We start from the raw sequence: 126995 nt of genomic DNA, 5'->3' as shown, positions 1-126995 counted from the left end.
CTCCAAGAGAAGGAATGATCCTTCCAGCAGGTGAGTTACTTCCCTGCTCCTCCAAGGATCAGAAGCTCCGTCCAACCCTGGATGGTATCGGTGCTGTGGGTGTAAAGGGGTGGTTTGAGGACTGTTGAAAAGTTCTGCTCATGCAAAACTGGTAAGAGATAGGGTCCCACAGCAGTGTGGAGGGGGCTGCAGTGATGTTTAGGGCAGTGATATCTCGGGATAACCAGGATCATCCCGCTCTGGGCTGATAGCAGTGCGTGTGCCCGGAGGCTGCTCTTGCACCTACGCCAAGAGCATTGGATCATCCCTGGGACAGCACAAACAACCTTCAGGCACCACCAGAAAAACACAGGCTGATGCATCTTGGCATGTGCTGCTGCGCCTCCGCCCATCATCCCGCCCGGCAGCCCTGCAGCCCCCGGCAGAACGGCTCCTCTGGCCCCTCAGGGCCCTCGGAGCAGCCTGCCACCCCAGCGGGGGGAAATGGTGCCCAGAGAGGCTGAAGGGCACAAAAACATGATAAAAAACCTGCCTGGGGTCTTGTGGCCCCAGAGAGTGAGCAATGCTCAGGGGACCCTCAGCTGGACCCTGAGTGTGGGGCATCTTCCACGTGCTGGCAGGGGAAGGATGCAGGAGTGGGGTCAGGCTGTATCCTCCCCTGCATCCAAGGGCATCCGAGCCATGGAGAGTCAGCAGCTCCCAGAAATATTCCTCACACCCAGAGGAATGTTATGAATCAAGGATCCCCAAGGATCTTGCAAAGGTTCAAGTTTAGGGCCTGAGATGAGCCAGACAAGTCCCAGCTGAACAAGGAGAGCATGAGGCAGAGCCATGCCACCCCAAACCCATTTCCAGCCATGGGGAAGGGGTTCCACAGTGCTCCCCTGCGCAGCACTGCTGAAGAGTCGATCTGCTGCTGCCACCCCCACTTCAGCACTCAAAATTAAGAAAAATCCATCCGAATTTCATCCCATGGCTGCTGCTGCCACATCTGGAAGCCGGTGTGGGCTGCTCATAGCTGTGCAGGATTTCCAAGGAGCCACAGGAGTTTTCCATCCTCTTTTCATTAGCATGTGGTTCCCGCCCCAGAGCTCCAAGCAGGGCCAGCAGCCCCACACTCAGCCAGGAACGCAGGGCCTGAGAGGTCCCCAAGCAACTGTGGGCTATTAAAATTCATGATGTCCCCGTGGCTGGGCTGTGCCACCCCCTGGGTACAGCTCAGCTCCTGCTGGAGGTGGTGGCACAGCAATGGGGCCCTGGATCCTGTCAGTGAGTGATCCTGCTTCCCGAAAGACAGCCCCAGGATGGCACTCGGCAGTGGGCATTGCCCCACGTCCTCTGAGGCTGTGCCACACACCGGGGCTGAGGCTCCACAGCCTGTCCCCAAGGACTGTCCGTGTCAGCCCTGCCTCGGGGGCAGCCCCTGCAGAGAGCACACTGCTACCCGACAGGTGGGACAAACCCCCAGCAGCTCCTGACTCTCAGGCCCGGCCACCGACCAGGGCCCCGCTGCTGTCCCCGTGTCCCCGAGCCCCGGGCAGCCCCGCTGATGGAGCCGCAGCTGCTCGGCCACATCTGGGCTGATTTCCAGCCGCGGCCGCCGGGAGGCTGAAACCGCGCTGGGAGCCCGAGGGCTGCCTCAGGATGTGGTGGCCTGACCGGGAGGAAAGTGGCGCTGGAGGGGCAGTGGGGGCCCGAAACTCCCCCCGCACCCCGCGCTGGCCAGAACCGGCTGTGGCCCTGGGGACGCGATTACGCCGAGCCCGAGGCATGTCCTGCGGCCAGCCCAGCGCTCCATGACCTCACCACCACGTGCCTGCGACGAGGAAGGAAAAGAGGAAACTCGACTTTTTTTCAAGAATAACTCTTGCCTGAGCTTTTCCTGGGGGTGAGAGTGTGACCCGTGGTCAGCACCACTCACCTTTTCCACGAGAGCATCACTCTGGGGTGATGGCTGAGCCTGCCAGCCCACACACATCCCAGGATGAGGGGATGGACACCAGGAGCTGCAATTCGCCTCCCCAAATGTCCCCCAGCCTTGTCCCCAGCAGCACAGCCACCCTTGTCATGGGAGGGGTTGTCACCCACGGGTGCTGCACCCCCCACCCACTGCACATCCTGGGTGCCTGTGGAGAACTTGAGTCCTTCACTGGGAAATTTGGGCAGAGGAAGTTGTGCCAGGCTCATAAACACATCGAAACCATCTGTGGTTTCCACGTGGGTCACATCCTCTTTGTCCCACCCCGTGGGACATGTTCCCAGGGCACAGAGCCACTGTTGGACCCCCATCCCTCACCAGGGTTGCAACCACCAGGATGCAGGAAGGGAAATGGAAATTAAAAATAATGAAAATATTTAGAAGGGCACAGGCCTGGAATGGAGCTCACCCCAGGGATGCAGCCCAGCTCCAACTCTAGGGCTGGATCCCACCTCCAATCCCAGATGCAAAAGTTCTACCTGGCTGCAGCAGAGACCAGGATGGGATTTGGAGCAGAGACCCCCAGGTTATCCCAAGCAGCTGTGAAAAAGCAGGACATGAGCTGGGATCCCCTCCCTGGGAAAAGCCCAAACCACCAGAGCTGCTGGTTCCTGCTGCCCAGTGCCAGCTCTCCTGGCCAGGACAGCCCAGGGGGGTTTGGCTTCCCTGGCAGCCTTTCCCTGGCAGCCCTTCTGTGCCACTGAGGTTCCTGACCCACTGCAGCACCTTCGCTCTGGCATGAGGAAAACCAAGCCAAATCCCAGGAAAGCAGGAGACATTGGCAGCAGGATCACCCCAGGACACAGAATGCAAAAAGAACACATTTAATCCATACATACCCAGGAGCTGATGGCTCCTCCATGTGCAGGGAGTGAGCGGGACCTGAGCTCATTGCAATAGAGATGGTTTACAATTGGATTAGGACTGGGATAAGAACCCAACAGCCTCCCTTCACTTTTTCAAACCTTTCTGCTGAGCCAGGGGGGCAATTTTGTCCCCCCTGGTATCAGGACCAATGCTGGTTTCTGGCTTCTTCTTCCTACCTCTGTCGAGGTCAGGACTGAAGGCACTTGAGATGATAGTTCATGTTCAGACTCAGGTGTTTATTATTTCTTATCAGTAAAACAGACTCACTACTGTGAGCTCGGCTGTCTCATTAACAAGGCACAAAAAGGCCAACAATCTCTTCTTACAAGGCCTTTTAAGGCTAAACTATCCAATTAAGAAATGACACCTAAATTATTTTCAGTTTTAACCCAATAATTCATCACTCAAAGTTGGTGATGCAGACTTTTCTGTCCAATTACACAAAACTACCCAAACCCATGGAGAAGAAGGTGAAGAAGAAGGTGAAGAAGGAGCAGCCTCTGCCCTAAAACCTCCATCTTGCCCCATATATATTGCTAACTTCCAAAACCTTAAACTCTTGAGTTTTCCACCCTGTGATATTGCACACTTCCATTCAAACTCCACACCCACAATCCCAGTTCTGTTATTCCATTTTGGAAGCTTCTCCATGGCCTCAGGTCAATGCAGTGCTCTCTTGGGGGGTCATATCAGTTTCCCTGGGTCTGGGCTGAAGGCACTTGAGATGATAGCTCATGTTCACACTCAGGTGTTTATTATTTCTGATCAGTAGAACAGCCTCACTACTGTAAGTTCTGCAGCTTTTCAATAGCAGGCACAAAATGGCCAACAATCTCTTGTTCCAAGACCTTTTAAAACTAAACTATCCGATTAAGAACTGGCACCTGGATTATTTTCCCTTTTAACACAATAACTGATCCCACAGAGCCCCCAGTGGGGACTTTTCTGCCCAGTTACAAAGAAGGAGGTGAAGAAGAAAAACCAACCACCACCCTAAAACCTCCATCTTGCCCCATATATATTGCTATATTCCAAAACCTAAAACTCTAAGTTTTCTACCCTGTGATATCACACACTTCTATTCAAACTCCACACCCACAATCCCAATTCCATCATTCCATTTTGGAAGCTTCTCCACAACCTCAGGTCAATGCAGTGTTCTCTGGGGGTCAGTGCCTGTCAGCACAGAAAGTCTGGAATTCTCAGCACCCAGAACTCAAAGAGATCAACCCCTGGCAGCTGGATCCTCTCAGCTCCCAGGGACCAGCAGGGGCAGGATGCAGCTGGGCATCACCAGAGCATTTCTCCCTTGGGAAAGGAAAGTCAGATCCAGGGGGATGAATTTGGCCTTCCCCAGGAAGGGGCTGGATTTGGAGGTGTCCAGGCAGGTGCATGACAGGCCAGAGTCACAGCCCACCCTCACAGCCCCAGGGTGCTGCGTTTGGGTTGGTTTCCCCCAGTCTTCACACATTCCAGCTGGGCTGGGAATGTTTGGCTGAAGGAGGGACATGGGACATGCCAGGGGTCTCAGGACCTTCTGGTCTCCTGCCCCCCACCATAAGGGGAGAGCCATGGAACCTCCCCAGCGAGGAACAGCACTGGGTACCCCAATCCCAAAGCACCATCGTTAATGGGGCACCCTCATTAATGGGACACCCCAACCTCAGGGCACCCTCATTAATGGTGGGACATCCCAATCTTAGGGCACCCTCATTAATGGGACACCCCAATCTTAGGGCACCCTCATTAATGGGGTGTGGGAAATGGATTTGTAGGGAATTCTCAAAGCCTAACAGAAGGCTCACAGTGTGCATCTGTATGCAAACCTTGAGATAAGAAATGCTGACTGAGAAATGCCAAGAAACACTTATAAGGCATTATAATTAAGAAATAGTTGGCTTCTAATTGTAATGACATGAATTATAACATCTGTATTGCCTCACCCTTCACATGAGACTAAAAATGGAATAAAAGTTTTTAAAACACCTCTCAGTTCCCCCATCTCTGGGTCAGAAAGGGGCATAATCTGACAATGGGGCACCCACATAAATTAGGCACCTCTTCCTTGGGGTTCCCTCATCTTTAAGGCACCCCCATTACAGGGGCAGCCTTGTTTTTAGGGGCATCCCACCTCCATGACACCCTCATTAAGAGGGCACCCTCATTAGTGGGACAGCACCATTAATTGGGGACCTTTGCTTCTGGGCTACCCTGGTTTTCAAGGCATCCATATTAATGGGGTGTCCTCATCTCTGGGGCACCCTCATTAATGGGGCAGCCATGTTAATTGGGGACTCTCACTTCTGGGGTGTCCCCTTGTCTCCAAAACACCCTCATTAATGGGGCACCCCCATCTCTGGGCACCCCTATTAACCAGGCACCCTTATTAAGAGGGCAGCCTGATTGTGGGACCCTCCCAGGACACCCCCCTCCCCTGGCAGCCCCACGAGTGCTGCACCCCCACAGAGCTTCCCATGGGAATGGGGCTGGGCACCCCAAAGGCAGACAGAGCTGTGCAAGGGGTGGGGGGCACCCATCACCTCTCTGCCCCCATTCTGTCAGCTCCAGGCCTGGCTCTGTGCTTGCAGACCCAGCTGTGGTTTGGAGAAAAAAAGGAGGAAAAATTGAGTTTTCCTCCTCTGTAAGAACGAAATTGAGGGAAGGAGAAGCAGATCTGGGTCCTGGAGCTGTTGCTGGACTTTCCTCCCTGGGGGAGGATTTTATTCAGCTGATACAAACGATATCTGGGGCTTTTTTGATTCTGGTTTCCTCCCAGCAACGGGTGGAGATGAGTCAGAAATCCAAAATAAAGATAAATAAGTTTAAAAATAAAGGGAAGCAGAGGCACAACTCCCATCCCACTTGTAAATAAATGCCGGAGCTGCTGGATGGAGCTGCAGAGGCTGGAGGCAGAGCAGGAACGAGGGCTGGGTGGTGTTCCAGGACAGCTCCGGAGGGATTTTGGGTGCTCGGTGATGCCGGGCTGCATTCCCCACTCCCTGCGGGCCGCACGGAGTGCGCTCCTCAAGGGGAATACCCTGCCTGGATTACCCTTAATAATCCAGGATTTTGGACCCTGGAGCTGCAGTTTGGCACGGTGCCGGCTTTGCTCAGGCTGGAAAGGAGCTGGCTCTTCTCGGGATTCGGAGAGGTTTAACCCCCGCGTGTCCCTCAACATTCCAACGCCACCGGACACTTCCACGGCCCTGGGCGGGTGGTCCGGGCAGGGATTGGGGAGCAGCCAGCATGGCTTGGCCAGACACCCCGCCCGGCGCTGCTCCTCATCCTCACCGCCACCACAAACCCCATCCAAAGCCCGCTGTCCCCGCGGGACTCTGCTGAGTGACCCTGGGGCCGCCTCCACCGCTGGATCCCCAGCCAACATCTGGGCAGCGCCTCTCGCAGCCTCCTAATTAAGGGATTCATTAAAACACCTCCCCCGGGGTGACGGCGCGGGGGCCGTGCGGCACCTCCAGTGACGCTCTTTGCAGCCCCAAAATTCCCACCACGGCCGTCGGCGCTGGATTTTGGCAGCAGCAGCCGCTTACTCAGCCTGGAAGTGAGCCGGCTCTTCCCGGGGCAGAGCCCTCGCCCCTCCGGCCGGCCGGGCTCCGGCTCAGATCCATCCCTCCCGCTCAGATCCATCCCTCCCGCTCAGATCCATCTCTCCCGCTCAGATCCATCCCTCCAGCTCAGATCCATCCCTCCGGTTCCAATCCATCCCTCCCGCTCAGATCCATCCCTCCGGCTCAGATCCATCCCTCCGGCTCAGATCCATCTCTCCAGCTCAGATCCATCCCTCCAGCTCAGATCCATCCCTCCAGCTCAGATCCATCCCTCCGGCTCAGATCCATCCCTCCGGCTCAGATCCATCCCTCCGGCTCAGATCCATCCCTCGGCTCAGATCCATCCCTCCGCTCAGATCCATCCCTCCGGCTCAGATCCATCCCTCCGGCTCAGATCCATCCCTCCGGCTCAGATCCATCCCTCCGGCTCAGATCCATCCCTCCAGCTCAGATCCATCCCTCCCGCTCAGATCCATCCCTCCGGCTCAGATCCATCCCTCCGGCTCAGATCCATCCCTCCGGCTCAAATCCATCCCTCCGGTTCCAATCCATCCCTCCAGCTCAGATCCATCCCTCCCGCTCAGATCCATCCCTCCCGCTCAGATCCATCCCTCCCGCTCAGATCCATCCCTCCCGCTCAGATCCATCCCTCCCGCTCAGATCCATCCCTCCAGCTCAGATCCATCCCTCCAGCTCAGATCCATCCCTCCGGCTCAGATCCATCCTCCAGCTCAGATCCATCCCTCCCGCTCAGATCCATCCCTCCGCTCAGATCCATCCCTCCAGCTCAGATCCATCCCTCCAGCTCAGATCCATCCCTCCCGCTCAGATCCATCCCTCCGGCTCAGATCCATCCCTCCAGCTCAGATCCATCCCTCCGCTCAGATCCATCCCTCCGGCTCAGATCCATCTCTCCAGCTCAGATCCATCCCTCCCGCTCAGATCCATCCCTCCAGCTCAGATACATCCCTCCCGCTCAGATCCGTCCCTCCCGCTCAGATCCATCCCTCCCGCTCAGATCCATCCCTCCCGCTCAGATCCATCCCTCCGGCTCAGATCCATCCCTCCAGCTCAGATCCATCCCTCCAGCTCAGATCCATCCCTCCAGCTCAGATCCATCCCTCCAGCTCAGATCCATCCCTCCGCTCAGATCCATCCCTCCGGCTCAGATCCATCCCTCCGCTCAGATCCATCCCTCCCGCTCAGATCCATCCCTCCGCTCAGATCCATCCCTCCGGCTCAGATCCATCCCTCCAGCTCAGATCCATCCCTCCGCTCAGATCCATCCCTCCAGCTCAGATCCATCCCTCCGGCTCAGATCCATCCCTCCGGCTCAGATCCATCCCTCCAGCTCAGATCCATCCCTCCGGCTCAGATCCATCCCTCCAGCTCAGATCCATCCCTCCAGCTCAGATCCATCCCTCCGGCTCAGATCCATCCCTCCGCTCAGATCCATCCCTCCCGCTCAGATCCATCCCTCCAGCTCAGATCCATCCCTCCAGCTCAGATCCATCCCTCCAGCTCAGATCCATCCCTCCAGCTCAGATCCATCCCTCCAGCTCAGATCCATCCCTCCGGCTCAGATCCATCCCTCCAGCTCAGATCCATCCCTCCCGCTCAGATCCATCCCTCCAGCTCAGATCCATCCCTCCAGCTCAGATCCATCCCTCCGCTCAGATCCATCCCTCCAGCTCAGATCCATCCCTCCGCTCAGATCCATCCCTCCAGCTCAGATCCATCCCTCCGCTCAGATCCATCCCTCCGGCTCAGATCCATCCCTCCAGCTCAGATCCATCCCTCCGGCTCAGATCCATCCCTCCGGCTCAGATCCATCCCTCCGGCTCAGATCCATCCCTCCGGCTCAGATCCATCCCTCCGCTCAGATCCATCCCTCCAGCTCAGATCCATCCCTCCGCTCAGATCCATCCCTCCAGCTCAGATCCATCCCTCCGGCTCAGATCCATCCCTCCGGCTCAGATCCATCCCTCCGGCTCAGATCCATCCCTCCAGCTCAGATCCATCCCTCCAGCTCAGATCCATCCCTCCGGCTCAGATCCATCCTTCCGGCTCAGATCCATCCCTCCGGTTCCAATCCATCCCTCCGGCTCAGATCCATCCCTCCAGCTCAGATACATCCCTCCCGCTCAGATCCATCCCTCCCGCTCAGATCCATCCCTCCGGCTCAGATCCATCCCTCCGGCTCAGATCCATCCCTCCAGCTCAGATCCATCCCTCCAGCTCAGATCCATCCCTCCAGCTCAGATCCATCCCTCCAGCTCAGATCCATCCCTCCGCTCAGATCCATCCCTCCCGCTCAGATCCATCCCTCCAGCTCAGATCCATCCCTCCGCTCAGATCCATCCCTCCAGCTCAGATCCATCCCTCCAGCTCAGATCCATCCCTCCGCTCAGATCCATCCCTCCGCTCAGATCCATCCCTCCGGCTCAGATCCATCCCTCCGGCTCAGATCCATCCCTCCGCTCAGATCCATCCCTCCCGCTCAGATCCATCCCTCCAGCTCAGATCCATCCCTCCAGCTCAGATCCATCCCTCCCGCTCAGATCCATCCCTCCCGCTCAGATCCATCCCTCCAGCTCAGATCCATCCCTCCAGCTCAGATCCATCCCTCCAGCTCAGATCCATCTCTCCAGCTCAGATCCATCCCTCCGGCTCAGATCCATCCCTCCGGCTCAAATCCATCCCTCCGGCTCAGATCCATCCCTCCAGCTCAGATCCATCCCTCCCGCTCAGATCCATCCCTCCAGCTCAGATCCATCCCTCCGGCTCAGATCCATCCCTCCAGCTCAGATCCATCCCTCCGGCTCAGATCCATCCCTCCGGCTCAGATCCATCCCTCCGGCTCAGATCCATCCCTCCGGCTCAGATCCATCCCTCCGGCTCAGATCCATCCCTCCCGCTCAAATCCATCCCTCCAGCTCAGATCCATCCCTCCAGCTCAGATCCATCCCTCCGGCTCAGATCCATCCCTCCAGCTCAGATCCATCCCTCCAGCTCAGATCCATCCCTCCGGCTCAGATCCATCCCTCCAGCTCAGATCCATCCCTCCCGCTCAGATCAATCCCTCCGGCTCAAATCCATCCCTCCAGTTCTAATCCATCCCTCCCGCTCAGATCCATCCCTCCAGTTCTAATCCATCCCTCCCGCTCAGATCCATCCCTCCGGCTCAGATCCATCCCTCCAGCTCAGATCCATCCCTCCCGCTCAGATCAATCCCTCCGGCTCAGATCCATCCCTCCGGCTCAGATCCATCCCTCCAGCTCAGATCCATCCCTCCAGCTCAGATCCATCCCTCTGTTTCAAATCCACCTTCCCGGAGCCCCTTCCTTCCCGTGGATGCTGCAGGGTCCTGGGCACCTGAGATCCCTGATTCCCATGGTGGAGCCGGGTGGATCCCGCTCCTCCCTGGAGCGTTGGGATGTTGCTGGAGAATTAAATGCAAAAGAGGGGGAAACCCCAGTAAAACAAAAGAAAACAGCTCTAAGGGTGACGGCAGGGATGGTGCTGCATGGAGCATCCCTAAGGGATAGGGTCCAGGATGCCGTGGGGAAAGGATCTCCTGTCCCTCTGCCCCATGGACCTGAGTCCTTGTCCTTCCACCCCCCTAGGAGCTAGAAACAGGTTGTATTTTATTTATTTTATTTTATTTTATTCATTTCATTTCATTTCATTTCATTTCATTCATTCATTTCATTTCATTTCATTTCGTTATTCTATTCTGTCCTATTCCATTCTATTCCATTCTATTTCATTTTAATTAATAGTAATTAATAATTTAATTTCACTTTTTTATCCTTTATTTCATTTTATTTGATTTATCTTTTCTATTAAATTTATTTTCATTATGTTATGTTATTTTATTTATTTCATTTTATCTTATTTATCTAATTTCTTTTTTATTTTATGTACTTAATTTTATCTTTCTTCATTTCACTTCCTTATTTTATTTTATTTTATTTTATTTATTTATTTATTTTATTTTATTTTATTTTATTTTATTTTATTTATTTTATTTTATTTTATTGGCAGCAATTGCTCAATTTCAGCCTCTAGACCCAGAAATTCCTTTTTTAAGGGCAGGGGTGTCTCTGAGTCCAGACCATCCTGGCTGCTGCCCTCAGCCCTTCACTGAAGGGCCCCAGGAGAATCCTGCAGGGGAGGAATCCTGATTCTGATCCCAGATCCTCACTCCCACCTCCAGTGCCCGACCCTGGGATGGCTCAGGGACTGTCCTGGGTGGGAAGATGGGGTTTGGGGGTGTTCTATCATCATCTGTCAGAGCTGGGCAGTTCTCTCTGTTCATGGGGCAGTTTTCTTCATCTCTCCCACAGCCCACCCTCCCTCCAGGAGATCTCTGCTGTCCACGGTCACTGAGTGTCCCTGCAGGGCTGATCAAATTCCACCATCCCATGGGGAGATGCTGTGCCCAGGGGAGGAGCCAAGCATTCCTACCTGGATCCAATCTGCCCTGGAACAGCCCAGCAGCCTCTGCCCCCTGCATTCCCAGAGGAGCAGCTTTCTGCTGCCCTGCATTCCCAGAGGGAGAGCAGGCCCATCTCCAGCAGCCCTGGAGCTGCAGAGGAAAACTCCCCCCTTGTGCAGGATCCCTGCTCCAGCAGAACCACAGCTGGCACTGCAGGAGGGCTAAGCCCCCCTGGGATGGGACTGTGCCACCACCCTGAGCCCCCCTGGGATGGGACTGTGCCACCCTGGGATGGGACTGTGCCACCACCCTGAGCCCCTCTGGGATGGGACTGTGCCACCACCCTGACACAGAGGGGGCCAGGGCCTGCTCTGACTCTGGCAGTGGTTTGTTTTTGTACTATTGCATTTGTATTTTTAATTTTCCTAATAAAGAGCTGTTATTCCTATTCCCATATCTTTCCCTGAGAGCCCCTGAATTTCGAAATTATAACAATTCAGAGGGAGGGGGTTTGCATTTCCCATTTCAGGGGAGGTCCCTGCCTTCCCCAGCAGACACCTGGCTGTTCAAACCAAGACAGGGACCCTCAGCTCTCTCCTGGCCCTTGGCCCAGCCTTGGCCAAGGCATCTCCAACCAGAGCAGCTGGAGGGCTGAGGAAGAGGAGGCACCTGCTCAGGTCCTGTGTTCCCCCAGCTCAGCTGGTAGAGCATGGGACCCTTCATCTGAGGGCTGAGGGTCTCACGTTGGGCGCCAGCTGTAAGGCTGATCTGGCTGCAGTTCGGGTCCAACCCAGCTAGCCATGGACCTGAGCTCTTACAATGTCACACAGGACAAAAAGGAAGGGAGGTGCTCTTCTTCTCGGGACCAAAGTCCTAGTTTATTCCTAGACAGGAGTCACCTCTGTTTTACTCCTAGAGAGGAGTCACCTCTGTTTTACTCCTGGATAGGAGTCAGCTCTGTTTTATTTCTAGATAGGAGTCAGCTCTGTTTTACTCCTGGATAGGAGTCACCTCGGGATTCAGGTGATGTCCCAGGAAAAGAGGAGGGGATGCCTAATTTTTAAGAGATTTTAAGCTCGGGGGAATGGGGGATGCAGGAGAGAACCACAGCCAATGGGATAAAGGTGAGGAAGGGGCGAGGGGAGGGGTAAACCTGGGGCAAACCATTACCACCAGGGCTTTTGGGGGGAAAGGGGAAATGGGACAGACCATGTACCAAACACCCAGTGCAAAAAACAACAACTAAATGAACTGTTTAGTGCAATACAACACCCCAGGAACACCCACACCCTGCAGAACAACAAGGATCCTCCTGGGAAGCTGCTGGGAGCATCTCAGGAGGCATCAGACACATCCCAGCTTCATGGACCTTGGCCTTCAATCCTTCCTGTCCCTCAAAAGCCACTTTGAGACTGACCAGGACTGGGGGATGTCCAGGTGACAATTTCCCCCATCCCAGGGGATGCAGATTCCTCTGGCCCCTCCTGACCAGGGAATGGGCACTCCCAGGATGAGCTGTTTCTCAAACCATCCATGAATCACCCAGCATCTTACAAACCAGGGTGAAAAGTCCCAGGATTTGTGTTGGATTCAGGCTGGAGATGCTGCCTGGAGCTGGCAAACCACAGACAAAGGCAGAGTGAGCATCCATGACCCCAGAGGTTAGATACCCTTCTTCAAAAAATTCACATTTTGGACCAAATATAGGACCTAATCAACCTGGACAGAAAATGGTCCTGGATATTCACATCATCCAAGGGCACAACCCTCCTGATATCCAGCAGAAGCTGCACTGGAATAGGATGGGTTCCTCCTCCTGCTCAGCTTCCCACAGGAGCCAAACAATAGGGAAGGTCAAACGCTTCCCATTCCTAATACTTATCCATGGAATTCTGTTTCCTGGCAGGAGTCAGATGCTTTTTGGGGGGAAAATACAGCTGTTTGTGTCCCAGTAAGCCTGGACCATGCAGGAAGCAATGCTGGGGGGCCTGGGACACCTGGACTCCCATCCTGTGACTTTGTGGGGTGTCCAGGCCTGAGAGGTGGCACCTGAGGGCAGGAGCAGCAGCTGAAGTTTTGCTAAAACATGTCACGTGCAGATTCTTGTGCTTCTTTTCTGCCAAGGTTGGGATTAAATGTGTGAGATGGTATTTCTTGCTGGGACTCAGATGTTTATTAGCTCTTATCTCTGCCCCAGTCTCACCAGCCCTGAGTTCTACGACACTTCACTCTAACAAACTAAAAATGGAGCCCTGTCTCTCTCTCTACAAGGCCTTTTAAGGATAAACTGTCCAATCAAGAAATGACAACTGAATTATTTTTACTTTTAACCCAATAACCAACCACCTGTGCCCCACAATGTGGACTTTTTTATCCAATTACACAAAACCACCCAACCCATGGAGAAGAAGGTGAAGAAGAAGGAGCAGCCTCTGCCTTAAAACCTCCATCTTGCTTTATCTATGTTACTACATTCCAAAACCTTAAACTCCAAGTTTTCCACCCTGTGATATTACACATTTCTATTCAAACTCCACACCCACAATCCCAGTTCTGTCATTCCATTCTGGAAGCTTCTCCACAGCCTCAGGTCAAATGCAGTGTTCTCCTGGGGGTCAGTGCCTGTCAGCACAGAAAGTCTGGAATTCTCTGCACCCAGAGTTCCACCAGTCACAGCGCTCCTCACCCTGTCCAAACAGCCCCCAAAGCCCTCCTGGGAGCCCTGTGACTTTCTGGAACCCCATCCTGCCCAGCTCCCACCCGAGGGAGGGAGGACCCACGGACGGCACTGATGACGTGGCAGGGGGAACCTCCCACCCAAGTTCCTGGGAAGCTCCTCCGTGGGCTCCCCCCCACCACCCCCCACTGACAGCATCTGCTCCCCCTTTCACAACTTCCTCCAGAGCTTCTCCCTCGAGTGCAACACCCCTGACCCGTGCTGGGTGTCACGTTCTGCACCCATCCCCTCCCAGGGACCTCGTGGGGGTTCCTGCTGGAACCCTGGGTGCTGAGAATTCCAGACTTTCTGTGCTGACAGGCACTGACCCCCAGGAGAACACTGCATTGACCTGAGGCCGTGGAGAAGCTTCCAAAATGGAATGACAGAACTGGGATTGTGGGTGTGGAGTTTGAATAGAAGTGTGTGATATCACAGGATGGAAAACTTAGAGTTTGGGGTTTTAGAATACAGAAATAGATAAAAAAAGATGGGGGTTTTAGGGCAGAGGCTGCTCCTTCTTCTTCACCTTCTTCTCCATGGGGTTGGGTGGTTTTGTGTAATTGGATAAAAAAGCCCACATTGTGGGGCACAGGTGGTTGGTTATTGGGTTAAAAATAAAAATAATTTAGGTTTCATTTCTTAATTGGACAGTTTATCCTTAAAAGGCCTTGTAGAGAGAGAGACAGGGCTCCATTTTTAGTTTGTTAGAGTGAAGTGCTGTAGAACTCAGGGTTTGTGAGGCTGGGACAGAGATAAGAGCTAATAAACATCTGAGTTCCCAACAAGAAATTCCATCTCACACATTTAATCCCAACCTTGGCAGAAAAGAAGCAAAGATTCTGCAGGTTCCCAACTCAATCCCACTGCCCACAGGGTCTCCAGGAATGCTGACTCAGCAGCACGTTCCCATGGGAAGTGAGCCCACCCATTCTACCCCACCTCAGCATCGCCCTCCTGGCTGCAGAACCAGCTCAGGGCCACGAGGCTCGGCCTTCATCCACCTTCATCCTCCTCCCTGGAAAGATGCTGTGGAAATGGTTGGGGTTTATTTTTCCCCTGGAGAAGCTACCACTTGCATCCTTGATCCCATTCTGCTCCCCATCATGGCCACAAGCTCAGTGTCCTTGGGTTTGTCCATGGGGTTGTTGGGTTTGGGTCTGAGCAGCTCCAGGTGCTCCATCCAGCCAAGGAACTCACCTCATTTTATTCCAGGGAAGAGCTGGGATCCTGAGCTTTGCTGAGCACCTTTTGTGCCATTCCAAGACCCCACTCAGATCCCAGGATGGAGGATTTGGGGCTCATCCCTGAATTTTGAGGGATTTAGAGTTGGAGGAACATTCCAAGGCTCAGATCCCACTACCAGGGAGGTGCTGCTCTGGCAGAGCAGGTCAGGAATCCTTTGGATTAGGTTTGCCCCTGCGTGTGGAAACGGTGAGGAGGAGGGAAGGGCTGGGAAGCAGGGTGGAAGGCTAAAGAAGATACCAGCTCTTCCATGAGGGAATTCATGCCAAATGCCAAAGCTGGAGGAGAAAAAGCCAATTTCCAGCTTTCTTTGGGCTCACTTGGCCCCCAGCACATCAGGGGATCTCCAGCATGCCCCATGCTGGAGAGGAACACGGAATAACTGTGGAGCTGTGACCTCCCTGACCTCCCTCCCTGCCCTCTCCCACCTAGCCACGGCTACCAGCCCTTGCTTACCCCAACATCCAACCTTCCCCTGGCTCCTGGAGCGTGGGAAACGTGGGAAACACCTCCAAACCCTCTGAGGATCCTCAGGGGCTTGGCCACCCCCGAGCAGGATTTAACCTGCTCATTTGCATGCCCTCATCACCTCTAATTAAATCTGTGTGTTGCCACAGTCCTTTCAGCCCCCACTGCCCCTGGAAATCCCCAGCCTGGGCTGCCAGGATGATGGATGGTGGGAAGAAAACAGGATGGGTCCCACACACACGTTGTTTTTTCCCTCTTCACACTAAAAATAAGAAGGTTGGTGCAGGTTTGTGGCCAGAGCCATGGGGCTGTGGAGGAAAACCAGCTCCTTCTGTGGCCATAGGGCTCCTGGCCTGTCCCTGGCCTGGGATCGTAGCCCAGGATCACCCAAGTGATGGGTCCCCAAAGCTCTGCAGCACAGGCAGCTCCCTCACTGAAATCCAAAACAATTCTATTTCAGCCTCCTCAATGCAAAAAAACGATGGTGTGAAGGTCACAGAGCTCCAGCCAGGAGCCACCAGCTGTGTCCAGCTGTGCACACCCCTGGCTGAGCCAGACATGGGCACGTCACTGCTGGAGTCCCTCGGATGTCACCCGCTCAGCACCCCCATCACCCTTTGGAAATGGGAGAGGGGAAACAAATCAGCCTCCAAGGATGTCACTGTGGGGTTGGGGAGCCAAATGGTTAAAAAAGCCCCAGGGACTTTGTCCTGTCGCTCTGAAGAGATGGGGGCAGCAGCACCCTGGGAAAAGCAGGATCAGCCAGAGCCATGTGGGCCAGGAGCCCCAGGGCTACAGAGCCCACAGGGCTGAGACCCCGAGGGCTGTGACCCCAAGGGTGCGCCCAGGGAATGAGGGGTTCCCTGGCAGCACTGAGATGGTACCTTCAGGAACGGGAGAGGAGATGCAGCACCCAGTGACAGCCAAGACCAAGGGACCATCGGGGTGACAGGGACCCGCAGGGCATTGGGGACCTAGCAGGTGACAGGGACCAGCAGGGTGATGAGGCTGGCACAGGGATGGGGACCAGCAGAAGGACACGGGACCAGCAGGGTGACAGGGACCAGCAGGGGACTGTGCCAGGGTGATCATGCCAGGGTGACTGTGCCAGGGTGACCATAGACCAGGGAGACAATGCCAAGGTAACTGTGCCAGGGTCGCTGTGACAGGATGGCAATGCCAAGGTGACAATAGACCAGGGTGATCATGCCTGGGTGACCATGCCAGGGTGACCGTGCCAGGGTGGCTGTGCCAGGGTGGCCATGCCAGGGTGACAATGCCACGGTGACCATGCCAAGGTGACTGTGCCAGTGTGACCATAGACCAGGGTGGCCATGCCAGGATGACAATGCCAAGGTGACCATGCCAAGGTGACCACACCAGGATGGTCATGCCAGGGGGACCATGCCAAGGTGACTGTGCCAGGGTGACCATAGACCAGGGTGGCCACGCCAGGATGACAATGCCAAGGTGACCATGCCAAGGTGGCCATGGACCAGGGGCAGACCAAGCAAGACATGGAGGCAGGATGACAACAAGGTGTCACCAAGCATCCCCTGTCTTCTCCTGTGTCACCCCAAAACAGGGTGTGAGCCCAGCAGCTGTGGCAGTGGGACATTGGCTTGTCACTGCCACCACCAAGGAGTCCCCGTGGAGGGCAGGACTTATGGATTTCTGCATCTCTGGGAAGCATCACCCCGGGCTGTGCTTCGTGCCATGCCATTCATGCCATGCCACGCCACTGGTCTCGCCCAACAGGGACTCTGATCCAACAGTTTCCCAGCCCCTGAGGGGTTAAACGTCCCCAGCCATCCCAAATGACGAAGAGACGCTGGTCCCCAGCAATTAGGTGACAGATCCGGGTACACCGCAGCCCGGGCTGGTGACGTGAGGAAGGATCCAGGCTGGCTGGCGGTTTGTCCCTGGCTGGCACCCAGCCCCCGGAGCCACAGCTGCTTCCCGGCCCCGCGGCCTCGTGGCACCTGGCCGGGAACGATGTGTCACCGGGAATTCCAGAGCCTGCTGCCTCTGTGGTGCCCCTGTGCCTGGCGACCCCCCAGAACGCCCCGTGCTGTCTCTGGGGTGAGCATCATCGGGTGTCCCCAGCGGAGCAGGGTGATGTCCCCACAGCTGTCCCCTGCTGGGTGCGGAGTGCCCTCCCCAGGAGCAGCGCAGGGCCGCAGGTTGAGGCCATTTCCCTCCCCAAAGCAGCTCCGCTTTGGGGTCAGTTCACAGATTTTGCACATTTTGATGCTGGCGGTTTCAAAATCTGAAATGGGAAAAGATTTCTGAGTCTCCAGAAGGCTCCGAGCGCCTCCCTGGCTCTTCCCAAGGGGTTTGGTGTCCCCTGGGGACTTCCCGAGCCTGGGGAAGGGCGAGGGGGACACAGCCGGGCTGGAGGTGTGCAGGAAATTGTTGCCTCTGGCTGGGAATTGAGAAGAAAAACAATAAAAAGGGGGTTTCGCGTAAATCTGCAGCAGGGGCCGTTCCCAGTTTATCCAGTGGGGTGACTGGGAGGAGCTGGGACGGGGCGGGGCGAGCTCTGTCCCTGCCCGCGGTGGGAACGGACGGGCCGCGCTCCTGCCGTGCCCTGGCTGCTGCCGGGGGGGTTCGCAGCAATAAATCGGGGGGAGGGCTTGGCTTTTGAGGGGATGTAACCCGAAATCTCCCACGGGGACCACAGGCGGCCCCTTGTGCCGCCCTGCCCCGAGAAGTGTCACCCAAATGTCCCCAACGCCAGGCTGGTGTCAGAGGCTCTGGCAGGACCCGGGACCTTGCACATCTGGGGGTGTCACATCTGGAGGGGTCGCACGGATGGGGGGTGGGCTGCACAATAGGGGGATCGATCACACATCTGTGGGGGTGCCACACACCTGAGGATCCCCATCCAGGGATGGTGGCTGCACCGCTGGGGGAAGCTGCACCTCTGGGGCGCCCCACATCTGGCGCTCCCTCCATGCGGGTCGCACATCTGGGGGGGTGGCACACCTGGGGGGGTGGCACACCTGGGGGTGGGGGGCGGTGTTTGTGACACAGCGGGGGCCGCGGGAACGTGCTGCCCCCTCGTGGCCGAAAAGGGGACTGCACCCTGCCCCCCCCCCACCCCCGGCCGGGGAAACTGAGGCACGACGGCATCCCTTCCCCACCCCCTTGGGGGGAATTCACAGCTCCCCAATTCCTGATGCCCCTGGTTCTGCCCGTGCGTGGCTGCCGGCCGTCCCCGAACACTCCCCGAGGGGGTGGCCTGCTCCGTGTCACACTGGGGGATGCAGGACGCCGGGGTCTCCCTGTGGTGGGGTCAGTCTGGTTCACAAACCTGGGGAAAAAAAGGTGAGCAGGGATGTGACAGCCTGGGGGACTGAGGAGCACAAATGGGACCCTCGGGGACACAGGGGACACGGCCCAGCTGATCCATGACTGCCTAAATTGCACCAGAGAAGCCAAAAGGCTTAAAATGAACCCAAACCTCACAACCCTGTGCCGGGACAGGTGGTTCAGTGGGTCACTCCAACCCCACAGACACGAGCCCCGGCCACCCCGTGTCCCCCCGGCCACCCCGTGTCCCCCCCGCCGAGCTGACCCCACGGCTCTGCATCCATCCTTCACCCAAATCCTGGACCCTCACCCCGGCCCCTTCCTGGGTACAAACCACCCTGGGAGGGTTTGCCTGGCAGTGACAGCTTTGGGGCGAGCCCGGGATTAGCCCGCGCCAAGGGCACAGAGTCCTGCTGGTGACAGGTCCCTGCCGGGCGGGACGTCACCGCCACCCAGCCCCGGGGCGGGGGACCTTGGGCTGGGGACAGCCCGGGCCGCGTTCCCTGCTGGGTGCCCCGGGGCCAGCACGCCCTGCCTCGGGGTGGGGGACCAGGGTGATTGCGGAGGTGGTGGCGGTGCCAGCTGCTTGTGTCCCCAGCGTCCCTCCCCCGCTTTAACGAGAGGGCAAAGAGCAGCTGGGTGCGGTGCCGACGACAAGCCCTGTCCCCTGCCCTGTCACCCTCCGCAGTCACGGCCCGAGCAGCAGAGCCAGCATCGAGGTGAGCGGAGACGCCTCGGGGCAGCGACCCCATCTCGGGACATGGGGGGACAGGGGACCCCCGAGGGGCCGGGATGGAGCGGGGGGACTGCGGAGGGAGGGTCGGGGCGGTCTCGGTGGCCACCAGGGCCACGGCACCGCCCGGGATGGGGGGCTGGGGACACATTGGGGTGACACAAGGACCATGCCCAGGATCCCACAGCAGGATCGAGACGCTCTGGCTGCTCCCCGGCAGGATGGGAGACCCCTTCGGCCGCTGGGGCAGCAGCCCCTCCCGGTGAGCGGCCACCCTGGGGACCCCCGAGGGCTGGGCGGGACAGGGGCCAGAGCGTGTAAGTGTCCGTCTGTCCGTCCAGGAGCGAATATGACGACAGGACCCCGCTCCGACCTTCCAACAGCTTCGTCCGCCTCACCGGGAAGAGCATCTACAGTGAGTGAGGGCTGCACCCCAAAAACCCCTTCAGCCCCCCCCGCTACCGGCCCCAGCTTGTCCCTGTCACCTCACCCTGCGTGTGCCCCCAGACCAGCGCAAGGACTACGGGCAGACCCTGCTCAAGCTCCAGAACGATTTCCAGCACCACGTTGAGGTAGAAGCCCCCCCCAAAGTGCCCCGCGCCCCCCAGCCTTGCCAGTGGCCCTTGTGACACCGTGTGACACCGTGCGACACCGTGTTTCCCCCCAGCACCTGCTCACGATGCACCTGGAGCGGGAGCTCCGCAGCGCCGAGGATTGCCTGGGGCGCCTGAAGGAGCTGGAGGAGCAGGGGCGGATCTGGGGCCAGGATGTCATCCTGGAGGTCAAGGACCAGGAGCTGGTGCTGAGCGACGTGGAGAGCAAGGTACCCCCCGGCCAGGGCACCCCCAAACCCCGGTACCCCCCGGCCAGGGCATCCCCTGAATCCTGGCACCCCCTAGCTATGGGAACCCCCAAATCCCAGTACTCCCCAGCTATGGGCATCCCCAAATCCCGGTATTCCCTGGCTATGGGATCCCCCAAATCCCGGTACTCCCTGGCTATGAGAACCCCCAAATCCCAGACGGCCATGGCTATAGAACCCCCCAAATCCCGGTACTCCCTGGCTATGGGAACCCCCAAATTCCGGTGCCCCCTGGCCAGGGTGTTCTCTGAATCCTGGCAGCCCTGGCTATGGAAACCCCAAATCCCGGTATTCCCTGGCTGTGGGAACCCCCAAATCCCGGCCGCCCCCTGTCCAGGTATCCCCAAACCCCAGTCCACCCCACTGCCCCCCACCCTGGCAGCTCTTACAGCCCTGGCACCCCCAATCTATGCACGCCCCCAGCCTCCACCCACACCCCTTCCCCACCCCCAGACTCAGCCCCCAAACTCTGCTATCCCCCTCCTCTGCCACCTCACACCCCACAATCCTACCTGCACCCCTTTAACCCTTTCCTAGCCACTGATCCCCCGTTTTCCGCCTTGCAGGACGAGCTGGAGGCGTTCCCACTGGGAAGCGTGAAGGGTTGCTCCGCCGGGCTGGACAACGCGGTGCTGGCCGTCAGCGTGCAGGAGAGGAACCCGCCGAGAACCAGCGTGCTGCTCTTCCAGTGCGAGCGGCTGGGGGTGAGCCCTGAGGGGGGAAAAACGGGGGGCAGCCCCCCGGGATGGGGTCTGATGGCAGCGGCTCCGTTCCAGGCAGAGACGCTCAGGAGCAGCCTGGAGAAGGTGTTGAGGCAGAGGAAGGAGGAGCAGAGCAATCAATACGGGCACAGGTATGGGGGGTAAGTGGCTCTGCGGCCCCTCCCAGGAGACAGCTCGGCTGGGCCCCCAAGTCTCGCTCCCCAAAGTTGTGGTGAGTCTGCCGGTGGGGTCTCCTTGTGGTCCCACAGCGCCCCAAAGCCCCCCAAATTCCCCCCTGTGGGCACATACCCCCACCTGAGGGGTGAAGGGGGGCCCTTTTTCCCAGTGTCTCAGTTCCTGGCTCAGCCCCCCCATCCTGCCCCACCCCATGAACACAACCCCCCCACCCCATCCAGGGGCTCAGCCTCCTTCCCACCCCTCCTACTCCATCCCCATGGGCCCTACCCCCCCACCCCATCCACGGGCTCTGTTCCCCCCTCCCACCCCCTCTTCCTCATCCCCGTGGGCACAGACACCCCCGCACCCACAACCTCGGTGTCCCCTCATCCCCTCGGGCACAGAGTGTCCCCCATCCTATTTCCCATCACTGGCCTCAGAACCCCCTCCTCCTCCTCCTCGTCCCTCCTCCCCCACACCCACAGACCCCACACCCCACTCTCGGAACCAGCCCCGCTCCTGCCCCACACCCACACCCAAACCCCTCTCCCCCTACCCCCGCACAGCCCCCCTGGGCTCAGCTCACCCTCTCCTTCCCCTCCCCACCCCCGCACAGCCCCCCCGGGCTCAGCTCACCCTCTCCTTCCCCTCCCTACCCCCGCACAGCCCCCCCGGGCTCAGCTCACCCTCTCCTCCCCTCCCTACCCCCGCACAGCCCCCCCGGCTCAGCTCACCCTCTCCTTCCCCTCCCTACCCCCGCACAGCCCCCCCGGGCTCAGCTCACCCTCTCCTTCCCCTCCCCACCCCCGCACAGCCCCCCCGGGCTCAGCTCACCCTCTCCTTCCCCTCCCTACCCCCGCACAGCCCCCCGGCTCAGCTCACCCTCTCCTTCCCCCCCACCCCCGCACAGCCCCCCGCACTCAGCTCACCCTCTCCTTCCCCTCCCCACCCCCGCACACGCCCCCCAGACTCAGCTCACCCTCTCCTTCCCCTCCCCACCCCCGCACAGCCCCCCCAGACTCAGCTCACCCTCTCCTTCCCCTCCCCGCCCCGCTGGTCCCGGAGCAGTCCGGACACACCACCGAGCCCGGCCCCCCCGTACGCGGCCCCGGAGCGCTGGGCAGAGCCCCCCGAGCCCGACCCCCACCCCCCCCCCCGGCGTGGGCTGTTCTCCTCGGACTACTGTGAGTCTGGGCCTGGGGAGGGAGGGACCGCGCCGTGCCTCATTTTCTCCGGGAGCAGGGATGACGCTGGGGATGTCGCCAGGTGCGCCGGAGCCCCCGCAGGTGCCCCGGAGCCGAGCCCCCGGCCAGACCGTGTCCGAGGCGGACCGGGATGTTGTAAGTCCCGACCGGACCGACCCTTCACGAGTGGGGGCACCGCTGCTCCCACCCAGCACCCACCGCCCCCCGCATCCACAGGAGATCCTCAACCACGTCCTGGGCGACCTGGAGCGCTTCGTGGGCCAGCTGAAGACAGCGCTGAGCTCGGCCAGCACGAAGAAGAAGCTGAAAAAGTCAGGTAGGAAGGGAGGGGAGGGTCCCGGGGGGGCTGCTCGGGGTTCCGGTGTGCCCAGCCCGGTGCCAGCCCCAGCTGTGCCACTCCAGCGCTGCCCCCAAAGGATAGGTTCACGGATTTCTTCCAGAAGGTGAAACACGCCCTCAACCTCCTGGTAGGTGCCGTCGGGCTGGAGGTGGGGGGGATGTGGGGAAGGGGCTAAATGGGAATGGGGGGGCTGCGAGGGTGGGGGGACTCTGTGGGAACAGGGTGGGGTGTGGGGATGGGGAATTGCATGAGAATGTGGGGAGATGGAGGCTGTGGGGTCAGGAATGGGGGGCTGCGTAGGGTGAGGGAGGTGAGGGCTCTGTGGGGACGGAGGGGCCATATGGGGACAAGGGTCTGTGTAGGAATCAGAAGTGGGGTGGGCTGGGGGGCTCCGCGGGGCTGGGGGGGGGCTGTGGGAGAACAGGGGGGGCTCCATGGGGACACCTTCCTCCCCCCCAGGGACGGAGCCACCGCTACGTGACGGACCCGGATCCCCCCGAGCTGCTGCGCCTCATCTTCTCAGCTCTGTCCTTCGTGAGTGCCCCCAGAGCGGGTCCCACCCCCGAGAATGTGTGACACGGGTGGGGATCACCCCTCTCTGCCCCATCCTGGGGGGGCTGCTCCATCTCGGTCCCCTGCAGGTCCTTGGCCACTGCCCCAGCCCCGGGCTGGCCCCGGCCGTGCAGAGCCCGCTGCTGCTGCCCGAGGCGCTGCAGTTCCTCGAGGAGAACCTGGGCGATGACGACTACGGCGTCTGGAAGAGCCTCGGCACCGCCTGGAACAAGTCCAGGTGGGGTCCAGCCCCCCGACAGCGAGAAGGGGGCTCTGGATTTGAGGGGGGCCTCCCAGCGCCCACAGTGGTGCCCTCCCCGATGTTTTAGGGCCGAGTACCCCAACAGCGACCGGGTGCCCGCGTACACCCCGGTTTTTTTGGACGGGTGGCTGCCCCCCGTGATGGAGCAGGAGCGTCGCGGGGACCTCCAGGACACCCCAGCGCCTGCCTCAGTTTCCCCAGCTCAGTCGCGACACCCTTCCCGGTCCCTGCCACCCGCACAGGCACCGGCCACCGGCTGGAGGGACCATTCCGGCCAAGAGTGAGTGTCCCCCTTTCCCTACGCCTGCGGAGGGTCGGAGCAGGATCTGGGCACTGATGCAGCCCCTCCCCACCCCCAGATCCCCGCTCCCTGCCCAGGGGCTGGTCCGAGCCCTGTACGACTTCCAGGCCAGGAACTCGCAGGAGCTGAGCGTCAGGAAGGGGGACACGCTGCAGGTGGGAGCGGGGCGGCCCCTCCATGGGTGGGGGCGCAGTGGGGACCCCGCGGCCGTGCCCCCCAGCTGCCCCCCTTGTCACCTCCCCAGGTCTTAGACCAGCAGAGGAAGTGGTGGCTGGTGCAGGACGAGCGGGGTGACAGGGGCCACGTCCCTGGCAACATCCTGGAGCCCCTTCCGGAGCCGGGGCACAGCGCTAGGCAGGTGGGAGACCCCTCTCCCCTCCCTTCCCCGCTCCCCCCATCAGGAGGGGGTGGCCGGTGGCTACCGCGCTGTCCCCTCCCTTTGTCCCCCGCTCCAGGACAGTCCCCCCACCCTGCACCCCAACTCCTCGCCGGCAGAGGTGACGGCCTGGCTGATGGACAAGGGCTTCTCGCGGATGTAGGTGGTCCCTTGAGTCCCCTCCCCCTCAAAGCCCGCGTGGGTCCATTTGGGGCTGGGGGCAAGCCCGGCTCACCCCTGGCGCCCCCCGCAGCACGGTGCGGACCCTGGGGGTGCTGCGGGGACACGAGCTGCTGCAGATGAGCCCGGCCGAGCTGCGAGGTGTCTGTCCCGAGGAGTGGCGCAGGGTCCTCTTCAAGCTGTCCCCCATCAGGACATCCCTGGGGGTGAGGCACTCCCACCCCCGTACCCCCACCCCATCTCGGGACCCTCGGCCCCACGCCCCCTGCCCACCCCCGGGGCTGGGCTTGCGGGAGCCCCACCGCCCACCCTGTCTCCGGCCCAGGGCGTCCCTGGGGGTGTGGGACCCCCGGCCCCCTCCTCACTCCGGGGTGTGAGGGAACCCCGCTCGCCGAGCCACCCCCCAGCCTGGGCTGGCCATGGCGGGGGAGGGACCCTCATCCCCACGCCCCCTCCCCTCCTCCCATCCCCTTCTCTGCAGATCGGTCCCAGGGACTGAGCCACCGAGGCCACGCCGATGTCCCCATCACGTCCCCGCCCCGGATGCAGCACACTGGGAACGGCTGGACTTGGGGGCAAACCCACCCCTCCACATCCTGCCTGGCCCCCCAAGGCAGAGAACCCCCCCCCAGAGAACCCTGAAATCAGAGAACGGCCCCCCAAAAGAAGGAGGGGGGGGGAGGGGGGCAGGCACCCCCCTCAGCAGGCTCAGGTGCTGTGAGGGGACTTTGCAGCCCCAAAATGTAAAGCGATTGATGTGGAAAATAAAAGTGACAGCAGTGAAGTGTGCAGAGTCTGGGGGGGCACCCCGGGGGCAGGGAGAGGGCCAAGGGGAACAGGGGAATAGGGAGAGGGCCAAGGGCAGGGAGGGGGACCCAGCATTTCAACCCCTGCAGCAGCCAGGGCACACCCCTGGTCCCCATCTCTGCGAGCTGATGGCAGCGAGGGGCCCCAGGGGACAGGGCTGTCCCCAGCCCACCCCGCTCAGCAACCTGGGTGGGTGGCAGGGCACCAACGCACCCTCCCCCCAGCCTTTGTCAGGGCTGCCTCATCAGAGCTCATTAGGAATGTGCTAATGAGAGCGGGGGCGGGGAAAAAGGGGGGCTCGGGCTCCTTTCCCTTTCCCCAGGGCAAGAGGGAGGGCCCTGGGAACAGCACCGGGCTGAGCTCCTGCCCCAAACCAACCCAGCCATGCCAGGACTGGGCCCATGGGGCAGGGACCCCCCTCACCCCACACCCACCAACCTCCAACCCCGGGTGGGGCCACCTCAGTGCCGCCCAACAGCACAAGACCTGTGGAGGCTCAGGGTGCCATATCTAAAAAGCACTTTATTGTCTTGGGAGGCATCATGCCAGTGGTGTTGTCCCCCCCAAAGACAGAGAGTGCTGGAGGGGCTGGGTTAGGACTCCCCCCACCCTCTGAGCCCCATGCTGAGCTCCTACACCTTCTTGTTGCCCCACTTGGCCATCTTGTTGTTGATGGGCATCTTCTGGAAACGGCTGGACTTCAAGTAAGCAGCCACCTTCTCCAGAGCCTGGGGACACACACAGGGGGTCAGGGGTGCCTCCACCGTGGCAGCCCCCACCCAGGGGTGACCTCGGGGTGCCCCTGCTCACCCCAAAGCGCTCCATGAAGTCCTTGAGGTTCTTGAAGGGCTCCAGGCACTTGGGCTCAAAGATGCGGTTCTGATCCAGCACGTCGAACATGAGGAAGTCCACGAAGGTCAGCTGGGGACATCAGGGGGACACAGTGAGGACAAACCCCCTCCCCAGCCTCTCAGCCCCCTTGGGAGTCCTGGCAGTACCTTCTCCCCTGCAAACCACTTTCTGTCCCCCAAGAAGTTGGAGAAGAGCTTCAGCTTCCCTGGGAGCTGCTCCAGGTAGCCCGGCTTGAGCTTCTCCTGAGGGAAGAAGGAAGGGGTGAGAATGGGCAGCCCCAGCCTGCCACCCTGGGGAGCACCCTCCCAGTCTGGGGTCCCCAATGCTGGCACAGGGTCCCCCAGCCTGCAGGACACTCACAAAGTCAGGGTTGTAGCAGACCATGACAAGGCTCATGCGGAAATCCATGATCTGGTTCTCCAGCATGTCCACACGCAGGGTCTCCTCCTCTGTCTCACCACCTGCACAGGGGGGTCAGCACTGGGGGACCAAACCCTCCCTGACCCCATCCCTGCTGCTCCGAACCCTCCCTGACCCCAGCTCTGCTGCTGGCTGTGGGTCCCTTTAAACTCCAACCCCATGCTCACCCCCACTCCAACCTGTACCCCAATCCAGCTCCAATCCCAAACCAAGCCCAGCTGAACCCCAATTCAATTCCAACACTACTCCAATCCCATTCCCAACCCTACTCCAATTCCAGCTCCCAACCCAACCCTAAGATTAACCCCACTCCAATCCCAAATTTAATCCAACTCCAAGCCCACTCCCAGCCCCCTCCAGCCCCTCTCCCAGCCCACTCACACATGTTGTGCTTGCGGGCGATGTAGCGCAGGATGGCGTTGCTCTGGGTCAGTTTGGTGGGGCCATCGATGAAGTAGGGCAGCTGGAGGGGACAGAGGGACATGGGGACACCAGGACAGCGAGACACCCCCAGCCCCAGCCCCCCCAGCTTCAAACACCTACGTTGGGAAAGTCCAGCCCCAGCTTCTCCTTCTCGTTGATCCATTGGCTCTTATCATAGTCGGGAGCTGGAAGGGAAGGGGGGATTGGACGATGTTGTGTCCACCCCAAAAACCCCAAAAGAGGTTGAGGGTGGTGTGGGGACCCCCTGACCCCCCTCACCTTCCCCACAGCTGTAGAGCTTGTCCTCATAGGGTGTCTCTGTGTACTCCAGGAGCAGGCGGATGGCGTGGGCGAGCTGGAGAGTGGGATGGGTGAGACACCCCAAAAACATCCCCCAAATGTGAGCCTGCAACTGGCTCACTCATGGGGAAACTGAGGCACAGGGGAGGACAAACTGCACCCCCTTCCCAGCACCCCAAGTTAGCACCCCTGGCACAGGGGGACCATCCCCAAATGCAGCAGGACCCCACAATTCATCCCAGACCATCCCCAAAAGATCAAGGAGACCTCCCAGAGCTTCCCCTAAAGACCTGAGGGTCCTCTCCAGACCCCCCAAAGACCAGAGGGGCTCCCACAGCTCCTCCCAAGGTTAGGAGGACAGCCTAAGAACCCCCAAAACACCAGAAGGACCCCCACGGACTCACCGCAGCCCCCCCAAGACTAATGAGGGGGCCTCATTAGAGCTCATTAGGAATGTGCTAATGAGGAGTGGGGGCAGAGGAGGGGCCAGAGCCGCCTCCCCAAAACACCACAGGGACCCCCACAACCTGTCCAAAGACAAAGGAGACCCCCAAAGACCCCCCGCAAACCCCCAGAAGCCAGGGGAGACCCCCGGAGACCCCCCACAAGCCGAAAGGGACCTCCCGCAGCCCCCCACAAGATCAGTGGGACCCCCCACTGTCCCCTAAAAGCTCAGTGGGATCCCCAGAGCCCCCCCCAAGCCAAAAGGGAACCCCACAGCCCCCACAAGCCCCAACCAGGGTACAGCGGAACCGCCACAGCCCCCACCCACAAAACCAAAACGGACCCCACAAACCCCCCTGAACATTCCCCAAAGACCAAAGGGACCCCCCGAAACCCCCCAAAACACCGGGGGAACCCCGAAGGACCAATTAAATCCCCCCAAAAAACGCTGGGGACCCCCGAACCCCCTCTGGGATACGCGCAGCCCCTGCTCCGCGCGGGGGTGTCCCCCGGGGGTGGCGGGTCCCCACTCACCCCGCGGATGTCCCAGTACCCCAACACTGCCATGGCTGTGCGATCACTGCCCCGCCCCCACTCGTGACACGGCCTCTCCCGGATGGAGGCGTGGCATGGGCGGGGCTGGGGGGTGGAGTCGGAAGTAACTGGGCGGGGCTAAGGACGGGGCTTTGGTCGAACGAGGGCGGGGCTTTGGTCGAACGAGGGCGGGGCTTTGGTCGAACGAGGGCGGGGCGTTACTGGGTGTGGCTAAGGGCGGGGCTTTGGTTGGGATGCGGCGGGGCTTTGGCTGGGTCAGGGGCGGGGCTTAACTGGACGGGCCCCACGGGAGTCCCCCTTCTCTCGGGGTTCTGTCTTATCCCGGGGGTGCCCCTTATCCCGGGGATCCGCCTCAGCTCGAGGATCCCTCTTGTTCCGGGGGTCCCTCTTACCCCAGGACTTCCCCTTAACCCGGGGCTGCCCTTTATCCTGGGGGGACTTCCCCTGTTCCCAGGACTTCCCCTTATGCCGGAGCTCCGCGACCCCCAAGCTCCGCGGGGTCCCCCTTAGCAGGGGGTTCTGTGCCTCCCCCCTGCCCGCACGGAACCCCCTTATCCCGCGGGCTCCACAACCCCCCAAACCCCATGGGGTTCCCTGAATCCCGAGAGATCTGCATCCCTCCCATCGCCATGGGAAACCCCTTGTCGGGAGGGTTCTGTGACCATCCCAAACTCCACGGGGTCCCCCTTATTCTGGGGTGTCTGAGGCCACCCCAATTTCTATGGGTGTCCCCCTTAACAGGGGATTCAGTGACCGTCCCCATGCCCGTGGCTTTGTGACCCCCTAAATTCCATGGGGTCCTTCCTGTCCGAGGGGTTCTGTGACACACCCCATCCATCCCCACGGGACCACTTTATTCTGGGGGCACTGCAACCCCACCAACTCCATGGGGTCCCCTTGTTCTGGGGCTCTGCAGCCCCTTAAATTCCTTTCAATTCCTCTGCAGTCCCTTTCAATTCCTTTTGGGTTCCTCCTTTTCCTTGCAACCCCCAAACTCCATGGTAACCCCCTTATTCTGGGAGCCATGGGTCCCTCTGTGACCCCCCCTCAAGCTTCATCGAGGTCCCCCCCTTTCAATTCCCTCAGCTGCAGGGGGTGTCTTTACCCTGGGGTGGGAATAGGGACCCCACCGTGCTCCCCACAGCCTCCACGGGGTCCCCTCATCCTGGGGATGCCCCCAGGAATGGCTCCCCCCATCCCAGACCCAGGAGGGTCCAACATCCCCCCCAGGGGTTACCCCCCAAATGAGGGGTTCCCTCAGCTCCCACCACAGCCCCTCGGCAGCGCAGTGCACCCCACACAGCACAGACAAGGGGGAGCCCCCGAGGTTTATTGGGGAGTCTGGGGGTGACCTGGGGGTCGCGGGGGTCAGCCCCTCACTCCTTGGTGTTGCCCCACTTGGCCGTGCGCCAGAAAATCGGGGTTTTCATGAAGTGCCCCGAGCGCATGTAGGCAGAGATCTTGTCCAGAGCCTGGGGGACAGGGACACATGGGGACAGTGGAGACACCTCGGGGACAGGGGTGGGGACACTGGGGTGGCTGGGATGGGGACAGGAACACCGGTGTGTTGGGGACAGGGACGGGGCCACAGGGATGCCTGGGATGGGGAGAGGGACATTGGGGTGTTTGGGGACAGGGATGGGGACACTGGGGTGGCTGGTATATGGACAAGACACCAGGGCATTTGGGACAGGGATGGGGACACTGAGGGGTCAGGGATGGGTACACTGAGGTGGCTGGAATGGACACAGGGATGGGGACACAGGGATCTCTGGGATGGGGATAGGGACATGTGGGGACAGTGGAGACACCACAGCGGCAGGGGTGGGGACACCAGGGTGGCTGGGATGGGGACAAGGATAGGGACACTGGAGTGCTGGGATAGGGACACTGGGCTGCCTGGGATAGGAACAGGGACACTGGGGTGTTGGGGACAGGGATGGGAACACCAGGGGGTCAGGAAGGGGACAGAGATGGATCCTGAGGTGTCAAGAATTGGTACAGGGACACTGGAATATCAGGAATGAGGTGGGGACATTGGGATGTCAGTGATGGGGACACCGGGGTGTTAGGGACAGGGACAGGGACAACAGGGGTCAGGGCTGGGGTCACAGGGGTGGCAGGAATGGGATGGAGACAGAAACACCAGGGATTTAAGGGCAAGGCTTGGGATGGGACAAGGACACAGCACTGATGTCTCAAGAACGGTGACGGGCACAGCGGGGGTGGGGGATGGGGACACCGAGTGACAGGGACCCAGACGGGGCCAGGACACCGCGGTGACCCTGGGCTGTCCCCGGCCCCGCTCACCTCAAAGCGCTGCAGGAACTGGGCCAGGTTTCCCTGCAGCTCGGGACACTCGGGCACGAACATGCGCTGCTGGTCCAGCACATCGTAGGCCAGGAAGTCCACGAAGGTGAGCTGGAGGAGGGGCACGGGGGGGGTCAGACCCCACAGGGACTCCCCAAAACCCCCCAGCATCCCCCACCTACCTTCTGCCCTGCAAACCAGGGCCGGGAGCCCAGGAACCGCGACAGCTCCTGCAGCTTCTTGGGCAGCTGCTCCAGGAACGCCGGCTTCAGCTTCTCCTGCACGGCAGGGGGGGCACAGTTCAGGGGGCTGCTCCCCCCCCAGCCCCCCAGGAACCCAGGGGCATCACCCCGAGTGCAGCCAGGCCAGGGATGTGCCCCTGTGCCAGTGGTGCCTCAGCCCCCGTGTCCCACGTTTGGGGATGTCACTGACATACTTTATGAAAAATCCCTTTGCCAGGATTTTTTCTCTCCTGAGAAGCTGAGAGGCCTCAGAAGGAAATGTAAACAATAATTATCTGATTGCTTGGAATGTGGCAGGTGCATCTTTGATTGGTCTCATGTGGATTGTTTCTACTCAATGACCAATCACAGATCCAGCTGTGTCGGGACTCTGGTCAGTCCCAAGATTTTATTATGATTCTTGTCTAGCCTTCTGATGAAATCCTTTCTTTCTTTACTGTAGTTTTAGTATATAATTTTCTTTTAATATAATATATATCATAAAATAAGAAATCAGCCTTCTGAAACATGGAGTCAAGATTCTCCTCTCTTCCCTCATCCTGGGGACCCTCAAACACCACCACAGGGGGATCCCCGGGGGCTGGGGGGGATCCATCTCCACGTGATCCTTCTTGGGGCACTCACAAAGTCAGGGCTGTAGCAGATCCGGGAAAAATTCATCCTCAAATCTATGAGCTGGTTTTCCAGGACATCCACACGCTGCTTCTCCTCCTCTGTCTCACCACCTGCGGGGTGGGGAGGGTTCAGCCCATGTGAAAAACTAGTATTTTATGATTGGCTTTTCACAAATATTAAAATGAATATTATATGTGTTATGGTAAAAACTTATGCTGTATTAATTTTTTCAAGTAGTGTCTTAAATACAGTTTAGGTTATAACATAACATAACATTATAGTTTAAGTTAAAATAGAAATCATGTATGTGAGATATTTTTTAAGAAAGGAACAAGGTACTGGCACCAGACAGCAGCCACAGGCTACCTAAATCTTTCAGAGAAAGGGAATTTATTGCTCCCTTATCAAAACTAACTAACTTCTTCCTGCCTCATTCAGCCCTGAAGATGCCGTCAGGATACAGAGGAAGAAGCTGACACTGACCAGACAGAATGCTGTGTTTAAATGGAATTTGTGCATCATGGATGAAGTGTGTTGTAAAAAAGCCACGGGGGCTAGCTTCTTAGCTGGATAGCTGATTCCCCGTAGGCTCAGAGTGCCCCAGGCAAGCAGTATTAAGGCCGGATATCTCGGCCTCTCGGCCCTCTGCAGCAGTTCCGCCCAAGCCCGAACTGCTGCAGAGCCATGGCCACCTTAGCAAGCTCAGTGATTGTCAGCTCTTAGTGATATCAGCTCTTTTATAGTTTCAGCTCTTAGCTTGCCAAGAGGCTTTGGCTGGTCGTGGCTTTCAGGAGAGAGAAGGCAGCATCAGCTTTTCCACGATGGTTTATTTTGAGGGATTTGCAAAGGGTCCAAATGCAGCTCTTCTAACAAAATGGGCCAGGGCAGCCCCTTTTATAGGGTATGGGGAGCTTGGAAACTGACCAATTGTAAGGGTTAGGGAAACTAGCCTATGGAGTCACAGAAAGATAAACAGGCGTGGAGGATCAGAGTGAAGACTTCTGGTTCAATTCCTATGACTTGGCATTTCCTTATCTCTAAACTTGTGTACTTGTGTTCTCCACGGGGCGGGGCGGTAGCCGGCTGTGTCTGCTACAGTGTATGAATATGCAACAGGCCGTTGCTTTTAAGGGTTAATCCTCTGTTACCGTGGGTCCTTTTTCGGGCTTATTTTGCCCAGAAAAAGGTCCCCGGACTGTCCATAACTCTTTGTTTCTATTGTCTTGTATTGTCCTAATCCATATTGTCCAAATTATTATTATTACTCTAATTATATTACTATTTTTATAACCATTTTATCATCATTAAACTGTTACCATTTTAAAAAACAAGTGACTGGCGTTTTTCACAGCCCACCCCCCCCAAACCCCGGGGACCCCCACTCACACATGTTGTGCTTGCGGGCGATGTAGCGCAGGATGGCGTTGCTCTGGGTCAGCTTGGTGGTGCCGTCGATGAGGTACGGGAGCTGGGGGTGCCAGGGCTGGGGGTCAGCCCCGGAGACCCCCCTCAGCCCCCCCAACACTCACACCCCCCCATCACCTACGTTGGGGAAGTCGAGCCCCAGCTTCTCCTTCTCGTTGGTCCAGTCGCTCAGGTCATAGTCAGGGGCTGGGGGGGCAGAGAGTTTGGCGGGGGGGGGGGGGTTCTCCCCCAGACCCTCTGCCCCACTCGTGGCACCCACAGCAGTGGGGGGATGTGGGCATTGGGGGTGTCCCCCCCCTCCCCGGGACAGCCGGTGACCCCTCCCGGGACAGATAAGGGAGAACGCTGCTCCTGAGAGGGATCAAGGTCCTTTTGCTGGGAGGGACAAAGGTGACCCCCCCCGAGCTGACAGGATGGGGTGGGGGCAGCGGTGGGGGGACACACTGCCAAGTGGGGGCGTCCCCTCCTTTCTGATACAGCAGGAATGAGGGGGCTGGGGGCGGGGGGATTTGGGGGTCACACCCCCTTGCCCCCCCTCACCTGGGCCAGGCCGGTACTGGCGCTCCTGGTAGGGGGTCTCCGTGTACTCCAGCAGCAGGCGGATGGCGTGGGCCAGCTGGGGGGCAAAGCACCCACTTTTGGCACCCCAAAGCCCCCCCGGACCTCTCCCCCACACTCCGGGACGTCCAGCACCGCCACGTGGCTCTAGGACCTCCAGCCCCCCCACACCCGTGCCCACCCCCGTCCCCATCCGTGCCACTGCCCACCCTCGATGCCACTCACCCCACGGATGTCCCAGTAGCCCAGTGTGACCACCATGGTGACACCCGCCCGAGGCTCTGTGAGAACGAGGACTGCAGCGGACCGAGGCAGGACCGGGCAGGACCCTCTCCTGTCCCCTCCCCGTGGCGTCAGCGCTTCAGGCACGGTGCCAAGGCACCCTGCCAGCGCTTCCGCCACTACCGCTGCTCGGAACCCGCCCCTGACCCTCCCACATCACCTTGGGGACACCCAAACCCAAGGCATGAGGGGACACACAACCCCCTTCTGTGCCTCAGTTTCCCTCTGGGGCTGCGCTCCCTCCCTCCCCTCACTCCAACTCGTGTTTTACTTAAATACTTTTATTTTTCATGCTCAGTTAGGGTTTTTTTTCTCAAAACTTTGTTGTTTTTATAGTCGCCATCAGGTTTTCCCAGGAATGCCAGCTCCTGATGCAGATGAGCAGCACTGGGATGGGAGACTGCAGGATAGAGGGGCAATGCCCCACTGGGATGGGAGAAGCCTGGTCCAGCCCGACCTGGGCCACAAACAAACATCTCCTGGGAGTGCTGGGGACAAGGACACATGTCACCTGCTCCCCTTTCCCTTCATCCCTGAGGTGGTGAAAATGAAACATTCCCTATCCCACCCCTTGCCTTCCTCCCTGCGGCGATGAGGATGGAGCATCCCCCACCAGGCACCATCCCCCTGTGCTCTGGGCCACTGTGTCCCCACCGACATCAGAGACCTCAGGTCTGGGTTCCTTTGGTTGTCTCCACGTGGTGGAAGAGCAGGCTGAGAGGGAACCAGGGTTAAAGAGCATCAGGACCCAGGTGGGGCTGGGCTGGGACTCCCACACTGCCACCACAGCAGCACTCAGGACCCCAACTTGTCACTGCATCTTCAGCTTGGGAGGAAAATCCAGAACCCCCTGGCTGTGCCCTCCCCTATGTCACCTCCTCGTGCCAGCAGGGCCCAAGCCAGCAAGGAGACACCAGTTAAAAACTACAGAAAAAGACAAAAAAAGCCACCCATAAAACGACCAAACCAAGATGAAACGGAGAGGACTCAACAAACCCCGTGCCCTGCAGCGGTACCAGGACAGCAGCAGGAGCAGCCCCTCCCCAGGGCAGGAGCGGGTGGGGGGACGGTAGCGGAGCCCTGGAGGGCTCGGGGGGGTATCTGGGGGTCAGTGGGTGCCCAGGGAGATGGTGAGCACGTCCTCCTCCTGGATGGGCTCCAGCTCGGCGCTCTGCACCGCCTGTGTGATGAGTGTCAGCTCCTGGCACAGCGTCTCGAAGCGGTAGCTGACGCGGATGTCGGGGACATTGGTGCGGCGGATGTCGTTCCCCTCCGGACCCTCCTTCAGGTAGTTGGGACCCAGCCAGTAGCTCTTCACCTGGGGGAAGGGGGACAGGACCCTCTGGCTGCCCCAGTGCTCCCAGTGCTCCCAGGGCACGTGGAGGGGGAATGGGAATGGGCAAACAGGAATGTGCAACTGGGTGTGAATGGGAATTGGGAATGGGGGAATGGGCAACTGGGTGTGAATGGGAATTGGGAATGGGGGAACTGGGAGGGGGAATGGACAGCTGGGTGTGAATGGGCAAATGGAAATGAGGGAACTGGGAGTGGGAATGGGAAAATATGGGCATTGGGGATGGGAATGGGGGAATGGGGAATGGAGGCAAATCGGAATTGGGAAGGAGGTTGGGCAAATGAATGGGGGAATAGGGAAATAGGGGAATGGGGGCAAATGGAAATTAGGAATAGGCAAACTGCAGAATTGGGAATCAGGGAATTGGCCTCACCTTGTGGGAGAAGCCGCTCATAAGGACGCTGTTCCGGGCCAGCTCACACATGTCGCAGGAGCTGAGCTTCCACACCTGGGTGGCGATGCTGTACTCCTCCATCAGTGGCTCCTGGGGACAGACACCCCTCAGCTCCCACCACACAGACCCCTCAGGCAGGACGGGGGTCCCCACCTCCTCCCATCCTCTCTACACCATCAGCACCCTCTAGAATCCATCAGTGCTACCAGTGGCCCCACCTCACCACCAGCTCCATTGCACCACCAACCACAACCCACTACCGGCCTCATCCCATCACCCAGACCGTGCCCACCCCACAGCCCCTCTGGGAGGTCACTGGCTGGTGCCCCCCCAAATGCTCACCTTGGTGAAGTGGAACTGGAGGGGATCATCAGTGGAGAGGGAGACCATGAGCCCCCGCGAGAGGTACTCAGGCAGGGGGTTGCGGTGGTAGCTCAGGAAGAGGCTGTTGTTGCTCAGCGGGGACATGGCAATGCCAATCTGTGCCAGGTAGTACAGGTACTGCAGCACAGGGGCCTGTGGGGCACAGCAGGATAAGGGGGGGTTCCACCACACCCCCGGCTCCCCCAGACACCCCATCCCCGCTCACCTTGCGTAGCAACAACCCGTGGGAGATGTTCTCTGAGACCATGAAACCCGACACGAGGTGGTGGATGGGACCAGCCTCACCACAGTGTGGGCGCAGAACGAAGGTGTGGAAGCCCCTCTTCCTGCAAGGGGTGTTTGACTGTCAGCATCACCCACTGACCTCCCCAGAACCTTCTGAGGGGCACGGGTTCCAGGCCAGGGATGGGGGAGTTGGGAACGTTCCATGTCCTTACCGCCGGAGGTGGTTGAGCACTGTCATATTGGCATACATGTAGTACAGGTAGTAGGAGTAGGGTGGGTTGTCCTCCTCCACCCAGTTGCCTGGCAAAGGGCTATCCAGGTTGAAGATGTGATGCTCTGGTTTGGATTCATCATCCACGCTGTCAAAGCCATCCACCTGCAGGAGAGACAGCCCCAGGGTAAGATGCCACCCCTTGCTCCAGCTGGGTTTGGGCTAGTGTGTCCCCAGGAACATGACACAGCACTCACATGCTCCAGGAAGAGGTGCAGCTCTGGGTGCTGGGCTGGGTGGATCGTGGCCTCGTAGAGCGGCAGGAAGATATTCTCCAGCATCTCCTGGAAGTTGGCCAACTGCTTCTTCGTCCGGTAGATGTCACTGCAGGGAACGGACCCCACTCAGAGCCGGCTTTCCCCCTCCCCACCCCACCCCAGCCAGCAGTGGGGTGGCCTGCATCCCCCCAACCCAACTGAGGGTTCCTGTCCCCCCTTCACTCACAAGAGCCGGGGCACCTGCACGAGCCAGCGAACATTGTTGGAGTGGACACGGTGGCTGACGGCCCAGCGGGCCAGCTTGTCCCACTCATCCCGCGAGCGGCCGTAGATCGACAGACGCAGCTCCGCGTTCTGGTACTTGCTCTCCTCCAGGTCTGCCATCACCTCCTGATGGGAGGGGACAAGTGACAAATGTCACTGCTTGGCCACCAGGAAAGGGACATGAGTTGTACCACCACCATGAGGAGAGGAGGTGGCCCACCTTGATGATGTGGGCAAAGTACTTCCCCGAGACACGGTTGTCTGTCTTGATGAAGATCTCCCGCAGGATGGACTCCCCGATGGGGTTGTACTTGGCGTTGAACTTGTCAAAGCGGTGGAAGGTGTTGCGGTCCTGAACGTGGGACAGGTGTGACCTGAGAGTCCTCATCACCCACCCCACCCCCCATTCACAGCCTCCACCAATCCCCCATGCCCTGGGAAAACTCCCTGGAGAAGATCCCACACCCCAACCAAGGATGGGCTGGGGGCTCCACTCATCCCCAGGGTTTGGGAGCCTCCCATACCGCATGGACATCCAGTGTGTCCACACTCAGGTCGTAGGCTGTGAGGTTCATCGTCTCAAACACCTCCTTGAGTGTCTGCTCCTTCCCCTTCTCCACATGGACAATTTCATCCAGGTGCTTCTTCATTGCCCGCTTGATGAAGCGCAAGAGATGCTTCTGGTTCATGCAGGACGAGGCATGGATGTGGGTGTCCACCTGCACCAGGGAGGTGATGCTCAGCCCTGAGACCCTCCAAGAGCTCCCCAGTCAAGCCAGGAACCCTCCAGGACCCGGGACTAGCTCAGGATCCCCAGGTACCTTGCGGATGTTGTAGAAGTCGCGGTGAGGCACCTTCTTCTGGGCCGCCAACTCCTTCATCTCATTGAGCAGCACATGCATCTGGAACTTGTTGCTCAGGTACTGCAGCCGGCGGTAGCAGAAGGATTTGCTGCCCAAAACAGGGAAGAGGAGCTCAGTTTGAGGGTGAGGAAGCAGAACATCCAACCCCAAAAGGCAGGTGCCCCCAGATATGGGAACATGGACTCTTGGACACAAGTGAGGGTGGACATGGGAACTGCACCAGCACCATGTGCCAGAGACACTGCCATGTCCTTGGGGCTGTCCCTGGGGTCCTGTCACACCCCTATTATGGGATCCCCCCCAGGGTGGGACCCTCCCATTGGACCCTTCCCCTTACATGGGCCCATTGATGATCAAAGCCATGAGGAAATTCATGTCGGCGATAAACTCCTGCAGGTCAGGGTATGGCAGGTCCAGCTCTGTGCTCCTGGCGGGGGACACACGTGAGAGTCACACAGCCCCCGCAAAAACTCATCACCCCAATGAGTAAGACCCTCCCCCTCACAAAACTTACTTGTCAGTGATGTCCTGCTTGGTGTAGACATGCACGACACCATTTACCATCTTCAGCCCGAAGCCCAGGTCCGCCGGCATGTTCTGGGGATCCCACATCTCATAGGGGTGCTGCTCAGCAAACGGGGGGTGCACGGGGGCATCTGCAATCAGGAGATATCCAACATCACCCCAAAAGCTCCTGCAGCACCCCAGCTCAGCACTGAGACCCTCCCACAGTGTGCTCACCAGCAGCCACAGGGGTCTCGGGCACCTCCTCATAGCCACGGGTCTCCAGGGGCTTCTCGGAGAGCTCCTGCAGGTACCGGGCCGTGGTCTTGCAGAAGCTCTGGAGGGACAGTCCCATGTACTTCTCCCGCACAAACAGCGCCTTCACCACGCTCTTGGCTGCGTCCAGCAGGTCAGTGAAGGGCACCTGGAGAGGGGACACCAAACAAAAAACCACCCCCCAAGCTGGGGTTGGCAGCCTGGAGACCCTTGCCTGGTTACCAGGGGGGTTAGGGGGAGGCTCACCCCACACTTCTCCTCCCCAGAGATGGTGACCCGCTGGAATTCTCGCTCCAGCAGTGCCTCCCGCTCCTTGGGGACATGGTCCACCAGGCTGTCATTCTGCTCCTTCAAGAGCCTGTGGGGACAGACGTGGCCAGTGGAACAGTGACAGGTCTGCCCCGTTCCCATGTATGCCAACAGTAGCATGAGCCCCACCCCAGGTTCTGTGTCCAGCCCTGGGGTGGCAGGATGGTGACGCTGTCCCCAGGGATGCCACCATGAGGTTGTGGCAGCTGTGCCACCCATGTCCTTTTTGTGGTGGCATTGTCCCTCTTCCCAAAACAAATTCCTCAACCCTGATGAGCACAATGAAAAGTGGGGAGGAGGAGGAAGGGCACAAAGAACAAAAAAACTCACGACAGAGACAGCTCCCAAGCGGAGACAGGAGGGAGGGGGACACACAGCATCAGACCCCCCATCCAGGGGAAGACAGGGCCAGGACAGGGGTCCTGTGCCAGCAGCAGAGCTGAGACCCCCCAGCTCACCCCAACCCCCCTCCCCAGGTGCATTCAGTGTCAGTAAGAGTGGCTGGGAGGGACCTCTTGGCTCCATGCTTGGGTGTGCTGGGTCAGAGCGGGGCCAGGCGGGTCCCCGATCCCCCCCGTGGCCCCGGCCGGTGACACCGAGCCGGACACTCACTGTAAGTCCGCAGCACTGTCAATTTTCAGGAAGTCCTGTTTGGCTCTGAGCAAAATGTCGGGCTCAAGTCTGGGGACAAGGAGGCGGCGGTGGAGGGGGGGGACAGCCAGGGGGACGAGGGGGAGAGAAATGGGGGGGGCCAGGGAGAGAAAACACCCCATTAATGCCAAAACAACAGAAACCAGACAGAAACCAGCCAAAAACTCACTGCAAAGGGGACACCAAGTGCGACACCCACGGGAGAGGGCACACAGAGCTGGCACAGAGACAGCCTCTTGGGGCAGGGAGGTGGCCTGGCCCCGTGCAGGGCTCCCTTCCAGCGATTTGGGGTGTACACAGGGGGAACCCCCCAGGCTTACTTGACGTCCTGGCTGATCTGGCGCTCCAGGCGCTGGCGCCGCTCCTCCAGCTGCTCGATGGGGCTCTCCTCGGGGAACTCGTAGGGAGCCGTGCGCATCTCGTTCTCGGCCAGCGAGCGGCAAAACAGCTCCTGCAGAGCAGCCCTGTGAGCCGAGCCCAGGGCAGCCCTCAGCTGAGCCCAGGGCAGCCTTGTTGTGAGCTGTGCCCAGAGCAGCCCAGCCATAAGCTGGGTGCAGCCTCAGCCCTGCCACAGGCTGAGCCCAGAGCAGCCCTGAGCTGTGCCCAGAGCATCCCTGAGCTGAGCCCAGAGCAGTCCTGCATTGAGCTGTGCCCAGAGCAGCCCTGAGCTATGCCCAGAGCAGCCCTGCCATGAGCTGGCTGCAGCCTCAGCCCTGCCATGAACCTCACCCCCTGGGTTGGCAGAGAAAGGCTCACAGGAATTCCCACACTCAGAGCTGAAGATGTGGGAAGGAAGAAGGATTTGGGGAGGACAGAAGTGGAGGAAGGATGGAGGGGAGACCTCCCCACTCCCCCAACATATGCTCATCCCTCCAGACCTGGCAAACTCGGTGCCCCAGACCCACCTCAGCGATCTCCTTGTATTTGCCATCCATGGACGTGCGCAGATCCACTGGGAAATGCTTCAGGCTATGGGGGGTCCCGGGCAGGGACCAGGCTGACTGCAGGGGTCGGGCCCCTGGCCCCCCCCGCAGCTCTGCAGGGAGTGGGACAACATCAGCTGGGGGGGTCTGGACCCCCACCTGGGCAGGAAGGGGTTAATCAGCCCCTCCACAGCCCCCCCTCCCCACCATGGAACTGGGATGCTCTTCCCAATGGGGATGATGGGGAAACTGAGGCAGCTGAAGGGGAAGAGAGCCCCCCCTCTCTAATCCCCCTGGGGAACTGGGAGAGCTGCTGGCTCCACTGGGGGCTCTAAGAAGCCAAAGTGAATGAGGGGCTCAGGGCTGGGCTGCAAGGACCCCCATGGCATGGAGGGCACAACACTGGGGTCCCAGCTAGTGCCACCTCTCTGCCCCCCATCCCATCCTTCCCATCACAGGGGGGCACAACCCCACACTGGGGGGATGGGAGGCCTCCAAGCCCTCCCCATTGCCCCACACCCCAGTGCCTGCTCCCACCAGCACTGGCGCCATCGGGCTGGGGGATGCCCCAGTGCCACCCCAATGCCAACACCCTCCTCTGCAACCCCCAACCTACTACAGACCTGCTTGGGGGGCACTGGAAATCCGGTCCTACTGGTAAACTGGGTCCACCAGTAAGAGCCCCTCCACCCAGCACAGCCTGGGGGAAGATCCAGGACCCCTGACTCCCAAACTTGAGCCTCCACCCCATTTGCTCCCTACATCACCCCAATGGGAATGGGGGGGCTGGGCTGTGTCACCCAGGCTAGGAATGGCACTGGTGTCATCAGATGTGTTGGTGGTGCCTCTCCTGGGGCACCCAGGGTGCCCTCTGCCCCGGGGACACATCCTATGCTGCCCATGTGTGACAGGTGGTGGCCCTGGTGGCACTCCAAGATCCCCCCCAACACGGGTGCCAGACAGATGACAACCCCAAGGTGCCACCTTGCCCACCCGTGCCACCATCCAGAACACCCTGTGCCACCCACTCAGGACAAAAGTGGGTCACCAGAGCCAGGAGCAGCCCGGTGATGCCCCTATACCCCCCAGAGATACCAGCCAGGTGACAACCCCGTAGTGCCACCTCACCCCGGTGATGTCACCACACTCACCCTGTGTCACCACCACCATTTGTCATCCACCCAGAACACACGTGTGCCACCCACGTGTGGAAATAGCCCCAGCGACATCCTGAGACCCTCTCTCAACAGTGCCAGCCGGGTGCCAACCACAAAGTGCCACCTTGCCCACCGAGTGCCACCGCCACCCCGTGCCAGCAGCCCCGCACGTGCCACCCGAGGTCGCCCCCGCGAAGCCCCCCCTGCTCCCCCCCAAACCGGGCCCGCATCCCCCAGCGCTCCCCCTCCTTCCTCCTCCTCCTCCTCTTCCTCTGCTCTCACTGCGCCACCGAGGCGCTGGCGGGAGGTGACACGCAGGGCCCCCCCCGCCGCTGCCACCCCTCCCCGTGCCGGGACACAGTGGTGGCTCCCCCCCTCAAAAGAAACCCTCTGAGCAGCAAGGCGGCATTGCCCCCACCCAAAAAATGATTCCCCCTACTCGCAGCATCGCCAGCCCCCCAGGGCCGTGACCTGGCTGTCCCCCTGGGCTGTCCCCTCGGGAGTGGGGGCTATTTGGGGGGGGTCTCACCTGCGGGGCTGGGGGCCTGCAGGCTACCCCGCTTCTTGAAGGAACACTTGGCCGGGGGGACAGAGGACATGGCGGCTCCAGGGGGGCCGGGGAGGAGCGCAGGGGCTGATGCTGACGGTGATGATGGTGATGATGGTGATGGGGGCGGGGGGTGACAGGGGGCGCCCGGGGGACTCTTACGGCGGCGGGGCCGCAGCGGCCGCTCCCTCCCCTGGTTGATGATTGATGCAGGAACCCGGGAATGGACCAAAGTCCCCGGCGGGGCCCGGCCGGAAACCGGGACGAGGAAGAGGATGGGGCGGGCGGAGGATGTGGCGAGGAGGAGGAGGAGGAGGAAGGAGGTGGCTGCGGTGCTTGAGGGTTGAGGGGGTGGAGGCAAGACCCGGGATGGAGCTGTGAGCTACGGGGAGGGGGGCTGTGACAGCCCTGGGCCAGCCTTGACCCCCCCCATGGACAGCCCTGTAGCACCCCGGACAAACGTGACAGCCCCCGGAGGAGCGCCCTGTACCCGCGTGGGGTCAGCCGTGATCCCCAGACAGCCGTGACATCCCTGGGACAGCCATCCCAGGCGGCTCTGTAGCTCTGTGGGACCCCCGGGACAGCCCGAAGCCCCTCCTCGGAGACAGTCGTTACCCCCCGGTTCAGCCCTAACGTCCCCCCCGAGCGGGCATCGTACCCCCGCGAGAGATGGGATTGGAACCCCCCAAAGTGACAGCGATGTTTCTAAAACAGGGTAACCCCCCCCCCCCACCCCCCATGTGGACATTATGCCCCCCCAATATGGACACTGCCCACCCCCGAACAGGCATTGCTCCCCAAAAAGACAGGGTGTTCTTCCCCATCCAGAGCCTAGTCCTATCCCAGTGGGAATCCCTGTGCCCCCCAGCGGGCACCGTCACCCCCGGGATGGGCATCCCCCTCCCCAGGGCTGGCGCTGCACCCCCAACACAGACCGTCATCCCCTCCCGTTAAACACTGTACCCCCAAAGGCACCGGGTACCTCCGAAATCAGCCAGTGCCCCCCAAAATGGGGCATCGCCTCCACGATGATGATCCCCCCTCTCCCCCCAGATACGGCACCGCACCCCAAAAGGACTTGCACTCCTGCAGCACTCCTCCGCTCACACCGTGCTGGGGCTGTCCTGAGCCCCCCAGGAATGTCCCCAAGGAGCCCCTGCTCCCCCAAGTCCCCCAGCTCACCCCCCAGCCAAAGTGGGGGCCACCCCAGAGGCAGAGCCCGGCCGCGAGGTGCCGGGGCTGTCACCTGTGCCGGGGGTGTCACCTGTGCCGGGGATGTCACTCCTGGGCCGGGGCTCCCGGTGCCGGGGTGGCTCTGGGTGGCTGTCGGGCTGTGTCCCGTCCGAGCGCCCCAAGTGTCCCCTAAGCTGCCACCGGCGCGGGGGGGTATTTTTAGCCGCTGTTAGAGCGGAGGGAATGTCACCCACCCTCCTCTGTGCCCCCCACCTCTTGTCGAGGGGGTGAAGAGACAGTGAAGTGACACCACCTACCAGGGCCACCGCTCTGCCGGGCTGGGAGGGCACAACAGCCACGGGGGACAGTGGGGACCCCCAGCCCGAATCATGTCCCCTGCCCAGCACTGTCCGCACACCGCGGGGAGGGGGGGTGGTGTCTGGTATTTTAATTGGACCCCCCTCATTAGCGCCGAGTTCATTAGAGGCTCAGAAAGGGCTTTGTGTCCGCGGGGACAGAGGGAACAGAGTGTCCCCAAGCAACGGCGCTGGCAGCGAATATGCACCCGGTGGGACGTGGGGACACCGGTGCGGGGACATGGAGCCCCCAGTGGCCCTGTGAAGTGCAGGGATTTAGGACACCTTAAACCCAAACATCGGGAACCTGCAGGACTTGTGGGGATCCCGAAGCCCACCCCGGGCGGGGTCTCCCCCTGCGGTGCCTACCAAAAGCCAGCCTCGCAGGAGAAGGGGGGAGGCACCCACCTGTCCCCCAGGGTTTGGGGGGACCTGCTGGGCTGGGGGATGGGCTGAAGGGGAGGTGCTGAGCCCGGGAAGAGGAGGAGGAGGAGGAAGACTGAGCCACGATCCCATTAAAGAGCTTAGGCAGCAGGAGGGTGGCACCCAGCAGGGCAGGATTAGGGGGCCTCGTTACCCACCCCGGGGTGATTAGCTCCCTTTTCCCTGCAGGAGGAATCCCCCGGTGCCACCGTCCCCCGCCATCACTCCCCTGCCTCCACCCTGGCCCCCTGTCACCACCCTGGCCCCTGCCACCACTCTGGAGCACCCAGGGATTGGGGGACACACACAATCAGGGGTTGATCCAATCCTCAGTGCCCCCCAAAAATGGGATCACAGCCCACAGACAGGAGGGACCCCCCAAAATTATCCCCACTTCCCAAGTCCCCTCAGGCAGGGGTTGTCAGGGGACAAGGGGGACCAGTCCCCGCAGGCAGGGGTTGTCACACTGATGTCCCCCCTTATGTAAAGCCCCCTGCCACTCCCTGAGATGCTCCATCCTTTTTTTTCTCCCTGAGCCCTAATCTTTGCCATCTTGGGCTAATTGGATTTCCTGGGTCACATGGCAAGATAAAAAGTCCCCAAATCCCACGGTCAAAAAAAATCAGGTTATCCATGGGGAATTAAGGGAGAGAGCGGGGGGCAGCCAGCAGCGAGGACCCACCGAAGAGTGCTGCCAGCTTGGGGCACCCCGACATCAGGTGTGGGGTACCTGGCTCTCCTTTTTTTGAATTTCTGGTTCATCTCTCAGTGCCCACCTCGTTCCCGAGGTGTGCGTGTTATCTTCTTGAAGAGCTGGAAAAGCCTGGGGACCTAGAGGAGCTTGTGGAGTTATTGGAGGAGGAGGAGAACGAAGCCATGGGGAGCGGGGCTAGTGCCGAGGACAAGGAGATGGCCAAGAGGTCCAAGGAGCTGGAGAAGAAGCTCCAGGAGGATGCAGATAAGGAGGCCAAGACGGTCAAGCTGCTGCTGCTTGGTAAGGCTGGAGGGGATGTCCCCTGGAGATGTCCCTGTGTTCCCACTCCGTTGAGGCTGAGGGGATGTGGGGATGGGGAGGGGGACAGGGAACCCATGACCTCCTGGGGTCCTCCTGCCCTGGCTATGGTACCCCTCTGACAAGCCACCATCAGCCTGGAAAGGTTGTCCCACCACCCGGACATCCCCAAGGTTATCCCTGGGAAGGGCTGGATGTGGCATCGACTCTTGGGGATGACAGGCATGAAGGGGACAGTGGGGGGATGGGGAAGGGACCAAGACCCTGGGTCCCACTGAGGACACACCACATCTCAGGGGGATCAGCAAGAACCTAGGGAGCTTCTGCCACCAGCACCCCGGAACCTGGTGGTGGTGCCAGGCAGGAGGAGATGGTTCCTCGGGGAGTCCCTTCACACCCCACGGGGCTAGGGGGTGACCCCGTGGGGCAGGGGGTGACTCCATGGGGCAGGGGCCAGCCGTGGGGCCTTATCCAGGTGGGGGGGGCCTGGGGTCAAGGCGATTAACACCCTAATTCTAAGCAGCTTCCTGTGCTGCCCTAAGCCGCTTATGGCCCCAAAGGCATCGCCGGGCACTGCCCACGGTGGGTGGGAGGTGTGGGACCAGGGGGACCTGCACCCAGGGGGTTCCTACCACCCAGAGGTCCCCGAGCTGTGGTCCCACACTGGATTCAAGGGGTGACAGGAGTGTGGGGATGATGACAGTGGTGGGAAAAGGCCAGGCTGGGTAGGCAGGGGATGTGTGGGGGACAGTGGCTTTGGTCCCCACGGGGTGCTCATCACTGTGGCAACAGGCCCTGATGGGCACTAAGGTGTCCCTCCCACCCTTTTCCAGGGGCTGGAGAGTCAGGGAAGAGCACCATCGTGAAGCAGATGAAGTGAGTATGGCCTGAGCCAGACTGGGGAGCGGGAGGCCACAAGGACAAGCCACCAGGCTCTTGGACATGGGGTGGCTGGACCCTGAGTCACCCCCCATGTCAGCTGGTGGTGGCACCTGTGATTCCCAGTGTGGGGTGGTGATTCCTGGTTGAGGGGATGTCCTGGCTTGGGGCTGAGGCCACTGTGCCTGCCAGGATCATCCACCAGGACGGTTACACGGAGGAGGAGTGCATGGAGTTCAAGTCCATCATCTACGGGAACATCCTCCAGTCCATCTTGGCCATCATCCGCGCCATGTCCACGCTGGGCATCGACTATGCCGAGTCCTCCTGCGCGGTCAGTCCGAGGGGTGTCCCTGTCCCCCCAGCCCCATGGTGTGGGGCCAGGGCAGCCCCCAGAACCAGGCTCCACAGCAGCCCCGTGTTGTCCCCCAAGTCCTGAGGGCACTGTGGGGGGACAGGGGCCATGGCAGGGTTGGTGATGAAGGTCCCTCTCGCAGGATGAAGGCCGGCTGCTCTTCAACCTGGCTGACTCCATCGAGGAGGGCACGATGCCCCCCGAGCTGGTTGCCTGCATCAAGAAGCTGTGGAAGGATGGGGGGGTTCAGGCGTGCTTTGACCGCGCTGCCGAGTATCAGCTCAACGACTCAGCTGCATAGTGAGTGGGGACACGGCGGGCACAACAGGGACCAGCCTGGGGACCCCGACAGCTCATGGCCAGCTCCAACCCAGCCTGACAAAATCCATCTCATCCCTGCTCCTGGGAATACCCTGAGTCTGCATTCTTCATCCCACCAGTGTCATCATCCATCCCACCAGTACCATTTCCCAATCCCACCAGTATTATTCTCCATCCCACTAATGCCCTTCTCCATCCCATCAGTGCTATCTCCCATCCCACTGCTGCCATGCTCCATTCCATTAGTGCTGTCCTATCTCCTCCATCCCACTGGTGTCATCATCCATCCCACCAGTGCCATCCCCATCCCAAGAGTGCCACTGACCTGCAGCCCCACTACCCTTGATGTCCCTCAGCTTCCCTAGGGATGTCACTGCCCTGTATTCCCAGTGTTTGGCAGAGCTCAGCCCCACAACCATCCCCAAAAATCAAGGGATAAGGGGCAGACATGGGTAGCAGGTCACATCCCTTCCTGTCCCTGCAGTTACCTGAACCAGCTGGACAGGATCACAGCCCCCAACTACCTCCCCAACGAGCAGGATGTGTTGCGATCCCGAGTGAAGACCACAGGGATCATCGAGACCAAGTTCTCTGTCAAAGACCTGAATTTCAGGTGGGTGGGAGCCTCCCCCACCTCCATGACCACTCCTCAATGATTCCCCCCAGCCCTGATTGTGGGGAGGGATTTTGGGGTGACCCTGACACTCAAGGGAGCACCAGTGCCCTCCCACAGACAGTGATTCCTGTCCCCTGATGATGTGGCACTGGAACCATCAGATAGGGGGGTGTCAGGACCAGGTGAGTGTGTCCCTCATCCTTGTCCCCTCCCCAGGATGTTCGACGTGGGAGGGCAGCGCTCAGAGCGGAAGAAGTGGATCCACTGCTTCGAGGGGGTGACCTGCATCATCTTCTGCGGGGCCCTGAGCGCCTATGACATGGTGCTGGTGGAGGACGACGAAGTGGTGGGTCGGGGTCCTGGTGGCATGGGGAGCTAAGGGGGAGAGGAACAGAGAGTTCTGAGGGGGATCAGAAGAGGGAGGAACAGCACTCTGCACTGTCAGATGCTCTGGGTGATCCAGGAAAGGTGTGGGAGATATTGGATGGAGCTGGTCCAACCTAGGTAAAGTGCACTGTGTAAAGCTGTTTGCATTTCCTCTGGGTCATGAATCCATGGCTCTGCCTATGAGGAAACTCCCAAGTGCTCCTGAGCAGATCCTGAAATCCACCAGAGAATGGCCACACAGCCAGTCAGCTGGAGCAAAGCTAAAGGGAAGGGCAGAAAGAGCCAGGAACCCATTGGGATGGAGGAAAATCTGGTCCCGAGGGACCACGTGCCTCGCTGTGCCCTCCAAGGTGAGCAAAGGGGATAAGGAGGGGCAGCTCCCACCCTCCCAGTGTGGGGACACAAAGACGTGATCCAAAGTGTGTCCAGTGAAGGATGCACCAGCAGAGCCCTGGAAAAGCAGCTCAGAGGACACAGATCCAGAGAGAAGGAACATGGAAGCTCCATAATGGGTTTTTCTTTGAAGAGAAAAGGGGTGAAAATAAGAAGAGCAGGAGTGGTTTCTTCCCTGGCATCTCCTCCAGGTCCAATGGCTGCTCCTTGGGGTCCAAATACCTTCTGAAGCTGGATCAGGGTCAGGATCTGCCATCCCTGGGCCCTGCCATGGCCAGGCAAGAGCTCACAGCCTTTTCTCAGCCACGTGCAGGAGAGCACCCTTCCCATAGGAGCCCTTGGGAGAGGCTGGAATGCTCATCCAGCACAGGACAGGGCAGGATCTGGGCAGAGTCAGTGCTCTGCATACAGAAAAGCTGCTGTGATGGGAAGCTGGATGAGGGAAAACCATCCCTGGAAAACCCACAAAGATGGAGGATCCCCCTTATATCAAGAAACACCTCCCCAATGCACTTGGCTCTGCCTAGATGGATCCTCATCCCCTCAGGATGACCCAGCAGCAAACTAAGAACTCGACATCTGCTTTAAAACTGGAGATTTCCTTTTCCCATCTTCTTCCTGAAGCTGTGGATAATGGCCAGAAGCCACAGTCCAACATGAGCATCCCTCACCGAGCACCTTCCTCACAGGCTGCAAGGTTTCCATGGATAATTTGCTCAGTGAAATCACTACAATCCTTCATTTCTGACAATCCCAGGAGGGACTGGAACCAGTCCGTACCCTGTGCATCACGTGGATTTATCTGTGATTTTGGGTAGGCAGGAGAGAGGCAGGCAGCAAGACCAGCTGCTGCTGCAGCAAACAGGGAAAAGCTCTTTTTTTGGGAATGGGGGCTTGGGGGTGGGATAGAGTGGCCCAAAGGGGGTGTAAATCCATGATGATCTGCTTCCCTGCAGAACCGGATGCATGAATCCCTGCACCTATTCAACAGTATATGCAACCACAAGTTCTTTGCTGCCACCTCCATCATCCTCTTCCTCAACAAGAAGGACCTTTTTGAGGAAAAAATCAAGAAAGTCCATCTTAGTATCTGCTTTCCAGAGTATGACGGTGAGTCCAGACCCCTCCTGGCCTTACCCCTCCTCCTTGAGACCCCCCCAAACCAGGGGCTGGGGAATTGTGTGGTCCCAGCAAAGATGCAGCAACTCGGGTTTGGGATATGTTGTGATAGGGTTGGGGAAGGGAGATGAGGATGATGAGAACAGGCTCTATCCCAAAAAAAGGCTAGGGAAGGGGATGAGGATGAACAGAAGCAGCTCTATCCTACTCTGGGAGGTGGTGAGTCAAATCCCGGGAGGCTGGAGCTGAGGAGAGGATGGATGTGGCCTCAGGAAGGTGTTTGGAAGAACAGAAATGGGGTAAAAAGAAGTTCTGTGCTACGCATGGTCAGCACCCCACCCCTTTCCTCCAACACCCACCCCCATGGGAGCAGCTTGGAAGCATTCCCCCCCTCTGCAGGTCCAAACACATTTGAGGATGCAGGGAATTACATCAAGACCCAGTTCCTGGATCTCAACATGCGGAAGGACGTGAAGGAGATCTACAGCCACATGACCTGTGCCACAGACACACAGAACGTCAAGTTTGTCTTCGATGCCGTCACAGACGTGATCATCAAAGAGAACCTCAAGGACTGTGGCCTCTTCTGAGCACCAGCAGGTATGGGAGAGGCTGGAGCCAGAAAAGAGGGGCAGGAGAGGGCAGAAGGGTGGTCAGAGCTGGATCCATCCCAAAAAGGGCTGGGAAAGGGGAGGGGGATGAGCAGATCTGGCTCCATCCTAGAAAAAGACCTGGGGAAGGGGAGGGGGATGAGCAGAGCCAGCTCCATCCCAAAAAGGGCTGGGAAAGGGGAGGGGGATGAGCAGAGCTGGCTCCATCCTAGAAAAAGACCTGGGGAAGGGGAGGGGGATGAGCAGAGCCAGCTCCATCCCAAAAAGGGCTGGGAAAGGGGAGGGGGATGAAGAGGAGGATGGTCAGTACTGGCTTCATCCCAAAAAGGGCTGGGAAAGGGAAGGGGGCTAAAAAGGAGGATGATCACTATTTGCTCCATCCCAAAAAGGACTGGGGAAAGGGAAGGGGGCTAAAGAGGAGGATGATCACTATTTGCTCCATCCCAAAAAGGACTGGGAAAGGGAAGGGGGCTAAAGAGGAGGATGATCACTATTTGCTCCATCCCAAAAAGGGCTGGGGAAGGGGATGAGGAAGAGTAGAGCTGACTCAATCCCAGAAAAAGAGCTGGGAGGGGGATGAGCAGAGCCAGCTCCATCCCAAAAAGGGCTGGGAAAGGGGAGGATGATAAAGATGATCAGAGCTGGATCTCTCTGAAAAACGGGCTGGGAAAGGGGACTGGGATGAAAATTATCAGAGTTGGCTTCATCCCAGAAAAGACTGGGGAAGGAGAGGGAGGTGAGGAAGAGCAGAGCTAGATTCATCCCAGAAAAAGGGCTGGGGATGGGGTAAGACTGATCAGCGTTGGTTCCATTCCAGAAAAAGCTTGGGAAGGGGAAAAGGAAGAGCAGAGTTGGCTCCATCACAAAAAAAGGGCTGTGGAAGGGGAGGGATATGAACATGATCAAACCTGGATCCCTCCCATAAAGGGCTGGGAAAGGACGACAGGGATGAGAAACAGCAGAGTTGGCTCCATCCCCAAAAAGGGGCTGGGGAAGAAGGAAAAGGAAGGGGATGATCAGAAGCAACTCCATCCCCAAAAGAAAGGGCTGGGGTAGGGGATAAAGATGATCAGAACCAGCTCAATCCCCAAAAAAGGGCTGGGGAAAGGAGAAGGGGATCAAAAAAAGCAGAGCCAGCTCCATCCCCCCAAAAAACTAGGCTGGGGAAGGGGCTGGAGATAAGGATGAGCAGAGTCAGCACCATCCCAAAAAGAAGAGCTGGGGATGAGGATGAACAGAATTGGCTCCATTCCCCCAAAAAGGGCTGGGAGGGGGATAAGGATGATCAGAGCTGGCTCCATTCCCCCAAAAAGGGCTGGGAGGGGGATAAGGATGATCAGAGCTGGCTCCATCCTGCTTTGTGGGGTGGTGGGATGTAGGTCCCCCTGGTTTTGCCATCAAGTCCTGAAAATCCTACAAGAGGGGGAGGGGAGGATGGACTGGGAGCAGTGGGGAGGGGGAAGTCTGGGGTCCCATCAGCCCAGGGACATGGTCACATCCCTGTGCTGAGCTCCCATGGGATTCAGTCCCATCCCACAGTGGGGTGGGCTCAGACAGACAATTCCCACCCCTGCACGTGGAGTGATGAAAACAGATTCCCAAATCCTCCACCTGAGCTAAAGGGAATAATTTTATTTGTCTACAGTTGCAATTCCAGCCCAGCCTCAGCGGATGGGAATATCCCAAGGCACACTCTGCTGCTCCCAGCCTTTTAGCTCATCCTAAAACTTTAATTAGGGTTTATCACCCTAATTAGGGTTTATCATCCTAAATCTTGCACTAATTCCAAGCAGCAGCAGGAATTCCATCCTCTCTCCCCCCTTTCCAAGCAGCTCCCAGCCAGTGGCTCTGGCACTTTGCTTTTCAGGGAACATCTGGTGCTTCCCTTATCATTGAATATTTTTAAAAAGCAAGAAAAAGCTACAAAAAGAAACCAAAACATCAACAAAAAAGATCTCAAGCAGGTTCCCTGCAGGCAGGAGGCACCAAAAGGTGACACATGGAAGTGGGGGAGGGAGGGGATGCTCCATCCTCATCACCATGGAGGAAGGCAAAGGGATGAAGTGACACATGTCCCTGAACCCCACTTGAGTTTTTCCCTTGTTTCCATAAAATTGCTCCTCTAAGCCCTTCCCTGGGTGTGTTTAACTCCCTGTTCTCTCTCCCTCCCTCCCAGAAGAAGAAAACATTCCCATCTCACCGTTCTGCTGAGCAGAGCCAAAGGAAGAACCAACCCTCACACACGTCACTCGCTCCCACTTTTTCTATGACCTGCCCAAATCTGCCTCCTTCCAAACCCAAACCTGGAAGGGGCTGAAGCTCAACTTCCTGCTCCCTTTCATGGCCATTTCCTCTTTTTTCTCCCAAGGAAGAACCCCTGTTCTCAGCATTTTACAGGAGGTTAGACACCAGAGAGCACAGCAGGAATGGGGATATTGAGGGAATTTGGGAGGTTAGGATAGACATGGCCCCCTTGCCCATCCCTCTGCAGCCCATTCCTGTCCTTGATCGAAGCTGGATTAATCCAGGATGGAATTTCTGGGGAAGGTGGGCTGTGTTATCCCCAAGTCGCTCCTGGGAACCAACCTCAGTTCCTCAGAGTTTCCTGGGAACCAACCTCAGCCCTTGGCAGGACAAATCAGGGGTTTGTGGGGTTGTTTTGGGCCCTAAATGGAGGGAATTTCTCAGGCAGGAGGGGCTGGGGAAGAGAATCCCAACTCCAGCTCAGCAATGGGCTGGATAAAGAGGAAATGGTTACTTGAAAGATGTTCTGCTACTTAGAGCTGCATTTGCTCTGTTTGTAAATAATCCATAGATGAGCCCTGTATCCATCCTCTCCCTGTTTCCTGCAGAGATCTCCCATCCAGCTTCATTTAACTGTAGGAAAACACAATAAAGGAATATGCATGACGTGGATGTTCTTCCTTTCTCCCACTTCCACTTTGCTCCATTCATTCCTGTGTCCCAGAGCTTGGATCAAAGGATATTTCACCTGCTTTGCATCCATTCTGGGGGTGTATGGATCTCTGGATCTCACCTGGATCACCCCATGGCCACTGCTGGGCTCCTGGGGGGTGGAATGGGGGTCACCATGCCAAAACCATGCCAGCACCCCTGGATAAGATGAAGCTCCTGGATGAGTTTAAAGGATGAGTTATCCCATGTAGGATGGCTGGAAGGGAATTGTCACACAGACACAGCTCCAGACAGCTTGGAAAAGATTCCAGAACAAGGAATCTCTCTCAGGGCTCCCCCTGCCAGCACACACCAGCCTCCCTGAGGAATTTATCCTGGATTTCTAAGCAAGTGTTCTCAGAACAGTCCCACCTCCATCCCACAGAAGTGCCCAGAGCAGAATTCCCAAGGGGCTCACAGCAGCCAGTGACACTTGGGCTACAAATAAGCAGTAATTATCCATCTGCCAATAATTCCATGGGCAATGGGATTCCTGGAATGTTCCAACTGTGCCAGCATGACTCAAGTCTTTGGGAGCAGCACACCACCATCAGTGGTGGGTGATAAAGCACAAGGAACCTCCCTGTCCAGATAATTCCACCCAATCAAAGCTCTTCCTCTCCTTCTCCAGCAAAGCACAAAATCTGGGAACACTCCTGGAAAAAGGAGAATAAAGTGGAGAAAAGGCTACAATCTTTACTCACCATTTTAATACTGCCAACAAGTCTAACAGATCCAACTGTACACATGACAAACTGGGAGAGTCTGGATGCAATCATGGATCAGCAAAGGAATGTAGGACTGGTTAGGGATGGCACTAGAGGGAAACGGGGATTTGGCACCACACAGACAAAGTAAAGGCATGCTCAGGACAGGGCTGGGCAGGGAGGGCCATGGGAAAGGCAGCACTGAATAATGCACCGTTTTCATCCCAAAAAATGCACAGGAATCAGTGGTTTGGGAGCTGGGAAGCAGCAGATTTCCCCCCAGCGAGGGCTCAGCTCCTCTCCCCACCAAGCTAGGATTATGCTGAGCACAAATCCCTTCCCATAAAACTGGGCTCAAACCCCCAACAGAACCTAAACCCTCCTTCTGCTGCAGGAGCCTTTCCCAAAGCCTGGGGGGAGCGGGATGGTAACAAATCACACATGGAAAAAAAGCCGAAGCTCTAAGGATCCCTTGGTAGCTGCAGAAATATTAAATCCTGGCCATAGCAAGTGTTAAAAACAAGGAATTCCTGCTAAGAGGAATATTTTCTGCAGGATCTGCTCACATGTGCATAGTTAAGTGATTTTTTTGTTGCTTTTTTTAATTATTATTATTTTTAAAACAAGGTTTGCAAATAAAGAAATAAAGTTTAGTAAAGTTATAGTTTTCTCGATGGAAAAAAAAATAACCTTAAAAACAGACTAGTGGTGGCTTGTTAACCAAAGGAAGAGAGAAAGCTACATATCCAAGGTTTGGAATCCAGCTGGAATCCACCGCACATCCCGGAGATCACGCCGTCCAACGATGCCAGGAGGATCTACTCCCACTACGTGGCTTCACTGTGCCCTAATTCCACATCCCACAGCAATAAAAGGTCCCTAAGACAGAAGATTGTGCTAAAGAATTCCAGGATTCCACATGTTCTCTGCTCCTGGGTCATGCTCATCGCTGTCCCCACGAGGCAGCAAGAGGCTGGGGCTCGCCAGGCAGAAACACTGGGAAGGAAACCAGGAATGTAGAAGGGAGCAGAGAGAGCCCTTCCCAGCAGGACACCCAGAGCTGGATTTACCTCTCAGTAGAGCCCACATTCCTTGAGGTTGTTTTTGATGATGACGTCGGTGACGGCGTCGAAGACGAACTGGACGTTCTTGGTGTCGGTGGCGCAGGTGAAGTGGGTGTAGATCTCCTTGGTGTCCTTCCTCCGGTTCAGATCCTCAAACTGGCACTGGATGTAGGCGGCTGCCTCCTCGTACGTGTTGGAGCCTGCAAAGGAGAAGATCCCTGGCTTTGCCCAACGGCTCACGAGAGCTTTTAAGTCCATATTAAGCTGCTTGCAACCATCTGCCTTATCCTGCTACAAATCCAAATCCACCATTAACTCCTTCTGGGAGACCTGAAGTCTATTCTCTGGGCAGTGACCTTGGACATGGGATCCAGGGATTGCTGTGTGCTGGGACAGCCAGGCTCCATAGAGAGGAACAAATCATGGGAGTCATGGGCTGGAAGGGACCTTCAATCCCCTCTCGTTCCACCCCCTGGCAGGAATAGGGACACCTTACACTACACCAGGTTGCTCCTGTCCAGCCTAGCCTCAAGCACTTCCAGGGATAGGGAATCCACAGCTCTGGCAATCACAAAAATCAACAGGTTTGAAGAGATTTGAAGGATTTTTTTAAACCTGTAAATGCCTCGAGCATTGCCCAGGTAAAACCTTCCACCTGTGTGGAACCACAGCAGGGATGAGTTCTGGAACAATCCACGCTGAACACGGACACTCCAGGGTGGACAGGAGCCAGAGCAAGACATGGCTAAGTTCCACAGCTTCTAAAATTGAATTTGAATGGAATTATTGTCCCAGTTAGGTGTGGAACCTAGGTGAGGAAGTGACCTTGATTTGCTGGAGTGCAACACTTTATTCCAGGGAAGGACAAAGGTTGTTCCCAACCACAGCTCTTCCAAGAAAACAAGCACCAGCCAACTGAACAGGCCAGAACTGTCCAGGAGGCAGAGGGAAGGAATTGGGGGGAAAGTTTGTAACTGATCCTGGGTTGTGCAAGGCTCTGACTCACTCATTGCTGGCCCAGTGACACAGACGATCCCAGTTATCCCAGCCTACCTGTGTATTCTGGGTAGCAGATCGTTAGTGGGCTCTTCTTAATCTTCTCCTCAAACAGGTCTTTCTTGTTCAGGAAGAGGATGATGGAAGTGTCTGTGAACCATTTGTTGTTACAGATGCTGTCAAAGAGTTTCATGCTCTCATGCATCCGATTCTGGAAAAGGAAATCCAACGGGGCAGATGTTAGGGAAGGGTGGGATGGGGGACAGAGGCGCTGCTGCACAGGCCAGACTCAAAATTGAGGTGTCACTGCCACATCCTCACTGCCATTGCCCCAGGAGGAGCACAGGGGAACAGTTCACCTCCTCCTGTTCCTTCCTGGAGTGACTCACATGTAGAGAACAAAGCATGAGAAGAACTCCAGGCACCTCCCAGCCACCAGGAAGGTGGAAATGCCATGGATGGGTTGTATTTATCACTTGTGGGGGCAAGATTCTACTGGCTTATTCAAAGAGTGCTTGTCCTTGCAGCTCTCCAATTTAATGGGAGGAGTGTCACCACATTTCTCTTCACAGAGAAAAGCAAGGCACAATTCTTCCCAAGAGTATTTCTGGGTTTCACATTCTCTGAACCTCAGAGAAAGAAAAACCAATTCTTATCATTTGCTGTGCCTGTGTTTGTGCAAAAGTAGAATGCAATGTGGAGATTGTTTACCCACAGTGATGGTGTTTTGTTTCCTTGGTCTATCAGGGCCAGGTGTGTGTGTGTGTCAGGACTGTCGGATGACAGTCATTAGATTCAGTGCAGTTGTGCAGAGTCGAGTGCTTGGCAGATTCAGTTTAGATGTAATGTAACATAGTGTAATACAGCATAGAATAACATAGTATAATAAAGTAATTAATTAGCCCTCTGATAAGATGCAGTCAGATGAATCATTCTCTCCCCTTTGTCGGGGGACCCTGCAAATTCTATAGGAGGAGTACAGCAGGAACATCCCAGCCTGATGCAGAATGGAGCTAGGATGCTCCCAGCTCCCTTCCCTGCAGCCATAAACCCCACAACACGCACCATCTCCTCGTCCTCAGCCAACACCAGGTCGTAGTCACTCAGGGCCACGCAGAAGATGATGGCTGTCACCCCCTCGAAGCAGTGGATCCACTTCTTCCGCTCCGAGCGCTGCCCTCCCACGTCGAACATCCTGGCAGAGGCAGGAGAAGTGGCTCAGGAGCTGGGCACACCCCTCCTGCCTGGCCCCCGTGGTGTTCCCAAGGATGCTGAGGCTGAGCAGGGGTTGGGAACACACAGGAGCTTTCCACAGGAGAGGGGGTTTTAAAATTCCCTTCTTAGGAGAGGGGGTTTTAAAATTCCCTTCTTGGGAGAGGGGATTTTAAATCAGTATTCTCTGTTTTCTTTCAGGCTAGGGTGGATAGAGCTTGCAGCAACCTGGGCTAGTGTCCCTGCCTGTCTGGTTCCAGCTGTCCCTGGATGAGATTTCATATCCCTTCCAAGCCAAACCATTCCATGAGTCTGGTTTTCAGCAGGAAGAACTGGAAGTCACCATCCAGAGCTCTGCTGATTTTGTTCTCTTTCCTACTTCCTTAGCAACAACTCATTTGCTTGACTGGACTCCAAACACTTTCTCACAGCACCTCAGGGAAATGGATTATTGGGAACACACTACCTGCAAGTTCCTGCTGGGACCCAGGAAAAGATTAAGGGGGTTAAGAAATAATTTTATTTATTAAAAATAATCTGAGGTGCTGAAGGTTAAAGGCTGAGCAGTTGCTTATGGAATTTCTGTATAAATTGAATTTGTTTCTAATTTAATAGGAATTTGTGTCACAGATAGTTCCAGCCACCCTGCTCATCCAAATACTTAGATGAGAGCCCAGGATTGGGATTTAATTAAATCAAGTTAATATCTGAGTTATTAAGTCATAGATATTGATTGTTCCCAGAGCAGACAAGGAGCTGTCCAAGGGGAGATTTAATGATCCCAAACTAACTCCCACCTTCTATTTAACCCTCTGGTCTAGAAGGAAAGATGGAAATCTCTGTGAGAATCCAGGATATTTCCATGGCTTGAATCATTTGCCATTAGCACAGAAAGATTAATGAAGGAAGAGCATCCCTGACACCTCAGCTCATCCCAGTTCCAGTCACTGAGGCTTCCCCATCCCATTATTAATGTCTGAGATGGAATATCACAGCAGAGCTGGCAGCACCAGGGTTTCTGATGGATTAATGCTTCCCTTTGTGGAGCAAATCCCTCTGGGACAGCACCTCCTGTCTGGGGCCCTGCCCATGATCAATAGCTCCGGGCAGGATCAGGAAGGAGGGTGGAGATGATTAAAGAACACACTGGAGACACTAACCCTGATCCATCATCATGGGAAGACAAGTTATTCCCTGGCTGGACCAGAAGCTGCATAAATAAATTGATGATACCAAGTATTTTGGCATTTTTGTTTAAAATGTTCTTAAATTGCACAGTTTGGAAGCCAAAATGCTGTTCTCCCAAAAACTGTGCAAAAGTTTCCTTCTCAAGAGAAGACCACAGAGATGCTCCAAGGACTGGAGCCCCTCTGCTCTGGATCCAGGAACGCTGGGAAGGAGAAGGCTCCAGAGAGACCTGAGAGTCCTTTCCAGTGCCTGAAGGGGCCCCAAGAGAGCTGGAGAGAGATTTGGGACAAGGACCTGGAGGGACAGAACAAGCTGAATGGCTTCCCACTTGCCCAAGGGGAGGGTTAGGTGGGATATTGGGAATAAATCCTTCCCTGTGAGGGTGGTGAGGTCCTGGCACAGGGTGCCCAGAGCAGCTGTGGCTGCTCCATCCCTCAAGTGTCAAAGGCCAGGCTGGACAGGCTGTGGAGCCACCTGGGATAGTTGAAGGTGTCCCTGCCCCTGGCAAGGTGGTGGGACCGAATAAGATTTAAGGTCCCATCCAATCCAAACCAACCTGGGATCCTGTTAAAACCCTTGGATTTTAGAAGCACCACTTGGATTTTGCTGCAACTCCATCAAAGTGTTTCACAGCCCATTTGTAAATAAGCCAACACACGATTTTTAGGAATGTGAGCAGGAAAGATTCCAAACCACTGGCACAGACAGAGGGAGGGGACTGAGCCACAGGCACGGCACTGTCCTACACCCTCCAGCACAGGAATGCTGTGGGGCTCCAGCTGTTTGTCAGGAGCACACGTGGGATCTGAAGCAGGGAATTCCTAAGCAGCAGGAAGGGGAGCTACAGGGATCCAAGGTGAGGGAGGAGGGATGCAGCCTCAGCCTACAGAGGCCATGGGAGCCACTCTGAGGTTAGAGGAAGCTCGTTAGTGACATGTAAAGGGACACTGCCAGGAGCAGGCTGGATCCACAGCCTGGCAGGGACTGGATCAGCAGAGGGGACAGGAAGTCCCAGCCCCTGCAGTGCCAGGCACAGGCTGGCAATTCCCAGAGGAACACATGGAGCACACCATGCATCCCGGAGCCACAGCCTGGCTACAGACACAGCTCAGTTCCTCCGCTCCGAGGAAAGGGTTAAACTCAAACTCCAGTCAGTGTCCTTTTAGTATTATTGTTGGGATTGGATCCTGGAAACAAGCAGTCAGTACCTGTGTCTGCGATTCCAACATAAAAGCAGCTGAAAAGAACAGAAGGCAAATCAAAGTCAAACTGGTCTCTCCAGTGAGCGATGCCAGCAGAGAGGATAACGGAGGGAAGGAGGACAGTTAAACCAGGAGCAAGTGTGGGATGTGCCCCCAGTGCAGGCCATGGGCATAGCCTTTCACTCACTTGAAATAAAGGTCCTTGAAGGTGAAGTGAGTCTCCACAATTCCTGTAGTTTTCACTCTGGTCCGCAGCACATCCTGCTGAGTGGGAATGTAGGTCGGCTGGGATATTCTATCCAAGTCATTTAGGTAACTAAACCAGAAGAGACAACACAAGAGGCTTTTTTTAGTCAGCTGTCTCACCATGAATCTTTTATAAACTGCAGAACAAAGCACAGAATTTATTTATCTCCCTCACACAGCACAACCCTCGAAGCAAACAACCCTCTGGGGCTGTCTTGAGGGATGTTTTGGGGGTTTGGGGACTTTAACCCCTCCCTGGATGACCTTGGAGGTAGAGCTGGTGGAGCTGAGCTGGCTGGGGAGGGTAGGGAGGGAATGCAGAGCTGTGCCAGGGCTGGATCTCCCAGGGCAATCCACAGTCAAGGTCTCTCGCTTCAAAGCACAAGGCAATAAATCCAAGGGTTTGCTGTTAAAGGGCAGGGATGCATCAAGGGAGCTGGGAGGGAGGGATGAAACCCCTTAAAAACCACCCCAAACCAGGCAGATCCAGTCACCACCTTCCCCAACAAGCTGACTCTGAGGATACAGCCGTGGAAGAAGCCACATCCTTGCAGAAATTTTCCCATGAAGACCTCAACTAATTCCAGCCCCAAGCACATTCCTTTTGGAGTTCAGCTCTCAGGCACACCAGCACGAGGTACAGATGATTCCCAGCAGGATCAGAAATCCCACTCCAGCCAGCAACACCTCTGAGCTTGTCTTCCCTCCTGCTCTCACAAAGATGAGATTCACAGCTCTGCAGGGATGGCACAGGCTGTGTTCTTTCTTGGGAGCAGATTTTAATCACCCCAGCCCTGTGTCACTGGGAAGGTTCAGGGGCTCTGATGGGTGTAATAAACCCTCCCAAATCACACATTATTATCACAGATCCATTGTCAGCCAGGAATTGCTTCTTCCCATGTGCCTGGAAGCTGAGCAAGGAACCTCAGCAACACATCCCTGCCCCAGCATCAACCCTGGCCAGGACTTGCAGAGCCCTGCCCTGTTTCCAAACCCCAAAACCCAGTGATCTGCCAGGACCTGCCCAGTGCCACAGGGCTTTTCCCACAGAGCTGGGATCTGAGAGTGGATTTAGTCCAGGAAGAGCCAGTCCTTTCATCCCTCTCTCAGCCTCCAGAAGGATGGCACTTTGTGAGCTGTTGTGTGACCAGGGCTGGGCCTGGCTTTAGTTTCAGTTTGATGATTTGGAAGGTATTTACCTTCTTCAGCTTCTACCAAATAATATTTCTACTGAGGCAGTAACATGTCCAGATTTTTTTCTTCTCTCTCCCTTCTAGCAGTGTAAGTTTAGCTGAGACACAGTGTATCAAAAGCCAGTGGGAATGCTAAGAACTGACCCAGCAGCTCCTCAAAACCTGGCTTTGACACAGGTCACACCACTAATATGATAGATCATGGAATTGTTTGGGCTGAAAAGTCCCTTAAGATAGAGCCCCACTCTTATCCCAGCACTGCCAAGCCCAAGCTGAAGCTGTAAAGCACCTGCTCCCAACAGCCACTTGGAACAATGGGCACTGAAAGTGGTATAATTCCTAATTAAGGCTTTGGGAGCAGCCAGGGAGGGGGGAATGGAGCTGGCAAACAAACTCAATCAGGGAATAAAGCATATCAGAATCAGTGGGACTGCCTGAAACAATAAACTGTGCCAGACTAATTCCAGGGAGACATAAAGGGCAAATCCCATGGAAATATAAGCAGTTGGAAAACCCAGCAAAGGGGATTTCTGGGAAACCCAGGAAGTCCTGCCAAGTGTGGGCAGAGGAAGCAGCTGTGTCCTCCCAAAAATCCAGGCTGTGGAGCCCAGCTAGTGCCACTTTTATTTCACATTAAGGGGAACTTGAAAAGGAGCTTCCAAAGAGCTGGAAAAGCGGTCTGAATCCCTTTGTTCCCAGTGGTTCCTGGTCCCAGTGCCACAGCCAGAAACACCCCTCACAACCAGCTCTGAGAGCAAACACTGACCTTGCAGTGTCTCCCCTCATCCCACGCACTTCCAATCCCTTCCCACCACCTCCTTCACCTCCATCAGGCTGAGGCTGCCCCTCTCCTTCCCCTCCTGGGATCCCTGTGTTTACAGAGCCAGCTATTCCTCATCCTTCAACACCACAAGCTTCCAAAAAGCCAACTTGGGTTTGTTTTCCTTCTTTTTTCATGCTTAAAATGAGGCCCTAAGTACAAAAAAAGTGCTGATCAAGCCTAGAGTGTCACTTATTTGTCCTGCTGACTCTCCAAGCATTTCTGGGACATCCTGTGCCAGGCTGGCACAAGGCCAGCGTGTGCAGAGATCACTGAATCCCAGAATTCCAAGATGGTTTGGATGGGAAGATGGATTTATAGAAAATTCTTAAAGCCTGACAGAAGGCTCACATAGTATGTATCTGTAAGTAAATTTTGAGATAAGAAATGTTAACTTAGAAATGCCATGGAACAAGATAAAGATTGTTGAGAGATAAATGGAACTAGAAATAAGTTTCAAAGGATGGCTTTGTAAATAAGATTAGATATTTTAGAGAAATAAAACTATAAAAGATACATTGTAGTAGGACTTACAAGGGGTAATTTTAAATGACTGGTTTTAAGGCATTTACAGTATGGTGTGGCTAAAGCTGATAAGCTAAGAAATGTTTATAATGTATTGTAATTAGGAAATAGTTGGTTTCTGATGAGAATGGTGTGAATTATAACATCTCTACTGTCTCATCCTTCACATGAGACTGAAAATAGAAGTTTTTGAAACACCTCTCAGTTACCCCATCTCTGGGTCAGAAAAGGGCATAATCTGACAGGAAGAGACCTTAAAGCTCATCTCATCCCACCCCTGCCGTGGGCAGGGACGCCTTCCACTGTCCCAGGCTGCTCCAAGCCCTGTCCAGCCTGGCCTTGGACACACCCAGGGATGGGGCAGTCCCAGCTGCTCTGGGCACACTGTGCCAGGGCCTGCCCACCCTCCCAGGGAGCAATTCCCTCCCAATATCCCATCTATCCCTGCCCTCTGGCAGTGGGAAGCCATTCCCCTTGTCCTGTCCCTCCAGGCCCTTGTCCAAAGCCCCTCCCAGCTCTAGTAACTTGAAGGAGCTCTCAGGTCTCCCTGGAGCCTTCTCTTCTCCAGGCTGTACATCCCCGGCTCTCTGATCACACTGGATTGGCATTCCAGTCTGATCAGGAAACATCCCAGTCCTGTCTCATCCCACACCCAGACAGCTCCAGGAAGCACAGAGGGCAGGACAGGGATGCTGGGAAATGAACAAGAGAGGTAACAGAGCTCCCCTCCTCATCCTGCTCACAGCAACCTTGCAATGGTGATTTCTTTACAATTCACTCCTTTTGGTTCTGAGAAGAAGGATTTCAAAGCCACAAATGGCTCTGAAAGTCCTTAAGGGGGGAGGGAGGAAGAGGAGGATGTGAAAAAGAGGAAGGGGGAGAAGAGGGAAGGGGAAAAAAGCAGCACAAGAGGAAGGGAGGAAAAAAAAGAGGGAGAGGAAAAAAAAGGAGGGGAGAAAAGGAGGAGAAGGAAAAACCTCACTTAGAAATAATCTAGGTTTTATCCAGCACCATGTCAGGGAATTTGGGCCAGAAGTGGCATTTGGGAACACGAGGAGATGTGCAGGACTAGAGGAAGGTTGATCAGGACTGTGCTAATTGCCCATGAGACTGCAGATAATTACCTACAGCTTCCACAGGCTGGGATCTGCCTGAAATCCAGGAAAAGTATGAAAACTAGGAACAAAAACACATTAAAGCATTATGTGCTTGGCGACATTTCCAAGTATCTTGAAAATCTGGAGAGGTGTGAAATGGAAATATCCTTCACATTCACCCTGCTGCACCCCAAACAGGGGTTTAGAGGGGATGTTGGGAAGGAATTCCTATCTGTGAGTGTGGTGAAGCCCTGGAATGGAATGCTCAGAGAAGCTGTGACTGTCCCATCCCTGAAGTGTCCAAAGCCAGGATGGACAGGGCTTGAAGCACCCTGGGATAGAGGAAGGTGTCCCTGCCATGGGGGTGGAACAAGATGAGCTTTAATTTAGTCCCTTAATTCTGGGATTCCATGATTCTGGAGCCAGGCTGAGAGAGGTGGGAATGTTCGGCCTGGAGAAGAGAAGGCTGCAGGGATGGAGACCTCAGAGCTTCTTCCAGAGCCTAAAGGGGCTCCAGGAGAGCGGAAGAGGAACTTTGGACAAGAGCATGGACAGACAGGACACAGGGAATGGCTTCCCACTCCCAGAGGGCAGGCTTACATGGGATACTGGGAAGGAATTCTTCCCTGTCAGGGTGGGCAGGCCCTGGCACAGGTGTCCAGGGCAGCTGGGGCTGCCCCATCCCTGAGTGTGTCTGAGGCCATGTTGGACAGGGCTTGGAGCACCCTGGGAAGGGGTAGAAGGTGTCCCTGCCCATGGAATCAGATGGGACTTGAGTTCTTTCCCTTTCCCAAGTGTGCACAGAGGTCCCAAATGCTTCTCCACGGCCCTGGCTGGAGGCAGGAGCTGGAGCCACAGATTCATTGCTCACATCAGAGGGAAAGACAAATAGGAAGTTGCAAAAAGGCAAGTTAAAAAAAAATAAATGTTTGCAACATTCCACAAAACCCAGGGTAGCTGCAGGGGGCCTTAGCAGATGGTGCTGGGAAAAGCACTGAGAATTTCCACATCAACAGCTTGGACCAGGAGCTACTCAAGTGTTCTTAATTAAAAAAAAAACCAAAAAAAAAAACCAAAAAAAAAAAAAAAAACCAAAAAAAAAAAAAAAACCACATAGAAAACACCATGATTCCAGGAGAGATTACTAGGATTAGTGTTATTCTTCACCTCCTCTCCTCCCATACCATCTCCAGCCTGCCAGGGCAGTGCTCTGACAGGCAGGAGCTCTGCCTGCACAAGGAAGAAGTGTTCATGATGCAGGAAACAGCAGGAAGGGGAGTTTTTGGAACAATTCTATGCTGAAATGCTTGGCTCTCTGCCACAGCAGCCTTGCTCTTGATGATACTTGATTTTTCACAAGCAGCTACTTGTCTGTTCCTCTCTTCCTCCATTCCACGTGTCTCAGCCCCAGAATCTGATGTGGAGCCAGAACTGGTCTGAAATCCCAGCACGGAACTGGATTTCAGCTGGAAAACCAGCAAAGATTTAACAGCTGCTCACACTGAGGTTCCAGTGCTGTTTGTAGAAGGTAATGAAAGGAACAGGGAAGTGAAATTCCCAAAAGAAGTGAGACAAAGCCTTTGTTATCCCACCACAGAAAGGGGTTCAGGACATCCATCCTTCGTTGGGCACTTGAACAGCTCCCCAGGGAATGGCCACAGCCCCAAGGCTGGCAGAGCTCAAGGAGTGTTTGGACAATGTTCTCATCCATGGAAAAAAATCCCCCCCAAATACAGGGTGGGATTTTGGGATGTCCTGTGCAAGGCCAGGAGTTGGACTTGATGATCCTTGTGGGTCCCTCCCAGCTCAGGATAATCCATGATCTAAGCATGGACAAGGAAATTAACCAAGGAATACCAGAGACAAGGCAGGTGAGGAGCCATGTGTGGAGGGAGAGGAAAATCCTGGGACTTCTGCAAGTCCTGTGGAAGAATCAGCCCTTATAGTGGGGTGAATTTGCCATGACGAAATCAACGCACTGCTGGGTGTTTTCCAACTGTGGAGCTGCCAAGCTGCAGATGCATCAGAACACCAAGTTGGTTTGCTGCAGCTTCCTGTGGTTTTGGGACAGGAAGTTGAATTTTCTGGGGCACTTCTCAGGAAATGCCTGTGTGGCTCATCCCAAGTGTAACATCCCCATCCCAGGCTGTGCCAGCTTCTCACAGCAGCCAGACCGGGACCTGGACACAGGTGGGTGGCAAATATCCAGGAACAGGAAGAACCCTCCAAAATCCCACCTTGGAAGGCAGCTGGGTCAATCAGGCAGCTATAAAAGCAGGGTAACACCCTCCTTTCCCAATCTGCTCCATTTCTCCAGCTGCCTTCATCTTCCTCCTCTTCCAAAGCCATCCAGAAACACACCAAGGTTGCTCCTTCAGCTCCATTCCTGCTCTCTGCCAAAGTCCTTAAGCTTTCCTCCTCTTCTTCCCATCTTTCCATTCAATCATTCCTTCCTTTCCCCCTCCTCATCAATCTCTTTCCTCCCTTGGAACCTGAATTTCTTCCTTTTCTGCTGCGAAGACATGCACAAATCCAAGAAAACTCCCACCAGCCTTTCCCTTGATCCAAACCCCTGCCAAGGTGCTGCAAATTAAGAAGGGTTCTGCCTTATTTTCAAGCTCAGATATGCTCTGAACAAAAAAGCCCTGCAGGCAGTGAGCTGTGGTACAGCTAAAACTTCTCCACAAAGCTCTTCCCAATCCATTTTTCAAAGGTTTTTTTTTTCCAAGCTTAAATTAAAACTCATTTTTTTTCCAAGCTTAAAGTAAGATGAGTTTTCAGCTGCAAATGTGAAAATCACCTTTCAGGGTGTCAAATATTTGTTGCAGAGAGACAAAAATGTGAGTTTAAAAAAAAGGAGGAAAAAACCAACAACTGTTTTGCTCATCAAAGGTTTCCCTTCCTGCACCAACCTGCCCTTGGAAAAAGATTTTCATCAAAAATTCCATTAGCAGCCTGTTTATCTACTTGGAACCTTCCAGTTGTTCAGCAGCTGTGCTGATTTTAGGACCAGGACAATATTTTAGAATCAGAACAGTTTAGAGGCATCATTACCTGTGAGGTGCCAGACACAGGGACAAGAGGAGAGGGAAAGCTGTAAGGAGAAAACTGAGAATATTGACCTGCCAGGTAAGGGGATCCCATTTTGCAAATAGATGAATGTCAGGAAAGTGGCAGTTTTATAATTTAAGAGTGTTGCTCTCCTTTGCAGGGACAATGGAGGTGACGCAGCCAAGCACCTGCCACTTCAACAGAATCCCAGAATCACTGAGCTTGGAAAAGACCTCCAGGATCCAACCCCTGACCTTGTCACCAGAGCAGAACAGAGCACTGAGTGCCATGTCCAGTTGGTCCATGAACACCTCCAGGGATGGGAACTCCACCACCTCACCTGGCAGCCCCCGCCAAGGCCTGGCCACAGAGAAATTCCTCCTGATGTCCAACCTGAACCTTCCCTGGCACAGCTTGAGGCTGTTTCCCCTCATCCTGTCCCTCTTCCCTGGAGCAGAGCCCAACCCCCCAGCTGTCCCCTCCTGTCAGGAGTTGTGCAGAGCCAGAAGGTCCCCCCTGAGCCTCCTTTGCTCCAGGCTCAGCCCCTTTCCCAGCTCCCTCAGCCCGTCCTGGTGCTGCAGCCCTTTCCCCAACTCTGTTCCCTTCCCTGGACATGGTCCAGGCCCCCAGCATCCTTCTTGTCCTGAGAAACCCAAAACTGACCCCAGGACTGGAGGTGAGGCCTCAGCAGTGCCAAGAACAGAGGGACAATCACTGCCCAGGACCTGTTGGACACATTGTTCCTGACCCAAGCCAGGTGCCCCTGGCCTCTTGGCCCCCTGGGCACACCTGGGCTTATGTTCACCTTAGCACAAGATGCCAAGTTTCTTCCATGAAACCAGCAAGTTTGTCAAAAATCACATTTTTCAAAATTAGATGAAATCCCTTGCTGTGAGGGTGGGGAGGCTCTGGCACAGGCGGCCCAGAGGAGCTGTGGCTGTGCCATCCCTGGAAGTGTTTAGAGCCAGATTAGATGAGGCCTGGAGCAGCCTGGGACAGTGGAAAGTGTCCAGGCCCATGGCAGGGGGCGGAATGAAATCTTGAAGGTCCCTTCCAGCCCAAACCACTCCAGGATTAAGTTCACCAAGGCACAAAACAAGGAATGTGGGGTTTTCCCCAATGCTCCATAGGAAGAAGACAAACAGCACTCCATCCCCAGTGTCACCCAGTCAGACCAGTGTAGACAGGACCTTCCCACCCAGTCCCACCCTGCTCCAGCCACACTGGCCCATCCTGGACCATTGTGGGAGCTGGGAAGAGCCCAGGAGCTGCTGTTGGTTCCTTACTAGGATGCAGAATCATTCAGCTGGTATTCCCTGGATCTGCTGAAGCAGGCCTGCACTCCAGGGTCTCTCCAGAGGCGTTTGATGACTCCAGCCAGCTCAGCTGTCATCATTCCCTCCTCCGCGCTGCCAGCCAGCACGAACAGCTGCCGGGCATCGTCCTGCACGACAGGAGCACATCTTTGGGACAACCACCCACAGACACCAACAGCAACACCTCTGCATTAATTAGTCACTGCTCTAATTCATCACAGCCCAGTCATCCAGCTTTCTCCCAAAAGTCACACAGTTGTTAACCTCGTGCAGCCAGAGAGGGAATTTCTAGGGGGGGAAGCTCCAGGCTGGGGGGGTGAAATGCCCTGATCAGGGATGGCCACAGCACTTCCATGGGGATCACAGCTCTGAAGGCACCACCCCCACCAAAACCATGGGATTTCAGTCATTTGCTGCCATGTTTCAAGGAAAGGTGGCAATGCTGATGTGCCACTACAGTCCAATGAACTGACCTAGAGGTTTTACTTGGAAAACCTCTGCTGGTGTGGCACAGCACTGGGAAAAGGAAAAAAAGTGAGTTCTGAGAGGTGATGGGACCAAGGCTTTGAGGATTTGTCTTTTGCTGCCAGAGCTGTCAGAAGTGAGGGAGACTGATTCCTCAATAAAACGTTTCACCAGGAGATGGGATGGACTGGTCAGGATCTGAGCATGAAAAATCCCCCTCAGAAGCCAGAGCAGGATCACACTCCTGTCCAGGTTATCCAGTGGTTTAGGAGAGGGAACCCCACACTGCCCTATAGCCCCCTCTGATTTTATTCTTACTCTTGTCAGACCTGTCAGGTCCTTCTGGGACCTGTGAGAGACTTTCCACTACCCCAGCATTCTCCTCCTAGCACCAGTTCTTCTCCCCTGAGCCCCAAACCCTGCACGTGCCAAGCTCAGGGTGCTGATCCCAAATCCACCTTATGGAGGTGTTAACAGCCAAATGCAGAGGGACCCCAGTTCTGCACCTCTGGAGGTCACTCCATGGTTCAATGCATTTGGCCTTTTCCTGGGATAGCATGGCAAGGTTTTTGTCCTCTGGGATGGTGAAAATTCATGGCAGTCAGCTCTTGTGAAGCCACCCCAGCATGGGTAGGTAACTGAGAAAGGACCTGGATTCAGCATCTTCCCTGTTCCAGCTCCAACTCAGCTTCAACAAGCACCAAGAAAGGTGGAAAAGAATTCCAGGAAGATTTGAAGCAACAGCTGAACAACAGTTTGGGTGAACATGCCAGTGAAGATGTGCCCTTTGGCCAGGACTTGGAATCATAAATCCAAAATAAATACCATAAATTCAAACTATCTGGGGCTAGATCAACTGCAGCATGAGGCAGAACAATCAAAGTGCAGCCCTGTGCTGACACAATTCCTTTCTCCTGCACATTTTCAGGAATCCCTAGTTCCCCCTCTGTGTCCTTCCCACCACTACCACAACCATGAAGGTTTCCTGACTTCCAGCTCAAAGTGCTGGACATAAATGCAAGAAACAGGCCAGGGAAGGAGCAGAGCTAGAGGGGAGGGGAAAAGCAGGGCCTCAAACCTCCCAAAACTTCAAACTCCAAATTCCCAAAAATTCAAATAATTTAGAGAAAAATTTGGGTTTTTCTTTGAGCATTCAAACTACTAAAGGTTCTTACCCAGAACCTCAGTAAAATATTCATGTTTTGTACTGACAATACACTAAAGTTATGACAGATTTTTTGCTACTTTATTTTGAAAAATATTCTGGCCCAGACTGAAATTCCAGGATTCATTAACAATTTCAGGCTAACGAAATAAATGCAATACTCACTGCTCTGGCAACTTCCCCAAAGTCTATCTTTAGCCTTCCCATGGCTCTGATGATGGCGATGATGGATTGGATGGTGTTGCTGTACACAACCACTTTATACTGTTTGCATTCCTCCTCTGAGTAGCCATCCTCATGGATAATCCTGGAAGGAAACCAGCTTATTATTCCCAAGCCAAACCAGAAGGGCACCACACATTTTTTATCCCACAAAAACAAAGGTGGCAGCCTGCACTCACTTACTTCATCTGCTTCACAATGGTGCTTTTCCCAGACTCTCCAGCACCTGAAAAGCACAAAAACCATCCAGTTAACCACATGAAACTGAAAGGAAAAGCAGGATGTGCTTTTTCCAGTTCCCACAGAGAAGTTGATGGGATCTGGAGTAGGATATTCCTTGTGCATTGCTGCTGGTAGTAGAGTTCCACTGGACTGTCCTGTCACATCCTTCCTGGATTTTATTTACAGATGCCAACAGTCACCATTGGCTAGAAAACCCTGGAATTTCTCAATTTCCAGAGATCAGCAAGGGCAGCCAACTGGGAGGCAGGTCTGAAGAGCTGGGATGAGGATTTATCCAACAGAGCAGCTCCCATCCCTCACTCCAGGCCAAGACAGCCAAAGTGCATCAGCACCACCAGATGCTGCCACCGTTACTGAGCTAGGCAGGAAAGGCCTTGAACAACCAGGTGGGAAGTGACCCCTGGCACAGGGTGAAATCTCAGAGCTGCAGGCACATCTGCATCCCAACAGCCTTCCTTCAAGGAATGCCAAGAATACCTGGCTTCCAAATCTCTGCAGGGCTGGGGGGAGCAATTATCCCTGGCAGGGGGTCAGTTATGACTAGACAGGGGTCAGTTATCCCTGAGGGAGGTCACTTATCCCTGGGGGTGGGTCAGTTATCCCTGGGGCAGGGTCACTTATCCCTTGAAGAAGGGGCAGTTATCCTGGGGAGGTCCATTACCCCTTGAAGCAAGGTCAGTTATTCCTGATGGCAAAACCCAGCAAGTTCCCTGGTTTTCCTGTTTTTTGTCCCAGATCCCAAAGCACTCCCAAACCAAGTCCCTCCTGCATGGCTCAGGGCAGTGGAGAGCTGGGATTGCAAACCATCAGTTCTCCTGGTTTATGGAGCTTAGCAGAGCTCTCCACATGCCTGTCCCAGCCAGGAGTGAGCCAAAGGCAGGCCCAATGCTCCTGAAGTCAGCAGAACTCCAGGACTTCACCTTGTGTGGCAGCAGGAGCTCAGCTCAGCTGGCTCTGCCACTGCCTGAGGGCTCCTTGGCCTCCAGACTCCCCCAGCTACAGAGCTGGGCTGGCTGTAGGCAAGGAATGATGTTGGACCTGCTTGGATTTGGACAGATGACTCAGGTGAGCCTGGATGGAAAAAATCACCCATAGAATTCTAGGATGGTTTGGGTTGGAAGGGTCCTTAAATCCCATCCTATTCCACCTCCTGCTACAGGCAGGGACACCTTCACTGTCCCAATTTTCTCCAAGCCCCATCCAACCTGGCCTTGGATGCATCCAGGGATCCAGGGGCAGCCACAGCTGCTCTGGGTAAACTGGGCCAGGGCCTCCTCACCCTCACAGAAGAGAATTCCTTCCAATATCCCATCTATCCCTGCCCCTTGTCAGTGGGAAGCCATTCCCTGTGTCCTGTCACTCCAGGCCTCTGTACAAAGTTCCTCTCCAGCTCTCCTGAAGCCCCTTTAGATCTCAGGTCTCCCTGGATCCTTCCCTCCTCCAGGGTGAACATCCCCAGCTCTCCCAGAGCAGCTCAGTGTTTACAGTCAGGTGTGAAAACATTAACAGTCTGTGGACTCAGCACTTCCACCCTGGGAGGACACAAATCCTTTTTATTTCCCACACCCACCCTCCACATTCCCAGGATCCAAGTGCTGGGATTTCAAATCTCTGGTGCCTCCAAACAGCCCTAAATCCAGACTGAGAAGGGACTTTTGACATGACCTGTCTGCTTTTGCCTTCTCAGCAGCATTTACTGTTGTTTCCTCCTTGGATTATCCCAAAATAATCTCCTGCCACAGCCAAGCTGTTCTACCTGTCACCAACACCATCAGATCCAACCCTGCCAATACAGCACTAATTCCAACCAGATTCCTTTAACCCCTTGCCTTCCCCTCTCAACCCCAAACACTGCCTGGTAGAGCAGGAATTCCCCTCTCCAAGGTTAATCACACCTTACTTCAGAGAGGGAAAGTAGGAACCCACATCCTCTGAACTCTCTCCTCACGAACACACTACCCCAGACTGGCTCCTCAGCCATAACAGCCAAGCAGTGAGCTGTTATTCCTAAAGAAGTTTTTCCTGTTGTTCCAGGTTCTCTCTCTCAGGCAAGAGCCACCCAGACAAGGTACCTCATTAACACTCACTGAAAAACATCTCCCCTCCAGCTGCAGCTCTGGAATGGAAGGCTGGAGCTCCTGCTGGGATGGCCCAGGAGATGGGCAATGCCAGGGGGAAAAAAGGGATTAACACTGCCCATGTCTAGTCTGACAAGGAGGAACACCTTCCAGCTGATAAAAGGAGGATTAGATGGGATATTGGGAAGAAATTTCTAGAGGGTGATGAGACCCTGGCACAGCTTTCCCAGAGAAGCTGTAGCTCCCTCATCCCTGGAAGCAACCAGGTTCATTGGAAGGTGTCTCTGCCCATGGCAGGGGGTTAGATGAGCTTGAAGGTCCCTTCCCACCCAAACAATCCTGGATTCCATGATTCTGGAACCAGGCTGGGAGAGCTGGTGGTGTCCAGCCCGGAGAAGGCTCTGGGGAGACCTTAGAGCCCTTTCCAGTGCCTAAAGGGGCTCCAGGAGAGCTGGAGAGGAGCTTTGGATAAGGCCCTGGAAGGGCAGGACGAGGGAGGATGGCTTCCCACTGCCAGAGGTCAGGGATAGATGGGAGAGTGGGAAGGAATTGTTCTCTGTGATGGTGGCAAGCCCCTGGCACAGTGTGCCCAGAGCAGCTGTGGCTGCCCCATTCCTGGGAGTGTCCAAGGCCAGGCTGGACAGAGCTTGGAGCAACCTGGGCTGGTAGAAGGTGTCCCTGCCATGGCAGGGGGTGAAATGCAATGCCTGGAAGGTTCTCTCACTCCACTCCAGCCAATCATTCCCATTTTACTCTTCCTTTCTGGAACTGATTTCAACATCTCTAGGTCTTACTCCTGTCCTTTGATGCTTCTCTAAACACCTGCAGATGTTCACACCAGAGAAGTTCTTATTCCCCTCTTCCCAACCCACTGGAAAGGGTTTGCCTTAAGGGATCCATATTGGACCAACTCAGGAGCTTTTATCCTGCACCCTTCGTTCACACTTCTGGGGACTTCTATGTGCTGTTTATACCCGGTGTGGCTGAATCCTTCAGTAGGGGAATAACAAATGGGAACTTGAATGCTACTAAAACACTGCTTCAGCCTACTGAAAGCAGTGTTTTAGTAACAAACTGATGCTCCACACTAGAAATTCACATCAAGAGTGGATAGAGTTACACTGGAATTCTTACAGATTCCTCAGCCAAAGCCTTCAACTCTGGGACCTTAGACAGGGACTAGATGGGGAGCCAGGAAGACCGCAAAGATCAGGAGATGTGAGAGTGGATTCAAACCCATGGAAATCAGGGTGTTCATGGGACATTTCTGCCTGTCTAAGTAGAAGCAAACCTTTCTCCTCTGCTCCCATGAGCACAGCCAGACAGGGATCACATTCTGCCACAAGAAACCAGGGCTGAGCTCAGCGTGAATGTTGTAACCCCATGGAAAAACTGCTTCAGAAGCCTTAACTTCCCTTTTCCCAAAATAGCAGTAAGGAACCTCCTCATCCCACCCTGGACACAAAGAGCAGCTCATCTGTTACAGGGATTGCCCCACTCCATGGACACACTGGACAAGAATTCCACAATGTCCCTGTCCTCAATGCACCCTTCCAGAAGCATTCAACCATTCCCTCTGGAAACCAGATGGAGCCAGAAGGCACCACGGCTTCTGAGAACCCCCACACCTCACCCAGCAACATGCCAGACCACACCTGTGACATCCCAGTAACAACATCCCAGTAATATCCCAGTAATATCCCAGTAACATCCCACAGGTTCTTAGGGAAAGGATCAGCATGTAAGTGCTGGAATTCCATCTCCAAGGGTGGTAATCCCTGTACCCCGTTCCTACAGCCAGATCCCTTCTCCCTCCTGAGCAGGAGCAAATTGAGACAGCTTTCCAGCTGTATCAGAGCTGGCCCCTGGGAAAGCAAAGGATACACAGGGAAGAAATTATCATCCAACCATTTCCCCCAAGAAAGCCAGAGGATTTCCTGGAGCAGCAGATGGCAAGCAACTTGGCATGGCCATGTGCTGGAGATTACAGGGAAAAGAGCAACAAAACACAGCTTGGACTGGAGATTCCAAGAGAGGAATTCCACACAACCCTAAATTTTTACTTTAGAAATTCTCCAAGGAGGTAGGTCAGACGCCCTACATCTTCCAGACATAAGCATCCAGTTTCCTGCTCCAGAAGGTCCTAAAAGTCCTGTTTTCAGTGGTATTTTTCCCTGAAGTGTATCAAAACTGCATTAAACTGTACTTCAGGAAAGGAATTCTACACACATAATTAAGGGGAAAAGCCCTGGAACATCTGCAAGTTTCTGAAGAGAAACCAGGTCACTGCTGAAACAAATCCTTCCAGGGACGGAACAGGGATGCACCGGAAAATCCATTAAAGTACAAATGAGGAAGATAAAACTGAAGGGCCTGACACAGGCATGTGGCTTGGACCTCCAGCAGCAGCCAGTTCAGAAACTTTGCAGGGATTTGGCAGGAACTCCACTAGCCCACTCCTGAAGTGCTGCAGCCCTTGGTGAGCTCCCAGATCCAGGGGCATTTCACAGTCAACAGCTTGGGAATAACCCCAGGAGTTCACTTGAAGCTCCAGAGGTGAGTTACAGACCTGGGAATGTGACAGGACCCTCCATATGAGGAGCAGACTGGAAGCCATGCTGGATCATCTGGCTGTGGTTACAGTTCCCAAATCCCAAACAGAACCAGCTCCCCTCAGACAGGCTGAAAGGGGCCCAAACAACAGCTCAACCAAGCTGGGAGGAGTCCAGGTCCAAAAATATCCACTGGCTTGAGAGCCACTGGAAGTGTGGAGCAGGAGCTGTTCAAATCACCCTAAATCCCAAAGGGCATCTCCCTGATAAGCACATTTTCTTTATTTAACACTCATCCCACCCCACAAGGAATATGGACACCTCCCTCCCCTTACTCACCAACACCCTCCTTAGCTTTCCACAGCACTGCATTCCTGGATTGTATTCCATGAGGAATATCTCCCCAACAGCCTCCAGCATTGCATGGACCTGTGCAGCCACAGCTGGGGAAAGCTGAAGTATCAAATCATCAGCATCTTCACCACTTCCCTCCTTCCAACTTCATCGTGTGGAATGCAGATCCCAACATCCTGACCTTCCTAGTGCTGCCATCCTTGGTAACACAGATCCCATATGCCCTTCTTGAGGTTTTTTTATTTCTGTGGACACCTAGAAATCTCTTGGATACCGCAGAATCAAATGCAGCAAGAGAACTGCCCTGGAAATCAGGAGAAAGGGAAAAACACCAGAGAAAGGAGCAGTAGTGTTGTACCACCAGGCTTGAAAAAAACCAGCTATTGTTGCAAAAGTCAACAGGAACCAGGAGAGATTAGGCTGACACTCCTAGTTCCACAAGAATGATGGGAAAAACAGCATATTCAAATAAAACAGGGCACATGGGCTGGCTACAGCCTCACTGCAGAGGAAACAGGAGCCACCGGCACAGGATAAACCACTGGAGGCTGTCACTGCCTCCAGAGGAGAAAAAGCTGAAGGGTAAGGAATGGCATATTGGAAACAGGAGCAACACGAATCCTGAGATCACACCAGTGAAATTCCAAGCACAGCTGGGCCTGCTGGATCACATGGGCTGAAGCTGATGAGGCTTTTCCCACCAAAAGGTACCTGGGACGTGCACAGGAAGAGCAGCAGCCCCAATGGAAGATGCAGAATCAAAGGAGGAATCCTGGAATGGTTTGGGTTGGAAAGGACCTGAAATCCCACCCCATTCCACAACCTCCCATGGGCAGAGATACCTTCACTATCCCAGGTTGCTCCAAGCCCTGTCCAACATGGCCTCAGACACACCCAGGGATGGGGCAGCCACAGCTGCTCTGGGCAAACTGGGCCAGGGCCTCCCCAGCCTGACAGGGAGCAATTCCTCCCTAATATTTCATGTAACCCTGTCCTCTGGCAGTGGGAAGCCATTCCCTCTCACCCTGTCCCTCCATGCTCTTGTCCAAAGCTCCTCTCCAGATGTCCTGGAGCCCCTTTAGGCACAGTAAGGAGGTCTAAGATCTCCCTGGAGCCTTCTCTTCTTCAGGCTGAGCATTCCCAGCTCTCCCAGACTGGCTCCAGAACAGAGGGGTTTTCCTTTTTGCCTTGAAACTATTGGAGCCTCAACCCTGTTTTAACAAAACAATTGCGTTAAAGCTTAGAAACATCCTATGACCACCGAGAAAGCTGAAGTATCTCCAGGAATTCTGCACCATTCCTAGGAAATATCAGGCTGTAGGAACCTGTCCCTGTCCCCTACACCCAGACCTGAGTGACCACTGAGTCACCAGGAACCTCCAGCAGACCCATACATTCAAGACCAGAGAAACAGCAGCTCCCTGCAGCTTCCCCAGCAGGATTCCTACAACAGATCCCACAAGGAAGGACACTTGGAGCAGCAGCCACTGCTGGGACAACATCTGGAGACCAACACCCCATCACAGAAATTCCTTAAGGAGTTGGTGAAAGAGCTACAAACCAGCAGCAAGCACCCTCTGGTGCACCCCTGAAAGTTTTTCAGGCCAGGCTGGATGGGGCTTGGAGCAACCTGGTCTAGTGGAAGGTGCATCTGCCCATGGCAGGAACGGGATAAGCTTTAAAATCCCTTCCAGCCCAAATCATCCAGGGATTCTATAAGCACAGACCTCAAATTTGAGTTTGTTTGCCCAGCTCTTTGATCTCCCCCAGGAGTGTTTTGAAGGAATTATGGCTGCTGTTGACCAGCATGGCTGGAGACCCCCATGGAGAGAGGCCTTGTGTGGCTCTTGGCTGAACATCAAACCACCATCTCCAGCCTCCCGGGCACCCACAGCTCCTCATGCACACACAGGGGATTACAGAATCATGGAATGCTTTGGGTTGGGAGGGGCTGTAAAGCTCTTCCCATTCCACCCCTGCCATGGGACAACTTCCACTATCCCAGGTTGCTCTGAGCCTTGTCCAACCTGGCCTGGAACACTTCCAGGGGTGGAGACCTCAGAGCCCCTTCCAGAGCCTAAATGGGCTCCAGAAAAACTGGAGAGGGACTTTGGACAAGAGCTGAAGGGACAGGACAAGGGAGAATGACTTCCCACTGGCAGAGGGCAGGGTTAGGTGGGATATTGGGAAGGAATTCTTCCCTGTCAGGGTGGTGATGTCATGGCACAGGGTGCCCAGAGCAGCTGTGGCTGCCCCTGGATCCCTGGGAGTGTCCAAGGCCAGGCTGCACAGGGCTTGAAGCAGCCTGGGATAGTGGAAGCGTCCCTGCCCACGGAATGAGATGAGCCTTAATGTCCATTCCAACTGAACCCATTTCAGGATTTCACGATAAATGGACGTGCTTGGAGATATGGGATAAAAAGGCCAAGTCTGGTGTCTCTGGATCCAGGTCTGGATGGTGACAGCAGAGAAACAGCCAAGCAAGGCCTGTAAAACAGGAGATGGATGGTAAAGCAACAGATAACTTGGAAAGAGAGGGAACATTGGGAAGACCTGGGCTTGGAAAAGATATTTCTTAGTTCTCCTGATTGTCAAGAGTCACCTTGTGCTGAGCCCGTTTTTAAAAGTCAAACACCCTCTGAATTTCCTGCAGGAACAACAATCCTGAGCTGTTCCAAACATGCAGTCAGGCTCTCCCTGCCCAGCAGCTCCTGCTGAGGCATAAGCTCATTCCCCAAACACTGGGAGCTTGCAGGGATGGAGACCCCAAAGCACCAAGCTCCAGGAGGCCAACCCTGTGTCCCAGCATTTGGTGTTTGTTTCTAAAGCTGACCCAGGCAGCACCACCCTGGTAACCAGAGAAGGTTAAAGGATGCACTGAAGTGACCAAACACCAACTGGGAAAACATGAAACAAGAGCCAGGCATCGGATCCCCAGGAACAAAGGAGACAGCACAGAGATCACCACAAGGAGCGTGCTGGAAAAATAATCAGCATCTGTCCTTGACTGCAGCTCCAAACCCCATTTAAGGCACGAATTCCATTTTTCCATCCCACTTCTGCAGGGAGCAAGTGCTGCATCCCAGGAGGAGCAGGCACAGCTCTGCTCACTCTAAACTTCCAGAAGATTAGATCCATGATCTAATTAAAAAATTCCTCTTTACAGCTCCCTCTGCTCTGCTGAGAAAAGTTATTTCAATGCACTGCCTCAGAATTTAATGAAACTCGAATCATATCCAGAGGGCTCTTGGAGCACAGATGGAACCACAGTTCCTCAACCAAGCTGTCTGCTGGAAATCGTCCATCCCCAAATCCCAGTGCTGGGCATGGACACTCACCCCTGTGTCCCGACAAGAGTACATGATGTACACACAACACAGGGGGCAGAAGAATTCCCATCCCACAGCTGGAAAATGGCAGTGTGCAGAAAAGAGGGCACCTGACCCTGGTGCAACAAATTCTCTTTTCCAGGAGATTAAATAAATCATGGTTGATTTCCTGAAAAACCCAAGGGGTTCAGGCACTCTGGAGATAAGGAACATTTTGCCTGTCCTGCACGTGGTTTTGGTGGGAAAAAGGCAGAACAGAAAATCAAGGGGAAGGTATACAGAGACTAAATGGAAAGGTGGGAGAACATGCGTGGAAGCTGCAGCTCCCGCACCTGAGGACAAGGAAATTCCAGCCTCCAGTGCAGCTGTGACAAGAACTCCACAGAGCTCAAAGCCCAGAGAAGAGCTGCATCTTCAAAGAGATCTGACCTGCTGTCAAATGAATTATAATCATGGAATTGTTGAGGTTGGAAAAGCCCTCTGAGATCAAGTCCAACCATGTCCCAGCACTGCCATGTCCATCCCTAATCCATGTCCCAGGTGCCACATCCACATCTTTTTTGAGCATTTCCAGGGATGGAGACTCCACCACTGCCCTGGGCAGCCCTTGCCAGGGCTGGACAATCTTTGTACTGAAGAAATTTTCCCTCATATCCAACCCAAACCTTCCCTGGTGCAATCTGGCCTGAGGCAGGTCATTGTGAACCGTGTGAAGAGAATCCTCCCATGGCCATGAGTCACCAGAAACCTCCAGCAGACCCAGATACCTTCAAGATCAGAGAAACAGCAGCTCCCCCAGCAGGATTCCTACAGCAGATCCCACAAGGAAGGACACTTGGAGCAGCAGTCACTGCTGGGACAACATCTGGAGACCAACACCCATCACAGAGCTTCGTATCACCATTCCAAGGGCATCCAGTAGCTCCAGAGCCAAGGAGCAGCCAGGTCTGACCCCAGATGGATCCTCTGGAACAGGGATCCAAGGCACAGCTGCTGAGCTCTGAGAAAAGCCACTTCAATTAACAACATTATTAACTGCAGCACCAGCTCTGCCTGGGTTTGCATCCCCAGAAAACACTTTCCTACCTTAAACCAAAACAGAAGTGAAACAGTGCTGAGGAAGCCTTGGGGAATTCAGGAAAGAAAAAAGATTGGAAAAATCAGTGTCAAGAAAAAGCTGAGGGCTCTTGCTGAGGGCTCTTGGTATAGTGGAGGAGAGTGAATTATGCAAATTAAGGTTATTTTAAAACAAACTTATGCTTTTAATTGTTTTTGCATTAATTAGCAGCACTACTTCAACATAATTACACAGCATACCCAAACTCAGGGAAGCAGTCCAGGCTGGATAAAGGGTGTTTTGGGCAAAACCAGTCCAGCCTTGCTGTATCCCCAGAGCCAGAGCCACAAAATCACCACTGACAGGGATTTGGGAATGGGACAGCTCTGGAATCCAGCTTCACCACTCGGGGTCACGCAGACCCCTGAACAACATGCCAGACCTTGGCAAAGGCACTGCAAGCAGAGTGAGGGATCTGGGTTAGCTCCCACCCAAGCAGGAGGAGCTCCAGCACCCTCCTCCATTTGGCTGGAAAAATCTGCCAGGTTTCCCCACCAGCAGAACCCTGTGTGTGCTTGCTGAGGAGCCTTTTCCAGAGGGCAAACGGGAGGAGAAAAATGGGACTGAGGGCTCCTGGGCCATTCCCAGCTTGCTCCCAACCTCCCAGGAGCTTCAGCTTCTGTTCCAGAGAGTGAATCCACTGTTGCCATCACTCCAACCATGCCAGTGCCAATGCCAGCAGAGCTGCTGGTAGCATTCCAGCATAGAACAATAATTACATCCCACAGGGTTGTAACAACCAGGGTCAGTAATTATTCAATACTCAGGTTTCATTTGTTTTATAAAATATCCCCAGAACTTAGAATTGCTCAACAAATTTCAGAGTTGTGAAAGGGAAACACAAGAGAGGGACTTGAAATCCCTGAGGAGAGGCTCCAGGATTAACTTTATCCCAGCAGTCCTGCAGTTACCCAGGGGCTGGGGCCACTTCCCCCAGCACCTGAGCCCTCTCCCAGGTGGAAGGTGCTGCAAAAGTCAAGCCAAAGCTCCCAGAAGGGAACACAACTGGAATTCTCTCTCCTTCCTCCCCTGCTCAAGTGAAGATAAGGGTGATGAAGGAGAGAAAGGAAAACACACCTAAACCCTGATTTGGGGATTTCTGACTTCCTGTCCTCTCCCAAATCTCCTGATTTTTGGGGTATTTGACTTCCTTTCCTCTCCTCAGATCTTCTACTTCTGGCTGGATTTTTACTTCCTCTTTTCTCCCCAAATCTCCCAATTTTCAATGTCTTTACCTTCCTCTATTTCTGCTCTTCCTAAATCTCCTGATTTCAGGTGTATTTTACTTCCTCTCCTCTCCCACTTATCTCCTGATTTTCATGTGTATTTAATTCCTCTTCCAAATCTCCTGATCTGGGCTGTATTTCACTTCTCCACTCCCAAATTTCGCTGTATTTGCATTTCCTCCCTCTCCTCTTCCAACCCTCCAGATTCTGGGTCCATCCCCAGCCTCCTCACAGCCCAGCTGGGAAGGATCCAGCTCCCTCTCCACAGGCACAGCCCTTTCCCTGCTCATCACAACTCTGCAGATCTCAAACTGGGGCAGCTCTTTTAATGGAGCTGGGAAGGATGTGTGGACTCCAAACTTCAGGAAAAATTCATTCTTTTTTCACCAACCCTCTCTGAGAGGGGCAGAAACCACTCAGGGAATTACAAGAGACCCTGAAGATCCAGACAGTTTTATGTGGGATAAAAAACCCATCCTCAAACCATGGAAAAATCCTTCTGGGCTTTTCCATCTGCTTCTAGTGCCTCAGTGAAAGGATGTTCCCACTGCAGATAATTTATCCTGGGAATCCCCTGCTCTGCTTTACCTGCACATCAAGAAGGATGTGTGTGGGGAGATTCCAGCATGTCCTGATATTCCCAGGAATTACCACCTCAGCTTTCAAACCAGGAAATACCTGAGAGAGATTTGCAAGTGACAACCAGGTGCAAACCTGACCTGGCATCAGGTAGCTCGAGAGGGAGGTCCAGATCAACATTCCAATTACTCCTAAAAAGCTCCTCACCTGCAGACACACCAGGAAGTGCAGGAATATTCCTGCCATCCAAAGACAACAGCAACCCAAAATCAGCTGCTGCTCTGAGTTCTAAAGCTTCACCTGGTTTTTAACACATTCCAACTGATGACTGTTTGATTTTTGGGATACTCCCCCCATTCCATGTTTGCTGATAAGAGCTATCTCAGCCTCGAAGCCTTTGGTGCTTTGGAAATAATGTCATACAAAAATATGAGGAAAGAATAATTCCATTCCAGGGAATGTGCAAGTGTTGCTTATTAACACCAAAACAAACACCTGGAGAACAAAGGATTCTCCTGACACACAGCCAAGAGCTTTTCCATGGACACAGCAAGTACAAAGCTCGGAGCAGCTCCTGCAGGGAGTGAAGAAAAAAGGCTAAACGGGAAAGAAAAAGGATTCCTGGAGCAGGATGGTTCCTTCACACATCCTGCTCTAACAGGACCCACTCAGTGCTGCTGTTCAGATCCTCACAGACTCCATCTGTCTCCTCCGAGACAGAAAAATCAGGATAACCAAAAATATATACCCAGACCTTGAAAAGAGAAATCGGCATGAGCAGATGGTTCATCAGCCCCGAGTGGTGCTCATAAAATTGTGAGGATTTTAGCAGAACTCCAGAGTCCTACACTGGTTTGGGTTAGAAGCTCATCCCAGTCCAAACTCTGCCATGTGCAGGGGCACCTTCCACTATCCCAGGGTGTTCCAAGCCCTGTTCAACCTGGCCTAGGACACTTCCAGGGATGGGGCAGCCACAGCTACTCTGGGCACCCTGTGCCAGGGCATGCCCACCCTCACAGGGAGGGATTCCTCCCCAGCATCTCATCTCAATCTGCTCCCCCAGCCTTCAGGGAGGGCAGCTTGTGCCTCCTCTGAGCTCCCATCATCACTTCCAAGAACTCCAAAACACAGACCAAACACAGCAAAACTCTGCTGAAGGGGAAATCCTTTTAACCGTTTTACCCCCTCTCCCTGACCGGGAATTTCATTGCAGCCCCAGCATTCCCTCCCTTCCATGCCCGGACCCAGGCATGAGCTGTGCCTCTGCCAGGCTTGGCCCAGTCCCATCCGGGAGGGAGGACAAGGACTTCCGTCAGGACACGGAGGGGACATTCCACTGAGAAAAGCCCATGGGCCACATCGCAGGACAGCCCAGAACACCCTCGCCCCCACTAGGATGGGATGAGCCGTGCCTTCTATCTCGGAAGGGGACCAGGGGACCCTCGGCACCCTCCTCAGCACCAGTGGATCCCTCGGGATCCACCTCAGCCCCCCTAGGGATTCCTCGGGATCCACATCAGCTCCCCCGGGGATCCCTCGGGAATTTCTTCAGCTCCGCCAGGAATCTCTCGGGATCCACCTCAGCCCATCCAGGATTTCCCCGGGATCCACCTCAGCCCATGAAGGGATCCCTCGGAAGTCTCTTCAGCTCCGCCAGGGATCCCTCGGGATCCACCTCAGCCCACGAAGGGATCCCGAGGGATCCACCTCAGCCCTGCCGAGGATCCCTCGGGACCCTCCTCAGCCCATCCATGGATCCCCCCACTTCTCCATTCCCAAACTCTTTCCTGAGGGCGGAGGCCCCCCTTTGCCCCTCCAGAATCCCTCCGGAGCCCGGAAGGCCGCATTCTGCTCTCCCCCCGGCCCCTCCTCACCGAGCAGCAGCAGCTTCACCTCCTTGGCCGCCTTCTCGCCGTCTTCCCGCAGGTTGCGGTCGATCATTTTACTCCTCTCCACCGCCGCCTTATCCTCGGCGCTCAGCGTGCACCCCATGGCGGCGGCGGGGGCGGCCGGGCGGCCGAAGGCGGGGGTACCGAGAGCGGGACCGGGATAGGGCCGGGACCGGGATCGGGGCCGCAGCTGCCTCGGCCCGGGCGGCTCCTGAGGCGGCGCCGGATTTCCTGTCCTGGCCGCAGGGCACGCCGGGAAATGAAGTCCCGCGGGGTGATAGTGTGAGTACTTCCGCCTCGGTAGAGCGGGGCATGATGGGAGGAACCATCACTTTCCGCCACGTTAGAGCAGAGTATGATGGGGCGGGGAGGGGGGAAAGCGCTTTACTTCCGCCTCGATAGAGCGAGACATGATGGGAAATACCCTACTTCCGGGCTGTCTTTGGCGGGCATGATGGGAGTTGTAGTCCTCGCAGGGATCGGTGGGATCCGTGGTGGCCCCAGCCCACCCAGTCCACCTTCACGAAGGTGACCCAGGCTCCGTACCCCCAGAGGGCCGGGCCTCGGGGAAGGGGAGCTGGTTTCCGGGGCTGTGGAGGGATCTCAGGGCCATGGGGGGATGTAGGGGATCCCCTCTGCAGGCAATCCCCCTCCCCATCCCTCCCTGGCTGTAGAAGGATCACCCCTTCTGTGGAGGCCCCAAACACGAGCCCCCCACTCTTATCCCTGGCCCATCACTGGGCCTGTGCCCCCAGGTATTGCCCCCCCCAGTCAGTGGTGCCATGGGACCCTCGATCCCCGCAGTGGCGGCCGTGCTGACCCCCCACAGCATCAACCCAACGAGGGTGGTGGGACCCCCTCAGCCACCTGCGATGGCAGCAATAGGGACCTCCACACCCCGATGAGCGTGGTGGGACCTGCAATCCCCCACATCAGTACGGACCCCACACACATCAGCGAGAGTTGTAGGATCCCCAATCCCCTGCTGTGGTGATGGAGACCCCCCCAAACCTCAACGAGTGCTGTGGAACCCCCAATCCCCCACAGCAGTGAGAATCACTCCCACTCCAGCTAGTGCCATGGGACCCCCAACTCTCCATGGCTACAGCAAGGAGCCCCTACCCCATCACCCCAGTGGGCCTTGTGGGCCCCCCAATTCCTCGTGGCTGCAATGAGGACCCCCCACCCTCCATGGCAGCATGGTACCCCCAGCCCAGTAAGCATTGTGGGACCTCCAACCCTCCATGGTGGTGACAAAGCCCCCCCTCAACAAGTCACTGTGACCATCTCTCCCCTCAGAGCCACATTTACCCCAAACCCCCCAGACGCTACAGCCCCGCTTTGGCAGAGCCCGCCACGGGCACGAACACCCCACTGCCCCCTCCCCACTCCATCGCCTCGGCCGCCTCCTCCTCGATCTGCCCCGGGATGCGGAAATCCACGGGGGGCAGGTCCCGCTCGGGGTTGGGGGGCTCTGGTGGGCGCCCGGTGCTCTGGAGGAACTGTAGGAAGTTCTCCTCGATGGAGCCCTCGCGGCTTGGCAGCCGCAGATCCTCCTCCGGCGGCTGCTTGAAGAAGCAGGTGAGGAGCCGGCCGAGCTCGCCGCGGATCTGCCGGTTGAGGCAGCCATAGAAGAAGGGGTTGGAGGTGAAGCAGCAGAACCCCAGCCAGGTGACCACAGTCTCGGCCGCCGGCCCGGCCAAGGGCCGAGTGCTCAGCGCCGTGTACAGCTGGAAGGAGAAGTAGGGCAACCAGCAGAAGAGGAACTGGCCACCCACGGCCAGCAGCACGGCGGCCGCCTTGCCCCCGCCAAACATCCTCTGTGGAGTGGTCCGAGGAGCCCCTGAGGTGGTGACCATGGTGGAGCGGCTGCTGAGCGAGGCCGAGCGCCGGCGCGGCGTCTCCATCCAGGTGGGCGGCGGGCCGTGGTGCATGGCCGCCACCCGTGCCACTTTGAACATGCCGCAGTAGACCACGACAATGATGAGGAGTGGCAGGACAAAGTAGAAGGCAGCGAAGAAGACCACAAAGACCTTGCAGGACGGCCCACGGCTCCACTGCAAGGAGCAGCCGTGAGCGCCGGGCGCCGGCGGGCGGTCAGGGGACAGCCAGCCCAGCACGGGCACCAGCGAGGTGGCCACGGCCTTGAGCCACACGCCGGCCAGCACTCCGGCCACCAGCCCCGCGGTCATGCGCACCTCGTAGCGCAGCGGGTGCACCACGTAGTAGTAGCGCTCCACGTTGACGGTGGAGATGGAGAGGATGCACATGGAGGTGAGGCACACGCTGAGGAACAGGTACACGCGGCACACGGCCTCGCCCAGCCCCGGGCTCTCGAACACGGCCGAGCCCGACAGCATCTCCAGTGGCATCAGCGTGAGGGCAGCCAGGAAATCCACCAGGCACAGGTGGAACACGAAGACGAACTTGCGCAGCGCCGGCGTCTTGGCGATGACCGTCATGACGGCGGCGTTGCCCACGATGGCCGTGAGGTCCAGCAGCACCATGAAGAACAATCCCACGGACTTGGAGGCCGTGTCCTTGGGCTTGGCCTCAGCAGTGCTGTTGGGGGGCCGGGCACCCCCTCTAGAGCCATTCCAGCCCCAGGGCGAGGGCAGGAAGGGCTCCATCCAGCACGGCACGGCCAGGCATCGCCAGAGGGTCACATCCTTGGTGGTCCGCGGGTGGGGGGGCACTCAGAGTACCCAAAGGTGCCCCCCAGCCCCATTCATGTCCCCACTGCTCAGCCAGGGGGTACCTGGGGGAGGTGCAGCTGTCACTGGAGGGGGCAGGATCCTGGAGGACCCCTGTGCGCTGAGCTGGACCCTCAGTTGCAGCCCCCAGGTACCTGGGAGGAGCTGGAGCTGTCAGAAAAGGGGGAGAGACTCTGAAGGGACCCCTGAGAGCTGAGCAGGGCCCCCAGTTGCAGCCCCCCCAGTACCTGGGGTGAAGGTGGAGCTGTCATGGTGGGGAGATGCGGGGGGGACCCCTCAGAGCTCAGAGGGGCTCACAGATCACCTCTGACAGCCATGGCAGAGGCCACAGCTGTGCTGGGGGAATGTGGAGTTGTCATGAGGGGACACAACCATAGGGGGACCCCTGAGAGATGAGCTGGACTCCCACCTGCATCCCACAGGTACCTGGGGGCAGATGGAGCTGTCAGAAGAGAGGGGAGACCCGGAGGGGACCCCTGAGAGCCATGGTGGGATTACAGCTGACCCTTGAGTGACACAGGGTGGGGCTCAGCCCAATTGTGACCCCCATTCACAGCCCCCAAGGGGAAGGTAGAGCTGCCAGAGGGGACAGAGAGCTCTGGGTGACATCTGAGATCCCCAGCACAGCTGTGACCCCCCCTCACATAGTCCCCATCATCCCCATCCATCTCCACAACCCCCTACATCAAATCCCTTCCCCAACCAAAAGCCTTGTTCCCCCAAAATGAGCAATTCTGGGGTAAACCCCCCTATTTCCAACGTTTCAACCCAAAACACCCAGTGGAGCCCTTTGCCCAGAGTGTGGGGACCACACTGAGGGGTCGGGATGGGTGGGGGGGTCCTGAGAATGAGGAGAGGGGAGGGCCCAGCACCCCCAAGTCCTGGGTTCACCCCTCGTGCTTGGAGGCCTTGTGTGACCCCCCCCACCCCGAGCTCACACCCCCTCCATGGGGATACGAGGGGGATGTGGGGGCTACCCCGGACCCCCCGGGTGTTCCCCACGGGGGCGGGAGTGCAGTGCGGTGTTCCCCCTGCCCCCCGAGGGAGGGCGGAATGGGGGTGCAGCCGCGGCTCCCCCCTCCCCTTCTCACTGCCCATGTCCCTCGCCCAGAGCCCCGGAGCGATGTCACCGGTTGGGGACACCCCTCCCACCCCCGGGGGAGTCTCGCCCACCTCCCCGGTATCTCCCCACCTTCCCAGGCCGTGCTCCCGGCGGGGCTGCTCGGCCGCGGCACCTACCCTGGGGGTCCGCATGGAGCCGGCCTGAGGCCGAGGGTCCCCGCTCCGGCCGGGGGAGGGGTCGGGGCCGGGGGGTGTCCCCGGGGTAGCGGGGGATGCTCGGGGCTGGAGCCACTGCGGCGAGGGCTGCTCCGCACCGCCCGGCTGCTGGGTCCTAGTGCCGCCCGCCTCGCCTCGGTACCCCGGGAACGGCCCCCGAGCCCCGGGGCTGCGGGCCCCGCAGTGGGGTGCTCCTGCTCCCCGAAGCCTGGCTGTGCCCCCCCAGTGGGGAGCGGAGGGAGGGACACCCCCGGGTGCAGCCCCGCGTGTTGCTCTGTGCCTCAGTTTCCCCGTTTGCCTCCCGAAAGCGATGGGGAGGGCATGGGGCCGGCGCTGGGGGGAAGAAACCGCTCTGGGAAGGAGAGGGGCTGTAGTGAGGAGGTGGTCTGGGTGGGAGAGGTGGGAAGGGCGGATGGGGTGCAGATTCACAGTGGGGGGGCACAAGATGGGGGTGCGGAGGGTGCTTGGGGGGCTACTCAGAGGGGCCGCAGAGCCTCCCCAGCTCTGCCTACCCCCACCCCAGCGCCCTTTTCCTCGCTCCCAGTTCAGCAATGCAGCAAATGGGATGGGGTCCGTGCCCCGCCACGCCACGCCACGCCCCGTGCCTCAGTTTCCCCAGGACACGGCCTTTCCCTTCCAGGAAGGGGTGCCCATCTTTTCCATCCCTCCAAAATCCTGCTCGGGCTGCGAACCTTCCCCCTGCAGTGCCCTGGCCCCATCCCAAGGGTGCCCGGGTGGGATGCACGGCCACCAGCTCCCATTCCCGGGATGGGGATGACAAGTGATCCGTGGGTGACGCGTGTCCCTGCGCGTCACGTGGCCATTGCCAGGCTACGGGCTCCCAAAAATAAATCCACCCAAACCAGATTAGAAACGCCCGACCTCGGATGAACCAGCCCCGGCATTCCAGGGCCCGCGGGCAGCTCCCGGTAGGACCCCGGGCACCGGGAACACCGGGAACAGCGGCACGCGGGGTCCCGGTGGGCAGTAGCACGGCGGATCCACGGGGATCCCTCCGTGCCCCGGCTCCGGCCCCTGTGAGGGAAGTAGAGCGCGGGAGTACCTGTCCACAGAGTGGGGGGGACACACGGACCCCCCCCTTTTCCTGGGAGCCCCTGTGGGCACCTTCCCCTTGTGTGGAACACCTGAGGACACCCTGCCGTGGCAGACACCCTGCTCTGGTGTCCTTGGGATCCCTGACACTGCTGGCACCCCACACCCCAGTTCTCAAGCACCCCACTATCCCAGCCCCTGCCATCCCAGTACCCATTATTTTGGCACCCCAACACCCCAGTCCTCAAGCATCCCCTTATCCCAGCACCTTGGGACCCCAGTACCCCAGCACATGGCACCCCAGTACTCAATACCTTGGCACCCGGTACCCCAGCACATGGCACCCTAGTTCCTCCACACCTCAGCACCCTGGCATCCCAGTCCCCCACACCCCATCATCCTGGTACCCCAGTATCCCAGTGCCCTGGCATCCCAGTGCCTCAGCACCCTGGTGCCCCAGCAATCGAACATCCCAGTGCCCCCGAGCAGTGGCACCCCAATGTCTCAGTGTCCTGCCACCCTACTATCCCAGCATCCTGGCACCCCGGACCCCAGTTCCCAAAAACCCCACTGCCCCAGTCCTTGCCATCCCAGTACCCATTATTTTGGCACCCCAGACCCAGTTCCCAAGCACCCCCTTATCTCAGCACCTTGGGCCCCCAGCACCCCAACATCCTGGCACCCCAGTACCCAATACCTTGGTACCCAGTACCCAGCATCTGGGCACTCCAGGATATCAGCACCATGGCATCCTAAGGCTACAGAAACCCCAACATCCTGCTACCCGCGCACCCCATTATCCCAGGAACCTGGCACCCCAGCAGTCCAACACCCCAGTGCTCCAGAGCAGTGGTACCCCACTGCCTCAGGGTCCTGGCACCCCAGTAGTCCAGTACTCTGCTCTCCCAAGTACCTCAACATTCTGGCACCCCAGCACCCCAACACCCCAGGCTATCCATCCTCCTGCACTCCTGTACCCCAGCCTCTGGCACCCCAGCACCCCAACACCCCGGGGTACCAGTGTCCCAGTACCCACCCCTGGTACCCCCATCTCTGTCCGCTCTGCAGAGCCCCTGATGGACACGCGGGTTAAGCACAGTCACACCTGTGCTTGTGTGTGTGTGTGTGTGTGTGTGTGTATGTGTGTGTGTGTGTGTGTGTCTGTGTGTCTGTGTGTCTGTGTGTCTGTGTGTCTCTGTGTCTGTGTGTTTGTGTGTGTGTGTGTGTGTGTCTGTGTGTGTGTGTGTGTGTCTGTGTGTCTGTGTCTGTGTGTTTGTGTGTGTGTGTGTGTCTGTGTGTGTGTCTGTGTGTGTGTGTGTGTGTGTTTGTGTGTGTGTGTGTGTCTCTGTGTGTGTGTCTGTGTGTCTGTGTGTTTGTGTCTGTGTGTTTGTGTGTGTGTGTGTGTGTGTGTGTCTGTGTGTCTGTGTGTGTTCGTCTGTGTGTGTGCACACCTGGGTACCTGCTTGTGTCATGTGTGCCTGCCTGGGGATCACACACATCTGTCAGATACATATGAGTGTGCACACAGGTGTGAGGGGCATACACACATCCCTGGGCTGTGCACACGTGTCTGTGTGTGTGTCTCTGTGTGTGTGTGCTGACACGTGTGCTCCCATGTACCGCATGCTCCTGGACCCCTCCTGCTGTCCCCTGGGACACCCGGGTCCCCCCAAGGCCACCCAAAGCCCGGTGTCGCGTGGGGGATGTCAGGGTGTGGGTGGGGCCGGCGGTCGGGAGGGGTGTGGGCAGTGGGTTCTGGGCAGGGATTAACTCCAGGATTAAAACTGGGAAAATAAGGACGATCCAAGGACAAAATTCCCTGTCTGATTAAGGGGGGCATCCAGCCGGGGGGGAAGTTAGGGTGAAGGGAACAGGGTGAAGGGCACCCTGAGGACATCCTGTTCTGTGTTCCAGGGCTTGCTTTTAATCCCTGCCCCCCTTTGCAATAAAAAGCTGCATCATCCCAGCATGGTTTGTTCCAGCTCTTTTCCCTCTAATTTTGGACCCAAAATCCGGCACGAATGTTTGGATCTAAAAATACTCCCGGGAAGCAGAGCCACGAGTGGGGGGTGCGGGGCTCCCTTCTGGCTGGGGCTGGGACACCCGGAAGAGCCCCTCGGGGGCTGGGGCAGGGGAGTCCCCTCTGTCCGGGGTGGGGGGCTGTGGGGTGTGTCAGGAATTCGGGGGGATGGGGACTGTGGGGTGTGCTGTCAGGAGAGGGGATGGGAGTGGGATGGGGCTGGGGCTGACAGGAGATGGCATGGGGATGGAGATGGGCATAGGAGAGGGATGGGGATGGGGACAGGAATGGAATAGAGGTGATGAGGATGGGGACAGGGGTGGGGATGGGGTTAGGGATGGAATAGAGGTGATGGGGATGAGGACAGGGATAGGGATGAGGATGGGGACAGGGATGGCAATGAGAGCCATGATAGGATTGGATTAGATTGGATTGGATGAAATGGAAATGGGGATGAGAACAGGAATAGGATGGGATGGGATGGGATGGGATGGGATGGGATGGGATGGGATGGGATGGGATGGGATGGGATGGGATGGGATGGGATGGGATGGGATGGGGATGATGGGGATAGGGACAGAGGACAGGGATGAGAATGAGGATGGGGCGAGGATAGGAATAGGAGATGGGGATAAGGATGAGGACAGGGATGGAAGGGGGATGATGGGGATAGAGGACAGAGATGGGAATGAGGATAGGGGTATGGGAGAGATGAGTGTGAGGGTAGAGATGGGGCATAGGGACGGGGATGGGATTGAGATGATGGAGAAGAGGACAGGGATAGGGATGAGGATAGTAATACAGGATAGGGATGGGAATAAAGAGGGACATGAGGATGGGGGTGGGGAAGGAGCTGGGGAGGAAGAGTGGGATGAAGATAAAGATGGGATGGGGACAGGAACAGGGATGGGGAGGGGAATGGATCGGGAAGTGGGGAGTGGGAACGAGCCGGGACAGGGATGAGGACGGGGTCGGACATAGGGCAGGGGTCGGACACGGCGCTGAGGCTGGGGCGGGAGATGGAGCCGGGGCTGGAGTGGGACGCGGGACCGGGGCTGGGGCCGGAGATGGGGCCGGGCTGGGCTGGGACACGGGAATGGGGCTGGGGCGGGAGATGGGGCCAGAGTGAGACACGGGTCTGGGGCTGGTGTCTGACACGGGGCCGAGGCCGGAGTGGGGCACGGGGATGTGGTAGAGGATGGGGTCGGGGCTGAGGTGGGACACGGGTTCGGGGCAGGGGTCGCACACGGGCGAGGCCGGTGCCGGTGCCGCGGCGCCGGGCGGGTTAAGCCGCGCGCTGCCGCCATTGGCTGAGAGCAGAGGGGCCGCAGCCAATGGGGCCGGGCCGAGCGCACCGGGCCGGCCCCAGACCCCGTCCCGGGGCGGATCGGGGCGGTTCGGCCGCATTCGGGCCGGGTCGGAACCGTTCGGCTGCGTTCGGGACGGGCTCGGCTCCCGTCGTTTCAACTCGGGAAGGATCGGGAAGGTTCGGCTACGTTCGAGCAGGGCTCGGCTCTGCTCGGCTGAGCTCGGGGAAGATCGGGAAGGTTCGGCCCGGCCCGGTTCGGCCTGGCTTGGTTCGGCGCGGCCCGCTCGGCTTCCTTCGGCCTCGCTCGGCTCAGCTCGTCTCCCTTCGGCTTCTCTCGGCTCGGTTCGGTCCCGCTGGGATTCTCTCAGTTCGACTCCGCTTGACTCGGTTCGGTTCGTCTGGGCCCGGCCCTGCCCGGTCGCCTCCGCACCGGGCCCGGTAACGCTCCGACCCCATCCCCGGTCCAGGCCCGAGCCCAGCCCCAGTAACGCCCCGGGAGGAAGGGGGGAGGGAGTCAGCGAGCATCCTCCGCCGCTCCGTCCGCAGCACGGCCGGGACCGGGGCGGGGAGGGGGGGAATCCTGGCCTGGGGGAGCAGCGGGAGCCCCGGGCCAGACGTGCCCCGGGTGGGTCGTGACAGTGGGGTTATGTCGTGACAGTGGAGACAGAGCCACCCCGCACCGTGACCTGGTGGGCAGTGACCCAGGGACACCCTGTGACTCCAGGAGCGACCCCCCCATGTCGTGACACCGGGGGAGCACCGGGGCACATTCCATGTCGTGACACCGAGGGAGCACAGCTATCCCAGGCAGTGATACTGGGTGCACAGCACGGCATTAGATGACAGCGCTGTGACACCAAGCATCCCCATGGCACCAAGTGAGCAGCCAGATCCGCAGGTGCTGTGACACCGGGGGGACCCTGCGCCGGGCATGTGCTGTGACACTGGGTGACCAAACAACCCTGTGCTGTGACTCTTGGGTTGTGCTGTGACTCCCTGGGTGAGCCTTGAGCCTGGCACATGCTGTGACACTGGCCAGCCTGGACTGTGACAAATGATCAACCACCCTGGCATCTGCCACTGGGTGACCAAAGCCACCTTGGACTGTGATGCCAAGTGACCAAGCCTCTGCACCATGACACCTGCTGAACCCTCAATCTGCTGCCTGCTGTGACACCGTGTGACTGAAAGCCACCCTGTGCAGTGACACTGGGCGACCAAGCCACTCCACATCATGACACCATGTGACTGAAGCCCCCTCCCACTCTCCATGCTGAGTTGTCCCATCATGCCACCATCCCATCAGTGCGTGGCCATGCGTGTCCCCACGGTGCTGCTGTCCCTGCTGCTGGCTCTGTCCCTGCTGTCCCCGTGGGGATCAGCGGCGGGGAGCTGCCCCCCGCGCTGCGTCTGCGCCTCCAACCTGCTGAGCTGCTCTCAGGCCAACCTGAGCGCGGTGCCGGCGCCGCTGCCGCGCTTCACGGCCGTGCTGGACCTGAGCCACAACAACGTGACGCGGCTGCGCGCGGACTGGGCCCCGGCGCGGCTGCCGCACCTGCACGCGCTGCTGCTGAGCCACAACGGGCTGGCCTTCGTGTCCACCGAGGCCTTCGCCCACGTGCCGCGCCTGCGCCACCTCGACCTGTCCTCCAACCGCCTGCGCACGCTGGACGAGAACCTGTTCAGCGACCTGGGCGAGCTGGAGGTGCTGCTGCTCTACAATAACGAGATCGCCACGGTGGATCGCACGGCCTTCGAGAACCTGGGCCGGCTGCGCAAGCTCTACCTGGGGCAGAACCGCATAGCCCGCTTCCCGCTGGAGCTGCTGCGGGAGGGCACCCGGCTGCCGCAGCTGGCGCTGCTGGACCTGTCGGCCAACCGGCTGCGGGCCGTGCCCGCAGGTGAGCTGCAGGCGCTGCCCGCCTGGCTGCGCGACCGCCTCTACCTGCACAACAACCCCCTGTCCTGTGACTGCCTGCTCTTCCAGCTGCTGGACCGCGGCCGCCGCCGCCACCTCAGCGCTGTAGAGGATTTCCAGGATGAGCTGCGCTGCTTCCCGCCCGGAGCCACGGCTCTCGTCAAGATCCTGGAGCTGGCGGGCAAGCCGCCTCTCAACTGCAGCAAGGCGCGGGAGGCCGTGCTGGAGGCGCACCTCGGGGACAGTGTGACGCTGGGCTGCGACAGCCGGTGGCAGGGCGTGCGCAGCCGGCACTGGGTGACACCGGGCGGGGAGCGGGTGCTGGGGGACGGGGGCAACGGCAGCGTGGTCCTGCTGGCCAACGGCAGCCTTCAGCTGCAGGCGCTGCGCCCCGAGGATGCCGGCACTTACTCCTGCTGGGTGGCCGGACCCCTCCTCAACGAGACCCTCTACGTGGAGCTGCTGGTGCACAACTTCACCCTGCACGGCCCCCACGACACCCTGAACACGGCCTACACCACTCTGGTGGGCTGTATCCTGAGCGTGGTGCTGGTGCTCATCTACCTGTACCTCACCCCGTGCCGCTGCTGCTGCTGCCGCGGCACCGAGAAGCCGCCGGCGCCGCGCGACGACAGCATCAACTCCTCGGTGCTGAGCACCACCCCCAACCACGCCGGGGGCACTGGGGAGCCCTGCGCGTCCCACGTGGCCACCAGTGCTGGCACGGGGCAGAACGGCCGGTTCAAGGGCAGGGGGACCCCACCGCTGCCCACCCGGCAGGGCCCCAAGGCACAGAGGAAGGTGTCAGATCCAGACTCGGTGAGTTCTGTCTTCTCCGACACGCCCATCGTGGTGTGAGGGGACACTGTGGGGACAGTCCCCAGGGACACCCCTGTGTGAGCCACTGCAAGCTGTCCCTGGGCAGGAGGGGTGGCCAGACCCCCACTGCCATGTCCCCAGCTTGCGGGGGGGTCACACCATCACACCCCAGGACTGAGCATCGCTGCTGGCCCCACTGAGGTCACTGACACCATGGGACAGTGAGGGACAAAGATGTGACACACACTTTGGGGACAGTCTCCCACTGTGACCTGTCCCTGGGCAGGAGAGTTGGCCAGACCCCCACCACCATGGCCCCAGCTTTTGGGGGTCCCATCATCATCCCCAGGACTGAGCATCATCCCTCACCCCTGCTGAGACCACAAAGGGACCGTGAGGGACACGTGGGTGTGAGGAGACAGTCCATGGGGACAGTCCACCATGACACCTGTGTTCCTACTGCTGCTGTCACCTGTTCCACATGGACATGCCATGGGCAGAAGGGGTGGCTGGACCCCTGCTGCCATGTCCCCAACTTGGGGGGTAACACCATTGCCCCCCGGCATGGAGCATCACTGCTGGCCCCCACCGAGGTCACTGCACAGCCACAAGGGACAAGGATATGACACTGTGGGGCAGTCCCTCACCTGTCACTGGGCAGGAAGGGTGTTCAGACCCCCACCACCATGTCCCAGCTTTTGGGGGTCCCACCATCACCCCCCAGGATGGAGCATCATCCCCGGTTCTGCTGAGATCACTGAGGGACTGTGAGGGACAAGGGTGTGAGGGGACACTGTGGGGAGTCCCCAGGGACATCCCATGTCCCCACTGCCATCTGTCCCCAGGCTGGAGGGGTGGCTGGACCCCCATCACCGTGTCCCCAGCTTTTGGGGATCCCACCACCATCCCCAGGACTGAACATCATCCCTGGCCCGTGCTGAGATCACTGAGGTACTGCGAGGGACAAGGCTGTGAGGGGACACACCAAGGGGACAATCTCCTGCTGTGACCTGTCCCTGGGCAGGAGGGATGACCAGAGTCCCACCACCGTGTCCCTCGTTTTTGGGGGTCCCACCATTGCCCCTCAGGACTGAGCATCGCTGCTGGCCCTGCTGAGGTCACTGCAGGACCACGGGGACACATCTGTGAGGACAATGTGGCCACCAACTGCAGGGCATCTGCCCCACCAGGCACTGGAGGACTGAGGGACAGTGACAGTGACAGCTGTGAGCCCCCAGGAGCGGCAGCACCGGGCAGAACCCCCCTTCCTCCAGCCCTGCCCCCCCATTCCCCCGCCCCCCCTTGGCATGTGCATGGCCAAGCATGAGTCCCCTGGGGAGCATGTGCCACCCCCATGGGGACACCGGGGGTGTGTCAACCCCCTGGGGAACCCCCAACACCTCCTGACCTCCCCCTGCAACCCACAGCTGCAAGCAGAGCCCCCTCCCCCGAAGGGGGTGGGACCCAGGGGCTCCTGCACCCCAAGAAGGGGGTGCCCCCTCCTGTGGGTGTCCCCATGCCAGCCCAGCCTGTGCCCCCACCCTGTTCGTCCCCCCCCTTCCCTGGGCAATGCCCAGCGATGCCTTGGCCAAAATAAACGTGTTTCCCTCGTGCCTGTGCAACCTTCACCCTTTCGGGGGGCTCCCAGGGGTGTCCCCTTGCTGGGGTGGGGGTGGGCTGGGGACAGGGTGACACTGCTGGGGGATCCACCCCTGGGGTGAGGCTGGATGGGGGGCCCTGCTGCCCTCCCCAACTCATCTGGGGTGCAGGGGGGTGAGGTGGGGAGGGCAGGGGGAGGCACCCCGGTCACCCCAGTGTGCCCATCCTGGGGTCCCTCTGCCCCCGACCCCAACACACTGTGCTGGGAGGGGGCTCTGGACACCCCCCTATGGCCAGCCCCTGCTCACCCCCAGCACCCCAGTGACCCCACTGACACCCCTACCACCTAAATGACTCTTATGGTCGCCTGCCTGTCCCCCCAGCACCCCAAAGACCCCCTATGGTCCCCAGGACCTCCCCTATAACCTGCCCAAGCATCCTAATGACCCTCCCTGGTCCCCAGGACCTCCCCGCTGTACTGAGGCCACCCTTGAGCAATTCACTGATCTGCCCAGCCCCCTAATGACCCCACTGCCCCCCCAAGTCCCCAAAGACCCTTTATGGTCCCCTGTACTCTCCTAGCACCCCAATGAACCCCACCTGTCCCCCGAGCACCCCAAAAACCTCCTGTGGTCCCCAGTATGCCCCCACCCATTCACTGAGCCTCCCCAGCACCCCACTGACCCCATTTGCCACCACCCAGCACTCCAGAGAATTCCCAGAATGACCCCACTGACATCTCCCAGCCCCCCAAAGACCCTTACGGGGCCCTGCCCACCCTGCAGCACCCCAAAGACCCCCTCTAGTCCCCAGCACACCCTCCAGCACCCCAAAGATTCCCTTTGCTCCTCCACAGCCCCCCAACGAGCCCCCCCAGTACCCCAGTGCCCCCTGAACACTCTGAACAACTCCAGTGACCCCTTCCAGCTCCTCAATGACACTCCCCCAGCCCCCCAATAATTCCCCATGGTCCCCAGTATCCCCCTGCCCCACTGAGCCCCCCCCACCCCCAAACCCACAGACCCCCATCCCCCCCTTTCCCCCATTACACAACTATTTTTTTTTTTTTTTTTTTTTTTTTTTTTTTACAAAAAGAACAAAAACAGCAACAACCGTTTCTTATAAATATCCGCGGCCGACGGGGCCCCGGGAGGTCCGGGGGGGTCCCCAGTGCCGCCCCCCCCTCCCGGGGCTGGTTTAGCAGCAAGAGAACAGAACTGAGAGTTTTGAGGTATTTTCTGGAAGTTTGGGATTTTTCCTTCGTGTTTCCTTGGGATTTTTTTTCCCCCTTCATCGGTTTTCTGGCGTTTCCCGGTGGGGAGGACACAGGGGGGCCCCCGGTGACCCCTCTGTTAATGGGCTTTGGACTGCAGGGGGGACAGGGGACGAGTCAGAGGGGACAGGGGACCCGCAGGGATTCTCCACAGGCATAGGGGAGTCCCACGGTGTTCCCAGGCTTGGGGAGGTCCTGAGGGTGTTCCCACAGCACAGGGTGTCCCCCCACAGGCACAGGGTGTGGTGTCCTCCCCCAGGACAGGGTGTCCCCCCACAGGCACAGGGTGTCCCGGTGCTATTCCCCCTCCGGACCGCAGTGTCCCCCCCGGCACAGGCTATCTCTCAGGGCACAGTGACCCCAGTCCCAGCGTTCCCAATCTCTGCTGTTCCCTCGGGGGGATTCCCCTGGCTCACCCCCCCAGCCCTACCTTCAGGGCGCTCCTCTTCTCCTCGAATCCCAGGGGCGTCCCAGGCTTCTTTCTGCGGACGGAGCCCCCCGAGCCGGAGCTCCCGGGGCCAGGGGCGGCCGGGGGCCCGGGCAGGGCGGGCGCGGCTTTGGCCTTCAGGGCTCGGCAGTAGGTGGCCGCGTTCTTGCGCTTCCTCACCTCATCCTCGGAGAGCCCCCGGGGGGGAGCTCCCAGCCCCAGCCCGTGCAGCGTTTGGGGGTCCCGGGCAGCGGGGGGGGCTCGGCAGGGCTGGCCGGGGGGCAGCCGGCGCACCCGCGGGGTCCCGTTGAGGATGGCGATGGAGGGCGAAGCCGGGGGGGTGAGTTTCGTCTTGCCGGGGGGAGCCAAGCCCTGATTTTTGCCCTTGGCGCTGTCCCCCAAGCAGGTCCGTTTGTAGGGGGGGCTGCCGGCCGTGGGGGGGGGCTGCCAGGGCCGGGGCTCCGCGTCCGTCCCGCCGGACGCCTCCCGTGCCCGGGGGGATTTGCTGGCCTTGCTGGGGGGCAGTTTGCTGAAGGAGGGCGAGGGGGTGTTGGCGGGGAGGGGGGAGGTGATGGACTGCGTGCCCCCTCCCCCGCACTCGGGCTGGCTGCAGGCGGCCGCTGCCGGGGGGGACCCCACGGTGTAGGTGAGGCTGGTGGGGAGGCGGCAGCCCCCGGCCGCCGAGAGGCTCCGGAGGGGCGGGGAAGGGGCTGCGGGGCCGTAAAGGGGGGCAGCGGGGCTGGGGGGGGCTGCGGGGAGGTGAAGAGGGGGGACGACGGCTGGAGGGATCTTCCTGTGGGAAGGGAGGGGGTGGGTGAGATGGGGAACCCCCAAAACTGCTCCCAACCACATCCCCCCAGTTCGGGGGGGAGAGGTGAGATGGGACCCCTCCAAATCCCCATTCCCATCCCTCCAGCCCCACCCTGTCTTCCCCAGTTCATGTGTAGAAAGGCGAGATGGGACCTCTCCAAATCCTCATTCCCATCCCTCCAGCCCCACTTTGTCCTCCCCAATTCAGGTGTGGAAAGGTGAGATGGGAGCCCCACAAATCCTCACTCCCAGCCCTGCATCCCCACCTTGTCCCCTGAGTTTGGATGGGAAGGGGTGAAACAGGACATCCCCTCAAATTTCCATTACACCCCAATTCAGGTGAGGAGGGGGTGAACAGAACCCCCCCCCCCACCCCGAATGCTGCTCTCAGTCCTGCACCCCCATCTTGTCTTTCCCAATTTGGGTGAGAAGGTGGTGAAATTGGGGCCACTCAAATCTCCATTCCCATCTTTGTCCCTGCAATCCTTCTTGATTCAGGTAGAGAGGGAGTCCCAAATCCCCACTCCCATCCCTCCATCCCCACCTTATCCTTATCAGTTTGGATCAGAACGGGGTGAAATGAGATCCCCTCATTTCCACTCACATCCCTGCACCCCCACCTTACCCCGCCCACTTGGAATGGGGGAGGGTACTACAGAACTCCCCAAATCCCCACTCCCTTCCTCCCCCCCAATCCCAACACCATCTGGGAGCCCAAACCCCAGGCCTGGTCCCCTGGGCCCTCCTCACCTCCACCTGTGTGCGCTGAGGTGCTGCTCCAGCATGGAGCCCAGCGCGGCACAGAACCTGTCCAGCCGCCGGTCGAACACGTAACAGCCCGGGGTCACCAGGCGGCTCCCGAAGGTGCAGAACTGGGGGGGCACCGTGCCAGGGTCACTGCAGCCCCCCCACAACCCCACCTCAACTGCCCACCTGGCATGGAGCCGGGAACAGGACACGGGGATGGGTCACTGGTGGATTTGGGGGTCCCTGCCCCACTCTGGGGTCTCACATGGATGGGTCACTGCTGGAGTTGGGGGTCCCTGCCCAGCTCTGGGGTCTCACATGGATTGGTTGCTGCTGGATTTGGGGATCCCTGCCCAGCTCTGGGGTCTCACATGGATGGGTTGATGTCAGATTTGGGGGTCCCTGCCCAGCTCTGGGGTCTCACATGGATGGGTCACTGCTGGATTTGGGGGTCCCTACCCAGCTCTGGGGTCCCCTCACTCACCGCCTGAGGCCGGGGTGGGCGCACTGGGGTCCGGGGGGGCTCCTCAGCCCCCTCCTCCTCACTCTCCTCGCTGGACACGTGGCTGCCCCCCTTGGGCAGGGGCAGGGGGAGGGGGAGCCCTCCTGTGCTCCCCTCTGCAGAGGTGGCCGGAGCATCCTCAGGGTCACTGGCAGAAGAAAGTCGGGCCCTGCACCAGAGAGGAAGTTTTGGGGTGCTCCATACTCGGGGGGTCACTGTGAGACAATATCCAGCCCCCCCAAATCCCCACTCCTAATCCCTACAATGTGCTCCCCAATACAGGTGGGGAGAAATGGGACCCCCCCCCCCACCCCAAATCCCCACTTCCATCCACTTCCCCTCCCAATTCGGGTGCACAGGGGCTGAGACATGACCCCATCATTCTGCACTCACATTCCTGCTGCCCTGCCACACTCCCCAGTGCAGGTGGGGAAAGGTGAGATGGGACCTCCCAAATCCCTGCTCCCACCCACATCCTCCCAAATTCAGCTGGTGAGACAGGACCCCCCCAAATCCCTGCTCCCATTCACATCCCCCCAAATTCAGCTGGAGAGATGGGACTCCCCCAATCCCTGCTCCAAACCACATCTCCCAAATTCAAGTGGGGAGGGGGTGAGATGGACTCCCCCCAAATCCCCACTCCCATTCCTGCCCTTTCAATGCACACCCCCAATTCAGGTGGGGAAAGGTGAGAGTAGACCCCCAGATCCCCCCCAAACCCATGGGGTACTCACCTGGGGGGGTGCAAGCAGTGGGACAGCCTGGCTCGGCAGGGAGGGGTATTGGGGGGCTGCAGCAGTGAGGGGGTGTCCTGCAGGGCAGGATGCAGTGGTTCCTTCTCAGGGGGGCTCCTGTCTTTTGGGGGGTCCCCTCGGCGGGTGCTGGCCTTGAGCTCAGCCACCAGCACATCGAAATCCTTGGCCCGACCCTGCACTTCCCGGCGCTGGTGCACCGAGTGGATCTGGGGACAGCAGGGAGGGGGCTCAGGACCCCCCAAAACACCCAGGCTGGGATATTGGGGTGTCCCCTCCCCATTTCCCACTACCTTGCAGGTCAGCAGGCGGGTGCAGAGCTTGTTGGTGTCGGGGTTCCGCACCCCACACTGCCGGTTCAGGTCACACTCCTTACCTGGGGGGACACGGAGGCAGAGGGTGCTGGGGAGTGCTGGGGGGGACCCCAATACCCCCCCCAATACCCTAGGGCTGGGCATGGAGCACCCACTCCTTGGAGCACCTCTGAGGGGGGGACACCACCCTGAGAGGTTTTGGGGGGTCACCATGTGCTGCTCCCTCCCCTTTTTGCTCCTCTGCAGGGTGAGCCCCCCCCCCCCCTTTTTTGCCCCTTCCCTGGGGTGACCCCCCCCTCCATTTTCACCTGGGTTCTGCTAATAGCATTGCTATCACCTGTAAGAGTCTGTGAGCACAGCAGCAATTTGCTCTGGTATTTTGGGGGCAGGGGGGCACATGTTTGACTCCCATATTTTGGGGAATATGTGTCCAGCACCCTTCTTTTGGGGTGACATATGTCCAAACCCCATATTTAGGGGAGGCACACATCCAAACTCCCTACTTTGGGGTGGCACATACATTTGACACACATATTTTGGGGTGATACACATTTGACCCCCATATTTGGGGTGGGGCATGTGTTATAGCCCCATATTTTGGGAGGGACAACACATTTGGCCCCCGTATTTTGGAGGAATATGGATCCAGCCTCCATATTTTGGGGTGGCACATGTCCAACCCCCATGTTTTGGGGTGGCACATGTCCAACTCCCATATTTTTGGGGGGAACACATGTTCAACCCCCACATTTTCAGAGGATACACATTTGACCCCCGTATTTTGGGGGGACACACGTTTCACCCACGTATTTTGGGGAGAACATGTGCTTAACCCCCACATCTTGAGGGACCATGCATTTAACACCCATATTTTGGGGTGACACATTTGACCTCCATATTTTGGAGGGATACACATCCAAAACCCATATTTTTTGGGGAAATATATTCAAGCCCTCTATTCTGGGGGACACGTATTCAACCCCTATATTTTGGGGGCAATGCACATTTGACCCTCATATTTTTGGGGGTCATATACCCAATTCTCACATTTTTGTGGGGGACACAAGTTCAACCCCCATATTGTGGGGGGAGGTTCCACCTCCATATTTTTATGGAGGACCCACATTTGACCCCCACTTTTGGAGGAACACGTGCAAATTTGGGGATCCAAACCGAGCTGTGCCCATTCCTTGGGAACAGCCAAGTGGGGGCCCTAAACCTACAGGATGACCATGGCTGGGAGGGAAGGCAGGGACCCTCCAACAACCCTCCAGAGGAGAGGGGGGGAGCCACTCCCCTGGTACCTACCCCAGTGCTAGACCTGGCACCGGAATTCCAGCCCCAGGAAGTCCCGCTGGGATCATCCACCCCCCCCCCCCCATGGCCGGCAAGGAAAGGGGGGACTCACGCGCCAGCTTCCTGTGGGACCTGGGGGGCGCTTTGGGGGCCCCCACATCCTTGTCCCCCGGAGCAGGGATGCTCTCCGGCATGGCCGAATCCCCCCTGACCCCGGCGGGCACCGGGGGCTCTTTGGGCACCGCGGCAGCCGCGGGTTTCCCCAGGGATTCCTTGGAGTTGGTGGGGACGGCTTTGGGGGGCACCTTGATCCCGTGCCCGTCCGGTTTGGGAATGCTGGGAATCTTCTCCAGGTTCACCACGGGCACAAACAAGCTGTGGAGAGAGTTTTGGGGAGGAGAGGGTGGCATCAAAAGGACCCCACAAGGGCATCAGTGTCGCCCATCCTGGCGCTCACCAGAGGTTGTTGTCCTTGTCCGTGTGCTCAGGGAGGGGCTGGGCTCTCCCACGGGCACCAGGGAGCTTCTCCTGCAGGGCTTTGGCTGCTCCGGGCGTCCTGCCAGGCACCGGCTGCCCATTCACGGCCACGTGGCACGCGGTGGCACGGGCATAGAGCTTGCTGAGCGGGCCGTGCCGGCGTTCTGCCAGAGGGATGGAAGGGGATGGGATGGGATGGGATCCATGGGATGGGATGAGATCCATGGGAACCGATGGGATGGGGTGGGGTGGGATGGGATCCATGGGATTCGATGGGATGGGGTGGGGTGGGATGGGATCCATGGGATCCATGGGATGGGGTGGGATGGCATGGCATGGCATGGCATGGTATGAAATGGGATAACCCCACTGTTAGCCCACACCAGAGCTTGCACTACTGCAAGCCCCCTCCTTGCCCGTAGGCTGTACCCCCACAGCCAGCCCTGGTGGCATTCCCGGTGCTGTTCCCAGCACCACGGGGTGGAAAAGCCATTCCCCAAATTCCTTGGCTCACCACAGTGCTTCTGGAAGGCCTGGGGCTTCACCACCTGGCTGCAGTGGTTGCACACCACCAGGTAGAACTCGTCGTGTGCAGGGCAGTGCCCGAAGATGTCCATGTCTGTGGGGAGAGCTCAGTAAGCTGGCACACACCTGGTGCTGCTGGAAGCACTGCAGACAAGGATCCCAGCTCACACAGCCCCGAAATGCTGGGTTTCACCCCAGAGAGGAGCTCACCTTCCTTAATCAGGGTCATGGTGTCCAGTTTCTTGCTGCCACTCTTGCCATTCTCCTCCAGCTCTGACCCTGATCCTGCCAGAGACAAAATCCTGTCAGTGGCTGGCACACGGATGGTCCCGGTGCTCCCACACAGGGGTGGTCCTGGCATTACTGCTCCTGGAACAATTAAACCAGATAAAATTAGACCAGAGAGACAGATCATCCTGTGAGTGACGTCACCCTGTGGTGTGTCACCATCTCCAGGGTCCCCATCCTGACGGCCCAGTGCCAGCAGGAAGTTTCTGGGGAGATCCCAGTATGGGATGTGACACTCCTGGGATGTGACACCCCTGGGACGTATTTGCCCTGGGATGGAACATCTCTGAGGACACCCTGGTGCTGGGATGGGACACCCTTGGAGACAGCCCCATCCTGGATGGGATGTAACATCCCAGTCCTGGCACATGACACCCCTGGGAACATCCTGGTCCCAGGATGTGACACCCTTGGGTCACCCTGGTTCCCATACAGTTGTGGCTCCACTGGCTGTGCCTGGGCTCTGTTCTCGGGGCACTGGTGGCCACTGACCCAGCCAACTGTGCCAAACTGGGTGCCCAGTCCATCCCCAGTCCTATCAGGCCATGCCATGCTGGGCACCTGGTTCCATCCAGCTGTGCCATACTGGGTAACCAATCCTGCCTGGCTGGCCATGCCATACTGGGTGCCCAGTGCCACCTAGCTGTGCCTTACTGGGCACCCAGACCCATTAAAATGCACCATGACTGGTGTCCAGTCTGGGGCAGTCAGTCCCAGTGCTGAGAGCCCACTGGGACACTCCCAGTAAGGGGCACCTGGCTCCCAGTGTGCCCTGTCCAGTTCCCAGAGCAGGATATCCCAGTGTCCAGCACGTGATGCCCAGTGCCCCACCTGGGGCTCCCAGTACCTCCTGCCTGGTCTGGGGTGGCAACTAATTCCCAGTCCAGGCTCTCCAGTTCCTGCTCTGCTCCCACCAGTGCCCACTGGACTCCACTGGACTCCAGGATGGGGCACCCACTAATGGGCACAAGGTTCCTGGTGCCCAGTGTCCAGTGCAAGGTTCCTAGTTTTTGGGCAACTTTTGTAGGATGCCCCATGCCAGTTCTCAGTGCTGGGTGTCCAGTACAGGATGCCCCGTTCCCAGTGCCAAATGCCCAGTGCTGAGTGCCCAGTTCCTGGTACCAGGTGCCATGTCTGGCTGTGCAGTGCCAGGTTCCCAGTCCCAGTGCCTGGTGCCAGATGCCCGCTGCTGGATGCCACATTCCCAGTGCAGGAAGTGCCCATTACCAGTTCCCAGAGCTCAGTGCTGGGTGCTCAGTTCTCAGTACTGGGTGCCAGGTCTGGATGCCTAGTGTACGGTTCCCAGTGCCCAGTTCCTGGTGCCAGGTACCCATTGCAGGATATCCTATTTCCATTTTTTGGTGCCCAGGGCTGGGTGCCCCGTTCCTGTTTCTGCATGTTCTGGTGCAGGATACCCCATTCTCAGTGCCAGGTTCCCAGTGCAGGGTGCCCATTCCCAGTGCTGGCTGTCAGGTCTGCATGCCCAGTGCCAGATTCCAGGTGCCCAGTACAGGATGCTGCTTCCCCAGTGTCTGGTTCCCAGTGCAGGGTGCCCATTCCCAGTGCCAGCATCCCAGTGCAGGGTGCCCCATTCCCAATGTCTGGTTCCCAGTGCAGGGTGCCCATTCCCAGTGCCAGGATCCCAGTGCAGGGTGCCCATTCCCAGTGCAGGGTGCTCCATTCCCAGTGCCAGGATCCCAGTGCAGGGTGCCAGGTCTGGCTGCCCTGTTCCCAGTGCCAGGTGCTGGTACAGGATGCTTCATTCCAGGTGTCCAGTTCCCAGTGCCAGGGAACATCCTAGGACACGCCAGGACAACCTGCACCAGAAACTGGGCACTGGGAATCCAGCCCTGGGCATCCAGACCCGGCACCCTCTGCTGTGCGCCCAGCTCCCGGTACGGGATGCTAGGTCACGATGCCCAGTACAGGCTTCCCAGTGCCCTGTTTCCCACTGTCCAGTGCCGGATGCCCCGTTCCCTGTGCCCCGTTCGCAGAGCAGGACGAGCCGGTGCAGAACCTGCTCTCGGTTCCCAGCGCCCGGTGCAGGATGCTCCGTTGGCGGTTCCCGGTGCAGGATGCCCCGTTCCCAGTGCCCGGTGCGGGATGCCCTGCTGCCGGCTCCCGGTGCCGGACTCCCCTCTCCCGGCGCCGTTGCCCGCCCGCCGCGCGGCGGCGCTCGGACCGGGGGTCGGCGGGCGCGGCCCCGGTCGCGAAGCACCCCCCGCCGCCGCCGCCCTCACCGGTGTCGGCGGGCGGCCCGGCCCGCTCCAGCCAGGCGCTCCAGCTCTGCCCCGCGAACTCGTCCAGGCCGGGCACCGGCCGCCGCTCCGCCGCCATCGCCGCCGCCGCCGCCGCGGCACCGCCGCCCCCCCCCGCGCCGCCCCCGCCCCGCGCATGCGCCGCGAGCCCCGCCCGCCCCGCGGCACCACGGGCACGGTAGTCCCGGAGCGACCCCCGCCCGGCCCGACCCCGGCAGCCCGCACCGGCACGGGCACCCGCTACCCTCCCCGAGCTGGGCACACCCGGTATCCCGCACGGCCGGGCGTCCCGAGTGATCCCTGTACCAGGCTGGGGTCTCCGGTTATCGTTGCACGGGAATGGGGGTACCCGGTATCCCTGTAACAGGTTAGGGGCACTCGGTACCCCTATAACAGGTTAGGGGCACTCGGTATACCTCTACTCGGTTGGGGTTCCCTGTTATCCCCATTCCGGACCCAGAACCCCAGTTATTCCTATAGGGGGCTGGGGTCTCCTGTTATCCCTGTACTGGGGTGGGGGTCCCCGGTACCCCAGAACAGGTTGGGGGTACCCGGTATCCCTATAACAGGTTGGGGTTCCCTGTTGTCCCCATACCGGACCCAGAAACCCAGTTATTCCTCTAAGGGGCTGGGGTCCGGTGTTGTTACTTCTGTGCTGGGCTGTGAGCCCAAGGTATTGCTGTACAAGGCTGGGGTTATTCCTGTGTGGGGCTGGGGTTCTCCGTTATGCCTATACCAGCCTGGGATCCCCCCTTATCCTTCCATTGGGGTTCCCTATTATCCCTTTATGAAGCTGGGACTCTCTGCCATTATTCCCATACCAGGCTGGGGGTCCAGGTGATCCCTATACTGGAGTGTTGCTCCCAATGTTATCCCAATACCAGACTGGGGTTCCTCACTATCCCTATACTGGACTGGTGCTCCCAATGTTATCCCAATACTGGACTGGGGTCCCTGATTATCCTTTTACTGGTCTGGGGTCCCCTGTGACCCGTCTGGGACCCTCCATCAGCCCGAACTGATCTGAGGTCCACAGTTCATCCTACGCCAGAAATGGGACGGGTTTGTCTCTGCACGGAGCAGGGGTCGTGCCCCACCCGGGTGTGCTCAGCTCCGCACCGAGGCAGACACAGGAGCCCCAGTGCACAGCTGGTAGCCAGGACTTTATGCGCCCCATACAGACATGGACCCCCGGGGTGACACACAGAGCCCCCGACAACGAGCGGGACCCCCGGGCTTCCGTGTCCCCCTCCAGCATCCGAACCCCCGGCGGCTCCAAACCCGGGGACAGCGACACCCCGTCCCCGGGCTGGCGGCCGGCGCGAGGTGCCGGGGGCCGGGCGGGGTCCCCGGGCTGGGTCCCCCCGGGGTTACTGCTTGTCGATGGCGCCCTGCTCAGCCGCGCTGTCGCGGGGCTCGGGCGGCCGCAGCCACGGCGTCTCCCGCAGCACGAACCAGCAGTTCCCGGCCCACAGCAGGAAGTTGAGGAACCCGAAGAGCTGCAGGAGAGGAAAGGGGAGAGGGGAGAGAAGAAGGGAGAGGCTCCCACAGGGCAGCCTTGGGGGAGCACAGCACCCCACACACACCCTGTGCGTCCCATAAGCTCCAAACATCCCATGAACCCTGTGCATCGGGTGTGCCCTGTGTACCCCATACACCCCAAACCTTTCATATATTCCATACACTGCATGCAGCCTGTGGATCACGTGTGCCCTGTGCACCCCACACCCCCATGCACCCCATACTTGCCATAATTCCCGTACATCCCACTCACCCCACTGCACTCCAGGCACCCCATGTGCCCCATGTGTATCCCAAGTCCTGTGCCCCACACACCCAATACTCCCCACCCACGCACTCCAGGCACCTTATGCACCCCATGTGCCCCAATGTGCCACGTAACCTGTGCACCCCATGGACCCTGTATGCCCCATGTGCCTCATGCACCCCACGTACACCATGCAACCCCCATGCCAGATGCACCCCGTGCACCCCACTTACCCCCATGAGCCCCTATACCTCAGGCACCTCATATGCCCCATGTCCCCATGCACATCACCCACCCCACACACCCCAAACACCTCTGCCAGGGACGGCATCACCACTCCCCGCCCCATCCTGGCAGTCCCTGGTGGCTGAGTGCCCCATTCCCAGTGCAGGGTGCCCATTCCCAGTGCCAGCATCCCAGTGCAGGGTGCCCATTCCCAATGTCTGGTTCCCAGTGCAGGGTGCCCATTCCCAGTGCAGGGTGCCCATTCCCAGTGTCTGGTTCCCAGTGCAGGGTGCCCCATTCCCAGTACCAGGTTCCCAGTGCAGGGTGCCCATTCCCAGTGCAAATTTCCCAGTGGGGGGGATGCAGGGTGGATCCCACATCCCGTGGGACCAAGGCAGGTGGCTGTGGAATGTTTTCACCCACATTTCCATGCTGTGCCCATATTTTCATCTGTGTGCCCACCTTGCCACTGCCCTCTCCTGGCTGAGCTCAGGAATCTGGTACAGGTGTGGCAGAATATGTAAGTGTACACCTGTGTGCACCCGTGTGTGCCCATGTGTGTGCCCGTGTGTGTGCCCGTGTGTGTCCTCAGTGCCCATGTATGCTTGTGTGTGCCCATGTGTGTGCCCATGTGTGTGCCCCGTGTGCCCATGTATGCTTGTGTGTGCCCGTGTGTGTGCACCCCTGTGTGTGTGCTCCTCTGTGCCCGTGTTTGTGCCCATGTTTGTGCCCATGTGTGTGTGCCCCATGCCCTCACCACCGAGATGTTGGCCAGCCCCATGGCCGGTGTGGTGCCAGCGTTGCAGACCACCCCGTCGCCCTGGCAGACGGCCATGGCAGCGATGAGGGCGGAGGGGCGCGTGGCCGCCTTCACGTCGCTCAGCCCCTTGCCCCACGCCGCCGCCGCCACCAGCCAGAAGAAGGCAAAGCAGACGGTGACACAGAAATCCTGCCAGGAGGAGAGCCTGGCATCAGCTGCCACCCTGGCACGGCGCTGGGCTCACGTGCCCCGGGGGTGAGCCTGCCTTACTGTGAAGGGGAGTTTCGTGTTCTCCGTGTAGAGGGAATGGAAGCGGAGGTAGAGCACCAGAGCAGCCATGGAGTAGAGGAAGGAGAAGACCCCCAGGGTCACGAAAAACTCGGCGGGAGCGGAGAAATCACCGATGAGGTACAGGGTGCGGGCTTCTGATTCCTCCTCACAAGTGGGCATCCCAAAGGGAATCTGGTATAACCTGGGGTAGAGGGAGGGGGATCAGGGGGTTGGGAATGGAGAGGATGGTGGGGTAGGTGGTGTAACCACGCTGGGGTGGTCGCCTGGGAATGGAGATGACAGGGATGGCTACAATACTCAGGCTGGGGTGGTCCCCTGGGAATGGTGATGATGACAGGGATGGCTAGGATAACCAGGCTGGGGTGGTCCCTTGGGAATGGAGATGGTGACAGGGATGGATAGAATAACCAGGCTGGGGTGGTCCCCTGGGAATGGTGATGATGACAGGGAGGGATAGAATAACCAGGCTGGGGTGGTCCTCTGGGAATGGAGATGGTGACAAGGATATTGAGAATAACCAGGCTGGGGTGGTCCCCTGGGATGGGAGGGATGGATGGTGTAAATGCTGGGGTGGTGCCCTGGGAATGGAAGGTTTGATAGCGACGGCTACAATAACCAGGCTGGGGTGGTCCCCTGGGATGGAGGGCACAGATCCACTGCCATAATCTGGATTCTTTTCCAGGGTCTAGTGCCCTGGCATGGGGCTGGTGGCAGAGGAAAGGGGTTAGAACCATGACTCTCATTTGGCCCAACTCCATCATTGCCTTCCCAGATAAAACAGGATTCCTGTGGTCTTCCCTGAGTACTGAGAATTTCCCTCCTTCCCCATCCAGTCTTTCATGATTTACAAGAATCCCCCTGGGTGGTGTCAGGAACTGACAGGGATGCCAGGGGATGTCCCATGGGGTCAGGGTGTGGGTGGCCCCCAGCTGAACACGGCACTGCAGAGACCATGGCTGTGGTCCCATGGAGGTCCTGCCAGCAGGAAGGGAGTCTAACCCCAGCCCAGCACCCCCCAGCTTGTGTGGGGGCAGTCCTGGGGGGTGTCAGGGCTCTGCACCCCCTCACCTGAAGGGGTACCCGAACTGGATGCTGATGGCTGTCATCCCTCCACTGTCACATCTCACTGTGGCTCCTGTCTCGCCGCTGAAGGAGCCGCAGGAGCCGAAGGCAAAGATGGCAAAGAGCTACAGGAGAGGGCAGTGGGTCAGGGGTGAGCCCTGGGGGCCCTTTCATCCTTGGGAGGCAGGCTGCATCCCCTGGCACTCAGTAATGGGCAAGCTGCCACCCCCCAGGTGTTGGCCTCAGGTGCCTCCCTCCAACACTGGGATTCTACTGGCACCGGGATTTGAGGGTGGGGGTCATGCTTGGGGGGGTGGGGACACCAAGGCCAAACCCACCCCCATTCCCCCTTAATTCTGGGCAGGGTACTGGGTGTCAGAGTGGGTTTCCAGGCAGCTGGGAGCATCCTTATGGTGGGACCCCTGGAGATGGCCCCTCCCCAGGAGCCAGCACTGCCCTCCCTTGCTGTTGGAGTCACACTGCCCTCATCTCTTGGATGAGGGTGCTGGGAAAACACCATTCCCAAAGGGTTTTCCCACAACTCCTCCTGGCTGAGCTCCCAACCCTCCCGGGTGAAATGGGGGATCTAAGCCAGGCCTGACCCTGCAGGGATGGGCAGCCCATGGGTGGCACTAAGGGTTTAAGCAGCAGTGTCGGTGGATCCTCCAGGGATTTTCTCCTCGTTTTTGTCTTTGGGCTGTCTTTGCACAGGGATCTGATCCCATATGGTGGCCTCAATGGCAGGGGGAGCCCAGAGCCTCCGTGGTTGGGATTATGCAAACCAAAGATCTGTAGGATTGGGGGAAAGCCCCTCAAACTGGCTTCTCCTGGTGGGAGATGCCCAAAGAGGGCTGGGTCCCCCCTGTACCTCAGTTTTCCCCAGGAGCCCCCCGGCCCTGGCGAGGCCGAGCTGCAGAAATGCCACCCTGAAACCCTATCTCACAGGGAGCCATTCATGGCATGGCCAGGACAGGACAGAGCCGAGGGCACTTGGCTCTCCCCCTGTCCCCAGCGTCCCCCTTCCTGGGGCTTCCTGACCCTCAGTCCCTCTCCCCACCCACCCACCCACCCACGCATTGCCCCCTGAGCCCCTGGCAATAGCAGGCACCCGGCACCCCGATGTCACTGTCCCCTTTGGCATGGCCGGGCACAGCCACCTGCTCAAGGTCACCGGGAGGGGCTGGTGGCCCAAACCCGTGTGGCCCCGCTGCCCTCCTCCCCCGGAGCCCCCAAAATGAGGCCTCCACCCCGCTGCCGATGGGGTGCAGGAAGCTCCAGAGGGGCGGGGGGGGCTCTGGGATTCCTTCAGTGAGGAACGGAACCCCCCAAATGTGGGGGCGCTGTGGTCCGTGGGGAGCAGCAGCCAGCAGTGTGGGGAAGGGGCTGTGGTGTGGGTCCGGGACCGGGACCGGGGGGCACACCGGCGTCACTCACCCATTCCAGCACCTTGATGAAACCCAGCGGCTCCTGGAGGCGGCTCCAGCGCAGCCCACGAAGGACACGGTCCTGCAGGAGAGAGTAGAGGGAGCACCGGTATGGCACCGGGGGCTGCTCGGGGGACTGAGGCGCCACCCCGGGTTGCCACAACGGGAGTGTCCCGGGCACGGGGCTGCAACGGGGGATCGGGGGTTGCAACGGGGCCTGGGCTGGGCTGGGGGTTGCCTCGGTGGAGAGGGCTTTACTCCGGGAAACCGGGGAGACTGCCCACGGGAACCGGTGGGGCCGCACCGGGGAACCGGGGAGCTGCCCTGGGTAAACGGTGGGGCTGCAACGGGATTGCCCCGGGCAGGAGGTGCCCTGGGGGACCGGGGAACGGCATCGGCCACGGCACCAGAACAGCGGAGGGCTGCACCGCTGCACCGGGACGCTGCACCGGAGGTCGCACCGGCGGCTACAACGGGACACCGTGGGCTGCTCCGGAGGTCGGCACTAGAATACCACGGACTTCTCCGGGGATCGCCTCTGGGACACCGGGGAGGCAGCGGGAGTTGCCCAGAGCAACAGTGCCGGGACACCGAGGGGCTGCACCGGGAGCCTGCCGCGGTCACCGGGAGGGGGGGAAGCACCGGAGCCCTACCTGGAGCCGGGGCGCTTTATCACCGGCCGCGGGGGCGCCGGGCTCCGACATGGCCGGGCCGGGGGCGGTCGGTGCTGCCTCCGCCGCCCGCTGGGACGGCTCCGCTGGCGGAGCCGCCACCGGGCACCGCAGCGCCCCCGGGGCGGGCAGCACCGCCCCGCCCCCGGCAGCGCCCCTGGGCCGGCCCCGGGCCCCCCGGGCCAGCCCCCCGCCCCGGGCCGCCCCCGGGCCCTCCGGCGGGCGCGGGGTGCGCAGCGCCCCCCGGGGGGGGTCCGGCCATGCATCGGCTCCGCCGCTCCCCGGGAGCCGGGAGCGCTGGAACGAGGCGGGAATTGCGCCGGGCGCCGCTACCGGGGCCGGCGAGGAGGCTGACGGCGTGGCACCGTGTACCGGGCGTTGGGATGCCGGTATGGCCCGGGGGGGCAGGGGCATACAGCCCCTCCCGGTATCATCTCCCGGTATTCCCTTCGGTGCAGCCCGTCCCGGAGCCCGTTCCCGATATAGCTTCTTCCCGGTGCCCCCTTCTTGGTATCCCATCCGTGGTGCCGCCTCCCTGACCCCCCATTCCCGGTACCCCCTTCCCGCCCCCCCTTTCCCGGTTCCCCTTCCTGGTTCCCCATTCCCGGGAACCCCTCCCGGCACCGCGCCGTGCCCGCCGCAGGCCCCGCCCCCTACTGATCTGGTACCGCCCCTGAAGCACAGCCACGCCCTTTCCAGAACCACGCCCCTCATAGCCCCTCCCCGTCCCTCTGTGGCCCCGCCCCCACCCGGCGTCCTAGCGATACGACCACGCCCCCGAAGCGCCGGCCCCGCCCCTCGGGCTTTGGCCCCGCCCCATCACTTGCCCCTCCCATCTCCCATCTCCCCCAATCCTGGTCCCGCCCTCCTCGCCGTTCCATTGGCTGGACCGCAGTGCCGCTGCCCAATGGGCGAGCGGCGCGGGCGGAAGTGCTGCTCGGGGCCGGAAGCGGCGTTGCAGCCCCCGGTGAGGCCGCGGCGCTCCCGGTGCCCCCGGACCCCTCGAGCCCCCCCGGCACCTCCGGAGTCCCCGGGAACCGCCGGCATCGCCCGGCCCTGCTGCCGTCATGTTCCTCACGCGGTCCGAGTACGACCGGTGAGTGCCCGCCCGCGCCGCGGCTGAGTCACGGGCCTGCGCCCGGCGCGGCCCGAGCGGTCCGGGCCGCCCCGATCGGCGGCTCCCGCGCTGGGATCGCACCGGGAGTTGCCGGGAGCCCACCGCCCTGCCACGGGATCGGGGATGCCAGGATGGGATGGAGCGAGGGCGGGGGGAGCTCCTGGTGTGCGGGGATGGGGTACCCGAGGAAAGGAGCGTGTCCGGGGGGGAGCGGCTGAGGGAGCTGGAAAGGGGCTCAGCCTGGAGCAAAGGAGGCTCAGGGGAGACCTTCTGGCTCTGCACAACTCCCTGACAGGAGTGGACAGCCGGGGGGGTCGGGCTGTGCTCCAGGAAACAGCGACAGGAGGAGAGGGAACGGCCTCAGGCTGGGCCAGGGGTATTTCGTTTGGATGTCGGGAATTTTTTTCATGGAAAGGCCTGTCCTGCCCTGACACAGACTGCCCGAGGCAGTGGTGGAGTCCTCATCCCTGGAAGGGCTCAAAAACCACGTGGAGGTGGCACCTGGGGACAGGGGCGAGTGGTGGCCTTGGCAGGGCTGGGGGAAAGGCTGCACTCCGTGATCCCAAAGGACTTTTCCAGTCTTAAGGATTCCAGGATTCCATGGTCAAACAGGACCTCTCTGGCTCCTGGTGCTCCCTTTGCATTCCAAAGTGTGCCAGGACACCCTACCTGCTTCTCACCTGTGCCTGGACCTGCTGGCTCTCCTTGAGTCCATGACCGTCCTGAGTGCCCACCCTGTGGCTGCCCTGTGCTGAGGGGACATGGCCCTGCTGTCCCCCTGCCCAGCCTGTGCCCAGGTGGCCTCACCCTTGAGCAAGGCCTTGGTTTCCTGCCCTTCTCACTGTGTGCTCTCCCTGCAGGGGTGTGAACACCTTCTCTCCAGAGGGGAGGCTCTTCCAGGTGGAGTATGCCATCGAGGCCATAAAGGTACTTTTTAAAAAGTTTCCTTCAAAGTTTCCTTCAAAATCTCCTTTCCAACCCCAGGCAGGGATTGCTCAGGACTTGTTGGAACCCTGGATGCTGAGCATTTTAAACTTCCTGTGCTGAAAGGCACAGACCCACAAGAGAGCACTGCATTTGACCTGAGGCTGTGGAGAAGGCTTCCAAAATGGATTAATAACACTGGAATTATGAGGGTGTAGTTAATTAGAAGTGTGTAATATCACAGAGTAGAAAACTTAAACTTTGGGGTTTAAAAATATAGTAGTAGATGTGAAGCTAAATAGAAGTTTTAGAGTGGAAACAAATTGTTCTTCTTTACCTTCTTCATAGATTTGAGTAGTATTTTATAATTAAACAGAAAAGTCCACACTGCAGGCTTTGAGAAATCAATTATTAAGTTAAAAGAGAAAATAATTTAAGTATTATTTCTTAATTAGATAGTTTAACCTTAAAAGACCTTATAACAAGAGTTAGTTAACCACTTTATACCTTTCTCATGAAAAACTAGGAAACTCACAGCTGTGAGACTGTAACATTGATAAGAAACAATGAATACCTAAATCTGAACACAAACTATCATCTCAAGTACCTTCAATCCCAACCCAAAGAGAAATTAAATAAAGAAACAAAGAGCCCACGAGGACTAATCCAGGCTGTGTCTGTTCCCTCCAGCCAAACATCCCACAGCTCTGCTCTTTCATGGGTCAGCAAGAAACAAAACCCATTGATTTTCCCCAAAGTTCAGTGCAATGTTCCCTCCCCTGTCCTACCAAGTGATTTACTCCAAAAAAATGCAATCCAAAGCTTTTTATCCCCAAATCCAGCCTAAACAACTTCTTGGATGGATATAAACGTAAAGCTGAAGGTTGTTAGGAGCAAACCCATCTTTGCAGGGCCAAATGGCCTTTGGGGATTAAACATCCTTAATTGATAAATATCCTTAATTGATAAATTTACCTGGCTGTTATGTTGATAGAATGTGGGTGTTGATTGGTAATAAGTTTAAATTTGAAAGAAACAGGTCAGGTGAGGAAGGGAAAAAGCTCTGGTGTTTGAGCAGGTCAGGTGAGGAAGGGAAAAAGCTCTGAGGTGTTTGAGCAGGTCAGGTGAGGAAGGGAAAAAGCTCTGAGGTGTTTGAATGGGAAGAAGAGTCCTGACTTTACCTTGCCTGTGTTCCTTTAGCTCCTTGGAGCACTAAAAAGAGGAATAAAGTAATAATGTAACAGAAAAGGTAATACAAGTAGCAAGGACTTCGGAATTAAAGCTCCCCGGGGGATGTTGGTGGCCATGCTAGCTTGATAAATTAACACAGATCTCCTGCCATCCCTGTGGCTGTAGGTGCAGCTTTCCAGGGTATCTTGGGCTTAAAATTAAACCCCATGTCTAGAAGTGGATGTTGAGAGGAAGCATTCCACACTGCAGCTGAGACAGCTCTGCCAGGAAATTCCCTGGTGTGGGAGAGCTGGGAGTGCTGGGAGCAGGCTGGGATCCAGGCAGGGCTGCTGGGATCAAGGTGGGATGGAGGTAATTGGTGGTGGGATCAAGGCTGGATTGAGTTTAGGAGTTGGTGGGGTTAAGGTAGGACCAGTGTGGGATTTGATGGGATTAAACAGGATTGAGGTAAGGGCTGGTGGGATCCAGATTAGGGGCTGGAAAGATTCAGAAAGCTTTGGTAGGATCATGGTGGGATCAAGGCAGGGCTGGTGGGATGAAAGTGGGATCCAGGCAGCTCTTGGTGTGCCTGAGGTAGGATCAAAGTAGGGGCTGTTGGGATCAAGGCAGGGATTTGTGGGATCAAGGTAGAATCAAGGTGAGGGTTGGTGCCATTGAGGTGGGATCCAGGCAGGGCCTGATGGGATCAAGGTGGGATCACAGCAGGATCCAGACAAGGGCTGCCAGGATCCCTTAGGATCTGTCCCTGTGCTTCTGGCCCTGGTGACACTGAGGTGTCCTGCAGTCCTGGGGTGGAATTGCTGCCTGGGACTGGGGGAACAGGAGTTTATGGAAAGTCACATGCCCAAGCCAGAACTGCAGAGAGATTTGTACTGATGTGGGAAGTTCTCTCACCCTTAAAGGTTTAAAAGAGTTTAAAACTCTCTTTTCTCTCTGGCAGAGGAGAATTCCCAGGGCCTTTTACACTCACCAGGCTCCACAAACTGCTGTTGCTTGAAGGATGTGCAGCTGGGGAAGGGGCTGGAGCACCAGGAGGGGCTGAGGGAGCTGGGAAAGGGGCTCAGCCTGGAGAAAAGGAGGCTTGGGGGGGACCTTGTGGGATTCACTGGGTTCTCATGGGAATCCCATGGATTTCACCTTCCCCATTTCCTACTTCAGGGAATAAGCTTGAAAATCCACCATGCCAAGCCAGAGTGGGTTTGTGTGTGGGTGACACAATTGAATCCAAACCAACACATAAGTCAGAATTAGCAGTGATATGTGTGTGAGCTGGAGTCTGTGGTGGTGTTTTGCAGCTTGGCTCCACAGCCATTGGGATCCAGACCTCAGAGGGAGTTTGCCTGGCTGTGGAGAAGAGGATCACATCCCCCCTGATGGAGCCCAGCAGCATTGAGAAGATTGTGGAGATCGACTCCCACATTGGTATGGAGGAGGGATTCATCCCTGGGGATCCCTCTGCATCAGATCACCCCTAAAATTGTGAATTATTTAAGAGAAGAGTCCATCCCCTGGCGATTTGGGGAGCTGTGTGTTGGGATGAGCCCTCCCTGCCAGAAAGGCTCATCCCTCCCAGTGCACACCAGCTCCTGGTCACTGGTTTTGCAGGCTCCAAGCCAGCAGAAGGAAGCTCCAGGAAGCAGAAGGAGACAGCTGAAGCTCTATCCCCCTGCCTCAGTAGCCTTCCTCATGGAAGCTCATCCCAAATTTAGCTCTGGGAGGGCAGAGAGTTGTGGTGGGCCTGGCTGGGGCCAGTTTCTCCAGGATCACTGATGCCACCCATGCCCTGAGCAGCCCACAATGGGCTCATGACCAAATATCTCACCCTGAAGGGCAGGAAACCTCCAAAATTCCTGTGTTGCTGCTCCATGGGCATGGGAGGAGCTCCAAGAGTCCAATTTCCTCCTCCCAGGAGCTTGTGATGCAGTCCCCTCCTCCCAGAGTGGGATCTGTGCTGGGATTCCTGCAGCCTCTGCCTGTGGGGCAGCCAGGGCCCTTCCCAGCAGGTTGTTCTGGAGCAAATCTGATTCAATCCCACGGAGTCCTTGAGGCTGGAAAAGCCCTCTAAGATCATGGAGTCCAACCATCCCAAGGCCACCACTGATCCATGTCCCAAAGTGCCACATCCTCACTTTTTGAACCCTTCCAGGGATGGGGACTCCAGCACTGTTCACAGGGCAGCCTGTGCCAGGGTCTGACCATGCTTTCCATGGAAAAAATAATGTAAGATCTGACCTGAACCTGCCCTGGCCCAGCCTGAGGCTGTTCCCTCTCCTGTCCCTGTTCCCTGGAGCACAGCCTGACCCCCAGGCTGTCCCCTCCAGCCAGGAGTTGTGCAGAGCCAGAAGGTCCCCCCTGAGCCTCCTTTGCTCCAGGCTGAGCCCCTTTCCAGCTCCCTCAGCCCCTTCCCCAGCTCTGTTGCCCTCTCTGTACATGCTCCAGCTCCTCATTGTCCTTCTTGTGAGAAACCCAAAACTATTCCCAGGATTGCAGGTGTGGCCTCAGCAGTGCCCAGCACAGGGGGACAAATCTCTTCCCCACCTTCCCACTCAGAGACCAGCTCCTCCCTGCAGCCCTTTGAGTTTTACATGGGCCTTGGGCATTCTGGGGGAAAACACATCCCAAATAATTCCTGGTTGCCCTTTCCCTTCCAGGGTGTGCCATGAGTGGCCTAATAGCTGATGCAAAGACTTTAATTGACAAGGCCAGAGTGGAGACTCAGGTAAGATCTGACATCTCTGTTCTTAAATTAGCAGCACAAATCCCAGGAACTCCTTAAAAGTCTTGGCAAAGGGAAGATCATTCCATCAAAGAAGCTGATGGGAAGCTGGAGGCTTGTTGGGAGTGTAGGGGCTGACCTGGCAAAATATTGGATATATTTGTTTTCTTTTTATCCCCTTACATTTCCTGGATGCCTCAGGTGCTTGGAGGTCCTGGGTACAAATCTGTGCTGCTGCAAAGGATTTTCCTGGGGTTTTCTCCTGCATATCAGCACTTTTCCACCCTCTGGAGAGCTTCCATTCCTTCAAGAGCTTACATTCCTTCCAAAGCTGATATTTGGATAAAGTCCTTCAGCTTTGCATTTCCCTATTGGCATCCCAAGCCTTGGTATCCAATTTCCTGTGGAGTTTTGTACATCCCACTCTCCCTGATGCTTCCATGAGGGAACTGGCTGTTCCCTGGGTTCCACTGGGAAGTTGTCCTTGTGTCCCCCACCTCAGCCATGCAGGGGTGCCATATTTTGGGCACATGGGACTAATGGGAATCTTGATTTGGATTTTCCTGCAGAATCACTGGTTCACCTACAACGAGACCATGACAGTGGAGAGTGTGACACAGGCTGTGTCTAACCTGGCCCTGCAGTTTGGGGAGGAAGATGCTGACCCAGGAGCCATGGTGGGACTGGGGGGATTGGGGGGTGCTGGGGAACTCTCCTGTCCCCCATGTCTGACCCATTCCCTCCTCTGTCCTGCAGTCCCGCCCGTTTGGTGTCGCTCTGCTCTTCGGAGGGGTGGATGAGAAAGGACCCCAGCTGTGAGTTCTGCTCTCCTAATTCATGGGAAAGACCAAACCTCCACTGCAAAATTCCCAGGCTGTTTTAAGGACTCGATTCTGGAATTTTCCTTAAATCAACCCCTTGGGGTTTATCCCATTATGTCCCTGATATGTTTGTTAATCCTGTTAAACCCTTTCCAGAGCCCTGCCTGCTTGGCATGGAAAATCATCATATCTGCCCCAAACCATTGCCTTTTTTAATTAGAAATGTGGTTTCCTGGGGAGGAGGGAAGTGTTAAAGCTCTCCTCATCTTCAGTGTATTCTTACCTTTCCCTAAAGGACCGGCAGAGCCACCAGTAACATAATCCATGTGACATTCCTTGGGGAGGTGTTGGAGCAGCTGTAACCTGAACTCAGCACTTCAAATGGCCCCACTGGAAGTGGGAAAGGCTTGGCAGAGCCAGACCAGTCAGGTCTGCCTTCCAGCAGGGAAAAAAACTTGCTGAATTTATTTAAAAAAAAATTAGTATAAGGTGGGAAATTCAAAGGGAAACAGTTGTCTGAGCAAAGAGGGCAGTGTTAGAGTGTGGAAGCTGCCAGTCCAGGAGCTCTTGGGGAGGAATCCCAGTGCAGGGAGCTCTGGGGGACTGGTGGGAGAGTCCTTGGGATGCCCTGGGGTGGGATGGGGTGCAGGCAGTCACCCCCTGTCCCCACAGGTTCCACATGGATCCGTCGGGGACGTTCGTGCAGTGCGATGCCAGAGCCATCGGCTCCGCCTCAGAGGGAGCCCAGAGCTCCCTGCAGGAGGTTTACCACAAGGTAAGGGCTGCACTTGGGGCTGGGGGTCACCTCTCCTGGGCCTGGGGTACTTCACCACAGGACCCCCTCATTCCCTCCCCAGTGAGGATTTAGGACTGGGCTGGAGAGGAGGGGCCTGAGCTGCTCAGGGCAGGATCACTCCTGAGCAGAGGATCCTGTGAGTAGGTGCTGAGCATCTCTACAACTGAGAGCTGCTCCCAGCAGCTGCTCTCTGCCTGGGAGATAATTAGGGCAATGTCAGGAAGTTCTCTATAAATATAAACTGAGCTCTGGGTGCTGCTGTCAGCATCGGGCTCTGTGTGGATACAGCTGGAAGCATCCTGAGCTCACAGCAGCACCTTCAGAAAGGGAACAGCTTTTGTGCAGGAAGTTCTGGTCATGTTTGATATTAAATCGGAATTTTTTTTCCCCATGAGGAGGGAGTTGCCCATTTTGGGTGGTAAGAAACCAAACCCTGATGAAAAGCACTATTAGTGATGGTGGCTGGGAAGACTCATTTGTTCACTAGAACTCTCCAAATTACCCAAATCTGGACTCCCTGGATTGTCAACCCTTTTTCAAGTGCAAAGTTACTGAAACACAGCTGTGCTGCACATCCCTCTGGCTCTAGGGATGCCTAGGATTTATCAGATTAAATGCAGCATGGAGGCTTCTGCCTAGAGGCAATCTGGCTTTTTGGGAGGAAATTGGTGAAGAGAAACAGCCTCTCCTTTCCCAAATGTACCATTTGAAGATTAACCAGCTTTATGTGTCCAAATGAACCATTTTTAAATCTGAGAAAGGCAGGATTTCACTGTCCCTGTGCATATCCCTGCCCTGCCTGCTCCAGTCTCCCAGGGATGCTGCAGATCCCTTGCTAAGCTGCTCCTTTGGCTGCCTGGCTCAAGGGATTTGGGAGAGGGGAGGGAGAGGGGCCAGGTGCTGAGCCTGCAGCTTGTCATCCATGAGCCATTTGTTTTGCAGTCCATGACACTAAAGGAAGCCATCAAATCTTCCCTGGTCATCCTGAAACAGGTCATGGAGGAGAAGCTAAATGCCACCAACATCGAGGTAAGTCCTGCTGGAGTCAGAATTGTCACTGGAGCAAGGAAGGGAGCAGCTCAGGGCTTCCTGAGCCAAGTCCTGCAGGTGTTCCTGCCCTTTTCATCACATCCTGTGGGGCATTTTGGAAAAGTTGAAGCTTTTCCCCTGCAGAGGTGCAGAGCCTGGTCTGTTTTCATGGCTGATCCATGTGCTATTTGCAGGGTTCCCAGGATGAGGTGAAGAGATGAATCTGACTCCATGTTCTTAGAAGGCTAATCTATTATTTTATGATATTATATTAAAGAATGTGATATTAAAGCTATACTAAAGAAAGAGAAAGGATACAGACAGAAAGCTTAAGAAGAATGATAATGAAAACTTGTGGCTGACTCCTCAGTCTGACACAACTGATGGTGATTGGTCATTAATTAAAAACAATTCACATGAAACCAATCAAACAATGACCAGTTGATAAACAATCTCCAGACCACATTCCAAAGCAGCAAACACAGGAGAAGCAATCAGATCATTATTGTTTTCATTTCTCTCTGAGGCTTCTCAGCTTCCCAGGAGAAGAATCCTGGGCAAAGAGGATTTTTCAGAAAATATGACAGTGACAGATCCAGGAGGAGCAGAAGGGATTCTTTGACCTTCTCCAGTCAGCAGAACCCAACATACCACCCAGACTGCTTGTTCTTCTGCATCTAGCCATTCTTTTTTGCCTTGCTGCTTGTAATATTAGAAGGAATGAAAATTACCCAGCTCCTGGGCTGCTATATTAGTCCTGGGGCAGTGCCAAAAATCCCTTGGACAGTGGGAGCAGCAAGGATCCTGTAGGAATGGCTGTGCCCCTGGAGCCCTGGGGGCAGGCAGTACCCACAGACCCCCAGAGCTGCTCCACAGGCTCCTTTTTGGGTGGGAAAGGTACAAACCCTCTGCACTGGGTGGGGTAACTGGGAGATGAGAAGCCAGGCTGGTGTATAGAGTTTGCTTCTATTTCGGGTGGGTTATGAGACACCAGGCCTTTCCAAAGTGTGGCATTCCAGCTCCTGAGCTGCTCTCTCCTCCCCTTCCTTCCCTCTGAGTGCTGGGAAACCTTTTCCCAAACAGCCCCAAGGTACTCACCCCATTTTTGTATTAAATGTTGCTGTGGGGGGACCTTTGGTGGGATTCAGCAGCTTCCTTTGGAGGGGAAGGCCAACAGCAGGTGGGAATTTGGATACTGTGTCCCAAAATCATGCCATGTGGCTGGAATCCCCTTCCCAGGTGCTCTTCCAGCCCTTGGCCATACATTTTTTTCCTGGTACAGTGCAGGCAGAGGAATGTGTACAGTATCCTGATGTCATGTCCCTGTTTAACAGGGCTTAACTGTGCTTGGCACGGCCCTGGAGTGGGGTGGAATGGTGCAGGGGGGAAGGACAGCAGGAATGTGCTGAGGATTAAATGGTTTCTATTGACTCAAGGCACCCCCTGGCTGAAAATCTGCCACCTGAAGAGCTCTTTGCTTCCTAGAAGTATGTGCCTCTCCCATTTCTTGGCTCTGGCCATGCTGCTGTGGCATTTTCCATCTAGGAACAAAGAATAGGGAGAGTGTGGCTGTGGAAGAGTTAAATCCATTGGTGGCAAAGGTCAGGACCCTGAAAGGACTTCACAATTTTGGATTAATGACTTCCCTGTGAAGCCTGTCAGGGAATGGTGAAGCTTTGGTAGGCAGAAGGTGAGGGACAGGTTTGAGGAGGTGTGAAAAGCACAGGAATTTGTGTCTCTGCTGGTTTTAGTGTTCATAAAGGTTTTTTTCAGTATTTAGAGCTGGTTTTGGTGCATAAATCTGGCTCTTGTTGAGTCTGGTTGGGCTCAGGATCAGTGCAGTCCCTGCACAGGTGGTTTGGTGCCCAGAGCAGCTGGGGCTGCCCCTGGATCCCCAGGCCAGGCTGGACAGGGCTGGGAGCAGCCTGGGACAGTGGGAGGTGTCCCTGCCATGGCAGGGGTGGCACTGGATGGGCCTTAAGGTCCCTTCCAGCCCAAACTACTCCATGACTGGAGGGGCTGAAGGGGCATCTCCAAGTGTCTCCACCTTGTCTGAGAGTTCTGGGTGAAACCTGGGCTGGCAGCAGCTCTCAGGCTGAGTGGGGGGAAAACACCTCGTGGTACCTCCCTGCCCTGGCTCAGGTGTTCCCTTGTGCTGGTGAAGGGGGAGTTTGTGAAAAGTCACCTCAGAAGAGCTCTGAGATCTGCTGGGATGCTCCAGAACTTTCCTTCAGGTTTTTGGTTGCATCCATACACTTTGATCATGGAGAGTCAAACCATGTTTGACACTCCCAATGCCTGTGAGTTCAGGGGCAGCCCAGCCCTGTCCTGTGCCCATCCCAGCCATGTCCCTGCCCCATCCCAACCTATTATGGGATACCCCAGCTCATTCCAGGCCATCCCAGCTCTCTCTGGCACAGCTGTCCCTGTTTTGGGCTCCCATCCCTGAGCCAGCTGTGAATATTTCTGCTCACGTTTCTCCTCCAGGCTCCTCCTCTCATTCAAGTATCCCTCATCCCTGCTGCTGCCTCTGGAATGTTTCTGCTGTCTGCCCTGGCTCTGTGCTGTCCCTCTTTCCCTTAGAGACCTCTGCCTCAGTTTCCCTGAGCCCCCTCAGCTCCCAGACAGGATTTGTCCCCTTGGTTCCTGGAGGAGCAGAATCCTTTGCAGAGGCAGGAATTCTCTCCTGGGAGGTTTTTGATGGCTTTTCCCCCATTGAGTGGGAGCAGTTCCCACTAAAATTCCCTGCTGCTGCTCCTCTTGAGGAGGCTGAGTCAATTCAAAGCTATTTGAGCAGGAGGCAGCTATTTTAGGGCATCATGGAGCGTGTTCTGGGCTGGAATGATCCTGCTGGCCTGGCAGATCAGGAGAAGGAACAGCTGCTCCCTGCTCTCCTCAGCCACTCTTAACCCCTTGTTCCTTCTCTTGCAGCTTGCCACGGTGGAGCCTGGCATGAAATTCCACATGTACACAAAAGAGGAGCTGGAGGAGGTCATCAAGGATATTTGAAAAAGAGGGAGGGACCCCCAAAAGCTCAAAGCCCTGCCCTGACCAAAGGACCTGGTGCAGTTCACCCAGCTCCTGGGACTTCCCTCCCCACAGCACCTGTATCTGCTGCTCCTGCCAACTCCAGAGGTTTTTTTACCTTTTCTGGACAGAGCTGAGCTTTGCCCCAGGAGGGAATGAAATAAATAATTTTGTTACTCTCACTGGGCTCCTCAGCAGGGGGGGGGAAAGGTGGGGAGGCAGGGATTTGGAGCCAAAACTCGGGGTGGAGTGGGACAGCAGCTGTGCCAAGGGCACTGCCAGGCCTGCTGCAGGAGTGAGTCTCCCTCTTGTGGTGCTGTCCATGGAGAAATCCAGGTGTCATTCCACGCTTCTTTTAAAAAAATAGAGAGTTTTTAATCTGTTCAGTGCATTCCTCCCTCCTTCTCCAGTGTTTTTTTATCTGTAAAAGAGTCCCTGGAGCTCCATCTGCTTCCCTGCAAAGAAATCTGCAATCAACCTTGGGGTTTGTGTTTCCTTCTGATAGGGCTTCAAAAAAATCCAGAACAGTTGTTAGATCAGAGCCCACCAAGCAGAAACAGGGATAAGGGGCTGAGGCAGCCCCTCACCACTGAAATCCTGCAGGAACCTCTGGGTTTTGAGTTAACCCATTTTTCACCAGAAAATTCCTGCTTATCCCACTGAGTTTTTTTTTGTTCTCCAGCAGTGAAAAACACCTCAAAACAGTGTCTGGGAATCAAAGATGGGTCTGATAAGAGAATAAATTAAAATTAAAGGAGTATTTTCCTAAAAAATCATGGTTGTGGGGAAAGGCAGCTCTGCCTCAGTCCTAGGCCTTGGAAGGGCAGCCGCCTGGAAATCAAAATCCAGGTCAAATTACAGCTTCAAATTCCAAATTCAGGATAATTTATGGTATCACCCTGAACCAAGCAGCAGTGGCTGGTGTGGAAGAGCTGGATAATGCTGGGACAGGGGTTGTTTTAGGAAATAGGAATGCTGGAAGTGAGGAAATGAGTTTCATCAGTTGGCAAAGCCACCTCCAGCTCTGCCTTTTCCAGAAGGAAGAATGGAATGCCTCTCCTGCTTTTCCCCTCTCTTGCCTTTGCCAGATGAATTCAGGAGGGGAAGCAAGTCTGGAAAATCAGTTTATGGATAACCTCAGTTTCAGCACAGCCCCGTGCCCTCCTGGAACTCCTGGGAGAATTCTTGTCTGCTCTTTAAAGGGAACCAATTGGATCAGGTGCTGCCCTTAGGAGCTGGATCCAACACCTGTCCCTGCAAGTGGGACCAAATTACCTAAATTACCTAAATTACCTGTTCATGGCCTTGGCTCCTTTGGGAAGATATTGGAACCCTGGGTGCTGAGAATTTGACTTTCTGTGCTGACAGACACTGACCTCCAGGAGAACACTGCACTGACCTGAGGCTGTGGAGAAGCTTCCAGAATGGAATGACAGAACTGGGATTGTGGGTGTGGAGTTTGAATAGAGGTGTGTGATATCACAGGGTGGAGAGCTTGGAGTTTAAGGTCTTAGAATATAGTTATATATAAAAGGCAAGATGGAGCTTTCAGCCTGCATGTGAAATTCCATCTCTAGCACTGCAAACCTAACTAACCTTGGCAGAGGCAGGCAGGAAGGGAAAGGGAAAAAGGAAAGAAAAATGAAAGAAAAGAGAGACGAGAAAAAAGACAAGAAGTTAATTCGTTCCTCGTAGCCTGGGCGTGGGGGCTCAGCCTGGCTCCGGCTCGGTGCTGTGCCGCTCTTCATCCCCCCTGTGCCCGGGCCAGCCCCGGGCCAGCCCCGGGGGGACACGCCGCTGTCCCTTGGACCCCCGGCCCCGCCCGCGCTTTGTGAATGGGTCGGGCAGGCCCCCTATGGCCTCAGCCAATCAAAAAATCGCTCCTGCGCTCCCTACCAATCAGAGGCTGTCGCTGGGTGGATTAGAGACTGGCGTGGGGAGGGGCGGGTTCAAGCCTTGCCAGCCAGTCACAGAGGAGTTGGGTGATGATTGACAAAGGAGCCAGCCAATCAGCTGGAGAGGCGACCTTTGGGGAGGAGGCGTGGCCGTATTCTGAGTGACAGCTCCTACAGTCAATCGCCGCTGCTCCGGCTGGGCCAGCGGGGCACGCCCCCCGGCCGACGGATAGCAATAGACAGATGGACAGCGGGACAGACCGGTAGACGGACGGACAGAAAGCGCGATAGATGAATCGACAGACAGGTCCCCGCCCCCTGCCCGCCCAGCGCCAGCACGTGGAGGCGGACGGACAGAAAGACATCCCTGCCTGCAACTCCTGGGACGGACAGACAGATAGATACCCCTCCCTGCATCCCCCGGGATGGACAGACAGGCAGACATCCACTCCGCATCCCCCGGGATGGACACACAGACTGACAGACATTCCCTCTGCATCCCCTGGGATGGACAGACAGACATCCTCTATGCATCTCCCAGGACGGATGGACAGATGGACGTCGCTGAGACCTGTGAGAGTGGAGAAGTCCTGGATGTGAGCAGGAAGCTGCAAAGCCAAAGTGTGCTGGGGCAGTTCAGGGGCTGCCGGGAGCAGGGGATAATCCAGGAACTCCCTTGTGGAGCCTTTGCTGCTTTTTGCCAGGGTCAGGATTAAATGTGTGAGATGGAATTTCTTGTTGGGACTCAGATGTTTATTAGCTCTTATCTCTGTCACAGCCTCACCAGCCCTGAGTTCTACCACTTCACTCTAACAAACTGAAATGTGCCCTGTGTCTCTCCCTGAAAGGCCTTTTCAGGATAAACTGTCTGTGGTATTTTCTGCAGTCCCCGTTGTAGGGAGGAATGAATGAATCTGACTCCGTGTTCTTAGAGGGTTAATTTATTATTTTATGATCGATATTATATTAAAGAACACTGTACTAAAACAAGACTAAAGAATAGAGAAAGGATAGAGACAGAAGGCTTACCAAGATAATAATGAAAAACTCATGACTCTCCTCAGAGTCTGACACAGCTGGCTGGGATTGGTCATTAAGTTAAAACAATCTCCAACCACATTCCAAAGCAGCAAAGCACAGGAGAAGCAATCAGATAATTAATGTTTTCATTTTTTCTCTGGGGCTTCTCAGCTTGCTAGGAGAAGAAATCCTGGTGAAGGGATTTTTCAGAAAATATGACTGTGACAACTGTCCAATTAAGAAATGACATGTAAATTATTTTTATTTTCAACCCAATAACCAACCACCTGTGGCCTCAATGTGGACTTTTGAATCCAATTACACAACACCACCCAAACCCATGGAGAAGAAGGTGAAGAAGGAGAAGGTGAAGAAGAAGGACCAGCCATCACCCTAAAACTTCCATCTTGCTTTGTAGTAATATCTATATTACTATAAAGAATATTACTATATTCTTTATTTATTTATTATATCTTTTACTATATTTAGAATATTACTACATTCTAAGACCTTAAACTCCAAGTTTTCCACCCTGTGATATTATACATTTCTATTCCAACTCCACACCCACAATCCCAGTTCTGTCATTCCATTTTGGAAGCTTCTTCACAGCCTCAGGTCAGTGCAGTGTTCTCCTGGGGGTCAGTGCCTGTCAGCACAGAAAGTCTGAAATTCTCAATATCCAGGGTTCCAGCAGTCACTCTGTCCTGACACGTCTCTGTGAGACACATCTGGGTGAACTCTGTGTGAAGAGATTGCAATTGAATTGCAGTTCTCTTCTGTCCATTGGGCAGTTTTCCTTATCTCTTCCACACCCACTCCTCCCTCGGGGAGACACCTGCTGATACCAGGCTATTGAATGTCCCTGCATGGCTGATAAGAGCTACAGCATCCCACTGGGAGATGTGAGCCCAGGGGGAGGAGCCAAGCATTCCTACCCAGATATAATCTGGAGATTCTGGAACACCAGCACGGCTTCTCCACTGGATTCCCAGAGGAGCAGCAGCTGCCTCTGCCCCTGGCCCTTCAGAGGCAGAGTGCACCTTTCTCCAGGATCCCTGCTCCAGCAGAACCAGCCCTGGCACTGCAGGAGGGCTGAGCCACAATTCCAGTGGCACTGCTGCCAGCCCCTGACCCACAGGGTGTCAGGCTGTGCTCTGCCTCTGCCAGGGTTGGTTTGGTTCATTGCATTGTTTATTTTATCCTTTTATTTTCTTCCCTGATAAAGAACTGTTATTTCCTGCTCCCATCATTTTTGCCTGAGAGCCCCTTAATTTAAAATTTATAGCAATTCAGAGGGAGGGGGTTTACATTTTCTATTTCAGGGGAGGCTCCTGCCTTCCTTAGCAGGCACCTGGCTTTCCAAACCAAGTCAGTGCACCATGACATCCTGGCAGTGCCCAAGAGCTGGCATCCACAGCAGAGCTGCTCCCCACAGGAATGGGGCCAGGCCAGGAGAGCTCTTCCCTTTTCCTGGGCACTGCCAGAGCTCATCACAACAACCACACGATGCCGCTGCTGGCTGGGAAAAGAAGGAAACGCTCCCATCCCAGCTCAGAAACACCTCCAGGGCAGAGCCAAGATG

At 57.1% G+C, this 126995-nt stretch overlaps 11 protein-coding genes across 18 annotated transcripts; 4 read left to right on the top strand and 7 right to left on the bottom strand.

Moving 5' to 3' along the window:
* Positions 1-19049: 19049 nt before the first annotated feature.
* On the top strand, positions 19050-25069 carry EPS8L3 (EPS8 like 3). Of its 3 annotated transcripts, none has more exons than XM_050985150.1 (19): positions 19050-19315; positions 19507-19591; positions 19671-19744; positions 19837-19901; positions 19997-20152; positions 20758-20895; positions 20968-21053; positions 22138-22253; positions 22336-22409; positions 22491-22590; positions 22677-22741; positions 23074-23148; positions 23256-23404; positions 23496-23708; positions 23788-23884; positions 23974-24087; positions 24185-24264; positions 24359-24491; positions 24767-25069. In XM_050985150.1, exons 2-19 carry the CDS (start codon positions 19551-19553, stop codon positions 24782-24784), a joined length of 1794 nt encoding a protein of 597 aa, XP_050841107.1. In that variant the 5' UTR covers positions 19050-19315; positions 19507-19550; the 3' UTR covers positions 24785-25069. The 3 variants fall into 3 exon arrangements, with proteins under 3 accessions (XP_050841107.1, XP_050841109.1, XP_050841108.1); XM_050985152.1 differs by having other exon boundaries at positions 19160-19315; positions 19517-19591; XM_050985151.1 differs by having other exon boundaries at positions 19258-19315; positions 19520-19591.
* A 525-nt stretch (positions 25070-25594) lies between these two features.
* Positions 25595-28213, bottom strand: LOC103822348 (glutathione S-transferase Mu 3-like). The gene is made up of 8 exons (XM_009097321.4): positions 28066-28213; positions 27067-27142; positions 26908-26972; positions 26746-26827; positions 26305-26405; positions 26091-26186; positions 25903-26013; positions 25595-25820 (listed from the first exon to the last, which is right to left on the bottom strand). Exons 1-8 carry the CDS (start codon positions 28096-28098, stop codon positions 25725-25727), a joined length of 660 nt encoding a protein of 219 aa, XP_009095569.1. The 5' UTR covers positions 28099-28213; the 3' UTR covers positions 25595-25724.
* Positions 28214-29393: 1180 nt separating this feature from the next.
* Positions 29394-33624, bottom strand: LOC103822424 (glutathione S-transferase 2). Its single transcript, XM_030232350.2, has 8 exons — positions 33462-33624; positions 33219-33294; positions 32800-32864; positions 32640-32721; positions 31263-31363; positions 30579-30674; positions 30397-30507; positions 29394-29558 (listed from the first exon to the last, which is right to left on the bottom strand). Exons 1-8 carry the CDS (start codon positions 33495-33497, stop codon positions 29463-29465), a joined length of 663 nt encoding a protein of 220 aa, XP_030088210.2. The 5' UTR covers positions 33498-33624; the 3' UTR covers positions 29394-29462.
* Positions 33625-33783: 159 nt separating this feature from the next.
* Positions 33784-41979, bottom strand: AMPD2 (adenosine monophosphate deaminase 2). The gene is given in 19 exon segments (XM_050985439.1): positions 33784-34644; positions 34647-34836; positions 35246-35356; positions 35609-35782; positions 35856-35976; positions 36088-36251; positions 36344-36470; positions 36591-36754; positions 36849-36980; positions 37153-37347; positions 37450-37579; positions 37829-37918; positions 38006-38147; positions 38233-38419; positions 38518-38629; positions 39193-39261; positions 39552-39682; positions 40137-40267; positions 41841-41979. Coding segments are annotated over 19 exon segments (2649 nt in total). The 5' UTR covers positions 41911-41979; the 3' UTR covers positions 33784-34435.
* Positions 41980-42056: 77 nt separating this feature from the next.
* Positions 42057-52413, top strand: GNAT2 (G protein subunit alpha transducin 2). 3 transcript variants are annotated; one of them, XM_050985440.1, is made up of 10 exons: positions 42057-42181; positions 44580-44804; positions 45656-45698; positions 45894-46035; positions 46199-46356; positions 46862-46990; positions 47210-47339; positions 48730-48883; positions 49292-49492; positions 51680-52413. In XM_050985440.1, exons 1-9 carry the CDS (start codon positions 42082-42084, stop codon positions 49480-49482), a joined length of 1272 nt encoding a protein of 423 aa, XP_050841397.1. In that variant the 5' UTR covers positions 42057-42081; the 3' UTR covers positions 49483-49492; positions 51680-52413. The 3 variants fall into 3 exon arrangements, with proteins under 3 accessions (XP_050841397.1, XP_009095570.4, XP_050841398.1); XM_009097322.4 differs by having other exon boundaries at positions 42082-42181; positions 44622-44804; XM_050985441.1 differs by having other exon boundaries at positions 42148-42181; positions 44599-44804.
* Positions 52414-53146: 733 nt separating this feature from the next.
* GNAI3 (G protein subunit alpha i3) lies at positions 53147-82513 on the bottom strand. 2 transcript variants are annotated; one of them, XM_018922179.3, is made up of 9 exons: positions 82280-82513; positions 69111-69153; positions 68871-69012; positions 67046-67203; positions 59015-59143; positions 56291-56420; positions 55283-55436; positions 54236-54429; positions 53147-54044 (listed from the first exon to the last, which is right to left on the bottom strand). In XM_018922179.3, the coding sequence occupies exons 1-8, from the start codon at positions 82395-82397 to the stop codon at positions 54239-54241; spliced, it is 1065 nt and encodes a 354-aa protein (XP_018777724.1). In that variant the 5' UTR covers positions 82398-82513; the 3' UTR covers positions 53147-54044; positions 54236-54238. The 2 variants fall into 2 exon arrangements, with proteins under 2 accessions (XP_018777724.1, XP_009095571.1); XM_009097323.3 differs by having other exon boundaries at positions 53147-54161; positions 82280-82512.
* A 1109-nt stretch (positions 82514-83622) lies between these two features.
* On the bottom strand, positions 83623-84924 carry GPR61 (G protein-coupled receptor 61). Its single transcript, XM_018922208.3, has one exon. It carries the CDS (start codon positions 84922-84924, stop codon positions 83623-83625), a length of 1302 nt encoding a protein of 433 aa, XP_018777753.1.
* A 5808-nt stretch (positions 84925-90732) lies between these two features.
* Positions 90733-95018, top strand: AMIGO1 (adhesion molecule with Ig like domain 1). The gene is made up of 2 exons (XM_018922162.3): positions 90733-91106; positions 91327-95018. Exon 2 carries the CDS (start codon positions 91939-91941, stop codon positions 93442-93444), a length of 1506 nt encoding a protein of 501 aa, XP_018777707.3. The 5' UTR covers positions 90733-91106; positions 91327-91938; the 3' UTR covers positions 93445-95018.
* Positions 95019-96104: 1086 nt separating this feature from the next.
* On the bottom strand, positions 96105-104758 carry ATXN7L2 (ataxin 7 like 2). 2 transcript variants are annotated; one of them, XM_050985420.1, is made up of 11 exons: positions 104656-104758; positions 102338-102412; positions 102117-102221; positions 101583-101766; positions 101238-101500; positions 99809-99891; positions 99498-99724; positions 98746-98932; positions 98265-98386; positions 96708-97497; positions 96105-96371 (listed from the first exon to the last, which is right to left on the bottom strand). In XM_050985420.1, the coding sequence occupies exons 1-11, from the start codon at positions 104750-104752 to the stop codon at positions 96357-96359; spliced, it is 2148 nt and encodes a 715-aa protein (XP_050841377.1). In that variant the 5' UTR covers positions 104753-104758; the 3' UTR covers positions 96105-96356. The 2 variants fall into 2 exon arrangements, with proteins under 2 accessions (XP_050841377.1, XP_050841376.1); XM_050985419.1 differs by having other exon boundaries at positions 102338-102496; positions 104656-104757.
* Positions 104759-105802: 1044 nt separating this feature from the next.
* On the bottom strand, positions 105803-110940 carry SYPL2 (synaptophysin like 2). Of its 2 annotated transcripts, XM_050985422.1 has the most exons (6): positions 110857-110940; positions 110214-110285; positions 108786-108904; positions 107697-107898; positions 107424-107615; positions 105803-106172 (listed from the first exon to the last, which is right to left on the bottom strand). In XM_050985422.1, the coding sequence occupies exons 1-6, from the start codon at positions 110905-110907 to the stop codon at positions 106044-106046; spliced, it is 765 nt and encodes a 254-aa protein (XP_050841379.1). In that variant the 5' UTR covers positions 110908-110940; the 3' UTR covers positions 105803-106043. The 2 variants fall into 2 exon arrangements, with proteins under 2 accessions (XP_050841379.1, XP_050841378.1); XM_050985421.1 differs by lacking the exon at positions 105803-106172 and having other exon boundaries at positions 106208-107615.
* An 858-nt stretch (positions 110941-111798) lies between these two features.
* Positions 111799-122677, top strand: PSMA5 (proteasome 20S subunit alpha 5). The gene is made up of 9 exons (XM_050985359.1): positions 111799-111970; positions 112852-112918; positions 115402-115528; positions 116758-116825; positions 117392-117499; positions 117579-117637; positions 118316-118418; positions 119382-119468; positions 122400-122677. The coding sequence occupies exons 1-9, from the start codon at positions 111942-111944 to the stop codon at positions 122475-122477; spliced, it is 726 nt and encodes a 241-aa protein (XP_050841316.1). The 5' UTR covers positions 111799-111941; the 3' UTR covers positions 122478-122677.
* The last annotated feature ends 4318 nt before the right edge of the window (positions 122678-126995 follow it).

The sequence above is a fragment of the Serinus canaria genome, chromosome 26 (genome assembly GCF_022539315.1).
Source record: "Serinus canaria isolate serCan28SL12 chromosome 26, serCan2020, whole genome shotgun sequence".
Classification (NCBI taxonomy): Eukaryota; Metazoa; Chordata; class Aves; order Passeriformes; family Fringillidae; genus Serinus; species Serinus canaria.
The sequence above is the reverse complement of the archived record's forward strand: the minus strand, read 5'-3'. Positions and strand labels throughout refer to the sequence as shown.

Coding starts and splice junctions, on each gene's coding strand:
- EPS8L3 (XM_050985150.1), top strand. CDS start 19,551: ATGGGAGACCCCTTCGGCCGCTGGGGCAGCAGCCCCTCCCG. Junction 19,592..19,670: donor TGGGGCAGCAGCCCCTCCCG/GTGAGCGGCCAC, acceptor CTGTCCGTCCAG/GAGCGAATATGACGACAGGA. Junction 24,088..24,184: donor CGGGGCACAGCGCTAGGCAG/GTGGGAGACCCC, acceptor CCCCCGCTCCAG/GACAGTCCCCCCACCCTGCA.
- LOC103822348 (XM_009097321.4), bottom strand. CDS start 28,098: ATGGCAGTGTTGGGGTACTGGGACATCCGCGGG. Junction 26,973..27,066: donor GCTCTACAGCTGTGGGGAAG/GTGAGGGGGGTC, acceptor CTTCCCTTCCAG/CTCCCGACTATGATAAGAGC. Junction 26,828..26,907: donor TGGGGCTGGACTTTCCCAAC/GTAGGTGTTTGA, acceptor TGTCCCCTCCAG/CTGCCCTACTTCATCGATGG.
- LOC103822424 (XM_030232350.2), bottom strand. CDS start 33,497: ATGGTGGTCACACTGGGCTACTGGGACATCCGTGGG. Junction 32,722..32,799: donor TGGGGCTCGACTTCCCCAAC/GTAGGTGATGGG, acceptor TGGCACCCCCAG/CTCCCGTACCTCATCGACGG. Junction 30,508..30,578: donor CCTGGTTTGCAGGGCAGAAG/GTAGGTGGGGGA, acceptor CCCCTCCTCCAG/CTCACCTTCGTGGACTTCCT.
- GNAT2 (XM_050985440.1), top strand. CDS start 42,082: ATGGACCAAAGTCCCCGGCGGGGCCCGGCCGGAAACCGGGACGAGGAA. Junction 42,182..44,579: donor GGAGGAGGAGGAGGAAGGAG/GTGGCTGCGGTG, acceptor TTCATCTCTCAG/TGCCCACCTCGTTCCCGAGG. Junction 47,340..48,729: donor TGGTGGAGGACGACGAAGTG/GTGGGTCGGGGT, acceptor GCTTCCCTGCAG/AACCGGATGCATGAATCCCT.
- GNAI3 (XM_018922179.3), bottom strand. CDS start 82,397: ATGGGGTGCACGCTGAGCGCCGAGGATAAGGCGGCGGTGGAGAGGAGT. Junction 69,013..69,110: donor ACCATTGTGAAGCAGATGAA/GTAAGTGAGTGC, acceptor GTTTCCTTCCAG/GATTATCCATGAGGATGGCT. Junction 54,430..55,282: donor CTGCTACCCAGAATACACAG/GTAGGCTGGGAT, acceptor TCTCCTTTGCAG/GCTCCAACACGTACGAGGAG.
- GPR61 (XM_018922208.3), bottom strand. CDS start 84,924: ATGGAGCCCTTCCTGCCCTCGCCCTGGGGCTGGAATGGCTCTAGAGGG.
- AMIGO1 (XM_018922162.3), top strand. CDS start 91,939: ATGCTGAGTTGTCCCATCATGCCACCATCCCATCAGTGCGTGGCCATG.
- ATXN7L2 (XM_050985419.1), bottom strand. CDS start 104,752: ATGGCGGCGGAGCGGCGGCCGGTGCCCGGCCTGGACGAGTTCGCGGGG. Junction 101,501..101,582: donor GACAAGGACAACAACCTCTG/GTGAGCGCCAGG, acceptor CTCTCTCCACAG/CTTGTTTGTGCCCGTGGTGA. Junction 99,892..101,237: donor GTCCCACAGGAAGCTGGCGC/GTGAGTCCCCCC, acceptor GTGTCCCCCCAG/GTAAGGAGTGTGACCTGAAC.
- SYPL2 (XM_050985421.1), bottom strand. CDS start 110,907: ATGTCGGAGCCCGGCGCCCCCGCGGCCGGTGATAAAGCGCCCCGGCTC. Junction 107,899..108,785: donor CAGTTCGGGTACCCCTTCAG/GTGAGGGGGTGC, acceptor CCTCTACCCCAG/GTTATACCAGATTCCCTTTG. Junction 107,616..107,696: donor ACACGAAACTCCCCTTCACA/GTAAGGCAGGCT, acceptor TCCTCCTGGCAG/GATTTCTGTGTCACCGTCTG.
- PSMA5 (XM_050985359.1), top strand. CDS start 111,942: ATGTTCCTCACGCGGTCCGAGTACGACCG. Junction 112,919..115,401: donor ATGCCATCGAGGCCATAAAG/GTACTTTTTAAA, acceptor GGTGTTTTGCAG/CTTGGCTCCACAGCCATTGG. Junction 117,638..118,315: donor GATGAGAAAGGACCCCAGCT/GTGAGTTCTGCT, acceptor CTGTCCCCACAG/GTTCCACATGGATCCGTCGG.